Source organism: Chanos chanos, chromosome 2, assembly GCF_902362185.1.
Source record: "Chanos chanos chromosome 2, fChaCha1.1, whole genome shotgun sequence".
In the NCBI taxonomy this organism is placed as follows: Eukaryota; Metazoa; Chordata; class Actinopteri; order Gonorynchiformes; family Chanidae; genus Chanos; species Chanos chanos.
Window position 1 is genome coordinate 33777426 of NC_044496.1, and position 103846 is coordinate 33881271.

At 41.0% G+C, this 103846-nt stretch overlaps 4 protein-coding genes across 4 annotated transcripts; 3 read left to right on the forward strand and 1 right to left on the reverse strand.

The window, feature by feature from the left end:
* Window positions 1-2330: 2330 nt before the first annotated feature.
* Window positions 2331-3963, forward strand: c2h15orf40 (chromosome 2 C15orf40 homolog). The gene is made up of 4 exons (XM_030766700.1): window positions 2331-2617; window positions 2811-2928; window positions 3166-3293; window positions 3395-3963. Exons 1-4 carry the CDS (start codon window positions 2369-2371, stop codon window positions 3485-3487), a joined length of 588 nt encoding a protein of 195 aa, XP_030622560.1. The 5' UTR covers window positions 2331-2368; the 3' UTR covers window positions 3488-3963.
* Window positions 3964-14959: 10996 nt separating this feature from the next.
* On the forward strand, window positions 14960-15889 carry cart2 (cocaine- and amphetamine-regulated transcript 2). Its single transcript, XM_030766153.1, has 3 exons — window positions 14960-15124; window positions 15380-15463; window positions 15782-15889. Exons 1-3 carry the CDS (start codon window positions 14960-14962, stop codon window positions 15887-15889), a joined length of 357 nt encoding a protein of 118 aa, XP_030622013.1.
* A 5647-nt stretch (window positions 15890-21536) lies between these two features.
* Window positions 21537-58094, forward strand: map1ab (microtubule-associated protein 1Ab). Its single transcript, XM_030765273.1, has 10 exons — window positions 21537-21780; window positions 25122-25223; window positions 45933-46015; window positions 46249-46386; window positions 46580-50303; window positions 53253-53737; window positions 53921-56327; window positions 56439-57368; window positions 57515-57747; window positions 57939-58094. The coding sequence occupies exons 1-10, from the start codon at window positions 21537-21539 to the stop codon at window positions 58092-58094; spliced, it is 8502 nt and encodes a 2833-aa protein (XP_030621133.1).
* Window positions 58095-65583: 7489 nt separating this feature from the next.
* ppip5k1b (diphosphoinositol pentakisphosphate kinase 1b) lies at window positions 65584-95698 on the reverse strand. Its single transcript, XM_030792349.1, has 31 exons — window positions 95654-95698; window positions 92028-92440; window positions 91686-91881; window positions 91264-91354; window positions 91060-91145; window positions 90497-90651; window positions 90291-90392; window positions 89934-90095; window positions 89678-89799; window positions 89260-89361; window positions 88810-88896; window positions 88436-88511; window positions 85544-85653; window positions 83681-83704; window positions 82496-82581; window positions 81569-81694; window positions 78267-78388; window positions 77996-78178; window positions 77733-77874; window positions 77414-77637; window positions 77188-77315; window positions 76206-76329; window positions 75947-76054; window positions 75673-75789; window positions 75288-75425; window positions 74893-74995; window positions 73902-74030; window positions 71907-71969; window positions 66841-66978; window positions 66603-66716; window positions 65584-65787 (listed from the first exon to the last, which is right to left on the reverse strand). The coding sequence occupies exons 2-31, from the start codon at window positions 92175-92177 to the stop codon at window positions 65696-65698; spliced, it is 3600 nt and encodes a 1199-aa protein (XP_030648209.1). The 5' UTR covers window positions 92178-92440; window positions 95654-95698; the 3' UTR covers window positions 65584-65695.
* Window positions 95699-103846: the final 8148 nt, after the last annotated feature.

Genomic DNA, 103846 nt, shown 5'->3' on the forward strand with positions numbered 1-103846 from the left:
TGGAAAGACAGAACCAAGATATCCATAGCTCACTGGCTCAACCTACTAATAGTCCATTCAAATCTAGAAAAACTAACCGCATCTCAGAAAAACAACGTTAAATCCTATGAAGACGCTTGGTCCCCCTTCCTACAATACCGTCAACGCTGATCCCTCTCTCCACAAGTGACCCTTAACATTACTATTCTTTTCAACTTTTGTTTATTGATTTTCTCATCTTATATGCTTCAACAACCCTACATGAAAACACAGTTTGTCCCACCAGCCCCACTTGTTTGGTCTTGTCTGTCTTGCCCCATCATGTCTGGTCAGTCTGTTATGCTTTCTTCTTCAACCTTTATATGTTAATATATATATATATACACACACACACACACACACACACATACAAGAAGGATGCATTTTATTTATTTATTTATTTAACTATTATTATTATTATTATTATTATTATTATTATTATTATTATTATTATGGGGGTTTTTTATTTTTTCCCTTCATTCTTTTTCCTTTCCTTTTTTTTCTTTGTGTTGTTGTTGTTTCCCTTTGCTCTTACTTTTTTGTCTTTATTTGTTGCTGTTATTGTTTTCTCTGTTTCTTAGTTTGTTTGTTTTGTTTTCATTGTGATGCATTGTTGTACTTTGTTTTTCGTAATTCTGTATTCAGGACAAAAAAGGGTTCAAGTTCAAGTTCAAGTTTATTTAGAGCTCTCAAAGGGCTTTACAGGCCACAATAGTCAAATCAAAATATGACGGCACCCCCTGACTTAATCCTCATGGCGGGCAAGAAAAAACTCCCCAAAAACCCAAGAGGGAAATGGGAAAATGGGAGAAATCTTGAGGAGGACCACAGAGAGAGGAGATCCCTCCTTGGCCAGACAGGCGTGCAATAGGTGCCGACAACGTGGGCAGTTACAATTGAAAGTAAATTGGGGCATGAACAAAGGGGATGGCGATGTAGACAGGAGGCTGACGGGGGATGGAAGATGATAACACCAGGATGGATCAGTCCACAGGGCGGGAGGAGTCAGGATCACTGGTGTCTCAGGAGTAGCATGTGTGGCTCGACAGAGAGAGAGAGAGAGAGAGAGAGAGGGAGAGGGAGAGAGAGAGAGAGAGAGAGAGAGAGAGAGAGAGAGAGAGAGACATTGTCAGATGTTCATTTCCACATAATGGTAAAGGTAAATATACATCGTGTGCCGAGTGCAGGCAGGGACTCCAGCAAGACTAACTAGTACAGCATAGTTAAAAGGGAGAGCTAGAAGGTAATATGGACATGATGGCACTCTGGGACACAAGGCGGCCACCCACTCCACAGTCAACAAACCTGAGTGAACATGTTAGAGTGGGGGGGGGCGACAGCATCCAGAGTCAAATGTTAAGTCCCCCCACTGAGAGGAACTCATTTTACCTCTGTATTATAACTGACATATTTTGTAAAAAGTGGGAATAAATGTAATTAAAAATGAAAAAAAAGTTTATGCCACATAAAGTATGAAGGCAGGCTGACTATTATCAAACAAATAATTTAGTTAAATTAGTTTTTTTTATCAGGGTTACCTCAGCGATCACTTAGTGAAGGGAAGGGTGGGGGGGAGAGGGGTAAGAAGGGGTCTGGGCAGGTAATCAGGCAGGGGGGAAGCAGGCAGGGTCACAGAGGTTGTTCTAAAGCCCTAACCAAACACGGTGTTGAGAGATGGTCCATCAACCCATGCCTGGCAGGTAACTCATTGTATACGTGGGTGTGAGACAGCAGGTCCAAGATCAGTGGAGGCAGGTAGACACACAGGGCAGTGTGCAATCAGGAGGTGTCAGGACTGCGAGTGCATCAGTCAGAAGATTGATAAGGAAGAGCTGAATAGAACAACTGGATCTGAGGGAGATCGACTCTACAGGAGTGAAAAGAAGAGTAGGAAAGCGCCGGTAATTGAATGAGGTAGGAAAGACTATGTGTTTCTCCTGAGAGGATGCTCAAGCTACTGTCAAGCACATTTGACGCTTTAGTTCAGGGTTTTTCCAAGTGGGTGTCGCGGCACCCTAGTTGCACTCTTCTAGTTATGTGCGCTCCTGCCTAGCAAGGCCCAAAGAGTACTTCATCTACTTAATGGATCTATCCCGTTCGTTGACTGGTAGAGCAATTTAAAACAAACTGGGGGGGGGGGGGGGGGGGGGGGGGGGGGGGTAAGTTGGGTTCTCAGAAATTTTTATCTTCTCAGCTCTATGCGTAGGTACCGCGCAGTGTTGACGTTTGGTTCGTTCGCTGAAATTTCCGGTCATGCGCCGTATCCATTTGAGGTCTCGAACATGCGCCTCTTCAACCAAAGTTGTTATTGAGTGTATGTTTCAGTGTATGTTTTATATATTGCAAGTTAATGTCTCCAGCATATTCCTGGTCTCTGTCCCTTCTGCGAACATTTTTATTCCGACTGCTACACGGCCATGGCAGCTACAATGGCAACCTGTGCTTGAGGCTAGCATCGTTTCAGAGTCCATGTATCTTCGTCAAACACAATCCAGATGTCTTTGTTAAACACCAGAAGAGAGTAGTCCTCTCCACCAGCCAAGTCCTACAGGAGAGAACTTCATCTCGACTCAGCGCAATGCCTAAAAAAGATAAAACGGTATGGAAAGTATGAGCGTTCTCCGTCTTAGTTATCATCTTTCTCCGGTTACTCAGTAAATGACAACAGTGTTCAAATTGCGATAACTTATCCTGGTCATGCGTGCGTTTCTTAGGTATTATGACTTCCTTTGTCATTAGAGGTGTTCTCTGAAATATGTAGCTATGGAAAAGCATGTTTCCAATTCCCCTAGAGCAAAAGCACACAAAAGCAAGCAGAGACTACGACTGGCCCAGTATCTCGACTCCAAAGTGGAGAAGTGATCATTTCAGTGCATGCCAAGCCTGGATCAAAACAAAACGCTATCACAGGTGGGTTGGTCTGTAGAGCTTCTTGGCAAGGCAAGGGGGATAGCAATAGTGTCACTGAGCACTGGAATACTTACACATTATCTTAGTGTAGAAATATTTCATAAGGCACTGAATATAATACAATGAATGTGCATTTGATAGTTACTGTTGAACATGTAAAATGAGATGAAATTTCTTGACATTTTTATTAACTTTTGTTTATGCTGCCATTTTTAACCTAATATTTTGACAATATAGATGTGTCTGCTGAGGCAGTAGGTGTCGCTATTGCTGCACCACCAACAGACGGCGAGGCCAATGCGGAACTTGTGCGGTATTTTGCCAAAGTCCTGGAGTTAAAGAAAAGTGAAGTAGTATTGGATAAGGTAAATGATCATAAAACACAAACCTAAACATTTCTTTGACGTGCACCATCTGTGGTACAGTAAGAAACCAGTCCTGTGTTGTCTTATGTCCCTTAATACAGGGCTGTAGATCCAGGGGAAAAGTCATCAAGGTGTCAGGCACTTTGAGCCCAGAGGAAGTCCTGGAGAAGCTGAAGCAAGAGGCCTCAAGATGAAACTACTGACATGACTAAAGGACTCTTAAGCTTACTGGACTACACTGTATGATGAAGACTCCACAATGTATTTCAACATGAATTAAGTCCTTTTGGAACATATGAGGAGACAGAAAGTTATAAACAAAATATTCAACTGGACAACTTTGTTCCTTGCAATATTGGTGGTTTCCCAAGCCTCAGAATGACTGGCATTTCAGTTCTTCTATAAGTTTTTGTCTGCATTTTAGCATAGTGGGTCTTTTCAAAATTGGGTCTTTTCAAAAGCTCCAAATATTTAACACAATGCGCTTTCCAAAATAGCCAAGCAACATATTTCTTTCTTTTTTGTTGTTGTTGTTGTGTTGTCTTACTATTGGGTATGTTCAATTTAAATGGTTTTGTTTAAATGTTAACAAAACAAAAATCATTACATTTTCAGCAGTTGAAAACATGCAGTCTTTGCCTGTCCATTGCCTACCTGACCACAGCTCCACTAGTGCTGTCTGCAACAGTACAGCACTAATAAGAGTGATGTCCATGAAGTCCACGCATCTCGCATTTTAAACACAGCTCCTGTCTTTAGATATCTATATTTTTACTGTTTTTGAAAGGGTGGAGATGATTTTTATCTAAATAAAATATTGAACAGGTGCAGAGTCGTTTTATCTATTTATTTTTAAAAAAAATTCTCAATGCCTAACTCTTCTAATTCGCCACATGATGGGTTTGAAGATGTTGGAGGCTATTTGAGTGCTGTTATTCAAAAGGATGTAGTCACACTTAATGCTTTAGTACCTGTTTGGTGCATTTTTTGATTGATGTATGATTCATCTCTCTGAATGTCTCCAGCCCCACCTTAGTATTTATGAGTGAGACTCAGCGTGGGTGTGTGTGTGCGTGCGTGTGAGGCCAGTGCAGACTTTCTGCTGTTGTAACAGAGACTGCAGCCCGTGGCATGCGCAGACAGTGAGTAATGCCTTCATTGAGAGCAGACTAATGAGAGACATTGGTAGATGTTTACAATCAGTCTTCCTGACAGTCTGTGAGGGATGCCCCCTCATCCAGACAAATGAAAGGACGTTTCGACTCAGCTGTTATCGTGGCATTCACATTCATGTGTTTCACAGCAAGCTGTAGAAGCATACTTCACGGTCATTGCAATAAAAGCATAATTACAATTATTTTCCACTGTTCAGGGCATACTGGCTTAAGGCTTGTAATGAGCTAACAACTAATGATTTTGGAGTAAGAAGCCAAACTGATGGGCTGGAAATGTAATTTCAGCCACTCAGTTTTAGACCTATTAACTTCAAACATGCAGTCTTCAGCATTAATAACGATAGCTTATTGTAACCCTTGCTGGAAATGGAGGTTTCATGTGGTTATTTGTTATAAAGTCATAAATGTCCAGTCATTTATTAAATGGGTTTCTCCAAAGACTGACACATTTATGAGAAACAATACAGTGAGCAGATATATTAGTGAAGGACGGCGATATGGAGATGGCACATTAACGGCACTCTTTTTGTGAAATATCAGTGATGACATATTCATGTTTATGAGGATGTGTTGCCTGGTAGAATATAAACTGGAGGATATGATTTCCATAGTACTTTTCATGCAGTCTGAGGTCTGCTCCCGGAGAACTGCCCAAAACTCTCTTTAAGACCAGGATTAAAAGTGAAGGCGGTAGGGGTCAGGAAATTCTGATTGGATTGTGCCACTCTTCTTCATCTGAGATGCCAAAAGAAGTGGAAAGCTCTTTCTTCGCACAGGACGTCTCAAGGCATGCTTCTGAGCTACTCGGACAGCCTTTGATACAGACAAACTCATCTCTCTGTGCGCACTCTGCGACACTGCAGTCTGCCATGCCTCCATGTCTAGTAATGACGTGTACATAATTTATAATGTTTGCCAATTGTTCAATTATTCAGTAACTCTTCATATTTTGTTATGTGTCAACACAAATTTCATCTTTATTGGATAAAACGTACTTTCCTCTATATTTCCTCAGCAGTGAAATGAAATGACATTCATCTCCACTGCAGGTTTATCGGATGACTGGAGTTTTTCCTGTAGTATGCAGCGTGGATAGACATCCTGATGTACTATGTCTCGTTGTGGTCTTGCTCACATAAAAGCCAGAATTCATAAGCATAAGATTCTTTGACATGCTGCAGAGTTCTTCAGCATGACAGTTTTAGGCAGAAAGTGTCGTGCTGGCCTTGCTGTGGGATTACCGTCCCTGTCATCAGATCAAACAGCTCAGTGTGTGTTTGTGTTTGTGTGTGTGTGTGTGTGTGTGTGTGTGTAGGTATGAGAGAGAGAGGCTTACACTGTACTGAGAGTGCTCAACTCATAGTCACAACTGCCATACAAAACAGCCAGAATCAGTGATGTTCACATCGTCTTTCTGTCGGGGCTGCCTCACAGATTTATAAAATCCCGTTATTTCATGGAAACAAATTACATCCAGACAAAGTTTTTGTGATTTTGTTAGACACATAAGGTGGACTGTGTGAGATGTTTTTTCTCTGTTGTAAGTCTTCTGGACTTCTGAGCAGCATGTGGTGAAGCAATAAATGCAGTTTTATAGCCGCATGTGCAGTTACACAGAAACATGCTATTACAAGAGTGAATGCATTTTTTTTTTTTTTTTTGGTAGGGGGAAAGAACAGTCCCCTCAGTGATTGAGGAGACTCCTTTTTAGAAAGAGATGGAGCTGTGTGGGAGGAAAGAGGAGAAACCCGCAGAGCAAGCTTCTCTCTGACTCCATTTTCAGCACTATACATTTAACCAGACTCCTCTCTGCTGCAGCAAGAAAGACAATTTTATTTTGTTTCCCGTCATTAAGTTATTTGATATGGAAGCTACCCACACACACACACGCACACGGGATTGAATAGACCGAACAATCCCGTGGAAGGTGAGGTGTTATGTAAACAGTATAATACCTTTCATACGATACAGTCTTACCATACAAAGACAGAGATACACTGCTTCATCATGCTGGGCTGAGTGCTGTTCATATGATGTTTAATATGCATTATGTGTCCGTTACCAGGTTCAGGAAAGTTGGACGTGTTAAAAAGAAAAAATTCAAAAATGGATGTGATGCATACTATAGAAATTTAATTTCATTATTTAATTAATGTAAAATTGGAATAAAGTTGGTTTAGTAAGGACATGGTGTGGCATGATGATGGTAATCGTTTTGCTGTAAAAGACCCTCTGCTTTGTTAACAGTGGAGAGAGCTGAGCATTGTGGCCAGCTCAAATAAACAGACATCCTGCAGAGACACTCTATGGTTATAGTTACAATTGAACTTCTTTCACAATCAGGCTGTGGCATGTAATACCACAGATAACTACCATTTACAGAATCACTGAGGAGCAATTACTGTGTAGAGCAAAATCCCCCCAGTTAATCACACCGAGCTTACTGTTATATGGTTAAGTCTTTCACTGAGCGTACTGTTATAAGGTTAAGTCTTTCACTGAGCGTACTGTTATAAGGTTAAGTCTTTCACTGAGCGTACTGTTATAAGGTTAAGTCTTTCACTGAGCGTACTGTTATAAGGTTAAGTCTTTCACTGAGCGTACTGTTATAAGGTTAAGTCTTTCACTGAGCGTACTGTTATAAGGTTAAGTCTTTCACTGAGCGTACTGTTACATGGTTAAGTCTTTCACTGAGCGTACTGTTATAAGGTTAAGTCTTTCACTGAGCATACTGTTATAAGGTTAAATCTTTCAGCTTCTCAAAATCTCTCAGTTGTTATATCTTCAGCTCATTATTCTTGCCTTACTGTGGTGTCATTGACTTCAGCGACGCCTTACCACTATGGTGTCATAGACTTCAGCGACGCCTTACCACTGTGGTGTCATTGACTGGGGTATCATAGACTTCAGTGATGCCGTGGACGAGGCCCTTCTAAATGGAGCAGATTCCACAGCACACACATTAACCATCAGTGACAAATCTATGCAAACAAGAATCTGGCCATTAAACATCTGCCCATCATATCCTGTATGCCACAGTCAGTGCAGTTGAATGCATTTTAGAACATGTATACATCACAACAGATTCAGTGCTGAGGTGCACATCAACCCACTCTTCAGATTGAAGCACTACTGACACAAGTTACATAATGAGATAAAATGTATTGTTTGTTGTTCAGTCCAAAGTTAAATGTTTTTGTTTTTCTCTCTGTTATTTAAGTAGCCTGTATGCAAATATTGAGTACTTGTGTTCTACCTGTAGGGCAGGTATTCCTCCTCAGTGGGGACAGACATCCTCAATCAAACACCTACACAGGCTATCTAAACACATGCAGATGGGCATGTTAGCACAGAACACATGGCGAGGAGAAAATCTGAGGGAAAAAAACAGCCTCTAACTTCTCATTGAGGGCATAAGAGTGTTGTGTTAACCAGCTGGGAATTAATAAGACCTCTTCTCCCACACAAAGTCAACGCCCATCCACTGGGAATCAGCTTCAAAAGAGATATAGAAACATGCATCCAGTTAGAGAGATCTCAACAATTACAATCTGCCTCTCTCTTTCTCTCTCTCTGTCTATACATATATATATAGAGAGAGAGATACATCCATGCAAACATGCATACATACGTACCCATGTCGTGGGCAGTCGTAGGTCATATAGAGACTGCTGTAATTTATTATATTACATGTCCCTACAGATTTGCAGGAGAAAAAGTCACATGGCTTCAGTGACTGGCCGAACCACAGACCACAAGGATCATTAAAACCAGGCTTTGAAGAATTCCTCTGTGAAGTTCTAAATGTTATTGCTTGTTATTCATGTCTTTAATCATTCCTATACACTGAGGAAATGGCTCTTTCCGAGCAAATGAGAAAAGACTAGACATTTTTATCTAGACATGTTTTATAAGGAAATGTCATGCAGGGCTCTTAACAGAACATTCTGTGGACATGAAAACAAACAAGGAAAGGATGACAGTTAATGCCCTCAAGCCAAGAGCTGATCTTATTTTCCGGTGGCCCCTTGCTAGCAAGGTTGAGTAGCCTGTCAGGATGAGAAATTGTACAGATGTTGGAGAGAGCTGTGTGTGACATGCCCTTTAAATTCTCCACACTGTGAATGTTCAGAGTCTTTCTGGACCTTGGTCCTCCGCGGGGTTGGGACATAAGCAACATCTCTCCAGGGTCAAATAAAACACTCAGCTTTCACACTGGGCCGGGCAACACTTTTGACAGCTCATAGAGGGAAAGATTCAGAATCCTAACAGGTGATCAGAGAATTGTTTGATCACCTTTTTAAAGGACTCATTAAGTCATTAAGTCGGGGGGGGGGGGGTTGGCACTGCATTCCCCTCCCAACTTATGTCACTTTTGGTTCCTGTCATTGCACATGTAAGGCTGATGGTTGACAATGGTTGCATGTGAAACTGCAGCTGTACTTAACTGCCGCAATACATAGCCGGCTAGTCTTTAATAAGACAAATAACTGTTAGCATAATAACAGTGGCAAGATGACCTTATTTCTTTCCATTCAAGTTTTGGTTGCATTACGGCTTTCTTAAAGTCTCTTGGCTGTTGCTGCGAAGTTAACGGTAATGAATGAGATGCAGTTTAACCAATGTTTATGGCACGATAGTGTACATGACCGTCCATTGGTGGCGTGCGAGAGGGCGGGATCTAAAGAAAAAGGTCAAAGTAATGGAAATGCACACACAATGAACGGCAACTGTGGAAAGCAAAAGCCAAATCCCGGACACTTTTGGTGAATTAGAAATCCTGTCCGGACGCATTTTTTAAGTCCAAAAAAGAGGACATATGGCCACCCTAGCATTAAGAGGGCAGGTAGGAGAGACTCAAAGCTATGGTGTGCATGCAAATTCACGATACTTCAATAGCAGTTTGCAGCTGGCAGTCCAGCCCAGCTTTGCTGTAAGTCTGTGAGGGTACTTTTACAGCTTAATGAGGACATTGCTTCCTTGATATACACACATATACATCAAGTTTTTTTTATACAAAACATGACAGATAAAATGTCCTGAGGCCTTCTGTTTAACTCAATATGATAGTCTACTCTCCGTTGTCTCAGAGGGACAATAAATTCCTCAGATTTACACTCCATGGTAGCATTTAAGTTACACATTCATATAAAACCATACTGCTATAAATATCCAAACCCAGTTTGTTGCCCATTTTTCTCCCAATATGGATCACATGAAAATCCAGTCACACAGTGCATTGTATGAATGGTTTTATAGTAAACAATATAATACACTCTCAGGGAGAACAATATTTCACCTCCGTCCTCCCACAGGCACATCACACCTGGCTCTCAGTGACCACTGCTGAGTGGCAGAGGGACCCTGGTTGACTCACTCCCCAGAGGGCACAGGTAATTGTGTTGCTGTGGATTCCTGGCCACAGTCAACAAGCATGAGTCAGTTGGCAGTCCTATTCTGAGTCACAGGTGCAGGATGCACCTTTGCACAGTTAAACAGCGTTTGTGCCAGGTGCCTCACTCTATCACTGTGCACACACAGTTTTTAAATATTCAGGAGGGGTTCTCTCTCTTCTCCGGGGCCGATTGAATTCTACTCAAGGTTACCAGGCTGTAATTAAATGTTAAATGCAAGGAATGGGTGCTTGACCTAACTGGTACCTCGTTCGGCTTATCATCAACGCTGGTTTGTGTTATCGCCTTCTGATCAATATATGAGATCAATGGCATTGATCTTTTCGCACAGAGCTAAATTGCAGTCCTGTCTCTCTCACAAATTAAAAAGAATTGAGGAGGACCAGTGCTTTCACACTCAAAACCATAGATGTCAAAGTTGACATCACTATCTTTTTACGCCCAGTCAGACAAATTCCATGACAAAATGGTCCTCTAACAGGAGCTGCTCTCCTCATTTGATTTGAAGTCCTCAAATCAGAGCAGCACGATCAGCAAATTATTGCATGAATCTATTTTCTGCTACACTGATTAGAATGCCATGATGAATTAATAGCCTGTAAAATGGTTTGCCCTCATACAGGGTCCACTGAGTGAGATCTTGTTTGTAAAAAAGATTAGGTCCAGACAAACACAAGCAGTCTGTGAGAGTTACGTAAAACTTAGACTTTCTTTCCACTGTTGAGCAAGGCCATCTCTTCTTTGATTAGAAGATAGTCAGTCAGGAGGGGAGAATAATGATGATAAGAGAAGTTACATGAAAAGAAGATACAGTAGAGTCTACATCCCACAGCTTAATGGAAATGATAAATTCAGCTCAGAGAACTTTGAAAAGAGGATGTGAGTATTTCGGGTGTAATTAGTGAAAGTTTTGGCAGGAATGAAATGTACATTGCTGTGCGGGTTTGCAACAGTGGGGAGGGCAGAGAAGACATATGGCTGAAAGCTCATGATTTTGGAAGGATGTGAACGTGGGCAGGCTTAAGCGGATCTCAAGGAAGCAAATGGGAACCAAATCATGCCCCATAGCCAAGATAAATACGTGGCAGGGGAACAAGAGAAAGATTTTAAAGTCCTTAACTTGTCACTCTCTGAAGGACTATAAATAGCCAAGCCTTTGAGAAGCAGCTTTGCTGTGCAAACACACCATTTCCTGCGTCCAAAGCCTCTGTCATTGACATAAATGGCTGAATGCAAATAACTTTAGATCTGCCTTTGTTTTTACGAGTCTATCTGTTGGCCCTTTGGCTAGTCTCTTTGTTACTATGGTAACATGCTTTTATGGCCATGAAGCAAACAGGTCATTGAGATTCTTCTACCTTATCAAGTGTGATAAACTGTTATCAAAATAGTATAATCTAAGAAAATCATATGAGCTCAAATGACTCTGCCAACCCAACACTGATGACAGTCTCTGCATAGTGAACAAAACAAAAAAAACAAACAAACCAAAACAGTTGAGTCACTTGTACTTCTCCTTCTCACAATCACCAAACTTTTGGTGTCATTCAAAAGTGATACTGAATGACATCACACAACCTGAGTATACAGTTTCCATTTTTTGCTGACTGATGTGTAAATCTGCTTTGCTTAGAAAACTAGGGCAATTGCTGAAATGCACCAATGCACAGTGAAGGACAGACTGTCTATAAAAGATCCTAATATTGATATGTCCTTGAAAACAGGTCTAAACTGCAAATTATTGATAAAATCTCACTGTCTGTTTTTGATAACAATGAATGAATAGAACACTTGTAATGTAAAAATACATAATTACTGCCAAATAATAAACAAAACAAAACAACCAATAAACCCAAGCCATAAAAATAGCTATAAGCATTGTATGTTAAAAAATGTTTTGAAAGGAGTTTCTCATAATCTGTTATTAGTTGCAGTGTATAAATACATAGCAGTAAAGAATCACAGCTTTGGGTCACATGGCAATTAAATTTTTCCAGTGCAGCACTTACCTCTCAGTCTAGTCCTCTAAGCCCTCCCTTCCCTGAATCATGTGATTTCGGCCCTGTACAAGCACATCTGAATCAAATGGTCAACACCTGAATCAAATGATCCATATCTGAATCAAAATATCAACACCACTATTATTCACTGTAGGGATTCTTTTCTAACCAGTTAATTTATAGATTACTTTTATTGATTAAACAATGACTCTAACTGATTAATTTTATCCTGATTAAGTGCAATTACACAAATGAAAGTTAAATTATATTCTCTCCCATGCAAACATAACTCTACTCCACTAGAGGTTTCTAGAAAAAAAGACACAAACAATATCAGCCATCTAGAAAAGCACAGGATGTGAGGGAAAGTAGAATAATTAAAGTAGAATAATAAAAGGAGCTAAAGAGCAATGGTCTGCAGCAAGGCATGTCAATGATATATAAATCAAAGTAAAAAAATATGCTCCACAGAAAAAAGAAATATTGAAGGCTTAGAATCAGTCATCTAACTGAAAAAAGGACCCAGATATGAAGGTGTGAGGGTGGTGTGAGACCACAGCGTTGCAATGGAGGATTTTCACCATCTCCAGAAAGTCAAAGGTAGTGTGAAATTGGTCAGTGTGTTAAAGTATGGTACTGGAATGTATTGGTACTGGATTGAAAAAGACACACACACAAAAATAAAGAACAAGAAGCAACTAAAAAGATTAGGCAATTGAGAAAATGCGACACAGTGAAAATATGTGCTTATTTAACTGCATGTATTAATTCATCTGCATATATTAATTTATCAACATCAGTTAATTGAGTATGTTGATGAATCACATCAGTCCTAATCAGCTGAATCAGGTACGCTTCTGCAGAAAGAAATAATATTGTGCAGTTGTGTGTTGAGGATTGAGAGGCACTGATCTATCATATGATTTAACCTTGGTTGATTTGTGTGCAACATGTCAAAGAGCAAAACCTCCACTTCAGTAACATGTATGGGTTTTTACACAGACACATGCAAAGGCCCCATCAGCTGTGTTTGTCTTGGTTACTCTTACAGTGGCAGATTTCTAGAGAGCAGTTGTGTTAATGGTTTTCACTCACCCCTCACCCCCATTCCTACCGTGCCATGTTTGGACAGTCTGATTAGGTTTTCTCTCATGCCCTGAGGGCCATCGCTCGTCCAGCTGTGCCTTGCAAACAGCTCTGTTAAAACTCATCAATCAAGGATCTCAGGGGAAAAAAACTTTGATCTTGAGACCTGAAAAGAAAATTTTGTGTTATGATGTACAACACTATTTCCAATTGTTTTGGTATATTTGGGCCATGTGATTAGCTTAATACCTCATCCCTATGTATCTCGTGTGCCAGTTGACAAACAGACAAATTTCTTCGTTCTGCCAGGTGAACATGCCGACCGAACATAAAATAAACCTCAGAAAGTGAAGAGAATGAGTTTCTCATCTGACTCACCTTCATATTCAGAGGTCCTTTTGGGAAATTGGAAAGCCCAACCTTTTCCTTAAACTAATTCATTTTTAGAATCGTTCCGCTCGCCCATGGCTCACAGGGAAATTATGCTATTTCCAGAAATGAATTTGACACTACGAGAGTATACCGGTTACGAGGCTTGTACACTTAATTTACCAGAAATACAAGCACAGATGGAGGAGAAACATCTGATCTACAAGCACAAATTGCCTATCAAATCAACGCTGGATCAAGTTGACATGTGACGTCACCACCAGGCAACGCGTTTATCCTATTATATGCATCCGGGGGGGGCCTCCAAAAATTATTTTTCCCTTCCTTAAATCTGAATTCTCACTAACACAGCTTAGCAAAAGAGCAAGAACCTTAAACACACAAAGATCGTTTCAGAATCTTTTCTCATGTTTGCTATTATTTTGCAGAAAACTTAGGGCACGCTAATATGTGACAAGTGCACAGCTACGAATGCCACCTGGACACCAGTTCTGCTCCTCTACATGTTACTAAATACAATTTCACTTACTTTGTTTTTCCTTTGTGTTGTCCTTAATTAAGTCAAATCTGAGCTAACTGATGTATTAGCGCTTACTTTTAAGTTCTGCTACGTGAAATACGAAAACCACAGTATATTAACAAAGAGTCACCTGTTGCAGCGCCATCCCGTCGGTCCTTTACATCGAATTAAATACAGCGCAATTCACAGTGTCACTGTTTAAGGAGAGATTCACTCTACCACCCGACGTCTACTTTGAATGGGTACGATGCGTTTCAGGGCATTGCAGGACAAAGTCCCACGCAGCGTAATTATTTTAGCAACAGGAACTCCATCATGTCCCCACTGTGCGTGACGCATTAAACTCGGTCGCGATCGAGGTGTTTGGCGGTTTCGGAATATGTGGTTATATTTCCCTCAAACCCTCCTTAAATAGGAACTATGGTAGATAGTCAGTCCAACCTGACGTGTCAAATAAAAACAACAGTTAAAATCTTTGCTTTTAAAATCTCAACAGATAATCGCAGCTCGAGACACCACAAAACAGTTCTCCTGAGACTAAGCCAGTGTCAGAAAAACAGACCTTCCTTGTCAGTGCTTATGATTAAATATGAATTCGGTAACATTCATATCTGTTACTTGACCTCATCCTATGTCCTCTTATAGACGTAAAAACTGAGAATACTGCGTGTTTCACTGACATTTTGAAATTTAAAATTATTACGATCAAAGTGTTTCTTAAAATATAGCATTCATTTTTTATACAAAATATGTACAATGTACATATTCTCTATTCATAGTTTCGCCCACACAGTCCTGATAAAGTCCTCACTGAAACACAAAAATATAAAATTTTGGTCAGCGCTCTTGATGACAGCTCCGAAGCGCATTTACGCAATGAGCTTCGTAGAGATCTCGCTTACGTAGGGATAAGAAATCAATGCTTTAGGCGGAGCAATGTCACATCAAATGAGTGCAAACAACGTGAAGCACATAAAACGATGCAAGACTGCCGAGATGCGTTATTTTAGCTGAAACCCTTAGACAGAACATACAGAGAGGTTTATCCCGCCACAGTGCCAAGTCATTTGTATCCAGGACCATGGAGAGCTCCAGCCTGTGGACCAGCGCTTTGGTGTGTGCTGTTCTCGTGTCCCTTCTGAGTGGTGCAAACGCAAACGACTCGGAGATGGATGTGGAATTGGATACGAGAGCCATACGAGATTTCTACCCCAAAGATCCAAACTTAACCAGCGAAAAACAGCTCGTAAGTTCTGGTTATAGCGGTCTTAAATTGATATGGAAATCAACTATTTCATTATATGTATTTTATTCGTGGCAATAAAAACGAGCATTTTAGGAGTCCTGTCATATTTGTCATTGTCGCTTATTTCACCAGTAGATTCCTGAGAGAGCAATTGCTCACGGCGGTATTTAATTTGTGATAAAATGCGGGAGCAACCCTTGTTTTGAATGAGGACACACTTTTCACACATTGTCGCATTGTCTGTTCTTCAAACAGCTTGGAGCACTCCAAGAAGTTCTGGAAAAGTTGCAGACAAAAAGAATTCCGCCATGGGAAAAGAAGTTTGGGCAAGTCCCAATGGTAACGTCGCCTATATGATAGTATTCATGTCGTCTGCTTGTTCTATATTCATTTAGTGCTAACATCAAAGACAAGAGTTAGTCAGTGCCGCTTGTCAATAAATCCCCATAACAATGCAACTAATTTTCACTGCCTTAACTCATTTGTGCAGGATCAAAGGTTTTGTTTAAATGAATCTTGGGGCATGTTTACGGATTATAAGATAAATGACATTCACGATATGTCAGCGCATTGTTTCAGAGACAGCGGTTCACCTAAATTTAAAGCTTCACTAAACGGGAATAATAGAATAATGTTGCTACTTTCACTTTTTTTCAGTGCGACGTAGGAGAGCAGTGCGCGGTGAGGAAAGGATCTCGAATCGGCAAGATGTGTGACTGTCCGCGCGGGGCGTTCTGCAACTTTTTTCTGTTGAAGTGTTTGTGAGACGGCCAGCATGTCTGCGTATTCATTGCAGTTTTTAAGCGCAGGAACCTATGTAATAGATGCGTTTGGGAATATTTGCTTTCTTCTGAATAATTTAATGTAATATTCAAACATGATATTGTCCTGAATACATGAAAATGCATCCTAAGCCTGTGTATTAAAGTGCGCCCCATCTCTTTTGTAAAGCAGTTTGATTTATTTATCGTAATGGAGAACATAGATAGATAGATAGATAGATAGATAGATAGATAGATAGATAGATAGATAGATAATCTGAGAGAGAGAGAGAGAGAGAGAGAGAGAGAGAGAGAGAGAAATATGCTTGCAGCCCTCACCCTCAAATTTATGACTATGTGAGAGCAAAAGAGCAATTTTTGCTTTAAAGGTGGAATTATGAAAAGTATTATGAAAAACAAGGTAGATTGTGCTATAAATAATAAGCACAATAACAGGCTCAGTAAGATATTTTAATTATTCTTCCCATCAATCCCTGAGCAGTTCATTGAAACCAATAAAACTGTCACTAATTAAATGAGAAGATCACCAACAATTTATGTGTAAACAACTGTCTATTGTCACAGTGTACTGATACAGAGAGATTTCATCATCCAAGCACCACCCATGGCACCACGTGTCAGCCCATCCAGCCTCTGTATTTTGACACAGCGTTTCTGTCTGCAGTGTACGAAAAATTATAGCTCCAAAAGAGCTCACCATATTTCTTGTGCTATTCTGTCTTTGGGACTGTATGGTACAACCTAGGGACTTCTACGCAGACTCACACTGAAATTAGATCTACTGGTTTCCATTTTTCTTCACCTTGAAATGGCTGTAATATTAAGAGGACGGCACTGGTGGCACATGCCTGTTGAATGTTCACCTCTTATAACAGGACAGCTTTTTACAGGGCGTGATTTTCCTCTCTCCTCCTGTAGGGGCCGATTTTTGTCTTTCTTTTGAACCCAATTCTACATAAAAACATCAAAGAGAATCCAAAATGATGGGTTGAAAGAGAAAAGATTAAGCTCTGAAAACTCTTTTCCCCCTCACCCTCTGAACAAACATAGTTAAATTATCTACAGTAAAATGTCCTTATACTTCATTTAATGACAGCTGGGACAATTCAAGCTTTCACAGGATATTCACAAACTAAAACAGACTTGCAGGACTTGCAGAACAACAGCAACAGGAGAATGAATCCAGTCGAGATAATTTGCTGTTTGTTAACAGGTTCACAACAAGTCACCCAATTCTCCAAAATATTTTCACAGGTTTAATCTGAAAACTCCAAAAACATTGTTTTCTGTCATTTACAATACAATTGGGCCATTCCATCATGTCTGGGCTGTCTAAAAACTGATACTGGAATTCCAGTTAACCAGCATATCAGCAGCTTCATCAGGACTGAGGATAATGGGAAGCAATAGTCTGGCTAAGAGGTTGTGGTGTCCCACCATCTGAATGAGATAAATGTCAGCTGTTCCCATTGTGCAGCACCCTCTCATTCCCTCTCATATCCAAAATCTGATCATACGTCTGTGAAATTTTCAGGACTAAATCTGAATGATACATCTGTAAAAATTTCAGGACTAAATCTGAATGATACATCTGTGAAAATTTCAGGACTAAGTTTGAATGACTGCAGGCCATCTTTCATAGAGAAAGAGTCTACTCTGCATGTCAGAAGACGACATGGAATTGAAAGCAATTGCCCTCTTAGTATAGTGCAGTTTCAACAGATACATGTAAAAAAAAACACACATACTTGTTAACAAAGATTAACAACTTGTTAATCTCAGTTTTGATGCTCGTCAAATTTATTTAATGAATGACTTTTCTCCTGGTGCCTTTGATCGGTTAACAGGCCCTGGTATTAAATGGCTCTGTTCCCATCCACTATCTCCATTCATGAAATCTGTCAGCACTCATGCAATACAGCATGTCTGAACAAAAAACAACATACTGGTCTTTTTGAGATAGTAATAGTTATTTTCTTCAATAATATTTGTCCAATGTGACAATATAATACTAAAATTTAATGAAAGTTTCTTTTTTTCATATATTTTGGCACACACACACACACACACACACACACGCACACACACACACACACACACACACACACACACACATACACGTCCATAAGAAAAAACCCCAAAACATACACAACACACACAGATAAACAAAGACCAAATAAACAAAGGACAGCGTGGTACAAACATGGGCTTGGCAAAATTTTCTATTCACTAAATTTGTGATAAATTTTAAAGGCGCATCAGTCATTTTGCCAAGGATTTGGGATTAGGCTCACCTTGTTCACTGACTTGAATAATTGCCTGCTTCCATAACTAAGGCAACCTTCAGCTTTTTGTGGCTTTCATTTACAAATTCTTCATTTTTAGCACTTACTTATCTTGCTGTAAATAAGCTGTTCCTGTTAGGCTGAATAACAAAATCTTCAGCACGAATAGTTTAAATAATTTGTGAAAATCGCAGGTTTTTGTCCAGATCTTAACATGTGTATGCTTCCTCAGGCAGACAGCCTGGATTCAGTGAAAACACATCCAACCCTGCACTGTTTCTCTGTTTCTCATCAGTTTGTCTGTACCCCTCACTGTGCTCTTGCCTGGGGTTGAAGATGGTATGGTTGTTTTAAGATGCTGAGTTTCGATTCAGGATTTTCACAGAGCAGAAGGACATAGTGCAAATATTAGGTACGGTTGCCCTCTAGAGACTTAAACAGGTACTTGTGTTTGTATGAGACATTAGTATATCGCTGTTTATTATACTGAAGAGATTCCTATTTACAGTATACAACACAAACAATGTGCCTGTAGACAGTGAATATATGACCAGATATTTTCTACAGCGATCACAATACTCTTACTGGTACAGAGCATTTTTAAAGATGATCTTCAAATGCTTTTTTCTACTTGACAGAACTCCGTGATGACTCTGCAGGACAAATAACAGATGTTTAGTCTCCCTCTATACTGAGGAGAGCAGGCTGGTGCCCAGTATAGCTTTCTGCAACAGCAAAAACCATCATCCACAAATAGTCCGGAGAGTAACACCAGTAACCCATTTCAGTTCAGTAAGCCTCTGCTCCACTCACCTGGCATGCATGCATGTGGATAGATGATTCAGCTGATTAAACAAGAATTTTTTTGTCTGCTAAAACACATCTGATCATATTCATCAGGTCCTTTCTTGCTCTGTGTGCCACTGATTTGTGGCGTTTTGTGTTTTACAGGTGAATGGTAGACACAGTCAGAATTCAGACCAGCACTAATGTGACACATCTAGGCCTGGTACACACCTGGGCAAACTGCCTTCCCCACTGACTCTTCCTTTCCTCTCTGTGCCATGGAGCCAGCATGTTCTATGAATTGGCACATTTTTTAATGTTCATGGTTATTTTTAGTATCTCAAAGCTTTTTCACTGTTGCTTTCCATGTGTGGACTCCCATTATTCTCATAAACTTTGTACCAATTTATGATTGTGTCTCACTATGAGTCCAAAATAAGGGAATGTCATCAGTCCTGTATTTGCTGCTCAGATACTGTGAATTTGCCATAGTGAGAAATAATGAGCAGAGACTTTTGCAGACAAATTTTTCGGGGGTGTTTTCTAGGAATCATTCTCCATGTGCTGTTTCAGCTTTATGTTGGCCATTCAAGTAAAAGTTTCAGGTTTATGCTGGCCATTCAAGTTAAAGTTAAAGAGGATTAGAAGCTCTTGACTGATGATAGTGAATCATTTCAGTGCCCGCTGGTATAAGACGTGGGGAGAGAGCTGTGCAAAATAATCCTTGGAATCTTTTGGTTTGTGGTCTTTTGCCTCGATGAAGCTATGAGTCATAGCACAGATGAATGCTTTTCCATATATCCACAAAACCAGCAAAAAAATCTGTTACAATTTTTGCATTACGATTTCTTCCAGCCCAAATGTAACGCAACTCAATCAACTGTTCAACAGTGTGATGACTTTGAATCAGCTGTGTGTATTTATGAATGCAGAAAACAGATGCAGTCTCATATGGGGTCCAAGGACAGACAGAAGTCAGGAAACAACACTAGGAGTAATGGTTATTTTCAGCAGATGGCAGTATGTAGTCATGCTGAGAGATGTTGGAGCCTCAGAGCGCTGACTCACTGCTGGTGACTGTGGTGAGAAAAACATTCTGTAGCCTAGCACCTCTCCTCTACCATGCAGCCATAGGAAGCCCATGCTCTTTCACAGGAAATCTTCTCATCTCTTTGCTCTGTTCATCAACCTTCTGGCTATGTTTCACTTCCTAAACTTCTCTACATCTTATGTTTGGTCTTTTATCTCCTTTCCGTAATTCCCTTTATCTTGGATCCCCCCCCTCCCCCCTCCTATCAGACTGCAGTGTCTAGCGATTTGCAGTTATAGTGTGCACAGAGCTATGGCTCAGAATCTTGTCTCAGAGTAAAATGTGAGTCATGTATTTACGCCCCGATATCTGCTCAGGGTCAGAGCCCTTAATAGTTGTAAAACAATTGGCTTTGAACAGAAAACTGAGCTTCCAGGTCCTGTGTGAGAATTCTGACTTACAGACTTAAATCGCCGGCGCAGGGGTAATGAGAGAAAGGGTTAGGATTATGTCTCTTTGGAGAAAGCATCTACTTTAAGACTGGCCTGAACACTGTGTTCACCTTAGGACTGACCTAAACACCACATTCACCTTAAGACTGCCCTAAACACCACATTCACTGCAAGACATGGGCAGAGCCCCGGTTCACTTATTCATTATTATAATCACCTCAACAGCTGATGGGTTTGTGTACAGTGAACATGGGATTTGTGCTGTTTTTTATGGAATACAACAGATGCAGAATACACCATTTATTTCCATCCCAGTGTTTTTCTTTTTAAAGGAGATCACATGATCTGCTTGTTCAATATTGGTGTGATTATTGCTGATGAAACGGCTTTGCTGCATGTCACATTTGACTTCTCTGTCAAATAGGTTGGCACGACAACACCTTTTTGAGACTGAATATCACTGAACATCATGAAAACATACATTACTGGATTCAGTCACAGACATTTTGAAGAGGCCCTGAAATATCGGCTCGGCAGTCAGGGCTTGAGCCAACAGATGAAAGCCTGCATGACAGAGCTCATACAAAGTGAGGAAGGCAGAGAGACTTTCAGTTATGCCAGTTAATCCAGTTTAACTTAATGCCAGACTGAGACTAAGCAAAATCTAACAATGACACCCTGTCTGTGAAAAGTGCAGATATCAGCAAGGCAATCAGCACAAACTGACACACTATAGACGCACAGTAATCCTCAGGACAGGACAGCACCCAAATCTTAGTACCTGCAGTCAAATAGATCAGCTCTCTCTCTCTCCCTCTCTGTCTCTCTCTCTCTCTCTCACACACACACACACACAGGTTTGGCAAATTCAAGATGCTCGGTCAGGCTCTTTTCATCCTTTTGAGTTTGCATCAACACTGTTTCCTTAACTTTTAGGAACCATGGATGACATCACATTCCTACAAGGGCCTTTGGCCAATCATATTTAAGTAAATAGCTCAAAAACTGAACGACGTTTCACTCCCACAAACCCTCACCATCTTTACTTTGCACATTCTGCTCGTGGCAGCAGTTGTCATGGAGATGGATTCGGGCCCAGCGTCGGCCCACAGTACTGTTGTCATGGAGATCCCGCCCCGAGGTGCGCTTGCAGTGGTAGAGGAGGACGAGGGGGACGGTGCTGAAGACAGGATCCAGCACCTTGGGCGGCATCGGAGCCGCGGTCCACCCTCTGGCTGCGGGAACTACTCCATGCTTATCGTGATAGGAGAGATTGCAACAGAACAGCAACTGCAGTCTGCCAGAGAGCACATTGAGCGTGGTAAGCAAAGTCTTTAGGACAGATATAGATCTGATATGTTAAGTCTATTAAGGTGTCGGTAAACTGATACAACAGTGATCTCGAACCATTCACAGAGAACGGCAGCATCATTAAGAAACGAAACGAAGACGTTTTCCAAAATGCATCATCTACAGCCGTTGGTGTATAGAAAGTTGCACATAGTAGCCCATTTAGCCTTCAATCAGTTAAGCAACTTTAAGTCTTTGTTACCACAACCAAAACATGGAAAAAGCACTTTATCAACTCAGAAATTTCTCGTCTTTAGTCAAAAATTGTGAAATCAAATTCACCAACAAAACTTTTTGACTGTTAGCTGAAAGCGCTATTGCACTAACCACATGACAAAAATGAAAAGATAATTTATATTTAGCAAATATTTAAAAAAAAATGTTTCTGTCTTTGGACGTTAACAATTTTGCACATTCTTGCTCTCTGAGTTGTGAAAAATAACGGGACGTAAATTTTACAGAGAGTGAACCTTTGTCATTCTAACGATAAAAAAGAATAGGTATGGGGTATGCCACATGTTTACCTTTAGTGTAAGTACGCCCAGTCGAGAGCGAAATAGGAGAAAACATTGCCATTGTCGTTTCGGAGGGTTTAAAATTGTGCACTGCGGTGTCCTCGTGTGACTTGGCAGTGCACTGCGCCATACATCACAGAGTTGGTGTCTGGGCGATCAGGACGCAGCCTCGAATTTTGTCATGGAAACGATTTATTTTGGTATTAAAGCAGAGGATGGTCATGCAGATAATGTGTATGAGAACTCAGAATGACGCCGACGATGATGATGATGATGATGATGATTGCTGCTTGCTCGTGTACAAGCGCAGTTTACAAGACTCTCTCTCACTCTCATATATCTTAATTTCTGAGGGGACAAACAGCTGAAAATATATCTCATTTTCATAAGTCCAAAGGCTGTGTCTAGTCGGTGTTAATTTTAAAAAATTCGCGAGGATTGGCAGCAGCTGCGCATAGGCTTGTGCGTCGTAGCAAGAGTCGCTCGGCTGGCCTTCGTTTGACGCATATGAGGCTGATCTCAACTTCAAGGAACTAGGCTACAGATTTGGGAGTTTGCCATTATCGTGGCCAAGTGGCTTATGTGATTTTTGTTTGCTCATAAATCTGCTAATCTGATTTCGTATGTTAAGATGAATAGATTAGCTAAGCTTTTATGATTAGCTGCTTGTTATGTTTTGCGTGAAAATGTTAACACGGGCACGTTGCCTATCAACGTATTTCCAAACTTATTACGTATGTACATATTTGTAAATGCACTAGTGAGCACGTACAGTGTTTTTTACTGTCTTTGCCCAGTTTTACTAATGAACGGAGTTGTAATCACGTGAGACGTCTTTGGTCTCAGTAGTTTTTACGTCTCTTTGAGGGACTTTGGAACAGAGTTGAACGTTTTAAGCGTTTTTGTGATGTCGGCTGCAGGTTACACCTTCTGATCACTGTAGTCTTCTATGGACCGTTTCCATAATAACAACCCTGTCCTCCATTACAGGGGTAAATTATAACTACTCCACTCCTCTAGTGTCTCTTACATCTGTCCTAAAGAACTGACTCATTTATGTGTGTGTATTATGTGTGCAGGGAAGGCCTTGAGAAGATATAGCACGCTGACTTAACTGAGATTTCCAACACGACTTTGCTACATTTTTCAGTGTGTTTGAAACAAAAGACACTCGTCAAATGAAAATAATTTATCGTTTTGTGCAGCACAGTGAGAGAATAATAAAATGTTGCCTTTTTAATGAAGAGGAAGATTAATTTATCCACAGCTACACATCCATCATTACACCGTTCAGCTATTTCAGCAAATCTAAATGTATGAAAGACCATACAATAGTCTAAACCTGTTAGCTGTAGTGAGACATACCATTTGTTTAATCAAACTGAACAGAATAGGGGTTCACACAAAAAATGTTTTTTTGGACTTTGAGAAAACAGAAAATATCAGGCAAAATATCCACAAAGTATCCATCATTAATGTGTCATCTCATGTCATCTATGTACCCATGGCAGAAAACCCCATCGTGTCACTTCTCTCATACATACTCTCTCCAGTTTAGCAGTTAATGCAGAAAACCATTCTGATTTGTTAGCATGTTCAGTAATTCAGTATGGTGTTACCTTACCTCTTTGTTCTCACCTGCAGTTGTCTATTTGACAAGGAAACATGGTCTTATGTCAGATATCGGCCCACATGGGTGAATCAAATGGGAAGTGGGATATTGTGGGTGTGGGTGTGTGGGACTTAGTGGTTTACAACATGGCACAGAGATGAAACAGTGCCCTGGACAGGGTAATAGAAAATGTGAGCACTCTCGCTGTCTTTCATCAGCTCAGGGGTACAGCAGCTGCTTTGAGGCACTGCACAAACACAGCGCTGATGCTGCTGCAAACAGAGAGCTGAAACACCCTCCGCACACACACACACACACACACACACATTGTCACATGATCACCCACAACAAATGAAGTCTATTTCTAGCAGTTTAGACAACACACAGTGCTTTACCAAATAGACTAGAGATGAGATAATTATACCTTGAGGAAAGACATTTGTGTTAAGGCATCAGCACGTGCCTTACTCACACCACTCTACCCCAAACCTGAAATAAAAGAAAAGGGAGGGCAATGAGCTGTCTGTGGCTACGTGATCACTGATAATGAGAAAATGTGACTCAGCATTTCTGTAAATATACAGTGCAGTTACTGCAGCAGAGACAAACACTCAAAGCAGAAAGGACAGCAGATTAAAAGTAAACAATCTCATGTGGAGAACAGAGGAGGAATAAAGAGGGTGGAGAGGAATGGTAATTGGTGTTTTCTCTATTAATGACTTATATTCTTAGACATTTCTGTACAGGATGGCTTAATGAAGACTGTTGGAAAGGGGTGTGGTGTATGTGGGGGAAGTAGTTTAATCTCAGCTATGTTGAGGTTACTAATTATTTACAACTCAACATGGCTCCAAAGTTGGTGCTCTTGTCACTTTTTTGGAAACATAGTGTTTATGCAAATCTGTAAACATGAATCTCTAAACAGTTGTAGTTCTTCAAGGGATCATCTTCAAAGCCACTCTATAAAGCCTGTTATGCAACCAGGTCCTCATTTTGCAGTGGTATCTGATGCTACTCTCACAGTCGAAGAAAAAACAGGTGAAAATGCATGGAAAATCAGAGTTAGGGGAGAAAGGAGAGAAGAAGGTGTAGGATGACGTTATGTCTTTGTGTGTGTGTGTGTGTGTGTGTGTGTGTGTGTGTGTTTGTGCGTGCGTGTGTGTGTTTTGGTTTTTTTTTTTTCAGGAATCCGTTCCTGGGATGTTGACCTTTTGTCCTGTGCTCTGGATCAGCAGCTTCAGCTCTTTATAACTCGACACTCAGCCCAGTTCTCTGCAGAGGTCAGAGGTCAGTCATGATGAATTTTATGTTTATACAAGAGTTGCTTTGTTTAAGAGGATCAGAGTCTATGCTATGGTGTGCACACATTATGTAATCTTTAAATGAGAACATAACTCAGAAGGAGGTGTGGTTATAACATGACACAGCATCCTTTGGCATTGGAAGGAGCCATCACTCTGCTCTCATGGTATCATATCAGTCATTCTCAATGAGAAGAAAGACTGTGCTTTAAGGAACCATTAAAGCATAGAAGCCTGTGATGAATAAGAATGTACTCATGGTGAAATGCAGGTTTGAGTATGCTCTAAGATAGGACAAGACTCCTTGACTGTGTCAGAGGACAGTCAATATAAGTGCAAAGGCAGTGATTATTTGGCTGCTCTCTTGGTCTGATCAACACAAAGAGCTTTGTGAGGGAAAAAATCATGGTCCGGTACTCTTTGAATGCTGTTTACTGTTGACTGCTGATTGTATGCACAGACATGCTGCTTTGAGATTTAAAAGAGAAGAGCGAGATGTTTAAGTCTGGTCTCGGATCCTGAGTATGTCTGCTGAAAACTGGAATCAAGGAGAGAGGGAAATAAATGTTTTCAGACAAATTAAAGGAGTCATGACATAATTTGAATTGTAAATCCACTGGACCATTCTGAACATCGGCTGGACAGGGTGCCTTTTTAGAAAAACACTGAATGAGCATTCGGTGACTACTGTAATGAATCAAAATGCCACAAAATTGCATTTCTGACACTTACACACACACACACACACTTACACACACACACACACACACACACACACACACTTACACACACACACACACACACACTTACACACACACACACACACACACACACACTTACACACACACACACACACACACACACACACACACACACACACATGGATCATGTCTCACTGGACCACATACATGTCACATACACAGACAGGAGCTGCATGCTTCCTTTCTCCACAGGGGTATGAGAGTATGAGAGACCAGGGTGAGGAAGCAGACCACAGCACAGTCTGGCTTTAGTGCTGCAGTCTGCTGTTTGGGCTGAGCCTTCTCTCTGTGTGTACCAGCTGAATAAGCTGTTTCCACACAGGCCCACGGCTCAGGTAAAACTGCCAGACGTGAGGTTCTCATGCACTCATGCACACAGCATTTCTGATGAGTGTGACAATGAAGAAAAAGTCTAAAATATACTGCAACATGTGAGACTGGAGCAGTAAGGGGTTTTTTGTGAATATATTTTTGTATACTTATGTGAGTATTCAGTGTGGTAGTGCTTATAATTTAATTTGTTCTAGTCAAATGTCATGGTGTGTAAGAACAGACACTGACACAAGAGTAAATAATTTCAGAGATGCAGTGGTGGAATGTAACAAAGCACAAGTACTTCGTTACTGTACTTAAGTACATTTTTCATGTATCTGTACTTAAGTAGATTTAGTTGTGGGCACTTTTGACTTTTACTCCACTACATTTTACAGCAAATATGTACACTTTCTACTCCACTACATTTCTACAATGCGTTGCGTTACACATTACAGTCACATTGCGTTCTTTTGTTTGTTAGTTTTAAAGTAATCAATGGCGAGAGGGGAATTGGTCCACTGAACCAATCAAAGCGGGCAGGTAATGTTAGACCCTCCTTCAACAAGAGCGGGGCACGCCCGCGGCAGCAGAATCAGCAGCAGCACTAATCGGTGATAAAACACCCAAAATGGATTCGAGAGAGGCCACCACGGAGATTCAGCCATTAGACATGCGCCACCCATGTTGTTTGAGATAACCGGTTCTACAAATGATTCATGGAGATTTCGGTGCCATCTTTGTCTCCCTCGAAAACACGAGATGCTAGCTTTCAAAAATTCGACGTCAAATTTGAAGAAACATATTGAGGTAAATTAAGTTGCTTAACGCTACCTGGCTTTTGCATGTTAAATTAATTTAGGTTAGTGAAGTCTTATGGAACCTTAGCTAGCCTCTTGTTCAAATGCACCACTAGCAACAAGTAAACACGACTAAATTATTATAATCTAGCGTTAACTGGCAAGTAACACATGCATGTTGCTAACGCAATGTAGTCTTGGTCCTGGGTGTTTGCTTGGATGCTAGATCCCAGGAACAGCGGTGGTTATGTTGCTTGTGTGGCTAGGGGCTCTTTAGCCCTGTGCTTAGAGTTAAGGTTTAAAATGAGTTGGTATTATAGAATGACAGGATTAACATCGTAGTAATTACTTTAAAGATACCTTTGTCTTAATTACATTAAAATGTAATTTAAAAGTCAGACTGTCAACCCTACTTGGCATGCTTATTGAGCCAAACCAAATTTCCATCTCCTGTAAGACCAGTCTGGCAAAAGTATAAATTTTGTAATAGATAATATGTTGAAATCCTGTGTTAGGATCAGTGCCTATTCCTTTGTTAGGTGTGTTTAATGCCCCTTTTTTCAGGCAGACAACTTTGACTTGAATGTGTTTACTGCAGTCAATATAACACAATGGTTTTGCAGTGTGTTATATTGTGTTTGGTTTTAATTACAGTTAAATAAAAACTTTCAAAGGTATAATCAGTCTTCTTTCTTATTTTGCTTAATGGCATTTAACTCTGCAGGTCACCCCTGAAATTCTGATTCACAGAATCGTAAGTCCAAGTGTGAACTGTGTCACAGAGGGTAAACACAATAAAAACAATAACCTTTCAAATAATTGATAGGAGATTGTTTGCCAGTGTTATCAGTAGCATCATCTGCAGCATTGTTAATTAAAATGGCACAGCCCATACTATTGATGTATTAAACAAAATATACATACAGTAGGCACACTTAATGATATTGTAGACCATTGCATTAGGGAATACATTCAGCAAGTACTTTTACTTTTAATACTTTAAGTATATTTAAAAGCAGGTACTTACTTACTTTTACTCAAGTAAAAAGGTTAATGTGGTACTTTTACTTTTACTAGAGTACATTTTTGTCTGTTTATTTGTACTTTTACTTAAGTATAGTGTTTGAGTACTTCCTCCACCACTGCAGAGATGTTACATTCATGTGATAACATTAGAGTTTATGAGTCTGTGTGTATTTTTCCCACCTCCTGTTCCATTCGTGTTCAGATTCTGTGATCTCATGCACAGTTGTTTCATAATTCACAAAATTGTCACTAGAAATTTAGTGGAACCCAACACAAATGGAACGAAATGGTAAGGGTGTAACGGTTCTGAAACCGAGACCAAAACCGCGATGCAAACATCCACGGTCTCATGTTCCGGTTCCAGAATATGGGACCGCGATCCCCCCCCCCCCCCCCCCCCCAACTCACTGCCAACCACTGCAGGTTCAGTCTGTTGAGCTCTCATTACGTTAATGTAACAAAACTCCTTTTTCATTTCACAGCTAACACTGTAACACATATAAATCATGAAATTATTATTACATTTAAAGTCAAGCTGTACATTTTGTGTTAGGAGTGTAACGGTACACATATTTGGTACAGGATGTTCGGTTTGGGGCGCCTTGTGATTCGACTGAATATAGTCTAGCTATAACCGTTACGTGCATAACTTTTTTATGCTCTGATGGTCAGTCGACCGAAACGTCAGCGAATAAAGTGATACTTGACAAGCTATAGTGTGCCCTCTCTTCTACGTTTCTGTATGCGGAAATAAAATTAAAAACTCAGTTTCCTCTCCGGTTCCATAACTGAGCCGTAACTTAGCAACTGAATTAGCACATGTTCAATGACGAAACCTCGTAAGTTTGGCGACCGCAAAGCTAGAGCTTTAGGAGCCTTCCGTATCCTTCAGATCCTCTCTTTTGGAACATTTCTGTTTTCCAGTGAACTACAGTAGCAATGGGGAAAGACAAGTGGATAAGACGAAGGCAGCTTGCCGGCATTGTTCAACTGAAATCGGGTATGTTGCTGGCAGTACGTCGAACATGATCTCATCTGAGACATCATCATCCAAATGTTAATATCGAATATGATTACACATTTGAGACGGCATCATCCAAATGTGAACATCAAAGGTACAAGGAAAAAACAGAGTGGAGAGCAAACTGGAAATTATGGCTACTTTGCCATTGTTTACAAGTTTATGCAAGTTTATAAGTTTACAAGTAAATTCATATTTAATGAAAAGAAATTTCATGTTTTGCATGTATTTTTTCACTGTAGCGAAACCGTACCAAATCGTGACCCCAAAACCGAGGTACATACCGAACCGTGACTTTGGCTTATCGTTACACCCCTACCAAATGGACTCCTGTAACCCGAACTCTGAACTGCTCAAAACAATATTGGACATGCCCTGGTATTTTATGTCTTTTTTTTCATTTAAAATACTAGGATAAAGTTTGCCGTGTTTTCAGTAATGCAGTTGTACCTTTGTTTCTCCCCTCTGCCTAGGGCAGGGCTACAGGATATGTTTTGGTGGGGTAAAAACCTGTGATGTGACAGCTACTGCAGTGACAACTCTGTCAAATTTTATGAGTGACTGACATTAGAGGTGTTAGATGAAACCCATCGACAGGCTGATCGTGGAGGTCAGGGGCTGGCCTGGTCAAGGTGTCTGTGCTGGGAGGTGAGGTGCCCTGTAAATTTGCTGAAGGACATGTGAATGTTGGATCATATTGTGATGACTGGTCTCTGACTGGGATGGGGACAGCTGGCCTTCACGGATGCCCCTGTCTGTGGCTCACAGATACAGGGCGGTTGGGCCTGCGGGGTAGACAGAACTGCTGGGTTGATTGTTGTTCAAGAGTGCATTTCTCTGCAGATCAATGGCAATGTGTTTTGGGTGGAATACAATGCCTGCAGTGCAAAAATGGATACATGCATTGTCTTACACTGGACCTTTGAAAATTTTTTTGGGGTTTTTTAAAATATTTTTATATTCTTTATTATTACTGTACGACTAGCACTAGATTTCATTATACCTCATTCTTCATGGAGAACACATCAAAAAGGAACACAAGACCAAAACATGACAGTCACACATTTGCTGTTAACAGTTAATCTGCACTGTGCTTTAAACCAGCATTTTTCAGTTTCAGTCCTCAGTGTGCTTGACACCTCTGTCTATGCCAGATTAGAACAGCACAGTGTTGGTCTGTCTATGATGGATTAGAAAAGCACTGTGCAGATCTGTCTACCCTGGATTAGAACAGTGCTGTGTAAATCTGTATGCTCTGCAGAAGAATAGCACTATATAAATCTGTCCACCCTAGATTAGAACAGAATTGTGTGGGTCTGTCTATGGTGGATTTTAACAGCACTGTGTAGATCTGTCTAAACAGGATCCAAACAGAACTGTGTATGTGTCTATGCTAGATTAGTACAGCACTGTGATGGTCTCTCTAGGCTGGATTGGAACAGCATTGTGTAAATCTGTGTATGCTGGATTAGAACAGTGCTGTATGAGTATGTGTATGATGGATTAGAACAGTGCTGTGTAAATATGTGTATGCTGGATTGGAACAGTGCTGTGTCAGTCTGTCTACTCTGGTTTTCACCAGTACTGTATAAATCTATGTATGCTGGATTAGAACAGTGCTGTGTCAGTTTGTCTACTCTGGATTACAACAGCACTGTACAAATCTGTGTATGCTGGAATAGAACAGCACTGTGTAGGTCCATCTGTGCTGGATTATAATAGCACTGGGTTTGTTAAATGGATCTCTAGGTCTGTTATGAACAACTGGTGCTGAATGAAATGTGATCTAATTTAGGATTTATGGCCATCTGGTGGATGATTTTAGTAGCACACCCAGAACACAGGAAATTCTAGAGAACCATTCTTCACAGTGCCTAGCTGCCAGTAATCTTTTTCAGTCACATTATAAATGATTCAGTTCACACACTATAAAGCATTAATTTGCTGTTATTCTGATGAATTCTGCTTTATGTTCAAATACAAGTGACATAAATTATGGTTATTTTATATGAATAGTAAATAGCCACCTGTCTGTTAATACACGTCTACACGTTTTCAGTCATGTCCTAACATGGATGAATGAAAAGACACAACAAGGCCTTTTCTCTGTAAGTCTGGCTCCGATATTGATATTATTGATAGTATATTTTATGTTAGTGACTTTTATCAAGGGTCTGCTGTTTGTGTGTGTTTTTTCATATGGTATGATTACGACACAGCGATGGAGACTGGTCTGCATTGCACTGTCAGATGGCAGAGAGGACCAGAGGGCCTTAAAGGAAAGCTATGGTCCCTGTGAGAGGACAGTGAGTGGGTTTAATCAGGTCTCACAGTGCCCCACAAATGAAAGGTGATGAAAGAATTAAAAGGCTTCTGATTAGACAGAAGGGTATGTGAACACGTCTGCTAACGCAGTATTAAATGGCTAAATATTTCCCCCGAATTTCGGGAGGGTCTCACCCCAACTGGCTCCTCATATCCTGGACAGTCACTTCTGAGTTTCATCACATTCTGACTCGAAAACAGGGAACCATGGTGCAGCCATGAACGCTCTCAATTCCCTGAGTTGCAACCTGGCTGCTTCTCTTTATCCAGGTTTCCATGGTGACCAGGATTTGGACACGATCAAGGTGACCTCTTCAGAAAAGGGTTAATGAGTGCTCTCTGTGTGCTCAAGAATATTACTTGGATATTAAACAAAATAAAAGAACGCACATAAATTACCAAATCCTGTTATCTGTTTGTCTCTCTCTCTTTCTCTCTCTACCCCCCTCTCTGTTTGTTGTTTGGGGTATATGAGGGGGTGATACCAGTGGGCTATGGTCTGTGAAATGATTCAGTCAAAAGAACTGTATTCATTTGCATGAAATAATGGAAATAGTCTCAGAGATCAGAGAGAGAAGTAAAGTTCTCAAATTTGGCATGATATCTATTCTCCAACAAATATTTTCCATTGGAAAATGTTTTCCTTATCAATTACTGAAAACCATTCCATAATTTCATAATTCCATTATCTGGGATTATGTGTAAAACCAAATAAATGAATCACTAACAAGCTTTCGCAGATTGTGTTATGGGATTGATGCTGTACATGTATTAAATCTACTGGCATACTCAACCCAAGTCTGGCCTTTTGGCCATATTTAAAATGACATTAAGAAGTGTGTGTATGTATGTGTGTGTGTGTGTGTGTGTGTGTAAGTGTGGCTGGGTGGATCTATTCAGAGGAATCTCTCAGAGCCTTGACTGGGAACCAAAGCACTAAACCTTCACTGGGTCTCTTATCTTGTTATCTTACGTCACCTATGAAGTGTTTGCCTCTTGACCTCTGAGGCCTGTTAAAGCCTGTATATCATTTCTGGCCCTGTGGCTGTAACCTGGTTTTGAGACAGTCCCTGCTTTTCCCATGCCTGACTACATCCCCTCAGGTTAAACTCTGATTAAACTCCCTGTGAATCAGCTCACAGGTCCACTGAGGAGTTTTATGTAACCTCTCCCACACAGCCTGAACAACGCCTCCTGACTCCTCTGTGTGACAGCACACCACAACCTCCTCTGTCTTCACCAAGTACCATTGCACAGTGTTGCAATGCCTCAACAAGAACTCAGACAGAAATGACATGGTTTCCTCAATCCAGGCTTTTGAGTGTGAAATGTAAAGACAATTATAGTTTGTTCTATATGTTTTTGTAATCTTTATCAGGAAGGGGATATTCAAAAGTCTTGCTTGGTGCTATATGAGTGCTTCATCGTCCTTCTCTCTCATATTGTAACAAACTGCTGGGCCCCAGCCATCCACTGCTTCCACAGAGCACATATATTTTATACAGTCAGTCATTATAGGGAGCACGATATTACCCAGGCAAGCACAATGAAAAACAAGTAGTTGGGCTCACTATCAACCTAAAAAGGGATAATCTGTTTTTGATTTTAGGCTGTGAGCTGGAATTATGGTTGTGAGTAATATTGATGTGTAAGACGTAAGAACTATGACCAACGGATTAACTGCTGTAATTAGGCAGGAATAGCAAATATGTACTTACTCTTAATGGGATTATGAATTCATTGACATTTTGCAGACTGAAGTTTTCTTCACATGTCTACTCTGATTGATAAATTCCTGGCCACTGTCCAAATGGCTCAGAAGCTCCTCCTGTAAAAAGGCCTCTGATGCTGTGTCATTCCGGGGGACTAAGTGAGGTTAGAAATCCCTTTTTCTCTGGATCATTCTGAAGACATTTTGTCAGCTGTTAGGGACTTTTGAAATGAGCTTAAGTTTTTTTGAATACCTTTTTTTTTTATAAGTATTCAAGGATATTATTCAGCAGCATTTGTAATCTCAGAATGAGAGGAAGACATAGGCAAACATTTTTCTTCTTTCCCTAAATTGTATTTTTTTTCGCATGGAGAAGACATGCATTCAGAAAGAACAGTTCCTTCCTCTTTTGGAGAACTATGATTGCTGCAACTAAATAAAAGGCCTCACCCGAGAAGATAAATGAATGCAGTTCTGGACTGCACCGTATCTGTGAGACCAGGAGACTCTTAATAAAAGGGGGAAAAAACATTGGTGGTCACTGTTAAGATCAGCATAAGCAGTAATAGTTGTGATTTTTCACATAGGCCTGGTTTTGTGATGATGCAGACTGCCTTGGCCCGTGCTTCCAGCTGTATTTTTAAACCCAAAACAAAACAATGATGTAAACAACAACAAAGCCCTCAATGTGTGGAAATGACATCTCAGAGTCTGCCGTAGTCTCCACAGAGGAAAACGTTTGCAAAATGACATTTCAGATGGTACTTTTTTTTTTTTTTAAGTTGACCAAGGTCTTGCATTATGAATGAACTAACTAGCACAGGCAAGAACACAAGAAATGCCAGAGGACATCATATATGGACAGTTTTTCTGCCACCGAAAAGAATAGCTAATATGAAAATTACAATATTAATAACATTTTAACAAAATCTTTATTCACTAATAATTACTGCTTGGAACTAATTTAAATAATTTGCACTGACAGCCAGGGCTTTACCGCTTGTTTTATCAAAAGGTAAAGTTAAGTTTCAGTGTGTTTTATTCCCAATTAGTGGCATGATATTTCAAGATTTCTTCAACTTATTTTTGGGGGGGATTACAGTGTAAAACATGGCCCTTAATCTGTGGAGGCCATTTCACCGCTTGGAATGTAGAGTTGGTATATTGTGTTACTTGACTCCAATTAATGTTCACTTGTGTAAAGGACTAAGTGAGATCTGCAGACATCTTTTTTTGTGAGTAAAGCTGAGTCATGCATAAGTAAGACTGCTAAATAATTTAGGCTTTGAATATTGATATCCCTGCAGGTTTGGTCAGAGTGCCAGCTTTATACTGGGAAGTGAAGGTCTCCAGCCATTGATTTTCTCACAGATTTGTGCCCCACTAGCATAAGTGCAGCAAGCCTGAGCTATGAAAGCTACCCTTGCCTGTGCGAGCAGTCTGCTTGTCTGTGGCAATGCAGACGTGTGTTTGTGAGTGTGGTGAGTCAGGGTTCTGCTGGCGAGGGGCTGTGCTGATGAACCACCTGATGGCCTTTGTGTGAAATCTCAGAGCAGAACTACTGAACAAACTCTCTCAGCCATCGGTGCTACAGACTGCTCAGAGCTACGACCCTATGACTGTGGAATTAATTTCCCAGAGATCAAGACAGAGAGAAAGAGCAAGAGAGGGAGAGTGAGATCAAAGAGAGAGAGAGAGAGGTTTTTGTTTTTTCTGAGCAAAGGAGAGCTTTTCTCTGAGTGGAGGTATCAATGACTAAGGCTTTTAAATAATACAGCAGTAATACCCCCCCCCCCCCCCCCCCCCATCCCCTGCTCATACACACCAACAGACTTCTCTCTTTTCTCACAAAAGCTTTCCATTATGCAAGCTTTGAGGACCTCCCTCATCTATCTGAAAATATTATTGTTCAAACAATAATGGATAAACCAAGTTTCTATCTAGACACTGGTAGAATGATGGGACAAAGCTGGCTCACATTCAGCAGCACCAACTCAAAAATACTGTTACAGAGCGAGACAACAGCAAACACGGCCCGTCAGAGTATGGGTGCAGCACGAATCCTCTGCACCAAACAGCCACAAGAATCTGTCTCATTTCTCCTCACGACAGTGACAGAAACACGTCAATACGTTTGTATAAAATACAGTCCCGATGCATAGTTTTGTAAAAATCGATCTGATTAAGGAGACATCGACATGTGTAGCTCAAACAGGGAAAAACAATACGACAGACAGGTGAAAAGAACAGGACTTCTGTGCCGCTTAGACCCAGTCTGCATGTCTCGCATCTATCCTGACAGACTCTGCATTAGGATTTGAGGCCGGTAAACCTAGAGGTAGTGCATGTTCTCCTGCAGCAGATGGCTGCCTCATACTTCGGTTATCATCAGACTATGCCAGTCACTGTGGGACACGCGAGCGCAGTCTGAGAGAGATTCCTCAGTAATAACTAACGAACTCCAATCTGTTGCTGTGCACTTGTCACACCAGTTTATTCTGCTTATTTAGCGATGACATTAATGTATTCTCCACGACAAAACCAAACACTGTTTAAATGTTGAAGTGCTTCTCTGACTGGAACGGCCTGTGGGACTGAAGGGGTTACCTCTGGTGCAATGAGTGCGTCGCTGTGCGTCTGTTTATAGGCAAGAGGCTGCATCAGGAGAACAGTCAGCGGGTGGCTGCAGCCAAAGTTGCTGCAACCATTCCGTTTTACTAAAGGGTTGCGCCTGTCTCCAGATCCACACACTCTTCGGCCCCACCCTCTTGGCACTCGGAAGAATCACACACTAACAGCTACGCAACTACAGTCTCCGTCATTTGCTAGACACACGACACGGTCCGAATCAGCCGCGGTATGTATTACTTTGTGAAAGCTTCTTTTACAGTTCTAATTTTGCTTTTGAGCCTGGAAAATGGGTTTCGTTCGTAGTTAAGCCATTTATGAACTACATTAGACGTTGCGCTCATTTTTATGGTTGTCAATATGCTAAAAAGCGGTCAGATTCGTTTACTGAGACCGTGACGTCGCAGAGTGCAGCCAACGGGTTCGTATCCTTATTTGACCGCAATTCACTGCCTTTCTCCGTGTTCCATAGATGTATCGTGTCGGTTTCAAATTACAGTTTTCAGATGTTTTTGTCATTTGCAAGAATTTAGATTAGCCCATTGTATGTGTTAATGTGTCCATTGAAATGTACGACCAAAGTAGGAATTAACTAATTAAGCAATCAGACTGGCAGTTAAACCAATCAAGACATAGAAGTGTGCACAGAATGTCCGATGGACAGATTTTAAGAACCATTTGCTTTATCCAGACTAACACGATTAATTTAAGGCGACGCCGCCGAATTGGACCTGAATGATGAAATGTCATTCGCAGACGACTGTGGCAGTTCTGTGAAGACAGGCTGTTTACGCATTGGTTGATCGTATTATTTAAATGCATTGAAGAGGACTCGTCACTTTTTTGCAGTTTGTTGAGATTATTTTACACTCGAAGCTCACGCCAGTTTTCCGGTATGACGCACATTTTCAGCATTGTTCATCAAGCTTCTTAACGCATTAATATACTGGATCAGGTACATGACCTTGTTACATCTATGCTGTTTTCTATGTTCTATTTGTTTTGAGTTTACTGTACGTCTGAGGTTTGTCGTCTGAAGCACAGGTCAGTGGATTAGGATCCGACTTCTACATTCTATCTTGCTATGAGACAAATTATTATTGTTGTTTTAAATATAAGTGCAATTTAGATTTTACCATTTGTATCACTATTTGCTGTAATTTTATCTATGGCAATGCAGTCATACAGGCTGTTTTAAAAAGCAAAATGCATTAGTGCCATTCATTCGCATGATTTCTAATCTCAGTTTGGAAAACCGTGATTTCATCGTTCTAGAAGTTTGCATATGTGATACATGCGTATGTCAAAAACCGCTCAAACATGGCTGAATGTGTAGACAGAATGTGGTTCTTTGCGGAATGACTCAGCGGAGCTGCGTCAGGCTCACTGTATGTGCGCGCATTCAGCTCTGAGGCTCGTGGAATGATAAAGATAAATAATCAGACCTGATGGACAGAAGGCTAAAACGAGGATACGGGCAGAGGTACAGGGGATATTATACTTAAATCCTGTTTAAACAATTTTCTAACGTAATTATAAAGCATTGAATATTTGATCAATCATTAGATTTAGTGTTTTATTCAGTGAGATATCTTCTGTGGAAGACAGCTGTTTTAATGTAAACACTAACTGTAAGTTTAAAAAATGACATTGTGTACGTTATAAATGAATTGTTACTATAGATACATTGAGTTAAATGCATTTATCCTCTCAAAAGTTAAACTGTTCAATGTTCCCAACAGTCTCCCATACTCTAAATATTCCGCCCTGAACCTGTGTGAGAACAGCTCTACTTTTCATGTCATGCCATATCATGTCAGGTTTTTTTCAGACCACATGCCCCCAAAGTCCTGTGATTTTTGTGATTCTGGTGGCATTTGCACCTGATTAGTTTACGGGGCAGTAGCCCCTGACAGCAGTGAGTCTCTGCTTCAACATAGCTGAGTCATTGTGTGTCACAGAGATGACCACTGGCTGTGAACTGTGGCAAGGCAGGTGACAACAGACATGGTGAGAATGGCGCTCTCCTAATGTGTGGAACTTAGTCAAATTTGTCTTCAGTAGAAGCTTTGTCATGGTTTGTTGAAAAACTGCATACTGGTCATGACATGAGGCTCCTGCTTGCATCAGACTAGAGCGTTTAAACACAACAAATCATGAAAAATGCTTTGAATTTGCAATTTTCACTAATATTTTCCCTTAATCCTTGAAATGGGCTGTTGAGTCATCTGGGATCAGGCAGACAAACAAGGACAGCCTCACATCTAAGCTTCGCAGGATGACTCACTGTTGCTTTGTTAATTGGCAGTAATAAACAGTGGCCTTTCCTGGACTTCCTCATCTGTAGTTTGCTTGGACAATGTTCTGTATGGCTTCGCTCTGAGAACGTTTACATTTCAACAGCACATTTGTTTCCTAATCCCTCTGGATTTATACATTACATTTTGAGACAAAGAACTACTCAGTTATGGATTAGTGACATGATATGATTGGCAGGTGTGTCGGTCAGAGGAGAACTGGACACGTATGTAACAAATGTAAAGTCAGAGCACTCTGCAGTTTACCATAACATTCTATTATTTTCTATATTCTTGTCAACGCCTGACAGCCTGCTTTCTGTACAGGAGGGATTACTTTCCTCTTCCTTCTTTTGTTGGCCTCCTTTGAGAATTTGTCTTTGATGGCACAAATGTAGGCCTCCAGAACGATGCACATTTGTTCATTAAGAGAGGGGCTTCATATTCAGTATATGTACAGAAACATCAATCTCTGTCATCACATATAACATCAGTTTGCTAACAATTAATGTCTCTCTCTCTCTCTCTCTCTCTCTCTCTTTGTTTTTGTCTTTCTCTTTAACCCATCCTCTCTGTGTCTTTCCAGGGTTTCTCTCAGTAAAAACAACCTTTTTTAAAAATTCTGTCTGCTCCCTGTGTGTCGGTGGGTGTATGGTTGGGGGTGGAATTGAATTGGTGGATGTGTGCTGTCTTTATTCTTGCTTTTCGGGCGCCATTTCCTCAGTATTGCAGCAGCAAACATTGATCCACCACTGGAGAGACCTCCTTCAGAGGTCCTCTTTGCACTTCCTCACCATCCTCCATTTGTTAGTTGGTGGATCTAACAAAGGGACATAACGCTGAGTTTAGAATGATCTGAATTAAGGTCAATATAAATGCTTCGGCATGATTAGCTTTGGATGGATGAGTCCTCATGTTTGAGGTTAGCATTGCTGAGTAGCTGTGATGCAGATGATAATGATGTTCTCCAGATAGATTTTTTCTCTTCACTGTGTCTCCATTCATCAGCAGTAATAACCGTTTATAAGTTTTGGCATCACATTAACAGGCTGTGGTTAAGCTCACACTGATAATATAATATTAATTATATAAATCATTAGAATAGCCAGAATTCACCTCAGCACTGGTCAGCAGGGTGCAGAGAATGAGTCACCTGTTTCATAATTAAAATGTAGCATTGTTTTGTATGTAATACTTTCTTTATGTTACATCATATTAAACATGCTGAAATTCCTACATAAATGATAAAGGATTTTTTTGTTTCATACATGTTACTACAGTCTGCTGACCAGGCTTTAGCCTGCCTGTTACTTTTAAATCCACTGCTAAGCTCCCTCATTGTAAATCCCCCTGCCTCCCCAGCTTGGCCTCCTCTCCTGGCCTCCTCAGCCTTGCTTAAGACTCTGTAGTAAGGCCTCGATACAACCACACACACGTACACACACACACACCATTTACACACACTTTTACAATCTCCTTTCAGTCAGAAAAATGTTTAGGCTATTTCTTATTTCCCTTGTCTGTTATGAGTAAACATTATTAGAGAGTTAATTCTGGTCTTTAACTGTAGGCGATATTTGTACAGAGACAACAAAATATTAGATAATTTGTTATATATAATGAAATTTTCAGGTTTGCTTAGTCTTTCACTATTTTGTAATTCTGTTCCATTGGACCATCATTATAAACAACACTGTACATGTGAATGAGTTTGTGGACTCATTCATATTTTAACAACAACTAAACAGGAATGGTAGTTACAATCACTGTGGTTTTATTGTTATTTGGAGAAAATATCAATTTCCCCAAATAATATTGATCTAGAGGCTAGAAGTCATTTGATCACAGATTTATGTAAATTACCACTGTCCAAAGTGGTTTGCAGTGCATTTCTCCATACATGAACAAGCTAGTCAGACTTGTAATCAATTTGATCCTTTTGCTTGGCTAGCGTCAAGGTCAAAGTCAAGGATTTAGTAAGCTGCAAAAATGTTGGACTGAATAATTTTGGTACGGAGAAACAAGTTTTCAGAGCTAATTTTATCGCTTTCCAAAGTACTGTCCAACACAAGCAAATGTAATGGAGCAGACAGGAGAGATGACAAACTGTGGAGGACAAATCCAAGGGCAACCAGAGAACTCCAAAACAAAACTTAAAAGCACCAGAAACATCAGTCTGTATTTAGAGATGCCATTTATCAAAGATGAAGAATACCCGGCAGTAATCAAGTTCAGAAAATACATTTGAACCAGTGTATACACACGCCTGACTTCTTTAGTTCTCTAAAGACAAATCTGTTCTCCACCAGACATCACAAAGAAGTTGTTGCCCCAGGGAGACCGTGAAGATTTGATCAAAGTAGTGCTCTTTGTGTTTTGTTCTGGCCACACTCATGCTAACAGTATCACTATGAGTCTGACAGGAAGTTGAATCCCACTATATTCTAGCCTAAACATGATTTTAAACGTGAAAATGGTATTGACTGAACACGGGGATGGGAAGATTTATTTGGGTCAGTGAGAAAAGAAATCTTTTCTGTCTCCTGACAATTTGGAGATCAGCCATTTTAGGTAGAAGCTCTGACCTCATTGTTGGCTTAAACTGTGGCTAAAGATTTAACCTCCAGGAAACAGTGACTGTGAGCCAACACTCTGCTTTTGCCCTGCTCTGACTGTCTGCTTTGACTATTGAGTGTCTCTCTCTGTGTCGTCAGTCCTTCTTCTCCCTCTGTTTCTCTCAAATTCCTCTTTATTATCTTCTCCATTTTGAAATCCCTCTCCTTCTCTCTCTTCCTTCTATTTCTTCTCTTCTACTTTAATCTGATATACCTCCCTTTATATCTTCCAAGTGTTACCGTTTGATCTTCCACATCATTCATCTATTGTTATTTTCTTACAGGGTCCCCATGGGTCCTTGAAATCCTTTAAAGTTTGTGAATTTGAGAAAAAAGAATGAATGCCCTGAAAGTTTTTGAAAATGGACATGGGTCATTGAAAGTGCTTGAATTTATATATTTTGTGCAAGAATAGAAATTGAGGTTCTTTTGATATATTTTTGTTGCTTAACATTAGTTAATAGGCTATGTTCCACTATATGCATGTTTGTCTCCCACCGTCTGTGCGTCCTTGTTTCACATGCCACCTCCCTTGAGAAAGTGCAACGGTCACGTTTGTGCATGAATGATTGAAGTCGAATGATGCAGGTTAAGCAGCGGCAAGCAAGTAAGTTAATGTTAAGCGAACCTTCAGCCTGCTAGTTCTCATTATAATTCTCATTGTTGTAACAGTGATCGGTGTCTCAAACTATGCCATGTTGGGTCCTTGAATTTGAGGAAACTGGGCCTGGAAAGTCCTTGAATTTGAAGTTTAAGGTGTGGGAACCCCACACCTGTTCATTAGAGTGTTTTTTTTTTTTGTAAGAGTGCTGGTGATTTGTCATCTTCTGTAATGTTGTAAGATCTGTCTCTGTAGCAGGCATTATATGTGGCTGTGGACAAAGGGCAAGAGGAGAGGGTTCGCTTATGTGTGTGAGTGGTCTGGTCATGGTGAGGGTACCATAGTTACGCCTTGTCCAGATTGTAGTAACAGATTCAGTGGCACAGCTGTGATTAGCACTTAGGCTTTAGCTAGCTTAACAGCAAAATCATTCAGCAGTGCCAGATCACAGGACTAGGATTACAGCAGGAAACTAGGACATTTGTTTCCTGTGAAGATGTACCAGAAACGATGGTTTGGGGTAGGGAGTTAGGAAATAAAGATAGTCATGGCACAACAAGGACAAATGTTTAAAAAAAAACTTACAGGAAGAACAGACTTTAGATTTTTAACTATAGAACAGTGGATCTACAGTGAATGAAATGACGATATTGCTTTCAGATGGAAACATTAGCCATCTCAGCCTCAGCTATTCATGAATGAGAGTGAAGTGACAGGACACTAAAAAGAGATTACTACTAATCCCTCACAAGAACCAGTATCATTAACTCCCCCAGTGTGCTGGAGAGATTCGTTAGACAGAGGTTTAGAAACAGGTCATTCCTGTGCTAACAGGGAATAATAGAATATACATTGTATACTCAGTGTTTTAAAATGAGAGGAGGTGCTGTCCCAGGTCCTGAAATAATACAAGACCCCCACCTATTACCACCATTAGATTACAATTACACCATTACATTACAATTGCACTATTACAATACATCTGTCAGGTCTTTCTGAAGAGGCAGTGTGCAGACTTTGTCAGAAGGACAAATATTTGTGAAATATTTCTGAGCAAATGCACTAATACAAGGAGATTTCCTGTCAGAAGTCATGTCATCAGTTTGACTTGGTTACATAAGCATGTAAAATGGCTCACTGCAAAAAGTCAAACCTGGGCACTTAGAGTGATCTTCCTCTAAAACTTCCTTGAACTTCCTTTTTTAGTTGCTAAATCTGGAGCAGGATATGTGGAGCAGTGTTGAGGCTAGTCTGCTCTCTGTCAGTGCTCTGTTTCTGCTTATTTTAACATTGCGCTCTCATTTATGGAGTTCATGAGTGGATATTTATATCAAGCAGGTCAGTCGAGGTAGGACTGTGTGTGTTGCAACGTTGAGACTTGTTTGAAAAATGACTTGCTATTTCCTGATACCAAAGCTCACAAAATGGAGTAGGTTCCTGTCATCAAACAAGTTATCAAATGATAGTCATTGACTACTTATAAAGTACTGTATGCTATCTTGATGGGGAGAGGTTTTAATGTGTTCTCCTTATGTTGCCACAGAAAAGGTATTTTGACAAATTCATATATGACACTGTTTATGTGGATTGTGGCTTGCAACATAAGATGTTTTAAAATAAGGAATGGGGCTTCCTGAAGCCCACTGTGGGGTGCTTTAGGATCAGAAATAAGACTGACCAACTGGTCGGGTGCTTTGTCATTTCAGCCTTTTAAGACAGAATAAAAGAAAGCTGTTTGGGCCAAAATACAGCTTAAATCACAAATCTCAGATGTCTTTACTTAGCAATCCTTTTGAATAAACAAATAGTTGGGGGGCTATATCACCTCTCCATCACCTCACCCCCCCCATCTCTCTCTCTGTCTCTCTCTCTCTCGCACGCGCGCTCTTTCTTTTCTCTGCAAGGCATGTGAATATGTGCCAGAGGGATGAATAGTGGAGGAAAAGTTGGCTGAACATTCTGCTCTTTTAAAAAAGAGGTTTAAACTGAACTGCAAAAACAGAGCAGTGATGGAATCACATGTATTACATGTATAAGTTGCAGATTTATGCACAGAAATGGTGGCATCTATATTAGTTCATTAATTGTTTGTGTCAAATTGCTGTAGGACCACGCGTTACCAAGGTTACCTGTGTTAGCCTATTTATAACTCTGCAGCGGCTCTCTTCAGGTGATATTCAGCTACTTATTAAAATTTCATGGTCACCCTCTTGAAAATCTTTCAGTAATTGTATCCTAGCAACTTTATAAAGGATAGATAGATCTGTCAGTGGTGTTTTCTAAGTGACTTTTTCTAAACTGGAAGACATCAGGGACTCCATATCTATAATCATTCAAGTCAAGGTCTGGTGTCTGATCATTTCTGAGCTCTGACTTTCTCAGAGATGCCACAGTAGTAAAGAAGTCTTCTATGCCGCTTTTACCAAGGCAGTGATCTCACAGTGCCTGGGGCAGTGCTCCTGAGCCTGTTTGCTGCTGAGGGGGAGGAACACTCTAATGCAGGCATCATCGGGGCTCTTATCCAGTCTCTCTGCAGTGTCACTGACTGGATTTTCTACAGGCACAAGGTTCCAACCCTCACTGCTACCTTTTTAGCCCAACCAGGTTCATCGGGAGGATAAGGAGAAGATGATGTTAATCCATACTGTCCCACTCTGGTTGTCTTAGACCTGTTTAGGTATGATATGAGTCCAGGAGACATTATGCAATAAGGCATGACTTGGACAAGGGTCGATAATCCCCAGTGGATCTACAGAGGGAGACTTTGCTGATACACCTGATTCAGAGTTCCACTATGAATCTGAACAGCAGGTGCTAAGCCTGCATACATAGGGACTCTACAGAGGCTACATCGGCTACCCTGGATCAAAGAGCACTTTGCTTTTTATGTAATGAAATGTAAAAGAACAAAGAAAAATATTCCTATAGATGTGTCACCTCCACAATGGCTTTAATTAACAACTTAATTAGATGGCATCTAATTTGTTACAGCTGTTGCAATTCATTGCCTGAGACTTCAACTTTTCATTTAGGTATCAATATATTAAGCCTTGCTCAGCTTTTGTGAGTTTTTGTGAGTTTGCCGCCATCTGGTTGACCAAGGCAGCGCTGGTTTCCAGCCAGCTTGTGCTGAGCTGTATTCATGCTGTGTTCAGCGGCTCTTCTGTAATCTGACTAATTCCTCCCATATGAGTGGCCACTCATAATGGCCTCCATAAAACTGAAAACAGGCAAATTTGAAAGGACAGACTGCTGTAAAATTAAAGATATGTAACATTCAGGCCTCTATCCTGTGGGACAGCCTGTTGCCAGCTTGGTCCTCTCATACTCATCTACACACTTTAAACTGGATCTGCTCCTGCAACTGTATGAGAACAGCTACCTTACAGTAATTCAAATCTCTCTAATAAGCCCTAATCAATGTCTCATATGGGCATATCAATTCTCTTCAGAACTTATTGACACGAAATTAAATGTGTTGGCAGGAGATCGACACATTATGTGAATAGACACACATTGTAACTGTGCATAGTTTCCTTAATGGTAGAGGGAAGATCACGTAGACATATATCATCTATTCATTTGTACACATGACCTCAGCCACCATGTCGCTCACTCACAGTGGTTTCAGCATAGTGGTCATTATTTCTGATTTGTTTGATCAGTCTTAGCCTCTCATTGGTTCATTCATTATGTAAGGTTTATGATCAGTTAAATGAATAGCCTTTGATAGGCTGTCTCATTAAAAAAAAAAAACCTATGCATTTTAATAGTTTTATCACAGTTAAATCTTGAGCCATGCTGGTCCATTTCAGCTCTCTTCAGACAGATATCTCACTGGGATCCCTTTATTAATGCAGAGGTCTATTATTAGACATGAATTAGTTTTCAAACAAAGAGAATTAAAAGCTTATCCTCACATTGTTGAAATGATGACACACGATACAGTTAGATCACATTTAGATCAGACAGATGGTTTGTTCAGTGCCTGTTCAGCTAGAATTGTCTTCAGAACTCCTTTGAGATAAAAAAGAAATGGAGAAAGATCGATTTGATTTTTAATAATACATTTTAAGCGGTCTTTTGCTCATCACATTTAGCCACCTGGCAGGTAGCTAAATCCTGCCTTCTTTTCTGGTCCATCTTGTGCTTGTGTAATACAACTGTATTGTCTAGTCAGTCAGTGTAGCTGTGTAGTCAGGTCACTCAAGTTCCTTCCCCACATCGCAGAGTTCACAGAGTGATTCTAGCTATTGAAATGATCTGGGGCTTAGTCCAGGGCTAAGAAAATTTGGGTTTACGCATGTTCCAACTTTGTGTGCACTGAGCAACGCTTGATTACTCCCCGCTTCTTCGGATGCTGCAAGTCAAATTCCGCGCTGTTACACAGTCTGTCTGTTGTTTTGCTATAAACACCTCCTTTTTCAGGGCGAAAATATTCGGGGCCAGGCTTAAAATATTCGGGGCTGTAGGCCCAAACAATCAGACCTAACGACGCCACTCGTTCAGTCCAAGAATCTATTCAAATTCTTGACTCTTTTTCTTTCAGACAACAGAAAACACTTAATCAGCAGTAAACTCTTCTGTATTTCTTGCAGGACAAAGGACCTTACACCATAAAAGTGATGTTCTTGAAACTGTGGTCTTAGTCAATCCATCAGAGGCCTCAGTTGCTTTAGAGGTATGTTTATAACTGTAAGATCACCTTGTAGACTGGACCATAACAATTGCTATAAACATATTTCAGAATGGCAGTATGTATTTATGGCCAGTCTAGGACGTATTCTGTCCATACAATGCCTGAACTAAATACTGCTTCACCTTTTGCTAAAGATCCAAGGCAGTGCCGTAAAATATGTTGACTCTCATACAGTGAAGACTCTCATACCCTCCCTGTCTCTGTTATTGTCCTAGATCCACTGTCTTCTTTCTGACCCAGCTGAGCACAAGCTACTGGTTCTGAGTGGACAGACTTCAGACCAAGGTGACCTCGTTCTCCAGACTGGGGTGTTTACTTATCAAATCTTCTCTCGTGTCTTTGCTGAGCACAGGGTAAGTTAGAGGTCTTTTACAAACATGGAGTTCATTCCAAGTTTAGTCATTTTCGGACCAGAAATGATACTCAATATGTTGTCATATAAAATCTAATTTTGCATGAATCTGTCTGAGTATTTTGTTGAAAAAACAATATTTCACTGACTCCGATACTCACTATTGAGTACTCATGTTGTTCTTTCTTCTGTAGGCCCGTGACCTGCTGGGAAAAGCAGCCCCCCAGCAGCGGGCCACACTTACGGTGTTCTGCAGAACAGAGGTGGGCTGGAGCTCTCTGGGGCAACATTTAAAGGAGTATCTGGACTACAGACTGAACCCTGAACCTGTGCTGCCCAAGATGGAGGGTGTCACAGAGTTCACAGAGTACATATCTGAAACAGTGGATGTACCGTCTCCATTTGATCTTCTTGAACCTCCCACTTCTGGAGGCTTCCTAAAACTATCCAAGCCCTGCTGTTACATTTTCCCCGGAGGAAGAGGGGACTCTGCACTTTTTGCGGTTAATGGCTTCAACATTCTGGTTGACGGTGGATCAGAGCGTAGATCATGCTTCTGGAAACTTGTCAGACACCTGGATCGCATTGATTCCATTCTTCTTACCCATATTGGAGCCGACAACCTTCCCGGCATCAACGGACTCCTCCAGAGGAAGATAGCAGAGCAGGAGGAGGAGCAGTCACAAGGCTCCACCACCTACAGTGACTGGATGAAAAACCTGATCTCACCAGAGCTTGGTGTTGTGTTTTTCAACGTACCTGAGAAGCTACGCACGTCTGAATCGAATTTAAAAGTTAAGCGGAGTATCGAGGAGGCCTCTCTTACATTGCAGTACCTCAGTAAGCTGGATATTAAGCCTGAACCTCTTTTTCGAGTGGTCAGTAATACCATTGAACCTATCACACTTTTCCATAAGATGGGTGTTGGCAGGTTAGACATGTATGTCCTGAACCCTGTGAAGGACAGTAAAGAGATGCAGTTTCTTATGCAGAAGTGGGCAGGAAACAGCAAGGCCAAAACAGGAATTATTCTCCCCAACGGAAAGGAGGGAGAAATATCAGTACCTTACCTGACATCTGTAACTGCTCTAATAGTGTGGCTCCCAGCCAGCCCCACAGAAAAGATTGTCAGAGTGCTGTTTCCTGGTAACGCACCACAGAACAAAATCCTTGAAGGTCTTGAAAAGCTGAAGCATTTAGATTTTTTGCGATACCCAGTAGCCACACAAAAGGACATATCCTCTGGAGCAGCACCTTCAGCTGTAAAACAGACAAAGCTAAAGCAAAGAACAGACAGCAAAGAAAGTCTGAAATCATCTCACAAAACACCTGCCACTCCAAAACCCAAAAAAGAAACTGACGTACAGGAAGATCTATTGAATATTGAGATGAAGAGTGATTCTGTCAAAGAGGACAAGATTGAGCAAAAAGAGGAGAAAAAACAGACTAAACCACTGAAACCAAAGGCTGAAGTGACCGAAAAGAAAAAAATATCAAAGGAAAAAATTTTGAAAAAACATATCAAGGACAGGGCTTCCAAAATGGATGAGAAAAAAGACAAGGAAAAGAAAGAGATTAAGAAAGATCGACATGAAATTAAAAAAGATGACACAGCAAAAAAAGTTGAGAAAAAAGATGGTAGGATAAAGGAGAAGGAACCCTCAAAACCAGAGCTAAGAAAGATTACCAAGCCTGATCTCAAACCTTTTACACCAGAAGTCAGAAAGACTCTTCACAAGGCAAAAGTTCAAGGAAAATCCAAGACAGAGAAGATCAAAAGCATAGTTCACAAAGCAGACAAAATAGAGGTGGAGCCACCTGCTGAGAAAGTCGAGCCAGAAGCTCTGGAGAATGGAACAGGAGTAGACAGGTCTGCTCATTCAACTCCAGAAGATTTGACTAAGGATTTTGAGGAGTTTAAACAAGGCAAAGTTTCTACAGATGTAACTGAGCCATCCGAAGCCCCTGCACTTTCAGAAGCACCAGATAACAAAACTTTGTACCCAGGCCCTACTGAGGATGAAGAAGGATCTGTTTCCCCTAGCAAAGCTAGCGAAATACAACAACCTGAACCCCTCGACAAAGGTGTGATACCAACAGCTGCTGAGTTCAAGCAAGAACCTTTAACCCAAGAGAGTGCATTGCCAACAAAAACAGCTTCTGTAATCCAAGAAAAGGAAGCTGAAATTTTTGAGGATGAGGGTGCTGCCATAGAAGATGAAGAGGAAGAAGAGGACAAGGTACACGTTACTGAGGTGAGCAAAGTAGAGGAAGAAGAAGACATGGGCATAGGAGATGAAGAAGAAGATGGGAAATGGAAAGACAGTAAAGATTTTGAGGTGGTGGACCGCAAACATGAAGATGAGGAAATGGAGAAGCATACAGAGAGGGAGGAAGTGAAAGAATCAAAGACTGAACCTGAAGATGAACAGTATGAAGATGATGGTATTGAAAAAGCTGAACTGGAGGAAGCTGAAGATTTGGATGCCATTGCAGATGAGGAAATAAAAGATGGCGCTGAGGAAAAGGTCAGTAAAGAATGGGAGCTTAAGCCGGCCGCAGAGACTTTTGGGACCAAAGAAGATGAAGATGCCTACCTGTCTAATGTAGGGGTTGTTACGGCTGGCATTACATCTACAGCACAAGGAGCTGCTGCAGCAGAGAACATATCTTACATCCAGGACGAAACTATCCCTGGTTACTCTGAAACTGAGCAGACTATTTCAGATGAAGAGATTCATGAGGAAACTGAGGACAGGATACCGCAACTGCATTATGAAGTTGGCACGTATGATATATCAGTCCCAGATCAAACAGGCTCCTTTGATGCCATCCATGGTATGAGAGAGATGCAAGCTACAGCTGATATAGCAGCAAAAGCCGGACAGGAACCTGTCATTTCTGTATACACTAACATTATTGCTGCTCCATTGGCCGAGGAAGAACATGTCTCTTCAGCCACATCTATTACTGAGTATGACAAGTTATCTTCTTTCCCCACCTCCATTGCTGAAGATCAGTCTGTTGCGTCAGTCACGGCACCACAGGCAGAGGAGACTGGAAAAACCTCTCCTTTACAAGACACTGTCAATACTGTACACCCATTGACCCCCTCTGAAGCTACCCAGGGAAAGGAGTACCTACATTCTGCTGGGACCATCTCACCGACATCCTCTTCAGAGGAGGACAAGTACTTCAAGTCACCTCCTCCTGAGGAAAGTCCTCCTGTTGTCTCTGATGTGAAAACAGAGGGCAAGGAAACAGAAGTCCATTATGAGGAGGAGGAGGAAGAGGAGGAGGATCAAACACCAAATATTGACATTACACTTGGTAAGCTGCAAGAGGGATATGCCTCACCTTTAATGGCCCAAGGCAAGGAGACAGATTCTGATAAGGCCTACATTGTTCAACCTACCCTTGAACTGACTCCAGAAACAAAATCTGTAGAGAAAGGGGAAAACATGGCTTTATCACCCAGAGGAGACACAATATCTGAAATACCTTCCAAACCCCCTTCTCCTTCACTTGCTATTTCCAAAGCATTAGTTCCTGAGTCAGGTGTTGAGGCTGAAGATCGATGCTTTAGTCCAGATGACAGCACTGTGAAAATGGCCTCTCCAACACAATCTGGACCACCTAGCACTTGTCACTCTCCTCTCCACCTCTCACCTGTTGAGAGTAAGACCAAAGATTTTCCAGAACCACAGGATGCTGTCCAGTGTTTAGATGCGAAACCTGATGATGAAATTGAGAAACAAAAAGCACAATTTGATATTCAAGAAGCAAGTTTGAAGGACAAGTACGAAGCAGATACTCTTGGTGAAATTCACAAGGTAGCTGAAAAAGACATCCACACTGCAAAAGAACAAGAGGAGAAAGAAAAATTTTCTTTCAAAGACTTCAGACAAGACCAAGAGAGTAAATGCATCAGTACTACTTCAGAAGGACCAACCACTTTAATATCAGAGCAACCTTCAATGGAAAAAGAACATGTAACATTTACACCCTTAAAGGACATTTCAAGCAGACATGATGAGGAAGATAAGGTTTGCGATGAAGAAGGTTTGAAAATACGCAGTACAACCAAAATTGTCAAAGAGAGGGAGAGCAGGTTCCTAGATGATGAATTTGGTGATGATACTTCTGAAGTAGACTCTATCATAGAAAAGCAAGAGGAGAAAGAGAGAGAGGAAGAACAATACCAAGATGAAAAAGAAGAGGTCGAAGAGAAACATGATAAGAAGGATCAACTGCAAAGCAGCTTTTTAATTTCAGAAAAAGACAAAACTGAATTAGATGATGGATCTAAGGAGGAACATCCAGACTCAACACAACAACGAATGTCTGAGCCGGAGAAAAGAGAAAGCCCAGAACTTGGCCTTGAACCTAAAGAGAAACCTGAGGAAACAATCCAACCACAAACTTTACAAGCATCTTTAGAAAAAGCTGAAATAACAACACAACATGATCAAGACTCTACAGAGAAACATACAGACGAAATTAAGTTTCAGACTTCACAGTCAATTTCAGAGGAAAAGGATCAGGAATGTATTGAAAAACATATGGAACTGAGCCAATCACAAACTTTACCTCTGGAAAGAGTAGATGTAACCTCAAAACAGGTTCAAGAATCTACTGAGAAACATGTAGTAAAGATACAGTCTCAATCATCATTCACAGAACAAGTAGATGTAACCTCAAAACAGGATCACGAATATACAGAGAAATATAAGGAAGAGAGCATATTGCAAGCAACAGAGCCATTTCTAGAAAAAACAGATGTAATCACGAAACAAGATCAAGAATCAGAAAAGAACGTTTTGGGGGAGATTCAATCTCAAATATTACAGTCTGCAGAAAGCGTAGATGTATCCTCAAAACAGGACCAAGAATACACAGAGAAACAGAAGGAAGAGAGCAAACTGCAAATTACTGAGCCATCTTTAGAAAAAACAGATGTAATCATGAAACAAGATCAAGAGTCAGAAAAGAAACTTTTGGAAGAGATTCAGTCTCAGCTTTCACAGTCTACAGAAATAGTGTATATAACCTCAAAACAGGATCATGAGCATATGGAGAAACATGAGGAAGAGAGCATATCACAGTCATCCTTAGAAAGAACAAATCAAATTACAAAACAGGATCAGTCTCCAGACATACATGTGGAAAAAGTAGGTATAACCACCAAATTGGATCAAGAATCAACAGAGAAACACACAGAAGACAGCAAACCTCAGATTTCAGAGTCATCCATAGAAAGAACAGATGTAACCACAACACAGTACCAGGAATCTACAGTGAAAACAGTGGAAGAGGTTCAATCTGATACTTTACAGTCATCTGTAGAAAAGGCAGATGAAACCTGGAAATCTGTTCAAGAGCCTACAGAGAAACACATGGAAGAGATCAAACGTCATCATTTACAGACAACTGACAAAGCAGGAGTAATCTGCAAACATGACCAAGAATATAAAGAGAAAGATGCAGATGGGATTCAGTCTCAAACTTTGCCACTGGTTTCAGAAAGAATGGATGAGGTCCCTGGTTTACATGAAGAACCTCAGAGTAACATTTTAGAGGAGAGCTCCCTTCAAGTTTTGCAGTCTAAATCAGCAGTAACAGGACTAAGTTCTGAACATGATCAAGACTCTAAAGAGAAGCATTTGGAAGAGATCCAGTTGGAAACATCTGAGACAGCTGGAGAAAAAACTGCTGCAACCAGTGAGCTGAAAGAAAAAATAGAGGGAAAACACCCAGAGGAAAAGGAACCTCTCGTGTTTCTGTCTACCGCTAAAAAATCAGAAGTTGTTTCTGAAATAGGGGAAGAAGGTAAAGTGCATTTGGGAGAGATCAAACCACAGACTTTGTCAGAAAAAGTGGATGTAGCTTCCAAATTGGATGAAAAGGCTGAGGAAGGACACTTTGAGAAACTTCAGCAAGAAACCCCACAAACCAAACAAACCGAATTAGATTTGAAACATGATCTAGAATGCAAATACACAGAAGAAACCCGCCAAGAAACTTTGCAACTGTCAGAAAAAACTGAAGATGCTGCACAACTAGATTTCAAATCTCTAAAGACACTGTCAGACAAAAGAGAACTGACATCTGAATCACTCATTTCATGTCAAGGTAAACAAGAAGATGCACAACCCAGAACATCATTGTTAGCAGATACCCAAGAGCTATCAATAGAGAAAAAAGACATTGATGCTAAGCTTGATAAAGAACATAAAGAGGAACATGTAGAAGGTATCCAACATCCTTCATCATCGTCAGGAAAAACAGATACCACCAAATCAGCTTTAGATTCTCAGCGTCAGGATATTCTTTCAGAGGAAGGGAGCGAGGAGAAGCATGATGTTGCCGAGGAACATGAACTTTCAATACCATCATTTGTCAAACCAGACATACCAGGCGATGACACAGTGACAGATGTCTTTCAAATCAGCAGGAGCAGCACTGAGCCAGTGACAACATCTAGCACAGCTGTGAAAAAGGAAGAAACTGAGAGTCACACAGATGCCAAAGACTTGATCAAAGATTCAACTGCTCTTTCTCCTGAACCAGAAGAGAAGACCCAGCAGCTTGAGACTACATCACCTCCCTTTTCCACAACAGGCCTTACAATAACATCTGCCTCTATGACTTCAATCCCTTCCACTGACACAGAGAGGGAGACTGTGAGCCCATCACTCTCTGGCTCTGAAGATCAGGTCAGTGGGGAGGAACCCCAAAGCACTCAAACACAGGTTCCCTTTAAAGAGATGGATAAACCTGAGAAGGAAGCTTCAAGGGAGATGGAAGGAGAGAGAGAGGTTGCTTCTCCAGGGTTAACACCAGCCACTTCTTATTTTCCAAAAACAGATGGCGTTGATGAAGAGGAGATTATATGTGATGAGATGACAAAACCAGTGAAAGAATCTGAAATAAAAGATGACAGTATGACTGTGCATACTGAAGAACAAAGCTACGGGCAATCCAAATATGATCCATATGAAAAGCCAGTCTCAAAGGACCTCATCACAGATACCAAGGTGGAAGACCTTCCCATGTCTGAGCTGTCAGGAAGAATAGATATTGCTGACAATAGGAGAGCTAGCCTGTCTGCTGCTATTGACATAGAGGAACACAGTGAAGAAGAACCAGTGTCATTTAGCAAAGTTGATTATCACACAAGTATCCAGCTCAGTGACAGTGCCTTTTCTGAACAGGACAGTAAGGAGAAAGGTCAGGAAGAAGAATTTGTGAAAGAAGTGAGACATGATACTCCTTTTGTAGACAAGAGCTTTACATATTCAGAAACTTATGACAACCAGACCACACAAACAGGAGATCCAAACTTACTTGCTGCCAGCTATAGGCAACATACAACTGAAAAAACAGAGAGAGAAAAAACTGAGAAAGAGAAAGAAAAAGAGAGAGAAGGAGTCATAGAGATGACCAGTCAGCCAGTCTCTCATGAAGAGGATAAAAAGGATAAAACTGACTTGCCCTTGGAAGAACCCTCTGCACTTTCTTCCATTCATCTACAGGATAAGCCGGATAAGGTGGAGAAGGATGAAGAGAACGGCAAAGGAGAGAGGGAAGACACCTCGTTAGCACTGCCCACAGCTTCTGATATTGACAGCACTAAGACAACTCCCAAAGGTGAGGTACACAAAGAGGAGGAATCATCTAAAAAAGAACTTCTGTGTCCATCACCCGGTCAATCTTATTTTGAAACTCAAACCTCAGGAACTTCATTACAGACTGATGACATGTCTGAAAGTCAGACCACAACAAAGCAAAGTAAGCAGAAGGGGGAATCAGCAGAACTAGAGAAGTCAGAAAAAGACAAAATGGCCTCCACCAAATGTGAGATCAAAACAGAGCAAATTTCCTCTGATCATCACTCACCAGCAGCAAAAGATATTATGCCTCATCAGTCATCACCTAACAATGTAGAAAGCCAGTCTGCTGCTGCTCCTTGCGTTGCATACAGCAAGCAACAGGTAGATGAAAATGTAGTTGCTTCTGAGTATTCCTGCAAAGCCAGCTCTCCTGCCAGCAAAACACAGACTGGCTATGATGAAAGGGAAGCTGTCTCAACTGGAAGAGATCAGAGGATACTGGCAGAGGAAGAGTATGTTTATGAGGATGAGGAAGAAGAAGAAGAAGGTGAGGCCAGTGACTTAGATTTGGAGAAAGGTGCTAGGGAAATATCTGAAAAAGAAAAAGCGGAATCTGGTGATATCTGCAGTGCTAAATTCTCAGAGAAATATCAAGAGGAAAAAGAGATTAATATTCAAGACTTGGGATCCAGTTCCACAAAACAAGAGGAAGCCTTAGAAGCTGGGAGCATCCATCCAAAACAAGAAACAGCAGAACATCTTTCTAAAGACTCAGCTACTCCCTCCTCCCATGTTTCAGAAATGCACCCTGAGACACTTGTGTCTGATCAGTCCTCTGAACTTGGTCACTCCGATGACAAGGAGGGGAAGGACACTTGCCTTAAGTCAAAGGACAGTGATGTTAGCTCAGACTTCCTCACTAAGTCTGAAGAGGTAAAGGATGATTGTGAAGTGGGGAAGACTTCAGATAAAGAACCTGAGAGAGCTGAGGGTGCAGCGTGTGCCTACACAAGTATGTTTGCAACTGCTTATTCTTCATCGTCATCATACAGCTACTCTTCGTCAACTTCTGCCTCTTTTTCAACTGGCCACCCATTCCCAGAGGGGTTAGAGGCCCATATCTCCATGCCCAGTGCTCATTTTAGGCCAGATTCTGATAGTGCTTCCATTGAGTACTCATTCAAAGATGAACACTCCCTAACTATGGACTCTCCCTTCTCAAGTTCTGGGGCACAGTTGAAAGATGAATACGTCGAGGTCTCTGAGAGACTTACCCCTGCAACTACGACAGCTGAATCCACATCTAGTCTTACAAGATTTTCTCCTCTCAGTCCCTTTGAGGAGAGCAAACCATTTTCTCCAGTCCTAGCAACACCAGTGGAATATAAGACAGAGGATGATGCATCATTAAGTATCAAAGAGGACAAGGATAAGTATTCTGATACACAGCCTGAATCTGCAGATGAACAAATGTGTTCAAAAGTATTGGATTCTGTTGACACTAAGCAAATAGAACCAGAGTCCACTACACAAAGTCTTTTTAATGTTACCCCATTACAGAAAGCTGACTCTAAAGACAAACACTCTCAAGAAGAATCATCTGATATTGAGCAGGATGTTCACTCAAGCGATTTTGAGGAAGGAACCTTGCCCTGCCGAATTGAATGCCAAAGATCTTCGGTTGCTAGTCAGAAGGAAAACATGACGTCTTTGCCAGAGCAACTTCCTGTTGACAAATCATCCAGTGTAACTGATACTGTGCCTGATGTGATGAGGAAGCCAGAGGAAAGCTCATCAGACATACCTGCAGAGGTCAGCAAAAGCCCTGAAGAGGCTGCAGACACAGCAGTTGGAAGATCCAGCGGTGACAAGGATATAATGAAAACAGAGCTAAAAGTTGACAAAAAAGAGAAGGAAGACACAAATAAGATGGATGATCAGACAGTTGATGTACAAAAAGATAAGGAAAGCCATTTACAAGAAGAAAAAGAGGAGATGGTCCAGGGAACTATTGAGGAAAAGCTTAGGGGAGATGACAGATTGGATGGAGAGAAAGACATTAAAGGGGATAAACAGGCAGAAAAGCCTGATGAAAAGATAGACAGCAAAGAAAAACTGGAAATGAAGGATGATAAGGACAAAGAATGGAAGGGTGAGGAAGCAAAAGAAGAGGCTGAAAAGAAGGAGGAACATGCAGATGAAGGACAAGAGAAGTTAGAGCTAGTGGAGGAGGAGAGGGAGATGAAAGACACTGAGAGTACAACAGTCAAGAGTAAGGCTGAAGAGCAAGAGGAGCAGAATGGGTCTAGACAAAGTACCACCTCTAAAAGTGAGCCACAACACGACGATGATGGTGATGAACAAGGGGAAGGAGAAAAAGAGATGGGGTATGGTTTAAAAAAGGAGAAACAGAAAACCCTGCCAACAGTTCTGCCATCAGGGTCGGAGACAGTTTCTACAGATCAATCCAAGAAGTCAGAGGAGTTCACCCGTCCTTCTGACTTGTCCATGGAGGCCACTTCATCACATTCCACTACAGTATACAAACACTGCAAAGGAGAGAGCTCACCGTCATTCATAAATCCAAGCCCACATCAGTTTTCCAGTGAGGAGGGAGAAGAGGATGGTGGAAGTGACCAATCGAGGGAAGAGTATGATGACGATGAACGTGAGCAGCACTCAGTGAAGAGGAGGTCTCACAGGCAGCCTCATCATCACACTTACAGTCAGCATAGTGACAGCAAGGAGGCATCACACAGCCTGCCCAGCAGCATGCTGTGTGCAGGAGAAGAAACCCCTCCCACTTCTTTGAGTGAATCACTTCCCTCCCAGTCTGATTCTGATGTGCCTCCAGAGACAGAGGAATGTCCTTCCATCACAGCGGAGGGAAACTTGGACTCTGACGAAGATGCAGAGCATTTGCCTGTTGATAAGCTGACTGCAGCTGGAGGTAGTGGCAGCCATTATTCGTCCTCCCCACGAAGTCATGATCCGCCACCTGCGCCCATGAAAGACCCTGTCCCTCACCCTGCTCACCCTGATGTGTGTATGGTTGACCCAGAGGCTCTGGTTAATGGCCAAAGCCACACAGAGCAGCCGGTTAAGAAAGACCTTAAATCCAGCAAAGGCTTGAGGAAGACCATTGGGAAAAAGTCTGCATCACCAGCTCGTAAAGGTGATACAAAAAGCAAGAGATCTCCTACCCCAGTGAAACAGACATCCAAGGACTCTTCACCCCATGCTTCATCTCTGAAAAGGAAAGATTCTGAAAGGACATCTCGGGTTTCCAGAGCATCTGAGGTGAACGGATCCAGGGGAGATAATATCAACCCTGGAAAAGCACTGGTCAATGGTGTTAAGAGCAATTTAGGTACAAAAATCATATCAGTTCCAACCTTTTTGTGATGTGTATGTAGTACTCTCAAGTTACAGCTCTAAAAGTTCAGTAAATACAAAATGACAATAAATATGAATATGACCTACTCATGTTATCCCTATATTATGGTTCGACTTAAGGTTCCAATCCCCAGAAATCCGGTTCTGCTGTGCCACCAGGACCGCCCATCTATGTCGACCTTGCCTACATTCCCAACCACTGCAGTGCTAAAAACGTGGACCAAGAGTTTTTCAAACGAGTTCGTGCAGCATACTACGTAGTGAGCGGAAACGATCCAGGCAATGATGAACCAAGCCGTGGAGTCCTGGATGCACTGCTGGAGGGTAAAGCACAGTGGGGAACTAATCTCCAGGTACTCCAAATCCAAATCAAAATTAAAACCCATTTCATAACTTAGCCATAAGTCACCCAGTGTTCACTTTAATACACTTTATGACCTATATTGATTTAAGTTTAATGCCTTGGTTTTGGTTTGTAGTTTTACATGATTATAATTTGAATAAGGTTTTTCTGTTTGTAACTTGCTTGTCTCTCCTCTTAAAGGTGACTCTGATTCCAACCCATGACACAGAGGTGACCCGGGAGTGGTACCAGCAGACCCATGAGAAACAGCAGGACCTCAATATCATGGTCCTTGCAAGCAGCAGCACTGTTGTTATGCAGGATGAGTCTTTCCCAGCCTGCAAGATTGAGTTTTAGCTGCATTTTCTGAGGGAACGTTAGCATTCATTTCCCATCTCGTACCCATTTCATTTACGTTCAGTTTTTAGCCTACTATTTCTCTAATTTACAAGTGCTCTTTCATACCCTTAGATATTGCTTACTAATAAGCTTTGTTTTGGTCTCTGGATTGTAACTCATGCCATATTAATGAATCTAAAAGCCTGAAGTAGAGTCTTATATGCAGAGATTTAAAGTGCTTTGAGAATGTAATTTTGGCATACACCAGAGTGTGTCTGTAAAGCTTCAATGCACATTCTGTTTACGCACACTCTTAAAGTTGGTACTTTTAAGAGAAAAACAAAATGATATTGCAAGGCCTTGTCCCATTATCAGACTGTCATCAAAGAACAAAATGCCCTGTGAAATGTTTTCACAAATAACCTTCTTAAACCTTTAGAAAGATTGTACCTAAATATATCATTATTATGCCTTCGTGAGCATACAGGAGCAAACTGTGCAGGTGTACTTACTGTAAGAGAAAATGTTCTGAAATTCTAGCTATCAATAATGCTACAAAATGGTCTTGCAGTTTTCAAAATACTAACTTACCAAACTGGCTTTGTCAGTGGTCTTATGACAGATAAACTCAACACTTTAGACTATGTAGTGAAGTCATGCTGTTTTTCAGTCTCTTACTTGAGAACTGAAAAGCATACCAGCAAGCAAAACACATAAACCAACAAACTAACAAACAAATAAACACACAAAACAAAATAAACAAAGTCAACATTGCTAATCCAAAGGGTATTTTACGTGCCAAATACTAAATTCTGCATGATGACTATTCACCTGAACTGCGAACTCAACTCTAATGTATATATCCTCAACGCCCGATTGCCAGCTCAATGAGATTAATGCTTTGTTGGTGGAGTGTGAGTAGGTTATTTTACATATTTATTGACTACTGCAAAAGTCAAAGAAGTAATTACTGCTACTTCATATGTAGTAACCATCCTAAGATAAAAATATAAAGTACTGAAGCATGAAGTTTTAAGAAGTAAAAAATTTAGACCATGTCTTGCTCACTCATTTTTAGAGGTACACTGTTTGATGGCAGTTGTTAACTATATATACAGCCTCTGTTTTTGTCTGCAGTCCTAAACACATGCTAGATGCAGCTACCCCTGAACTAGCTGAAAAACTGTGAAGGCAGGTAGAAATCTTAACATTTCAGTGATAGGTTTGGTCTGGGGTTGGTGTTTCAGTCTGTCAGTTCTGTCAGTTAGCAGCTGAATAAATAGATGTGTTTGTGGTTAGGACATTCCTGAGATTTGATGTCACCTGTTTAAGGTGGTGTTTAAAGGTGGGTTTTTAAGGTGGGGTTACGGGGGTTTTTGATAATGCTCTGTGTAGCACCTGAAAAGGTGATGTACCCGTCGCAGATATTGTGTCAGAGGATTCAGGTTGGGTTTTTAGATTGGTTCAGCTGATTAAGAGTTTATTTTATTCAAAATTTAAAGTTGGTTGAATTTTCCCCTTTATTCGTGTGAATGGAAAATGCACAGAATTTGCACAGATATGACAAATGTAGCAACTGAGATGTGTGTTGCTGTGAAGTCATAAATGAGATGATGCAGAATGAGTGAATGCTCTGTGTGGACACACTGTAGAAGTAAACGGGCAGGAACACCCTCATGTGCCTTTGGATGAACAAGCATGATGCTAATGGGCCTCTCTCCCACTGGGGCTTCATCTGTGGATGATTCCAGAAATTGTGTTCAATTAAAAAAAACACACCCACACAAAATTACAGAAATATTTTTAGGAAAAAGATTGAAATGTTTTGGAATATACACTCAGTGGCCAGTTTATTAAGTACCCTCATTTAGTGATGGGTCAGACTTCCATCCTTTGCCTCCAGAACATTCTTTGGATCCTGTATGATTTCAGGATCATTCCACAAGGTTTTGGTTACACGCAGTTGGTACAGATTGGACGGTTGTATATTCTTGTCTTGAACAGTCTGTTCCAAGTCATTCTGAAGGTAGTCCAACTTGGTCTAAGATGGACTAGATGGTCTAGGATGCTGGAAGCAGCTGTGCAGCAGTGTAAACTTTAGCAATGAATGGGTTCATCAGGTCACCATCAGTATTCAGATGTGCTGTGGTGTTCAAACCCTACTCAGTTGGTGTGAAGGGACTTAATGTGTGCCAGCTAAACATCCAACACAGGATTACACCACCGCTATAACACCATGGGGTAAGGCTTCACGCTGTTATGATGCTCCTGATGGTGATACTGTGCCCGCTGGAGTGACCTCTTCAGGTTTTTAGCTGACAGGAGTTTAGTCCTGTGTCATTGTCTGCTGCACAGGAGAAATTTGCTGTTCTGATCTGAGAAGCTGTCCTGCAACTGTACTGTGCTGTTGTTTGCCTATTAGTGGCTCAGCTGATTTATTGCACGATTCTTGCCAGTCTCCTTTGATCTCTTGTCATCAACAAGCCGTTTTTTGCTCACTGATCTGTTGTTGAGTGATTTTTCTTTTTTGTCATGCTGATCTGGGTCAAACATAGATATCCTAGTGTGGAGGGCAAATGTTTCTGAAACATAGGAGCACTGGCGCTGACATACATATGTCATTTGATAGTCACACCAAGACAAAAGTCACTTGGGCCACTTGTTTCGCTCATTCGGTTGAAAAGGAATTGGATTACCTGATGCCTTTCTGCCTGCTATATTATGGAAGGTATAGTCAGCTACAGACAAGTGACTCCTCATACATGGTATTGAATATAACAAACCGGCCACTGACTGTAGTGTACAACATCATTCTTATTATAGGAATGATCCCACTCCATGGTGAATTCCTTATGCCCAGGACGAACTATGCCATAATAATAATGATACAGCTTTGCACTGCTATATGCAAGACAGGACTGGTCCCAGGCATGCTGCGTGTAAACGTGAGATTGAATGAGCTAAAATGAGTACACTTGAAAAGAGAAGTTTCTTTTCTATTGAAAAGCCATTCCCTAGCTGATATTTAATAAGAGCGTGGATGAAATGCAGGGTGACTCTGGCAGATAAAGAGGATACCCTCAAAGTGTGCATGATTCTGAATGATCTCTTTGTAGACTGGGCTGTCAGTACTTACAGATGACACAGGGTTCGAACTCTAAAGACTGAGTATTAGTTATCTTTGTAATGGCACTTTACACAGATGTTTTATATAGTAAGCTGATACATAGCTTGGTATTTGTAGTTCATTTTGTTCATTCTACATTTTTGTAGTTGCAGTATTTTTAATTGCATTTCTAAATATTTGAACAACATAGCACAATAGCATTTTTCATTTTACTCTTGACAATGCTTCTGAACAACATACTATTTTAATATTTCATCAGTATTTGCAGCTCAGTGTTTACCTGGCTGTTTAATGCATTTAAGAAAAAAAACTGTGGTCAGATTGGACTGGACTGAGGACAAGAAAGAGAAGCTCTAAATCCTAAATCATTCTTTTGTTTCCTGGCGGAGTGTTAATAGGGCTAACAAGGGTGTGGACAAGGGTTTCGTTCCACCCTGTCCCCACCTATCATGTGCATGCTAAAGCCACCAAGTCTCCTTGGCAGTTAACCTTTTACACAGTCCTCTACTTCTCTAAGTAAACCTGAGGAAACAGTGCCAATTTTTTTTCATTGCAAACAATTCGCTAAAACAAAACTATCTTAAAGAGCCCTGAAATTCTGCCCTCACTCCAGTCCATCAGTATTATGCATACCAGTGGGTTTATTATGCATGTCATATATGAACATAGGAGAAGCTTTACCAGAGAGGGCTCTCTGTGACGTGGTTTTGGTGGCAGGGTCTTCTTGTACTCTTATTAGCTGTGAACGCACAAGGTTAGTTCAAGGGTCTGGAGTGGTAATGTGGTTAAAGCCTCAGTATAGACTGCATCTAGACCCACAACAAAAGGCAGTGACCTTCAATAAGAGGCTAGGCGCCTTGCATATGGATCAACTAGAAATATTTCTTCAAATATTTCTCCAAACATTAACATCGAATGTAAACCAGATGAAAAATAAATTGTATTTTTTGATATAAGAAATATGCTACAAATATCTGATTTGATGTGTTCCGTCCTTGTATGGATATATTTTGATATTTGAGCATCTTGAGGGTTTGATTCCAAATACCTGGCCTTAGTATTAAGTAATACATGGTTTTGCTGACCAGCTGTGATTTCCTATTAGAAAATCTTTTGTGTTACTGAAACAGAATGCACTAACTTGAAATAATATTTTGAATGTAAAGTTGTTTCATAGGATGCTGCTTGGATAAATGCTGATCTAGAGTATATGCACACCACATACAGTAGTGAACTCAAAGAGAGAGAGAGAGAGAGGAGGCATGGAAGGAAAGGGGCCAAGCTGAAAGAAAGGTTTGTGTCAGAGTATTTCTCATGTACAGCTGTTGATGATTCCCAGATTGATACATGCTCTCTCTTATTGAGGAGATAACTGAAAAACAAAAACTAGGTTTTAGAGGTCTGTCCCTCAACTATCACACTAAAAAATAAACTGAAGACGAAATGAAACAAATGGTACGAAATGTTCCATACTCAAAACTGTGTATATATATATAACTACTACACTAGCCGATACTGCTACTCTTGTGAAACATTCATTTTAGAACTCTCATTCTATTCTTTACAGTTCAACTTTCCAATGAGTAAAAAGAGACTACTTATTTGACGAATTTCTCAAAGATCTTTTAGTTTAGCTGTATAATCCAGTTCCTCCTAATTAAAAGACAGAATCATTTTACCATATACCAGGCTAATTCACCCATCTTATCTCTGCATGTGATCTTATTCGTTATTATCCTGAATGTAATTGTTTAAAAATGCAGACTGAAGAAAATAATGTTTAAAAAAGGTGTATTTGAGCTAATTGTCTTAATGCTACTGGAAATAGACCATATTATCAGGCTTTGCTTCTGTTTTTCTCTGAGGTGTTAAAGATGCTGTGATAGCTAACTCTGTTTCTGGGCTCTGTATTACTTCAGTTCTGTTACTCTTTAGTGTAATATTCCATATCTCTCTTTCAATCTAAATGCAAAAGTACAATTTCTGCTGATTTACTGTAAAAGGGAAACATCCTGGTGACCATCAATAAAAACTACATTGACTGAAATTCTAAAAATGCATCCTGTCTTTTTGTACAATAACTATTTATATATTCAGAAGCATACAGTAACATTGCTTTTAACTTTTTATCGGCTAGCCTAATCTAATGATCAAGCACCTAAGTCATTGGCTAGACTTTAAAAACCAAATATCCCTGAAAAATGGTTGCTACAGCAACCTTTCTTTCAGAAAAACATTTTGTGGGAGGAGAGTCTCCAGTGTTCTGAAGAGGTGGCACCATCCTCTAATTGGACACAGCTGGCTGCTTGCCTGATTTCCTTTGTCAATGTATTGTCTACAGTGGGGTGAATAACGTCATATGTATTGAACACTGTGATTATAAGCCACAGGGGCTTGTCTTGCTCATACCATCATTACTTAACAGTCAAGCTAATACCACCCCCACAGCTTTGGCCTCACATGTCCTCTGTCTGCTTAAAAAGGTAAATTTTACTCATCAGAGGAAAAATGTGGACATACAATAAATTATATGGTCAAGTGTAATGTTGTGTACCATTATACAGAATGGTCACAAATTCCCAGCTATTCATTTATTCTAAGTTTCTCTTCAGGTAAGAATCCAGGATGCTTTGCCACAACTGATGAAAAAGGGCAAACGCTGGGTATGAGATCACCAGCTGGCTTCCTGTTACCACCCTAACATGATTAAACTCTTTCACAGTGCTCTCTCTCCCTGTCTGTCTCTGTCTCTTTCACACTCTGTCTCTTTCTCTGCCCCCCCCCTCCCCCGACAACCTCCAATTCATCAAGGCTCCTGCACTGACATTTAAAAGTCAATCATGGGAATGTTGGTAGTTACCATGGTGATGCAGAAGAACCAAGCAGAAAAAACATGACTCATCACTGTTTAGCTTCACCTTCACTGTTACTAGACTGTCAGAACCAGGAAATTACAGTTAGGACAGTTATGGCTTACACTGAAAAAAGCTAGTGTAGTGCACTAAATGACTATTTTAAATTACATAAATGCGAGTGGAAAAAAGCCATCATACAAACCTTCCCTAGGTTGTGAAGTTGAACGAAGTTGAAGGAACTCAGGAATTACTCTTTACAGTAAAGACAGCCAAGTGACAAGCAGTGCAGGAAAAAGAGACTTTTTCACTTGCATACTAAAGTTTTAATATTAAAACAGAAGGGATCACACTACTGCCACTGGAATTTAAACAACACATAAATTATTGCACTGGAAAATCTGGAAAATCAAACTCAAAACAATGCACTCATTCAAATTAGTCATTCATAAATGTCAATGTAAAAATGACTGATAATTCTCCAAAATAAAGCAAATCCTCATCAAAATGTTTTTTTTTTTTTTCGAGAGAACAATACAACACAGCCAAACACTGCAAGTCAGCCAAGAACAGAGAGGCTGTTCTTGACACAGGCCACAAGGAGAACTGTCATTTCAATTTAAAACCAGAGGACAGAAAAAAAGCACATGACACTCTGTCTCCAGTGATGTGCTTATTACCCATCCCTTTGGCTTGAAAATATTATGATAATTATGCACTATCATACACAGGTATACATTAACAAGTAATCTTTGTGCCAGAAATATTTCTTTGATCACATGATATAGAATCTCTTCAAGTAATTAAATACAAATTACAGAATAAAACTTTGTCAAGACAGCACATTGCAAAAAACAACAGCAACAACAACAAAAAACAAACAAAAAATTATGTTTTGTTTAAAAGCAGATTCCTGGAGGAAAATACAGGCAGGCCACTGGACCTTAGGTCTGGAGTGCTTGGCCAAAGTATTATTTAAAAAAAGAAAAGAAAAAAAAATCAGAAAAAAAACATACTAATTATGCTGTTGTTCCAGAAAGTTGTTCCAGAGAGAACTGACACCAGGCACTAATGTTATCACAATACATTTTCAGATTCCAATACTCGGTCTCAAAAGTATGTCCTTTTTCTTCAAGTGTTTCACATCATATTTACATTACAACAGACACAAATCTCTTACCACACAAAAATACAATCTCTAAAATCTTAATTAATAAAAATATTGCAAACATACACACAAATAAACTCTAATTTGCAACCCAGTTCTCGCCTTATTTCTGTTCATGCTAAGCTACCACAGTGATTCAGCAGTGTCAAAGACACACACACCTCAACAGATTACTCTGGATCGGACTTACGACTCTCAGCTCCATGCGCTCTACAGTCAGTGGCCTACTTACCCTGCTCTGAGTTAACTTTCACAGGGCTTTCAGTGAGCTAACAGTCAGAAAATAGAGTGGGAAAACAAGTGTAATGTTTAAATAACTGAACTATAATCCTCTAAACATCTTTGTCATTAATATCTCAAAATATCTGGGGTCAGAGGCTCGTAGCGGATACCAAAGCTCGTCACTTTATGGTCTTTTTGCCTGTTACTGGCCATCCTCTGGGTTCTGCTGTTCCATGGTTGACCTTCTCATCTATTCAGAGACGGTGAAGTGAGATGGTGGCTCAGCCACTGAGGGGGATGAGGGTCCTGCACTGGATACAGTACTGGAGGGAACACTGTTATCTGCATGCATACACACACACACACTCCTTAATTTACAAGAACCATTGGCTCAGTCATAGAATTCCATTATGCTTGAACCATATCCTGAAACCATAAATCTACTTTTTAAAGTAATCTGCTTTCTTTTTAAAATGAAAACTAGTGCTTTCATGAGATGATATATTTTTCATGTAATTTTTAACATGAATTAACACAATGACAATAACAACACATGACTAAGTGTAAATATTTTTTTGCTTTAATAAATAGTTCTAAATAAATAAATAATAGGAATTAGAACAAACCACTTATTAATCTAACACTTTTGTCCTCAAGCATAGTCCTAACGCCTTTCCAGATATCAAATTAAATGGGTTACAAAGCAAGCAAAGCAAAGACTGGAGCAGCCTAGATTTCTGTCATACTAACAAAAACCCCAAAAAGCAGCTGTTAAAGCCATTCTAAAGGCTAGAGACATGTCTCATTAATAGGTAAAGAGGCCACAGGAGAATGAGCAGAGCCAGGGAGCACACAACAAAAAGGCTAAGTAACAAAATGCAAAGGGGCCACTGGCTCAAGGCATTAAAGCCTACTTTACTGGAGCCTTAATTGATTGCATCTGTCTCCTTAGCAACCAAAATAGTGTCAGACAGTTTAAGGCGTATCAGAGTGGCCTCTTGGTCTGCATGGCAAACAGTCAGGAATGCAGCAAGGCTCTGGGCTCAGCTGACTCCGACAGGCAGGCCTGGCTGTCGCCGTAGGCTCTGGGTAATGAGGTCGACACTTTAAAGGCTCCGTCACAGGCAGAGCAGAACAGAGCAGAGAGATTGACTTACACCAGAGAGGGCGGTTAGGGTGCAGAACAGGAAGCGCTGAGGAGGAAGCAGAAGCATCACGACTATCACAGTCCATAGACGTCTGAGTCTGGGAATCAAACATGGCCGACAGACCTGGGAGGACAAACAAACAGCAGCCTCAGCTCACAGCAAGCTGTGGTTAGAACTCTCTGGAACAGTATACATCCACGTCTAGGAATTATAAAACATGTTAACCACTAGATGTGTATATACTTACATTTTAAAGTCTTTGAATGAGTGTCACTCCCTCTTTCACACACAGCAGTCAGGAACTCATCCACCTGCTTGAGTGACAGTGAATTATGCAGCGTTTCCAAAGGATATATTGATGGCACCATGGAGCAGCCTTCAAACCCTGCAGAGCAAAAATAAACAGACACACACACACACCACAGACACACGCACATACATGCATGCATACACACACGCACACATATGCATGTCAAAAACAACCCTGCAATTTTTGGTATATTTCATTTCCATTATGAAATGTGTGCAGTTTGAACTAAGCACATAAACACAGATGCACAGGACAGCTATAATAACTCTGGTGACCTACAGACAGTGCACGGGAGGAGGATGGGCATGCCATCACCAGCATGTTCAGTCAGCAGGGTCATGTGATTTCCTTTACCACTGCATAACTAGAAAAAGCCCTGAACACAGCATTTTCATACATACATGCACGCACAAACACACGTGCACACACACACATACACACACATACCATGACAGTAAAACAGCCTACAGAGCAGCTCAAAAAATAAACACATGATGAGCAAATAACAACAAACTGACGCTACCTGAATTACATCGAGACTAAATGATGCATCTACAAACTGCAAAAACATCTACCCACTGTAAAAGCATTTAGACACTGCAAAAGCATGTGTCCACTGTAAAAACATCTACCTCACTGTAAAAACAACTACCCTCTGTAAAATAATCCACAGACTGCAAGAGCATGTACCCACTGCAAAAGCAGTACAGCGCCCACCTTATATTTCCTACTCATCTCACACTACACTGCTGAGTTTTAAGAGCTTGTTTGTTGAACATCCATGGTTACTGAATCTGCATACAAACATGTTTTTCAGAAATTATTGCTAAGATATGCCCAAGTAAGTGGTTAATGCAAAAAGACAGAAAAAAGATTCAGTCTGTTTGGGACACATTAATGAGTTAATGGATTCAATCTAACCAAACAGGTGCAAGAGCACAGAGGCGAAAGTGTTGTTTGAACTGTGTTGAATGATAATTATAGAGTAAAGATTTGCTGAGGTGGAATCAGAGTCTCTCTAAATCTAAGCATGGACAGAGAAACCAAGACACAATAGGAGCCCTGACTGCACTGAAATATCCATGACACGAAGGACAGTAATAACACAGGTTAAATGCCAGGGGTTGGGCAACTTTGTAAAGGTGACAAAGAATAAGCCTCCCTCAAACCTTCTCCCGCTTGCACAATCCTGCTTGGGGCCTGAGATTAAGATCACTCATTCAGTCCACACAACTGGTGCAGCAGGAGTCAGAGCCCAACAATACAGCTCTACAGCATTCTCCATTCACATACAGAGAGAGAGAGCAAAAGAGTGAGAGACAGAGAAAGAAAGAGAGAGAAAGCAGACCCGGGGGGGAGGGGGGCGAGGTGCCAGGCATGTGCCAGTTAAGAGTCAGGAGAGTAGAGGAAGGAATGGAAGCAAATTTAAAGTGAATATATCGGATATATCCACTGCCTCCATGTCTAAATAAACCAGCATAGCCACGTTGACAGTATTAATCAACATTCTGGCTCAGCTGTAAATTTGCTATGAAAACTTTGTCTGCTTTGGAAGATGCATGTAAGCCAGTCCCTTCCCAAAACCACCTCACTGCTGCCTGAGACATGCAGAAAAATAAAAAGAGAAATTTGAGAGAGAGAGAGAGAGAGAGAGAGAGAGAGAAAGAGGGCAATGACAGTGAAGACAAGACAGAGAGGATAGAGAGATACAGAAGACGCGGTTCAGAAAGGGTTGGAAACAGTAAAATAGAAACAAAAACAGATATAGTATGGGCCATGCAGCAAATCTGAAGTTTTAGTTGGAAGCTTCTAGAATAATACTGTGACCACATCCACTAATCAAAAGATGCAGGGGCAACAGCAGGTAACCCTAAACGGTGCATTCGCTCCAGGTTTGGAGAGGAGGGGCAGGGCGGAGTGGTCTGGGGATGGACAGGGTTGAGGGAGGAGCACAGGTGAGAGGCTGACCAGGTAGGCACTCAGCAGCATCCTGGTCAGAGCTTAGCCAGCTGGTGAGCAGGCGGAGGTGGTAGGAGCACTGGTGGAGGTGGTGGGTCAGGACTGGGTCAGCTGAGAGGCCCTGCAACATCTGGGCTACATGGTGCTCCTCCAGAGGCTCTGGGGAAGAGGAGGCAGAGCAAGGGAGGGAGGGTAGGAGAGGGGCATAAAAGGAAAAGGAAGAGGAAAGAGGGGAGGGATGGAGGGTAAGGAGGAGAGGAGAGGGGGGGAACAGTTAGTCAAAGAGGATGAGTGGTGGGTGGAGAATGAAAACAACATAAGAAAGGGGAAAAACAGAAGGGAGGAAGGAGGAGTGTGAAAATTTCAGAAAAGGGATGAGCAGGACAAGTGACAAGTGGAGTACAACAGTGCACGAGAACGGGAGGGAGGAGAGATGAGGAAACTGAGGAGCAGTAGATGTCGGAGGAGTAAAAGAAGAGACATGGAGTATAATAAGATGGAGCAGCAGTAATGTAATACTGATATCAGGAGAAGAAATAGAGCTCTAAGTGCCTAAACACAGAGGGGTGGGAGGAGCAGTCAGTGCCTATGGTGAAGCATTGGGAATCATCTGGCCCAGTTTATCTGCCTGTGTCTGGAGAGACTGAGGGTTTTTTTAGAGCAGTGACTCAGCAATAAACTGTAATCAACAACTACATCTGATCATAGGAAAAGACTTTCTAGAAGTATGATAATAGTTATCACAATATCACAACTAACAGAAACATACTGTATGTGGCTTCAGAAATATCTACGGGCTCTAAAGGGTAGAGAACCGGGCTTGTGACTGGAGGGTTGCCGGTTCGATTCCCAGGCCCAACATCCACGGCTGTGTGCCCTTGAGCAAGGCACTTAACCCCAATGCTCCCCGGGCGCTCACCAAGGAGGCTGCCCAGTGCTCCCGCGTCTGGTGTGTGTTCACTACTGGTGTGTTGGATGGGTTAAATGCAGAGGACAAATTCACTGCTCGCTGTTCACAGTGTGTGTGTGCAATCACTGAAACTTAAAACTTAAAATATCGTGCTTGATGAATTAGTATTGCCAAAAGCCAATGAGGAAACCTGGGTTTGTGATGGTTATGTTCAGCTCCCAACATCAGTGCTATTCAGAGAGCTGAAATCTCAGAGAGATCAGGCCCTTTAAAACTGTCCACGCTGAGAACCAGCTCTCCACTCCCCAAAAGCACCAGTTCGGTCAGAAAAGCCGCAGAGGCCTGCTTGGTGCTGTACTATTCCTGGTTTATCGAACTCAAATAGCACGTAAAGATGTCTGATCAATTCACACGTGATTCACGTCTCACCTCGTAGCACTAGACTCACGTTTACAGTGGATGTCCTCTCATGAACAGTAACCTGTGTATTAGCTCTCCTCAAAATAAATATACATTTACTTTAAAATAAATGCAAAATAAATCTATACACCTGCAACTGATGAACCGATAACTCCCGTTAGTTTCCAAAGCACAAGTGCACTTTTGTGTGGTTCCAGTGGACAGGACATTCACCCACATGCATTACAGGTCCCTTGAACAACATGGTTTTTGATGCACATAGGAGTGGAAATCTGTATAACTGAATTCTGTTTTACATGGTTGTTTTTTTACACACTACACTATGTATGTTTAGTCAATTAATCATTCTGAAAAAGAAACAGACCGGGCCCTGTATGAAAGAGAGATGCAGTGAGTACAGAAAATATTAAAATTTTCTAGAAATGCAGAATAGGGCATGTGGAAGAAGAAGGACAAATTTTTTTAACTTCTGTAGTTTTTTTGAGTATGTGTGTCTGGTTATTTCGTACCACTCAGTTTACCTCAGGGTTTACCAGTCAGGTCCAACAAAATGGACTTTCACAACAATGCAAATAGACTCAAATCAAAATACAAAAACAAGCCAAAGCTCATCAGACTGACTGTATCCACTCACGCAGACATGCACACACACACACCACAATTCTTCTTTCAGGAACTCAGAGGGAAAAAAAAGAAATTCACATCTAATTCCTCTGAAACCGGACAAAGCCTATAATTAATTTTCAGAATTCATTTTCATTTTCAGAAAAATTAACTTTGCTGATGAGGCTAGTATGACAAGTACAGGATGTGGTTTTGTCATTAAAGACACACTTTATAGAGGAAAAGCAGTAGAAACCCTTGTAGAAAAGGACAGTCAAACCAAAGGTGAGAACACCGGTAATGTGAGAGCATCAACAACATACACATTCACTCACTTTTCACTATCTTCTGCTTACAGCTTCTCAGGCCAAAGGACTTCATCATTTGTCAGGTTTATTTTCACCATCATAAATCACTGGTAAAATGTCATGTTAACCCTTGCTCCCATTAGCAGTGCACACTAACAGACATGTTTATTTCATGTTTTGGTCTACAGGGGATGGAAAAATAAACTATACATCAGTCATTTCTCAAGTTTTCCTAATCCTCCCACTGGCTGGAAATGGTTTTAGTTTTGAGGAGAAATGCCCGTAACAACAATGAAACTACTTGTTACGCATCAGTCATTCATTAAAATTTTTAGTGCTTGTATGGATTCAACAAAACTATGAGGAAAAACAGTATAGCCATTAAAGATAACTGTAATGGTGGAAGGGTTAACCATCTCTTTCTACTGACAGAATGAATTGACTCCATTTGGGTGTATGTGCACACACACAGAAATATATCGTGTCAGATATATTCATTCATGCATCTATCCACTGGCAAGAAGAGAAATCAATCAATCAATAAGTCAAAGAGGCACAAATTGAGAAGAGATTAGGTGGGAGAGGGTGCCATGGATATGAAGAGTAAATTAGAGCTACACGTCTGAAGACAGGAAGAGGAGATCTCCCAGTGGATCATCATTACATCACAGATAGCCTCACAGATTAAAGAGTCAGGAACTAATGGGAAGCAGGAGAAAAAAAACATTACTCCCGACAGCATGCAAGACATAAGTAGAGGGGCAAAATAAACGTAGTGGAAAAAAAAAAGTCGTCAGACATACCATTAGTCGGATGCCTGGCAAATGACACAGAAAATCTCTTTACTGCCGGCATAGAGAGCAGCTCTGAGGAAATAAAAGAGGCAACCAGAGTTACCAACGACACAGCTCTTCTGTTGGAGTGTGTGTGTGTGTGTGTGTGTGTGTGTGTGTGTGTGTCAGAGGACTGTAGGAGACAGAACTGAGGGTAACCAAATGAAAGTTAACCATCCCTGAAGCTGACTGGATGTTATGTGGTTCAAGATCATTCTTGCTTTGGCTGAACGAAACACTAAAATACATATGATAACCACACAAATGAGAGACGTGTGTTAGCATCACAACCACACAAATGCACTGAAACAGCCAGGTGAGAACTCACTAACAATGAGCCTACAATGTGTCTACACTACAGTTAGGGACAGCTAAACTACAGACAGAACCTTCAGCTTCTCCTGTAAAATCATTCGGGGGAAATGCTGACAAAACAGAAAATTGACAGAAAAGATAAACTTGGCTCTAACACCATATAGTAGACGTTGAAATGCCAGTTCAGTCCTGCTTGGAGAAATGAGGACTGCTGGCATGATTTTCAGAGTCCAGGTCAGCCTTTGTCATTTTCTAACATTTCCGAGATGTTTACCCAGGTCTTTTCCATTCAGTTAAATCAACATATACATTTCTGAAGCAAAGCAGAGCTCCACATTGCAAATTCATCCTGATTATAGAGACAGAGAACAAACAACTTGTCAGTGCAGCTCACTGCAGTCAGCCTCAGAGACAGCCTTTGCAAGTATCACTCGCCGTCTTCTAATGGAGCAGCATGACAAGGCAAGATTTTGGTTACTCATTAGAAGGAGGTATGAGTTTGCGTTCAGTGGACCTTCATTTTAGAAACACAGTGCCACCTTGTGGACATTGCAGTCAACACATGCCAAAGTGGCGCAACCTCCTTTCAATGAATAGCCATAATATTCAAGGCACAATATCATATGACTTTGAGATTATGTACAGACATCAAGAAAATGTTTAACTGGACATCATGCCAGGTGCTGTGAGACTGTGAACATCAGATGATTTAGTTTAATTTGAGCAATAAAAATAAAAACAATTTGAATAAATTTGACAATGCGTGTCTCACAAGGTTTAATTATTGCTCATTTCCAGCCTGAAAGCTGTCTGAATTGGAATGGCCTTGAATTTCAGTGCTTTCTGGCTCACTGCAACACTTTAAAGAAAAGAAATAAGACAGCGTAACACTGTGGTGGCAAGACTACTGATGCTAGAGTGCCCTCTAGTGGCTGAAGCTCCATCGAGCACTGGTCAGGGAAAGACTGACTAACTTCAAAACAAACCATGAGCACAGACTCTAAAAGGGCAAGGTTTCTCCTCTTGGAGTTTCACTCACAGACACCATGCTTGTAAGCAAACCCTTACTCTGCAGGAATGACAGACAGAGAGAGGTATGTGCACTCATGCATAGAATTAATTCACTGTTTGAGACTACTCCAACTGCATTGGACTACTTTAATTCATTGCGCTGCCCAAAGCATAAAGTTTGATTATGATTAGTGTGATTACGATTACAGATGGATGTCAGTCACTGCATTCTCATGCTGAAAGTGAATTAAGAATAAACACGTCCCCGTGAGTCTGAGTTAGACTGTGGATTATGATTCTGGGTTGGGTGGAGGCTGCAGTCCAGGGCCTGGATCACCTCTGTCAGCTGTGGGTGTACTCTGGTCCTTCCCCCATCTGGGAAATATTATAGATAATGATGTAGACTAAGGTCTTAACAGGCTGGAGCAGACTCTTATAGGAGTCTAAGGGCTCTGAAAACGGCCTGGAGTGTTATATAAATTAGAATGTGGATGGCAGTGCTAACCAGGCTATAGAGGAGGCTATAGATGACGCTCTAAGAAAGAGAGAGTATGGAGTCTATACAGGGGTCTAATTAAGACGAGAGATCTGAAGCTGAGCAGCGTAACGGTGACTGTATGTCGGGTGTTAGGGACGTACCGTCTCGACAAGACAGACTTCGGGGGGAGTACAGTTTTTTGCGTGGTGCCGGTGCAAGGTCTCTGAGGTTGGGGGCACTGGAGGATGCCCCCAGACCAGATGCACTGAAGAGGCCAGTGCAAAGGGAGCCTGTGTGGAAGAACGGTGGGGTGCAGGGGTGGTTAGTTTTAAACAACATCACATGCAGTCTCTTCCGCAAACATGAGAGCAGTGGAAGGCCAGGTTACCTAAGCATCTGTTTGGCTAAACACAGTGCAACATTTCCATCTGCAAAACCCTCTCAAACCCTCCCAAAGACTCTCAGTGACTTAACGAACAAAAACTGTTTTTGTGGGCTGACAGGAGGATAAGAGATGTGCTGTATTAAAAGAATAAGAGTCTTGCAAAAGAAGGGTGGGTCTAAGGCAGCTCAAAGCACCTATCAGTTCTGGAATTGTCTCACAAAAGCAGAACCCACTGCACAGGGGTTAGTTTTACACCAGGGTAAAAGACAGGGCAGATACCACATGCATTTCAGTGCAAATAAGTTACCTGCTTAAGTCAAGCAAGGTGATTTACTTTTTCTTATATTTGTATTCACTTTGAAGTTAAACCAGTACGTTAGTGAGAACTGTGAGATGTTGGCTGGCTCCAAAACCTCCAAATGGCCTGTATTGTGTAGCCTCATAAAAGTTCTCTCTTGATGCACTGTAAATAGGATAGACAGGAATAGCACTGTGGACATTGCTAGGTGTCATATTTAGACCACAACTGGCAGCACAGGCACATTTCAGAGGCGGTGGCCAAGTCTCCGATGAACTCTGTCCTAAATACTCTACAGCAGGTTGGCTAACTGCAGCATTAACACTACAAGCTAACAGTAGCAATGCAGGCATAAGAGCCAAGTCAGTCAGGGCACCCACAGGGGGCGGGTCTCTGTGGTCGCTGACGACAGTTGGAGAGATGTGGCGTGGCTGGCACAGACAGAAAAAGCATACCACCTGATACCCACCTAATCCACTCTGCTTGACCTCTGGGGATTGGCGTGAGCAGGACGGGAAGAGGCGATAGGGTGTGCCACGCGAGGAGGCGGAGCCACCACTCTCTGACAGAACCTGCAGGTTCACGGACACAATGATATGACGACAAAAAGATGACTAAGCAACTGGAGCAGCGGTGACACATTAATCTCTTTACTCTAAGTGCCATGATCCAAAAAAGGAACACTTATCCTGTTTCTCTCAGATGTCAGCAGGCAGCAGGCACGGGTGAGAGATGAGACTGAATAACGCACTTGAAATCATTTATTCTCACAAAAGGACAGTTAACTACTCACTGACTAAACCTTGCATTTTCTCAAGAATTGAGAATTTACACAGGAGTATAAGAAGTTTTTCCATCATTTACCTCCATTGAGCCTGTTTTACGGCTGCGGATGAGCGGAGATTTTCTCTGGATGCTGATTGGCTCAAACAGTGTGGCTCGGTCAGGCTCATCCTGAGACAGGTCCTCCAGACTCCCAGGATCAGTCTGCTTCTCCTGGTTCTGTATTAACCAATCAGAACTAGAGTGGTTACATGGACTGTATATGGCATGTCAGTTTTTTGAGGCTATGTGTGCACACACGCACGCACACGCACACACACACGCACGCACGCACGCACGCACACACGCACGCGCGCACACGCACACGCGCACACACACACACACACACACACACGCACACGCACACACACACGCACACACACACGCACACACACACGCACACACACACACACACGCACACACACACCTCAGACGAGGCAGGGCGGAAGCCAAAGCCCAGAGGTGCGTTTTCCTCATCATCACATCCCTTCACCCCTGGGCTGAAGTGCAGCTCCACATGGAAACGCTCTTCTGATGAGGGGTCCTGTGATACAAACACACAAAGCCAATGAGAGGAAGAGTGAATGAAAAGAGAGGAAGAAAGAAAGAAAGAAACAAAGACAGAAAGAAAGAAAGAAAGAAAGAAAGAAAGAAAGAAAGAAAGAAACAGAAAGAGAGGGAGAGGGGGACTGCAAACAGACCTTGTTGTTATCTTCATACAGCATAATCACAATCTGGGTCATGTAGTTGAGTTCAGTGACAGCGCTGAGGTAATCCATGGCTCGTTTCCACTGCTCATCCTTTTCCTCCTGACAAACACAAACACACACACATAAATACACACACACATACATAGAAACACACACATACAGAAACACACTATCAAAAAAGCAGTGAATTGGCTCTGAAAAGTGCTGTTTGTTATAGTCCAAACATTATTATTAAAATGCCTTGACATACATCCAATAATCCTCCGTAGCGGAAGATGTTGAGCAGAGAGTGCACATGGCTCTCACTGGTGAAATAGAGCCGGGTCCGGACATGCCGACCCGGAGACATCACTCCTCGCGAGTACCTAAACCACCAGGAGGAATAAAAGACAGAGTCTGATTACTCACAGAGGTTCTGTGAGCGATAACAAACTCACAGAGGTTCTGTGAGCGATAGTTTACACATGGAGATTTGGTACAAGATAAGCAACAAACAGAGGTTCTGTGAGCAATTACTAAATCACTGATGTTCTGTATGAGACACTAGCACTGACACTCACAGTGACTCCACGATAAGACCACTGTTTTACACTAGCACTGACACTCACAGTGACTCCACGATAAGACCACTGTTTTACACTAGCACTGACACTCACATTGATTCTATAATAAGGCCACTGTTTTACACTAGCACTGACACTCACAGTGACTCCACGATAAGACCACTGTTTTACACTAGCACTGACACTCACAGTGACTCCACGATAAGACCACTGTTTTACACTAGCACTGACACTCACAGTGACTCCACGATAAGACCACTGTTTTACACTAGCACTGACACTCACAGTGACTCCACGATAAGACCACTGTTTTACACTAGCACTGACACTCACAGTGACTCCACGATAAGACCACTGTTTTACACTAGCTCTGACACTCACATTGATTCTATAATAAGGCCACTGTTTTACACTAACACTGACACTCACAGTGACTCCACGATAAGACCACTGTTTTACACTAGCACTGACACTCACATTGATTCTATAATAAGGCCACTGTTTTACACTAGCACTGACACTCACAGTGACTCCACGATAAGACCACTGTTTTACACTAGCACTGACACTCACAGTGACTCCGTAATAAGACCACTGTTTTACACTAGCTCTGACACTCACAGTGACTCCGTAATAAGACCACTGTTTTACACTAGCTCTGACACTCACAGTGGGTGCAGTTTGTTCACGGCCTCATCTTCGTGTGTCCGTTGTAGGTCCAACTGAATCTTCTTGACCAGTGGTAGGCAGTAAGCACTAGCAATGTGCAGCTTTTCATTTTGGCTGATTCCATACTCCTGAAAAAGCAAAGAAATGAAGCTGTGAAGAAAAGAAAGAGAAAGAGCGAGTAGATGGGAAAGAATGAACATGAACACAGAGCGATTGGATATTTTACCTGCGGGATGATGATGTCAGCTAGCGCTCGTGACAGTCGGAAGAGGTCCAGCGTGTCCTCCAGGCCCAGTGAACTGTTGTGCTGTGTGTCATACTTCACGCAGTCATAGATGTCTGGGATTTTGCTGATGTCATATCGACCGTTCTTCATGCGAAAGTCTCGCTCTAGCTTTGACCAGCGCTGTAGCATGAGTTCCAGAGTCTCACTGTGATACAGTTGCAGGTCTGAGAGGAGAAAGAGGTTGCGTATTCATTCTGTCTAACAGTTATCATTGACAAATCACAACCTCTAGGCCAGCAAAGCAAAGGGTCAGGCAGACCTGCAGACTTGGGGTCCTCCAGTCTCTTGCGAATCTGGCAGGTTAGGCTCTGGATGAGTGCATACACCTGGTCACATGTCTTGACTGGGTTTCCTATGACCTTCATGGAATTCACCAAGGACGGGCTGTCTGTTGGAGCAAGCTTGAAGAGACAAAGTTAAAACAGAGGTATGATTATTACAGAACACCATTATTTCAGATTCTTTCTAAGAGTTGTTGGGTTAATAAATGGATCGAGTCAGTACACAAAAGGCAGCGGTTACCTTCTCATAGTCCTCATCAGCGAAGTCCTGGTCCTTCTGCATGATTTCATGAAGTCGTGCTTTGACTCGTTGCTGGCAGTCTGTGAGTGAGTCACTGTCACTGTCCAGGAGTCCATTCATGTTAGCACTCTTCACCATCTGTACTAGGATAGGAGTCAGTTCGCCCTCCAGTGCTAACAAACCCTGCAGAAGAACATTCAGTCACACACACATACATAAATACATACTATGTCATACACACAGCTACAGCTGTCAGCAGGTGCTCGGTTACCTTTGCAAAAGCTGCAGCAGTCATCTGAACACGACCTTCATCTGAGGCGTAGATCTTCAGATCATGGCGGTAGGTGCTGTGTAAACGGAGCAGGCCACAGCCTGGGAAACCAGCATAATCTCCTGCAACATTAGACAGAGTAAACCCTGACACAACAGCAAGCTGTGGAGCCCACGGAACAGCTTCCCAGCCTTTTTTAGGAAACTCCCTGGCCAACTGAATGGTACACACCTACGTCTACATTTGCAGAGAAATACAACACAAGCTAGTTTTATTCTAGAGTATCAGATCAGTCCTGTGAATGGAGATGGGAATTTGGAGGGCTCCACCAGAGAACCACTGAGGGGGGCATGGAAGATGTAAAGAGCTTTAATCTACTACTTATGACAAAACGCTGCACATTCAACAAAACTTTGTCTTAATTTAGATATGAGACAATGCAATCTTGTGTGGAGAACAGGTAACAGTACTGATCAGCATATTATTTTAACAATCAGTCCACAATTTCATGCATTTTGATTTGTTGTTAAAAAGTCAAAAGCACATTGCAAGATTAGGTCATTTGATTCAGGTCACATACACTGTAAAAAAGTCTGTAAATTTAAGAAATTTTAATAGTAAATTATTCTTCTGTTACTTCACAGTTTTTTTGTAGAGCAGTATACAGATTTAGAATAGTGGCTTTGTTTACAGTGAATTACTGGGAAAACACACTCCATTTGGGATACAAAGATACTGTTATTTTAATTTAAAGCAAAATTGAACAGTAAACTACTGATCAGTCGCTTACAGTATTTCACTACGGAATGTACTTTGATTTCACAGCATTCAATCGGACCTCAAACACACACAAAAAAAAACAGTCTGCTGCTGTAGGTGATTTTTTTTTTTTTTTTGACTACAGTAAGTTTCTGTGAAGGCAATTTTTAAGTGCTGCTAATTTAAAGCATTTCCGGCATCTTGAAATGACAGAATTCTACTGTAATTCAAACACTGCCAGATCTTTGAATTACAGATAAGGATGCCAGTCAGAGGTCATTTTTATAATCCTTGTTTTGCATTATCAGACTTGAGACCAACCTTACATCAATACAAATAAAATGACTGTCCTTTATGCAAATTAAAACACTGTCCCAGCTGACTAATTACCCTTTGGGCTAACTCTTAGCATTTTCTTGGTTCGGCGACTGTCCTACGCTTCCATTTCCTGGTTGCCTATTGGTGTATGTTCCTTGCAGCAAATAAACATCAGATCTGAAGGCAGTAAATTACTGTATACTCTTACTGTTCAAGTAACACTGCATCGCTGTTCCAAGAACATTCTAGACCTTGTTTGGAGTTAGGGGGCTGACCTGCCAGAAAATTACTGCAAATTTAAAACCAAATACAGCAGACAACTGAATCTTTGGATTAGAGTAGCATGCTATAATTTCAAGATGAAGATAAGGTAGAACTGATGAAAATAAACAGATACTTTCATGGCAAAACTGTTGCCAGTAAATTACGGTAGATTTAAAGGGAAACATTTTACAGTGTATGATAAATAATGCTAAATGTTTTTGTTATGTGACAAACACACTGCACTGCAATCATGGACCAAAACACCAGCTTCAGAATTCCACCTCCTTGAACATGCTCAGCCTGGAAAAAGAAAATGTTCCATTTCCTTCAAAGCCGTAACGTGGTCTTGATTTTGTGTGAAAGAAAACATAATCTAGGCTGAGGAGATCCTGACAGCGCCAATTGTTGTGTTGGATATGGAACAGTATGTTTAATAACCAACCTAGGCCTTCGGATTAGTTCATCATACCACCTTGCACAGATTTGTCCACATTCTGAGAAGATACAGATAAAAGTTCACAGGACTGTTGTATCGTGTGCTATCATATCTTCTATACCATTCACAGCAACAGCGCTACAGAGAGGACTTAATGATGGTACAAGGTACACATGATTAGTCAGATTGGGTGATTGTTGAGGAATTACATGACGATGGGAAAGCAGCGATGCGACAGCCCAATATCATCAGCACGCACAAAGTCCAAAACCCTTCTTACCACAGTCTATAGGGGACTCACAGCCCAGGGATCTGCGGCTTTCTAGTTTATAATTCAAGGCGAGAGGAGAAGAGCAAAATTAGTGGCCAGAGGGATAAACCTTGGTAAAATAGCACAACGTGACTCAGTGAGAAGACAGGATCTGGACAGAATATTGGGCTTGGTTTAGAACACAAGAACCACAAACACTGTGCTGCCAAATAGCCTGGGCACTAAAAACAGTGCAAGACAGCTTCACAAACACATTCACACACACACACACACACACATATGCAAACACACAAATACACGCACACAAATACAAATACACATATATCATGGCTCAGTCTCCAATAAAGGCTCTATGTTGTTTATCATACATGATTTTGCTTACGAATATTCTGTGAAATCATACGACACCTTTTACATAGAGAAGACAACTGGTACAAAACAAGCTGTGATTGATTTGTTATGATGTCTTAAAATAGTAGATTGAGTGCTTAAGCAGCTTTGTTCATGCAACGGGCAGGTTGTCATTTACTGGTAGGTAAATTACAACTGTTGTTATTGACAGTTATTGCATAATCATTTTTACAACCCTAAACATGCGCTTGCAATATGACACCTTCTAAAGGGTTTGACTCAAAACACTAACCAAATGGAAAGAACAACTTCTTCCACAGCCGTTGGGCTTACTAAGAAAACTTTGCAGTTCATGAACTAGTTTCCAGTTCCAGAATTCAGTTCGGAAGTGAAAATGTTTCACCTTCAGGTCTGACAAGATTTTCTGAATGGAAAATATTGTTAGCACATGAAAGGACGTGTCAAACCAGTTATTAAGATTCTGCAGCTTATCAGTCCAACACCACATAAAGAAGAAGTGAAAAACAGGTGTGACTGTTTTCCTTTGTATCATTGGAGTTGTGAGGGTCACCCAGAAATCTGTTTTCTCCCTAGTGTTTTCTCCCTCCCCTCAGTGTGACCCTCACTGCTGAATAAACTGTGACCCACAATATGGAGAGAGAGAGAAAAACAACTATGTCTGTGTTGTTAACTGATGTCTATTGCTCATTCTTTAATACACACACACAAACATCTGTTTTTTTCCGTTGCCTAAACTTTGCCTCTGTCTGTCATGCTTTGTTTCAGTGTTTCAGACGTCAGCTAAATCTTATCTGTACTGGCATGCACATGGTGCCTGCTGAAGCCTTTGGCTTATCTGGTTCTGCCCTGTGGAGTGTTGGAGCAGCAGGTGTTGAGCTGTACCTTGTCCTCCAGGGTACATGCAGCGAAAGGCCCGGCCCAGCTCCTCCGCCTGGACCCTGCCCGCAGGGGTCAGCTCCCCACCCCACTTCAGGACAAGCAACAGGGATGGGCCGTCCTTCTGAGAGTCTACAGGAGAGACCATCAGGGGTTAGAGGGCACACACATACACATATACTACAGACATACACACCCACACATATACATAAACATACACATATATATACACACACATAATACACACACATATACACAAACATACACTTATACACTCACACATACATACATATACACAACTATACATTCACATACATACATACAGGACATCAATTTGGGTTGTTTTTTTATTTTTTTTCAGAGGTACTATTATAAGCATGCTGAGCTAAACTGCTTAGGTAATAGTTTGTCTAGATCACATTTTAGGTAACTAACAGCAACTCAGAAAATGACATCAGCAACAGAAACACACTTTCATCAAAAGATTGTTTTATTTTAGCATGTTAAAGGTGATACACCACGTCTTAATTGCATCTCTCTGGGTGGTACTTCACAAGCTAACCCTGTGTCAACTCCTACTTTGAATGAAACCACACAGGCAATGCCAAGTCACAGAATACAAGAGAGTCCACAAGAAAATAATGTGAAAACAGTGAGAAGGGGGTTTTGAAAGAATGTGTATATAAATTCCTTACCTGCCAGGATTACAAAAAACAAATCTTTAAAGCCTTTCAGCATCTCACAAAGGAAAGTATTCCCTTGTTTATCCCTAAGCAGGGAAGGCCAAACATGAATGAGTGAGTGAGTGAACGAGTGAGTGAGTGCGTGAGTGAACGAGTGAATGAGTGAGTGAATGAGTTAACAAGTGCGTTAACATGTGAGTGAGTGAGGGATGTGCTTGACATCTAAAACAAACATATTAATTCTGTATACCTTCTTCTTCACTAGAAGCTTTGGGTTGGCCATTGGGCAGGTAAGTCAGCTGTACCTTCCTGTTGATTCCTGAGAAATGCCCATACCTGACAGAGAAGATATAATGGTCGAAAAAAAGAGAGGCCACTCATTCAATGAAAAAACTCATCCACAGTGAACAGTGGTATCATACAGAGGACAAAGCCCATTTCAAATACACCCTCTCCCCCTCAAGTAAGTGTGAAAAGTCTAGCAGGTTTTCAGTTGCAGTCATGTTTCTAGAAACATGCATTTGCAGGTGACCTTTCCTCACCACCTGGTGTTAATATGTGCCATGTTTGCCATACCAGGGCTGTCTCTTGGGGCATGACAGGATTTGAAGAGATAAAAGACGACACTGCCCGCGCACCAGCGAGATATTGTCTCTTTAGTTCAAGACTCTTCACAACCATGTTTCTGCAAATGTTGCAACAGCGCAGTGTTAAAACCACTTTTATGATGGTATGTGCACTCTCATAGTTTTGGTTAAACACTGCAATGTGAGTCTAATGGAAAACACTCCTAACAGTGCTTTGGCAATGAAGAACATGCCAAACATTCAAAATACTTGGCCCACACCACATAAGCTGATCAAGAGTCAATTCTCTTCGCTTCTCCTGGCTTCTGTTTGTCCTTCGTAGTTAAAAAAAAAAAAAAGACTGATTCTGGATCAGCTTCAGGACAAATAATTTCAAAACCCAAATGCAATCCCATTCAACTTTGTAATCATTTCAAATCAAGCATTTCCCCAAGGTCATTTTTTTAAATGAGCAAACCCACACATCTTTTAAGAAGCTTACTCTAGCCCCACACAAACCATAGTACTCATGTGACCACTGGTCTCTGAAGAGAATAAGAGAAGAATGTAATGAAGAGGGAAAGAATGCACGAGATTAGACACACTCATACAGACACATGCAGACGTTACACAGTATTACAATATCACACATCACAGGACGGGCCTTGTCTTGGTGGTGTTGGTGGTGGTGGTGGTGGTGGGTGTGTGTGTGTGTGGGGGGGGGGGGGGGGTCTGGGGAAGGCCTCGTTAAAATGTCAGTGCATTCTAGAAAAAGAGGGGGCTATTAATGCAAGGACTGGTTACAAGTATGACACAGGAGAAGAAACCTTCCCTCCTGCCTTCAGGGGCAGGGGTCAAGGGATGCGTACTGATTATCATTCAAGCTGGATTCCCTTTGGAGACAGAGATTGGTGGAGAGAGAGGGAGGGAGGGAAAGAGAGGGAAAAGGGGAGGAGAAGGGAGGAAGAGAAAAGAGAAATGAAGGTAAGAACAATCTGGAGACATTAACGCATTGTTCAAGAGAATGTGAGTCTTAGTCTAATGTCGAGCTAGTCTCGTCAATTTAAACATGGAAAATACCTTGTCCAGTTGACCCTTCTAAACACACCCAACTACGTTCTTTGTTAAAGCCAACCCAGTCATGTAACACTGAGATCCAACCGGTCAGTCGTGTAACACTGAGATACAAACTCACAAACTCAGACACAGGGTACAGTGTAATTTACTGTTCCACCACCTGGTTGTCTGCAGGCCAAGTCTGCAAAGTTTTTTCAGTCACAAAGCCTAGTCTAAGAGTCTCCAGTCTGTGACCTAGCTGTATATGTACACCTGGATGAAAACTGATACACATCTGTTTGTGTTTCATGCCCAAAAAACTGATTTACTGTAATGCCTTAATTTTGACTCCATGATCAATAATGATAAATTCTGAAGCAACTGACTGGCAACCTATTCTGGTAGATTTAGACAAATGCACAAAAAAAACAACACACAAAAAATCAAAAGTGTTTCACTGAGTGTAATAGTGTTGGGATTTTATAGCTCACTGATCATAATGTTCATTCTTGGCATTTGATGTCAACTGAGAATTAAAGTCTGAGTCCAGTCTTAAGTCAGTGTTCATGTAGGGGTGTGCAATACTGACAAAAAATGATATATCGATATTCTCTGGGATTTTGTTGATAACGATAAGTAAATGATATTTTGCATCCTTCAAAAACATGTTTGTAAAAGTCTTATATTGTACTAGCTCGCTCTTGTTAATAGGATATTAATTGTTGTTTACTAATGATATTAATGGAAACCACCTATTTAAGGAAAACAGGTCTTATTTATTCACTTAAAACTGAAGCACTCAAGTAAAAGCAATACAAAAACATTGAAATCACCAGTGCAATTACTACTAAGAACAAACAGTGCAAGCATGAGTAAACCATTTCAAAGTGGCCTACAGGATTCACTTTGTAAAAATATGTACAAAGACCAACAAAGACTATTATAATGAGAGCATTTTAAACAGACACTTCCCCTTAATTTCAGACACAGTTTGCAGACTTCAGCAACATTAGTCTTTTTAGAGCCAAACCACCTCCACGCAAGTGAGGATGATCCACATCTAGCAATTAAATTTAACGACATAGACTGAGAGGCTGGTGATGTCTGTATTTTGTCTCATGGCGCTGTTTGTTCACTCGTTTTTAACTTTAGTTATGCATTTTTAAGCAGCTACACTAGCTTAATTGGTGGTGCTGTGACCATGGACGCCTTTATTACTCCACTGCATGCACTCTCAACGCGCACGTGCAGTAGTCATCTTAATAGGCTACATGACGCAATGAATGCGTGGACTCTCGAGGTGTGTTTTTGATCAGCTTTGCAGCGGTCATTGCCTTGAGAAGCATCTCAGAGCAGCAGTGGACAGAGTATGGAAAGAAGAACGCAGAACAGCTAAAGCATGATGGGAAATGTAATCTCAGCGGAGAGATGGTGAGCTGATGGGGTAAGGATGAACTGATGAGCTAAGGATGGTGCAGACTGTGGGGCATATCTTTTTCTACAGTATTAGTAACCCTTCACCAAAAAAATGAAAAGGAGTGACACCTCCACCCCCGCCCCCCACACACACATGTACACACACACACAATTGCTAAAATGTTACCTACTCCTACACTCTGCCATAATGTTACTGACTCTGTTATGGTAAAAAGTGAATACACAAAAGCCACACTCACATTTCCAATACTGCTTTGAGCTGTTCCAATTTAGACTTCTTCTCCTCAATCTCACAGTCATTGTGCTGTCCCAGTTCCACCAGGAGTTGACGAGCAATGTCCAGCACTTCCTGTGAGCATAGAAACACACATTACATTCACACCAGTCACATCTACGCAAGTTTACAGACACAGGTAAATATGTTAATAAAAAACAGTGAAATTTTGCAAGTTAGAGACAAAGGCCCTCATTTACAAAATGAATGTACGACAGAAAACTGGGCATACGGTCATTTCCACGCAAAGCTCGACATTTATCAATATGGACGTGCGCGGTGTCCACGATCAAATCTCACGTCGAGTCTCAACTCGTGTAAGCAAGTTTTTGAGTCGTGGATTTGTGGTGCAGCATAGTGGCGAGTCTGAGAATTGTTGTTAGACCATATATCGTGACTGGCATCTAAGCATATGCAGCTACATATTCATCACTTAACAATATGTGGCCTGTGCCAAAATATTTTATTCTGTAAAGGCCTGCAACAACTAGTATGTTTCATATAACCTTACATATATAGGTGTTTTCAAATTGTTTGTACTTAACAGGGTTAACAGTTTTTTTGGTGTAAGATTAATTTGTCTTTCATTTTGAGATAGCCTACTTGTTAGGCTAAGCGACTAGTGACATAACTACAAGCAATTAAAAGCAATGGGTGGAGATGGAAGCTCTAAGATGCCATGAATTTACATTTAGTTTAGATTCTGTTTTCTGTTATTACGTGTTATTTTTCTTTGTTTTCTCGAGATCTCGGATTAACTATGTCGTTATCCCGAGAAAACAAAGCATCGTTGTTTCGTGATAATGACATAAGTAAGTTGAGATCTCGAGAAAACAAAGATAAATAACACGTAATAACAGAAAACGGAATCTAAATTAAATGTAAATTCATGGCGTCTTTGGGCTTCCATAGGTAGGCTAACCCAATTTGCAATATGATTGGTTCAATTGGACTTGCGATGTCAGAGTTTCTATGTCTGAGAACTTTCGCTTCTTGGACGTATTACGCCCCTCCATGTTGTAAACTCTAGGGACGAGGCAATAAACTGATGCCCTGTTCGAAATGTACATTCACTCACTGTATAGAGCACCATTTTGTGGTGCTGTTTGAAATCTCAACTGAAATTTTATGACACTGTATAGCACGCGATAGAATCATCGCGAGGCACGGCAAAATGTGCGCTGTGTCCGAAACCACTCACTACTCACTATATAGGGCACTATATAGTGAGTCCGCCATTTTGTAGTGTTGTCCAAATGTGTGGTGAGAATTGGTATACCCTACATAGTTCACTCAAAGTACCCCACAATGCATCGTGAGAAGTAGGGTACAACCGATGTACCCTACATCGATCAACTAAGACCATCATGCATTGCGGCCTGTCTTGTGAAATCAGGCAAGTCTTTACAGAGCAATAAATGCAGATGTTCTGGCGTTTGTTAATGCAACAGAGATAAATCAATACGAATATGCAGCGCATAATTATGTAGCAGCGTAACATCCAAATAGTGTCCGAAATGTATCAACAGCTGTCTGCCCTTATCCCCTAATGAGTGTTCTATGTACCAAACACTATATAGTGAGTAGGGGGTAGTGAGTAGGGAACGATTTTGGACACAGCGTTAGAGTACAGAAGCTGTACTCTACATCGATCGTCATACATTGCGGCCTGTCTCGTGAAAGCAGAGAGTCTTTTACAGACCAATCAGGTGCAGATGTTCTGTTGTTTGTTTATGCGACAGAGATAATAATTACGAATAATTATGCTGCAGCGTAACGTCCAAATAGTGTCCGAAATGTATCAACAGCAGTCAACCGTTATCCCCTAGTGAGTGTTCCATGTAGCAAACACTACATAGTGAGTGAGTGAGTGAACAAGTGAGCATTTCGAACACGGGGTGAGAAAATTTTGGGGGGCGTGATATTTAATTGACGACCATTTTTTGGCGGCCACATTTATCAACGCCTGATCATTCTTACGCTGTAACTGGCGAGATACGAACGTTTCATGAATCACACGTGAACTCTGTCGTAAAATTATTTCTGCGCTCGGATTTGCACTGTTTTCTACATTAGACTGATAAATGAGGGCCAATGTCTGTTTCTAAGACCACTACACAGGTGTCAGACCCATGGTCTGTGCAGGTCTATGACACCTGAATGACAAACTCTTCATATAGAACGAATAAATATGCCTTGTGTGTGTGTGTTTTATAGTGTATTAGTGAAAGAGGCTCCTACAGCAAATGTAAATGGTAATACCTAACATCATGTTCTTTTCAAAGTCTGTCACACTCCACAGAGCTATCCAATGAAAAACATCCTGACATAGATGCAGAGCCTTAAATAGACACCGACTGTCAACCTGACCCTGTGACATGTGACAGCTGGCAGGCCTCTGCCCATACGACTCACCACAAACAAAAGACAACAGCCAATTCATACTCACACATCTACCCACGTCATAACACACACCCTGACACCAACACCGCTTCGTGCTCAGCCACACGCTTCACTACGCTGACACCCCAAGATTTATGTCTGTTTTTGCAAGTGGACGTGGTAGTCAAAGGAGCCTATGACAGGTGTGATGTCATCACACATCCATGATGAACCGACAGTTGTAAAAGCAAATGTTTACTCATCTGACTGACACCTGATTAAAGCTTCCTGTATATGTGATGTATGGTAGTACTGTGTTATGAAATATGAGGAAGTCAATCAGACGCACAAGTTTCTTCCTGCTGCAGCAAACCTTCCAGCGCAAGTCATTTAAAGGGACTTACACAAAGTCAGTGCCAACACGTCTGAGTTTCGCATCCCTGGGAAACACATTTCTTCTCCATCTAAGACCTACCTGCAACTGCTTGGGTTTTTTCAGCTTCAGCTTCCCAGACTTGTAACCACCATACTTTTCAAACAGGTCAAAAAACCTACACAGATGCATAGTATGTTAGAAATATACACATAAAACCTACACAGAGAAGTCGTGTGTTCCAAACACAGACATAAAAATCCTAAACAGAGATATAGTATGTTACAAATATAAACATAAAACACCTAAACAGAGGTGCTGTAGGTTACAAACATAGACACAAAAACCTAAATAGAGGTGCTGTATGCTATGAACATAGACATAAAAGAAAAAACTAAACAGACACACTGTGTGTTGTGAACAGAGACATTAAAAAAACAATGTATACTGAAGTGAATGCCTCAAGTTTAACCTACATGGCATTCCTCACTTCCATCTTCATCTTCTGTTTAGGTGTGCGGTCGCCATGGCGAATTATGGCGATGACACAGCGGAGTTCCATCCTGCAGAGGGCAGAGGTAAAAAAAATTGAAAGTATACGAACGTACGCATTTGTACGTCATCTGCCTCCTCTGGTCTGCGTGAACGCACTGTCATACCTCTCCCTACTCTTCCAGAACAATCATGGTCTTACCTTTATGTGTAACTTTTTTTGTGTTTTTTCCAAAACAAATCATAAGACAGCAAATAAAGAAACGAATATACATATGAAAATTATGGATGAAAATTAGGATTTGTCTGTCTCTACTTCAGTTCCTGTCTATATTTTAATGCATGTCTCTAATTCAGTGATCATAATGAACATGGATTAAACACATTTCTTTGTGCTGGTACAAAGTAGAATGTTAAAGCTGTCCGGCACCTACATGGTTCCTGATGTAGTGGGGACGATGGGTATATCCTCGGCTTCCATGGGAATAGACCAGGGGATGTGGAACTGAGGGGCCAATTCACGCATGACCATGTTCCTGAGGGAAGAATTTCAGTGTTATATCAAGTTCACCACTGATACTCAGACACAACAGGCCTGAAGAATTTCTGTTCTGCTTTTTGTCATCAAATTATTTCAGACATTAATGGCTAGGAAATCCCCTTACAGAAACTAAACAAACTGATCACACAGTACTTTAGTGTTAGAGATGCATTCCATTCACTGAAATGTTGTACTGTGTTACTGCTGATAATCTATACCAAATCTGAACCTAATGAACTTCACAAATACTGGAAATAAAATCTTCAGCAAAGAATGGAGCATAAGAAAGATACTAGAGCATCTTAACCTACCCCAAGACTTTGGCACAGTCGTCATAATACTTCATAGAATTCTTCACAAAACTAAACCCATTCACGTCACACACATAAGAGTGTCCGTTTGCCCTGAGCAGGTCAAAACCACACACTGTTTGCTGTAGGAAAAAAGCAAACACATCAAAAATGTCTAGATAAATCTGACAACAGCAAAAAAAAATTCAGAGGTTTGTGTAAGAATTGAAATAGTGGATGGGCTAGAAAAAAACTTCACCAGTGGTGGGACACTAACCTTGAAAGCTAGGCATACTTTTCGAGCCACCAGTTTCTCCATGGCGGTGAGCATCACTGGGTATCGGATCTCTTTGCCCTCACTGTCTCTCTCCACTTTACCGTCCAGGGCAGGAGACTTACGGGCCTCTGCATGAGCGTAGTCTGGTCCAACTGTGTACACCTGTTATCACAGCAGAGTCAGGAAAAAAACTGACCAGATATTTAGGACAAATACACACACACACACACAGAGTCACTCAGGCTCTTTATTTTAATACTGTCTTCATATCGAGTGTTCCCAAAGTAATTACTGATAAGTCACATAAAGTACAACACATGCACGTAAACACACATGCACACAGACACAAACACACACCTTCACATCAGTACCATCTGTGGGCATGAACTCCTCATAGATGTAGGATCCTGTCTTTCTCACAGTGCTTTCAGGAGAATACACACTGCTGCGGCTCCCGATCTACAACAGAGCACCACAGCGTTTAAACCCTGATGACCGTCATAGTGGAGCCCTCATTTTGTCTACAAAGGTATGAACCACTGACATAGAGAAACAAACAATACCTTCCTGAAGAGACGCTGGCTGCCCCCACCCGCAGAGGTGGGGTAGTAAATGTAAACATTGTGGTCTTCAGCAGAGACTGGCTTCTCCACAAAGGGCTTCAAGAACACCTCCCCATTCACCTCCACCTGGTCCTCCCCTTCCACCAGGTTACACTCTGACACACACACACACACAGGTAAACTGTCACTGACAGATAGCTGAGGTCTTCCTCAGGTTTTTAAACCACACTGCTGGAGGACAGATGACACAGTCTATTGGCTGCCAAACTATGACTTACTTTGCTCCTAACTTTGCTATTGTTACTAAACTTATTGTTACTAAACTGTATTACTAAACTCTACTACACACAAATATAGTGACAATACCAAGAACACTGTCCATCTGTTCACAGAGGCTGTCAAACAGAAAACGCAAACATTTCTGCTGCCGCATTCTTATTGACAAACTGCATGCATGCCATCAGTAACACTCTGTCACACTCTCTCACACACACTAACACATTAGATTCATATTTCACTATGCAATCATGTATCTATAAGCGTCACAGATTCTGGGCCTGTACCTTCCGGTCGGTCAGGGTCGCGGTTCAGCACTGCATAGCGAGGCAGGTCAATGCCTTCCTCCTGCAGGATCCGGTACACTTCTCTCCTACAAACAAAACAAAAAGAAAAAAAGACAGAATGTATTCAGCTGTCCTGAGGTAAAGCCATAGTAAAAGCTTTACAGATAAGGGTCTGTGATTAAGGGGCTGTTCTTCCTGTCATACCTGTCCTGTATGTAGTATTGCATGTTGAGGTCATTAATGAGGAGGGGATTTCTCAGGTTAGCATAACTCACTGCCTTGTCCAGAGGAAATCCTTTGAGTATACAACATCATCGCATTAATGTCACAGAATGTCGATGACACACTGTGGCCTTTACATCATGTCGATTTTATGATTCCACTGTATGCATTTTAGGGCATGTACCTCCCTGATAATGTTTGAGAAAATGCTTTAAGTCCCAGACTACTGTGAACCAATCACAACATCTTAATGAATGATAAAACACAAGCTTGGAATACTCTATGCATTTATGCAGGAGTGTCGGTGTATAGCTTTGAGGCAGAAGTAGAGATATAGAGTAGAGATGTGAGTACACATGTGTGAGGGGGCAGTCATGTGAGTGCGTGTGCGTGTGTGTGGTCACCTTTGGAGTGGAAGGAGATGAGGCAGTCACAGATGGGCCAGTTTTCCACAGGTTCATTCAGGATGACTTCCTCAGGAAAGATCACCACTGTGATATACTCAAACTTACACAGTCTCTCCATGATCTGAGTCATGGGTTTGGACTTGGATTTCTTCATCATGGAACAGATCCCCACCACAATCTGACGGCCTGCGGACTGAGAAACACATACATACACTTATATCACAGTGTGTTTACACCACATCAATCACTCCATGGTTTCCATCAATGTCCCATATCAGTTTTCTCCTCCTGCTGCTCTCCCAGCGGCCTCTTTGTTAGCTGATCTCTGATCATTCTCACCTGATCCTCTTCCTCCTCTTCCTCCTCCTCATTGTACAGCTCCGAAGTGTAACTCATGTCTCTGTCTTCCAGCTTTCTGTTCTCATCCTCCTCACAGCCTATCCGAAATTTCGGAATCTCGTACTGGTCCCTCTCCTGACCTCCAGACATCCCAGTCAAGGACCAGCAGAACACTCAAAGTCTCGGCACAACATCACGTACAAACACACAGTAGCAGATCCATCAGACTGGTGGGTAATGTAGTCCACGCAGATGAGGTCAGTGAAGAGTACCAGGATGTAAGAGCTGACAGGGGTAGAGCCTTAGGTTTCCAATCAGAGGCAAAGCATCATCTCTCCAATGAGAGGCACTCAGACAGTTATAGAGGAAACTTCATGGCTATTTTCTGGAGAAAAGGCAGTACTCAACACCAGCTATAAGCATAAAATAAGAGAAAGAGATGTTCAACGCTGTGGATAAACAAACAGAGTGAATAACACATCATCTGTGACTTATTCAGACAGATCCAGTTGAGAGGAACTAAAGAGAAAGGAGAGGTCTGGGTACTCATAGCTCCCTGTGTTCCAAGGCATTAAAAACACCTCAGCGCGGGGTGAAACAAAACATAATGCTTGTTTTTCCACTATCTCAACACATGTCCTGCTCTGAAGCCCAGACAATAAAAAATCCAGTGAAATTATCTGGAATGTATGAGCGGAAAGGCTATATCTAACAGCTTTGCTTCTGATCTAACTGATCTGTTTCCATTTATTGTAATAAAAAAAAGATTTGTGTTGAAACTGTAAAAGCAAGTTTTAGAATGCCCAAACAGCCTGTCTCAGCCCTTCAGTACCACCCTGGTACACTCCACCATCAGAGCACTGATTACATGAGGAAAAATGCACAGTTCGCCATCTGTAACAGATATGCTTGGCATATCATATCACATTTCAGTGTCCAAACAGATATGGCCCTACACACACCACAACAGAAACTGGGGGTGGGGAGAGAGAGGTTCTCCAAGCAATTACACAGCACGAGATTTAGCAAAATCCTTCCTTATGCTCGTTTCTTCTTTGCTGTTTGTTTAGTTTTAGGCTCAAGTGAGAAACCCCAAGGTTGAAAAAGGGTGATACAGAGAATCGTAATACGTCCAGCAAACAGAAAACCTATTTCTGACATCAGCGGATGACTGAGCTAGGACCCAGGAATAGCCCTCCCCCTTCTCACTGGCCAAAGTGAGGGGAGGGGCAGAGAGGGATCGGGTGGTAAGGTCTACGTTTCCCAAAGATAACTCATCACTCTGTACAGAAAGTGTTGACAGGAAACATTAAGATTGGAGGAAGTTGTTCTAAATGACCTGGGGTCAGGGAACACTAACAGAGATGAACAAACTCATAAATAAATAGCTACATACAACATTACAACAAACCACACGTTAAGCTCCTCTTCTCAGAGGGAAGGGACAGAGGGAGATCATCCTAACAGGTCTGTTGAACAGTAGTCTAAACGCTTAGCAATGAGTTGCCCATCTAGAGACTGAAATATGATGATTCTCTCTGGCTATTTGACAAAGATAGCCGACTGGTCCATGAACCAAACCGTCTACCCTGAGGCAGTGTGTGCGTCCATAATTACTCTGTCTTGGCAAAGACTGGGCAGTGTTGCGCAAGACAATTAATATCTGCTGTGTTAGGCAAACATGCCCAAGTAACCAGGTAACAAAGCATGCCATGTTCAAAATACACTAAGCTCTACCGTTGTCCTTTAATTCAATTACCAGTCTCCATTATACTGGCATGCTTTTGGATATTTCGGTCTCCGACTCCAGTTTAATTCTTGACACTTTCCAGTCAGTGGAACTTTTGACCTCTGAGACCTTGTGCTCCACAACAGTTTCAGGGCTGTGTGGTCTTCACAGGACAGTGGGCCAAAAACCACAGCATTCGACTCTGGTCTCTTCACAAAAGATAGTAGGAACATACTATACTTTAATTATTATTTTGGTGTGATTTGACGCGCTTGGTCTTATAACCATGGCACGGGTGGCACAGGGCATGTGCGCAAACAGTGTGCGTTAACCGTGATTTACAAAAAATATATTTTTGCGTCAGTTTAGCTATGCACCTGCTGCATGTGTTTAAGTGAGTGGATAAAAGCGTCCGTCAAATGAATAAATGTAAATGTAAATACATGGTTGAAAACAGCAACCTATCTACTGACGAGTGAAGTCAACTTGTCATAACGTAATTAATTCGATGTGTTGAAACTTTGAATCTATATGACCATGCACAGCCAAACCAACCTTTCGTTCTTATTCTCAGTCCTAGAGATCTTGCCATACTTTTTCTCAGCGATTTATTAACACACAAGCATTTCTAAAGGCCATCAAATAGATTTACTTCTGTATTGCAGATCAGATTATTTAGGCAGAAGGAAACTGAACTGAAATCTTCTTTACTCAAGAATGTGGGCAACCACAAGCAAAACTGTTAGGCATGTGACCTTCGACAGTAAACGAACTGTATTACACGCTATACAACATGATAAGAGAACACAACCAAAGCACTGGATCGCTGAAGAAGTGTTATCTCTGGAGGCACCACTGCTGAATATTTAACCAGGTGGTTAATTATTAATTTCTAGTTATTACAATTTATCAGACCACAGACAACGTGACGGTCTACTATGTACCCCACTACCGTTTCATCCGTCTACTCACCCCACCGGTATCTTAACAGAGTAAAACAATGTTTGCCAGCTCAAAGCAAACAAAAACATGGTGCCGACTCACTACGACGTGTTCAGATATTCTGTTGCAACAAAACTATCTCGTGAAAATTATTATTAAACTGTTACGGTCTCCTGCTGTAATACAAAGGTTTAGTCACCTGTATGAATAGCAGTTCAGCTCCCACCAGAAAAGCGTAGTCTACAACCCGTGTGGCACTGGTCGCAGCTGTTGTGGTAAATGTGCGCGCATTTTAACACCACCTTAAAAGTAGGAGCACAACGCTACAGCGTGCACGAGGAGGATGGTTACCAGCCTTGGGAAGGCAGGAATGTAGGGCTAATACTCAAAGCACTCGATTATCTGAAATATCCGACAACGAGTGCAGAAGAAATGTAAGCTCTTTGGAAAACGATCTGGACACTTTCTAACGTCTCAGGTGACACCAACGTGATGGTTCACGCGCTCTATGCATTCAAGTATACAGCTCCACAGAAAGTCGTGCAGATGAGCGAATCACTCGTGATCGCAGGTAGCAACTTCAGTATGTCCGACGGCGCGCATCCTCTCTGCGTGAAGCACTTTACCCTTTTTAACAACGCAGACAGCTGAACAATTATTGATTGATGGTTTTGAGAAAAAAAAATGTTATTGTCAAACATTCGTAATACGGGTTTGTTCACAAATAAATACTTTACACATGGGTATATGGCACTAATTAAACTTGGCACTGACTACGTACGTGATCACTCACAGCCTACCCCACCCCTCATTCTTAGACCGAAGCGTTTTAAAAAGCCATGCCGAGTCAATAAAAGTTACATTAATCTCGCTTTGTGACATTCGGAACCTTATACATTCGCATAATCACAAAGTTAAAATAAGTACAGGACAGCACAGAGCACATTACACTCACTTTTTATAAATGTAACTGGTTAACTGACAGCGGTCAACTTCCTTGTCTCCGTGCTTGGTTGCACCATATAAACTTACGTTTCGAAAACATTAACCGGCTCCTTCTCTCGTTCGAAGTCAACTGGCGTGGGGGAGTTCATATAGATGACTGCCACCTACAGCGCTGGCGATAGTGGCTAGTGGGATGAATGGCAGACTACAAGACTGACAAAATATTCATAACAGCGATTGTCAAACAAACGCCTTGTTCTGTAGTACTCTAGACTCGGTTTTCTCTCAGCCAGTAATGCTTGCAGTAGCGATGTATTGTCACATTTCCGGATGCGAGCATTGTGCAACTTGAGACTTCTCCAGTGGAGGGCACTACGGAAACCGTTTTATAGCATCATACCCACTTAAATTATATGGGACATCAAAACTTGTTCAGTGGTGACTTATGACAGTGGAGACAGACTAATAAACTGTTCATTGTGAGGACAGTTCCCATGGATCGCACTGAGGGTCCTCACGATGGCAGTACCGTAATATTTCGTATATAAATGTGTACTGCATGAACCGTAGCCGGTTTGAGTGAGTTCTTGCTTTGCTTAGGCTCTGTTGTGACGTTAACAATCAATGTATGCTTTAGTATACATATCAGAATGGCCATTAATTTAAAAATTCCAGTCTCTTGCAGCCATGGCTGAGTATAGAGAAGTTAGAAGTTCGCAGTTACAGTAGTACAGTTGTAACAAATCAGGAAATGGATATCAATGTTAATTCTACCAGGACTGTATCTTTAACCTCCAACCACTTTTTTTTCTTTCTTCTTGATCATATTGGGGTAATCACTTAACCCATCTTCTGGCAGTCTGAGGGATTTCACAGGTATTGTGAGGTGATAATCTTTCACACTGTGATTCAGTTTGTGTTTTGAATGACTGTTTTAGTTAAAGGCAGGGTTTCTGTTGGTACGGCTCCAAATTAAACCAAAGTCTTGGGCAATCCTTACCCCTTCCCATCATTCATCAGGATATGAGAGACTGCAGTGTGCAAGAACATAAGGAAAACAGTGTTCCCCAAAAATGAAACTTCTTTTTCCCTCTTTGCCCTTTCTCCAGCCTGCCCAGAATGTTACTTACTCTCTCTCTCTCTCTCTCTCTGTCTCTGTCTCTGTCTCTGTCTCTCTCTCTCTCTCTGTGTGTATGTGTGTGTGAAAGAGAGAGCAAGAGAGAGAGATTTTTTAATCCTGCTCAAAGTTAAGGTTTGTGTGCCACCTCTGTGGTGCTTTTATCTCCAGTACATTAGAAAGACCCGGATTTGGAAAAGGTTGGCTTTAAAATAGAAGTACTGCATTCATCAGGTTTGCCCCTGTGTACCACATTATACATTTGTTCTTTGAAGGAGGGCATGGAGAACAGAATGAAAAAGTGCCAAGTCACAATGTTCTGTCACAGGATTTTGTCATGAAAACCTTCCAGAAAGATTAAACTGTCTTCCATTTAGACTAATGTGAGAAACCTGGTCTTTAGTTTTAAGCCTTTCTTGATATATTCAGATTTCTCCCCAGAGGGGAGAGAAATGGGAACTTAGTGATCTCAGTGAGTATTAATTGTGACTATTTCTATACAGGTGGAAAGAACAGTACATAAGTCACCCTGATACAGAGGCCTGTTATTTAAAACTCTCAGAATCATGATGGACTCAGTATGATACTGATTCACAAGGTCCCGGTCTTTAGAGAGCATCTCTTATGAATTCTCATTTTAGTGTATAGAGCAGTGAGAGGCAAGATAGGGCCTTGACATATGTAAGACCTATATCTTCTTCTTCTTCTTCTTCTTGTTCTTGTTCTTCTTCTTCTTCTTCTTCTTCTTCTTCTTCTTCTTCTTCTTCTTCTTTTTCTTCTTCTTCTTCTTCTTCTTCTTCTTCTTCTTCTACTTCCTGCTCTTCTGCTGCTGCTGCTCCTTCTGCTTCCATATTTTCATTTGACAATAACCATTCTTAATTCTAACATGCTGCATCCATCAATACACAGTTAATTGATATTCCAATGGAGCTATGCTGACATTAAATGGATAAAAATGTAGGTCAAGTTTCAGCACAAGTTTCTGACTGTTTAAGAGAGGACAGAACAGAAGAAGATACATAGAGAGTAACAACCTTGAACTGAAAGTTATACATCCAATAGTATATAAGGGAATATGAGAGGTGCTATTTTTGCCGTGGTCACAGAAATAATATGAAACTAACAGCCTATACTTTTAATGTACTCTTTTAATGTACTCCTATAATTTACATCACACTAGCTATATGTGCATATTACCTTTTAAAATTAGTCCTAATGTATTCCAACAGTGGACTTGGTAGTTGAGTGTAGAGAGGATCTGTAGTGCATGTCTATAATCCCTCCATTCATTTGAATCAAACTCTATAAAAAGGCCACTTTCTCCCCACTGACAGACAGTCAGAGACTGTGTCAATACTGCAGTGGAGAGAGGAGACTGAAGCTAAGTCAAAGGATGCTTTTCAGCCAAGTTCCAACCCTGGCTCTCTCTCTCCCTCTCAGGAGCTGAGCAATTAGCTGAGAGTGGACTTTTACATGCAGTGAATGATAAGGGTAAAAGCTACATGCTTACACACATTCAGTCTCCTTTGTGACAGTGACCCTCACATCAATGTTAATTGCAATGGTAATCAGGTGTTTGTGTTTTCATTTTCTGATACACTTTGAGTGCTACAGTAATGACCAAAGAGGATATGATTTTTTTTTTGCCCTCAATACCCCATCAACCACTTTAAGCTGTTTTATGGGTAAACCAAAATTTTAATTCTGATCACTAGATATTGTATTGATTGCAGAGAATGGTTGGAAGTGAGAGCTTTTTCAAATCTTAGATGACAACACCAAATCTTAGATGGCGGTAATAAAAAGGGAAAGCCAAAACATTGGCAGAGAAGACAATGACATCAAGTCTCATAGCAAGCTGACAAAGATTGTCAGTTAATGTTCTAGTAAGGATTATGACATGATTATGATTTCTCCAGTATATTAAGTACAAGTGTAATGCTGTATTTACAGACAAGTAACACATTTTAGTGTTTAATCAGAAAGATCCTTTTGTTTTTCACTGTGTGTAATGGGGGGGGGGGGGGGACCAACTTGCTTAAAATGGGTAAATAAATATCCTTCTTCTGAATGTCCCATAAACCTCTGTCCCAGGTTTGCCCTCTGTGACATGAACACAGAGCCATGAATGTGTGTAAGAGCAGTTTTAATCCGCTGTTTTCAGGATCCGTCGCCGGTTAGAAATGATGTGTCCCAACACTGAGTACAGTGGCACTACTGTCCCTAATTAGGCAGAGACCAGGAATTTGTCAACCCTGAGAAAAAACACCAATGATACATATATAGCTTGCAGTGTGTGTACATAGAGGGGCTTGAGGTTAGGTGAGTGCGGGATCGTTTTGATTACAGCAGCCTGGTGGTCAGAATGAATACATTCATCCTTATGTTTCCCATGATGCAGGTACATGTTCACAAGTAATTGTGGAGGTCTTTGTTAAGAGGGGTTCTCTATATACAGTCTTAAGGCTGAGGATTATAGGTGTCTCAATTAACCTCATATACAAAGCCCATACATGCATCTGTAATGGGGAGGGAAAGATACAATCTCACATATCTAATTCACTCATGGCCCTTTGAACAAACGGATATCCACTGCACATGAATAGCAGTATGAATGGTACTGGTGTAATACAGAACCAGTGAAGAACAGACTTGATCTGATAATATTTCTCATTCTTGGTACTCGCCTGGTCTCTGGTTGCTTACATTTCATCTGATTTTTTTTTTAATAAATGACCTCCACCTCTGCAGAAAACAACACAGCATGTGCATGAGGTTTTCAGCGGATACCAAAACAAGTTGTTTTTTTTTAATGATCACGATCGTTGTAAATCCGCACATATCACGGTGCTAACACTAGCACAATTCATGGAGTCAAGCTGACGTCAGTGAGAAATCTGTCTGTGACTCTGAGCAGGTCTCTTGGGTGCTGTAGAACACAGGCCCAGTAGGTCTGGCTCCCACTCTTTGAGAGACAACAGTGAAGAAATGTGAAACAGACCATAAACACGTTAAATTAATAACATATCAACAGCCGATTGAGTCTCCAAACATGTTAATTGGTTTTGGAGTTCAGCTTTCTGCCTATTCAGGGATATGTTTTCATTTTCAGTAGCTCCATAAAACATTTTTTTCCCCTAACAGAAGGTATTTGTATTCATATGAGCTGATTGGTAGAGTCTGTCCTAGGAGACATCTAACAGTGCTAAACTTCAGCTCCACGTTCACAGACCAGCACCAGGGCAGTGTGTATGTGTGTGTGTGTGTGTGTGTGTGTGTGTGTGAATGTGTTCTCAGGCCAGAACCAGGGCAGTGTGACACTGAACAAGACCAAGTTTGTGGACGCAACACAATACTGTATTTGGAGAAAGTTACACTGACCTCAATCTTCCATTTTGTCTCTGTGGTTTCCATTGTGTTCCTGGTTTATGTGTAATACTGCTGAGGTGTAGTTCCACTAAACACTGACATGCACACCAAACTGTATTGGCCTGTTCACACTGTGCTCAGGTGTGGTGTTCTCCTCAGGACAGTCAGACCTGTGCATGTCCTCTCATGTAAATTATAATATGGGGAAGGCACTGTGTCCTGTATCTGCCTTACACCACTATGACTGCATTATCATTATTATTATTATTATCATTATTATTATTATTATTATTATGTTGTTGTTGTTGTTGTTGTTGTTCTTCTTCTTCTTCTTCTTCTTCTTCTTCTTCTTCTTCTTCTTCTTCTTATGTTGTTGTTGTTGTTGTTCTTCTTCTTCTTCTTCTTCTTCTTCTTCTTATTATTATTATTATTATTATTATTTGCCTTATCTGGAAATCAGGCAGAAACATTTTCAGTTTTTCACAAATTTTTAGGGGTTTTTTTGTTTTGTTTTATTTTATTTTCTAATTCGCCAGCAGTTGGTCAAATATGTCTGATGAGACTGAATATGCTGTGTTTTTAGGCTGTGTTTTTCTTTTGTTTTTGTCTTAGTACTCCTTTAAATCAACTCTCTCCACCTTCTCATTCCTTCTCTCTTGCATTTACAAAATGTTGAAATGGGCTGAAACATGCAGTCACCCACATGCAATGTTTAAGAGCAGATGAGTGCACATGTGTGGCACCAGGGAAGAGAGTATTGGCCTGTTTGGTCAGGTCACTGTACAATTGTCTTCTCTTTTAATTTCTTCACTTACAGGATTACTTCAAGTTTCTCATCCAAGTCAACATACTCAAGTTATTAGAATGATTTACCAAATGAATATCCAACAATATGGATTATGAATGCAAACTGAGAGTATCAGATCTAAAACAGTGTAGACTAAACTGATATGATAATGGTAAAAAAAAACACATTGTAGCTATCTGTGACACCTATCTTGAGCATATACTATAGAATATACAGTGAAGATAGTATTGTCACTTTGTAGGTAATCAGGATTTATCTGCACTACCAGAATAATGAAGGTTGGTTAATGGTTTTAACCAATGTTATGCTCTATTCTCTGACCTGTTTGGTTTGAGTGTTTTTCCCACTGAAGGGGAGACATGTGCTCTGTCATACCACCAGCGGATCCAGTCCCTCAGTCGTCTCCACAGCTTTTCATGACACATTCTGAGTTAGACTCCGTTCTGAGTGACATTCATTACTGAGTTATATTAATCAAAGAGGGAAATGTGATTGTTTCATTAAATGAGTGCTTGCTCACTGGTGTCCTGAAAAGGAGTAGTCTGAGCCATACTCTGACTGGTTAGATGGGAACCCAATGTTACTGCTCTACAGGGCACCTGAAAAACACGTGTCATTGTCACATTTTGTGTTAGCTTGTGATGAACTGATTTGGTGAATGGATTAAAACATGATTTTAGACTTAAAAACATAAATGTGATGTTACGATTTTGTTTATACATAGGTTGAGTCTGTTCCCATGGCTACACATGTTAAAAAACTACAGAAAAAAACTCTCTGAACTGAACTTTTGAAGGTGACCAAACATGAGAGACATCACTCACATTTAAAGGTTGACATCTCTGGACTGGCCCTCACTATGAACTCAAAGTGGGAAATTCCTGTCTGCTGAGCAGAACCAATGCACTGGTGTTTGAGTCAGTTATCTGATGCACTGTACATGCCCAGGCACTCCGAAACTGCATTTTAAAAGCTGGTTTCTGAGTTTCTGGCAGGATTATGAATGTCTGATAGCAATGCTGTCATTCTTGTTCACATCACTGACAGCTGTGATTTACAGTAGAAAACAGAACTGAATGATTCTCATAATCCTTCTCATGATATGCCATGTGCTTAGCCACACTATGCATCCCTGATTGTGCATTAAACACAGGTTATTCTGAAATGTTACTGAAAGTTCAGTCAGATTACCAAGTGATCCTGTGGGATGTATCAGTTCTAGTGTGTGACATGGCCCGGTTCCACAAAGATAACATATCACCGTTAGTAGGTCACAGGAAACACTGACAGAGCTTTAGACTCTTTGTGTGTCTGTGTGTGTGTGTGTGTGTGAGAGAGAGAGAGAGAGAGAGAGAGAGTGTGTGTGTAAGCCATTCAAACCACTAATGGACCTATATTTTAAGGCATGTTTTCAGTTTTTACATCCCATTTTTGTTTCCACATCAAAGAATTTAAAAGAAAAAAACACTACAGAAAAACATTAGATATGTTCCCTGCCTAATATTAAATCAAAGTGTAATACTCATTTATAATTCAGACAGGAAATGTTGGACTGAAACTGGAAAGTGCAGTGAACATAATTATAGAATACAAAATATAGAACAAAAATTGTTGTGTGTTTGTGTCCGCATCTTTCTCCTGTAATTCAAAATCACTGGATACACTTACACTGCCTCCCAAAGAGCTCTTAAAGAGCCCAACCCCCCCCCCCCCCCCCCCCCCCGCAGTTTCTCTCTCTCTCTCTCTCTCTCTCTCTCTCTGCCTCTCAGTGGTAAAATTGTGCCCAATTTGGAAAAGGCTTCTTTCTGCTCCAAACACACTGCGGGGTAGCAAGCACATAACCAGGCTCCAAACCCACTACTCACCAGGAATTTTACTACGAGCTGTGTTCACACACAAGTCACACTCCATCAGTGACACCTCACAGTTCAACAGCAGTAATTTCAAGAACCAACGGCCAGTTTAAAGAAGTGATAGGACAGAACATATAACGGTGGGTACATTTTTTAAAAGCTTTATTACAATTCTTGAGGTTTAACCAACCATCTGGAGATGTTCTCTTAATTTACTTTCATGAAAATATTTATATCTGTTGATTAAAAAAGGACATGTAGTAATATTTGTTAGTTGAAAATGTGCTCAACTGTGAAGCAAAATGATGTCAGTTGTTGAAATGAAAGAAGTGGTTATATTTATAACTATGGGTTGCTGATTGAATAACAATGAGAATGCGTTTTAAGCATCAGTAACAGATGTAATGACTTTCACTTTGTAACATTTTAATATGATTATTTCATTTACTCATGAGTTGGAGAAATCCAATTCGGAAAGTCTGAACTTTTTCAATAGCCATGTGAGGTCCAGTGACCAAAATAAATCCAGTGGCTCTGTGTAACTGAGTGTTTGTTGTTCTTTTATTATCGTAATGAGTCTGTATTCCATTGTCTCTGGGCTGTCAGCAGGACTGTAGCGCTTACTGCCCATAATATTCTACTGTGGAGTAGGAGGCAAACTCTATCGCTATGGCAACGGTGTTTCCATAAGTGTTCTATATTAATGTCTGTACTGTAGTAGTATTTTTTGTGCATGGTAAAAGTCTGTAAACAAGAGTTCACAGTTTTAAAATGTAACAGTCTTTAGTCAGTGGAATGACGTGGTTCATCTCTGCAATCATCCCTATTTGTTTAGACATCCCATTCAAGGTATTACAAACCCTCACATAGCAGGGTCTGGGTAGACTTTATTAGGACAAATTTAGTTTCTCAGCATCCAGAAGTTGGCCATTTGAACTTTCAAAAATTAAGCAAAAATGCTGCAGTAATCTAACCGTAAAATTATTCAATGCCATGTTTTAATGATGATAGTCACTGCTGTTCGCTGTAGATCTGAATTTCATTACTCTGAGACAT

What these genes read in the sequence shown, in the direction of transcription:
- c2h15orf40 (XM_030766700.1), top strand. Translation starts at nt 2,369, where the DNA reads ATGTCTCCAGCATATTCCTGGTCTCTGTCCCTTCTGCGAACATTTTTA. An exon ending in AAAACAAAACGCTATCACAG is followed by an intron (nt 2,929 to 3,165) that starts GTGGGTTGGTCT and finishes TTGACAATATAG; the next exon opens with ATGTGTCTGCTGAGGCAGTA. An exon ending in GTGAAGTAGTATTGGATAAG is followed by an intron (nt 3,294 to 3,394) that starts GTAAATGATCAT and finishes CCCTTAATACAG; the next exon opens with GGCTGTAGATCCAGGGGAAA.
- ppip5k1b (XM_030792349.1), bottom strand. Translation starts at nt 92,177, where the DNA reads ATGTCTGGAGGTCAGGAGAGGGACCAGTACGAGATTCCGAAATTTCGG. An exon ending in GACTGTGCCAAAGTCTTGGG is followed by an intron (nt 89,362 to 89,677) that starts GTAGGTTAAGAT and finishes TTCTTCCCTCAG; the next exon opens with GAACATGGTCATGCGTGAAT. An exon ending in TCATTCAAAGACTTTAAAAT is followed by an intron (nt 66,717 to 66,840) that starts GTAAGTATATAC and finishes TTGTCCTCCCAG; the next exon opens with GTCTGTCGGCCATGTTTGAT.
- map1ab (XM_030765273.1), top strand. Translation starts at nt 21,537, where the DNA reads ATGGAGATGGATTCGGGCCCAGCGTCGGCCCACAGTACTGTTGTCATG. An exon ending in AGGCCTCAGTTGCTTTAGAG is followed by an intron (nt 46,016 to 46,248) that starts GTATGTTTATAA and finishes TTATTGTCCTAG; the next exon opens with ATCCACTGTCTTCTTTCTGA. An exon ending in AGTGGGGAACTAATCTCCAG is followed by an intron (nt 57,748 to 57,938) that starts GTACTCCAAATC and finishes CTCCTCTTAAAG; the next exon opens with GTGACTCTGATTCCAACCCA.
- cart2 (XM_030766153.1), top strand. Translation starts at nt 14,960, where the DNA reads ATGGAGAGCTCCAGCCTGTGGACCAGCGCTTTGGTGTGTGCTGTTCTC. An exon ending in TAACCAGCGAAAAACAGCTC is followed by an intron (nt 15,125 to 15,379) that starts GTAAGTTCTGGT and finishes TTCTTCAAACAG; the next exon opens with CTTGGAGCACTCCAAGAAGT. An exon ending in AGTTTGGGCAAGTCCCAATG is followed by an intron (nt 15,464 to 15,781) that starts GTAACGTCGCCT and finishes ACTTTTTTTCAG; the next exon opens with TGCGACGTAGGAGAGCAGTG.